This window comes from Drosophila rhopaloa, unplaced genomic scaffold (assembly GCF_018152115.1).
Source record: "Drosophila rhopaloa isolate 14029-0021.01 unplaced genomic scaffold, ASM1815211v1 contig_3, whole genome shotgun sequence".
Classification (NCBI taxonomy): domain Eukaryota; kingdom Metazoa; phylum Arthropoda; class Insecta; order Diptera; family Drosophilidae; genus Drosophila; species Drosophila rhopaloa.
The window spans coordinates 21,007,392-21,151,570 of record NW_025335123.1 but is presented as its reverse complement, the minus strand read 5'-3'; the positions used below and the strand labels follow the sequence as shown (position 1 = coordinate 21,151,570).

At 37.1% G+C, this 144,179-nt stretch overlaps 5 protein-coding genes and 1 long non-coding RNA gene across 8 annotated transcripts; 3 read left to right on the top strand and 3 right to left on the bottom strand.

Annotated features, from left to right (window-relative positions):
• Window positions 1-33,212: 33,212 nt before the first annotated feature.
• LOC108045451 (thioredoxin domain-containing protein 17) lies at window positions 33,213-34,684 on the bottom strand. Its single transcript, XM_017124780.2, has 2 exons — window positions 34,196-34,684; window positions 33,213-33,508 (listed from the first exon to the last, which is right to left on the bottom strand). The coding sequence occupies exons 1-2, from the start codon at window positions 34,335-34,337 to the stop codon at window positions 33,246-33,248; spliced, it is 405 nt and encodes a 134-aa protein (XP_016980269.1). The 5' UTR covers window positions 34,338-34,684; the 3' UTR covers window positions 33,213-33,245.
• A 3,483-nt stretch (window positions 34,685-38,167) lies between these two features.
• LOC108045461 (follicle cell protein 3C-1) lies at window positions 38,168-39,657 on the top strand. Its single transcript, XM_017124791.1, has 3 exons — window positions 38,168-38,178; window positions 38,453-39,033; window positions 39,433-39,657. Exons 1-3 carry the CDS (start codon window positions 38,175-38,177, stop codon window positions 39,616-39,618), a joined length of 771 nt encoding a protein of 256 aa, XP_016980280.1. The 5' UTR covers window positions 38,168-38,174; the 3' UTR covers window positions 39,619-39,657.
• A 207-nt stretch (window positions 39,658-39,864) lies between these two features.
• On the top strand, window positions 39,865-40,607 carry LOC108045454 (UPF0729 protein CG18508). Of its 2 annotated transcripts, none has more exons than XM_017124785.2 (2): window positions 39,865-39,970; window positions 40,061-40,607. In XM_017124785.2, the coding sequence occupies exon 2, from the start codon at window positions 40,065-40,067 to the stop codon at window positions 40,380-40,382; it is 318 nt and encodes a 105-aa protein (XP_016980274.1). In that variant the 5' UTR covers window positions 39,865-39,970; window positions 40,061-40,064; the 3' UTR covers window positions 40,383-40,607. The 2 variants fall into 2 exon arrangements, with proteins under 2 accessions (XP_016980274.1, XP_016980273.1); XM_017124784.2 differs by having other exon boundaries at window positions 40,027-40,607.
• A 258-nt stretch (window positions 40,608-40,865) lies between these two features.
• On the bottom strand, window positions 40,866-84,096 carry LOC108045463 (neurogenic locus Notch protein). The gene is given in 11 exon segments (XM_017124794.2): window positions 40,866-42,441; window positions 43,042-43,479; window positions 44,088-44,409; window positions 45,056-45,298; window positions 45,301-45,398; window positions 45,401-51,271; window positions 57,366-57,496; window positions 60,400-60,604; window positions 60,680-60,942; window positions 70,215-70,305; window positions 83,495-84,096. Coding segments are annotated over 11 exon segments (8,169 nt in total). The 5' UTR covers window positions 83,655-84,096; the 3' UTR covers window positions 40,866-42,094.
• A 1,447-nt stretch (window positions 84,097-85,543) lies between these two features.
• Window positions 85,544-90,646, top strand: LOC108045466. 2 transcript variants are annotated; one of them, XR_001769344.1, is made up of 3 exons: window positions 85,544-85,816; window positions 86,898-87,079; window positions 90,582-90,646. It is a non-coding gene; the product is annotated as an uncharacterized LOC108045466 (long non-coding RNA). The 2 variants fall into 2 exon arrangements; XR_001769343.1 differs by having other exon boundaries at window positions 85,544-86,503; window positions 86,749-87,079.
• Window positions 87,253-135,707, bottom strand: LOC108045465 (irregular chiasm C-roughest protein). The gene is made up of 6 exons (XM_017124796.2): window positions 135,009-135,707; window positions 92,674-93,727; window positions 92,513-92,609; window positions 92,314-92,441; window positions 90,578-91,685; window positions 87,253-89,848 (listed from the first exon to the last, which is right to left on the bottom strand). Exons 2-6 carry the CDS (start codon window positions 93,700-93,702, stop codon window positions 89,373-89,375), a joined length of 2,838 nt encoding a protein of 945 aa, XP_016980285.1. The 5' UTR covers window positions 93,703-93,727; window positions 135,009-135,707; the 3' UTR covers window positions 87,253-89,372.
• Between the last annotated feature and the right edge of the window lie 8,472 nt (window positions 135,708-144,179).

Genomic DNA, 144,179 nt, shown 5'->3' with positions numbered 1-144,179 from the left:
CAACCAATCAAGATCAACTCGTAGGTCAAAATAGATTACGAAATCTACATTTATCTCAATCAGTCAATTATAATAATTTACGAAAAAGTTTAATATTGTTTTAAAGTTAATTTTTCACCCAATCAGTATATTAAATTAACTATTCATTTAAAGCATGAAATCATTATTTTATTTTTAAAAGCCAATATTTCTAGGAAAAACAAGAATATTTAAATCTAGGCCCAGTGTCGATGGGGTTTATTCCTATCCAGTAAAAGTGTATATTTTCTTAGGTTTTCTAGATTGGAATGGGGCAGCTGGTCTATTGATATGTCTGATGGGAGATGTTGGCCAGCCGTTAGACACATGTAGCAATGTTCGTATTCATTTTCATTTTCGTTTTCCCTTTGCTTTTTGTTTTGCAAACTCTGGGGATTTTTGGTGAAAGTTCACCCCAATGAGGGCTTTTGGATTCGTTAGTCAAGTTTGCCGTGTAATGAGCTCCTCTTTCTATAAATCCTCTGCACCAGAAAGCTCAGTATATATATATCGGTACGCAATTGATTTAATTGAGATTAGAGCGCATCTGTGGCAGGGGAAAAACTATATATGGCTGGCCCCCAATTTTCCATTTGGCCCCGCACTTTTCCATCTATTGATACAGCTATGAAAATGCAAATTGAAGTGCACAGTCCACAGATGCGTTGAATGGGCGAAATGCTCTTGATGATGAAATCGGAGAAGCCAGGGGATTTGAAGCTATAGTCGGCTAAGGGGGCGGGGTTACACCCACTCGACAATGCAAATCTGGTTTTAAAGGAACTCCATTTAAGCAGGAATAATCGAGTTGAGCCGGTGCTTTTGTTATTCAAAAGATTGTAAAAATACTGCAATTGAAACCATAAGAAGGCCATTTAGACTTATCCATTTAAAGATTTATATTTTTAGCAGCTGAATTTTACTTTTAAAATCCAATTTTAAAAATTAAAACAGCCCAGTCATTGGAAATCAATCTATTGATGGGAATCGCTGTTTTTATCCACTTAATAACGAATGTTGCCCATACAAAGTTTTTGAAAATAAAAATAATACCCAGAAGTAAACCAGAGTGAATAAAAATTAGATACAAATGGGGAATACTTTAAAAACCCCACTAGAAAGCTATCATTTGCTGCTTTCGAGTTAAATATTTAAGGAGAAACTTTGAAACTCACGATTTGCCGTGTAGAATTCACCGGTGCCAACAAGTGTTTTCATTGCAATTAGCGATGTTTCACCATTTCGCAACTCGCAGCTTCATTCTCCATTATGCACAAGTTGGTTTTGGCCCACTTTTCTTGGGCTAACAGATAGACATGCCCATGACACGACCACGCCCACAACTAACGCTTGACATTCAACGCCCCCCCCTCCCAGTGGATCCTGTGAGTACTCTGGATTGTATGCATACACCGAGAGAAATTGGTTAATTAATAGTGAATAATGCTTTTTCAAATGTTCAATACATTTTACTTTAAAAATCGATTGTTTTAAGGTGCAGTATATATTAATCTAATATTAAAACCAGTCATAAAATCCAAAGATTCAGTTATATTTGTAATACTTATTCCCTTAATTTTTTATGTGAACCATTACTAAAATTATTTGAAATCTAAGTAGAACATTTGCGCTCGTAATTCAAGTACATTTTTTTCTACATTAAATAGGGCTCATAATTGAGGGGACTTATCAAGCTATTTTTCCTCGAGTGTAGATGATGGAAAATGAGCAGAAGGAGTCGGAAGTGCTGTCACTTTGTATGAAAAGTTTTGCTGGCGTGTTTTTGAAATTTTCCCCGACAGAGAAAAGGGCGGAAATTGTCAGTGCACAATATCCGTTGATTTGTGCAGCATGAAAATGGGGTAAAAAGAGGAAAATCCATTGACACAAAATGCAAGTCGCAAAACCCGAAGGCCCAAAGGCATTTCAGCAAATTATGCATATTCCAAGGAAATGGATGCCACGCCCCCGTTCACCGCCGCCCCCAAGGGACATATCGCATGACCAATTAGCAAAAGAAGTTATTTTTCTCAGAGGCCCAAAAAGTTTTGAGACGTGAAAAGGGTTTTTCGGCTCGTCATTCGTTATTTACTTTCAATTCCCCAAATAACAAAGCGGAATTTTCCTATTTTTCCGCACACAAACACCGGCAAAGAAGAAAAACCCTTTGCGGTTCGTCTTGCCATTAACATAAAACTGAAAAAGGAATCGAAGGACTCTGCACATGGTGGGCCAAAATAAATAAATAAAAAATAATAACGAAACGTGGAGGAGAAAATGTCCTGAAAAAAGCTTGTTGCTATTTTCCCTCGGCCTTTCCCCTCGATTTTCCTTTACTTTTCCCAGACTCAACGCAAATCTCTTGGGGGCAAAAAGTCTCAGAGCCCTCAGGTGAATCAAAAAAAAAGAAAGCATACGAAAAATGGTAAATAGAAGGGATGGTATAGAGGGCTTACGGGCAGATCCACATCCATGTGGACGGCTGTCAGTCAGAAAATCGAGTTTCGAAGTTGGAAAATGGTCATCTGGATGCCCTTCAGTGTGAAAGTTTAATCAGAAAATTACCTGAAAATATATTTAATGGAAAAAATGTATTAATACAATTATAAGTTTAGATTACAAATTGTAAAGAATATTTATAGACTTAAGTAGGGTGGGATTACTATAATTTATGAGACCAAAACCATTATGGATGTTTAAAATGCATTTGCTTTTAATTGTTACTTATTCTGTGAATTCATACAATTACTTTTACTTACTGAACTTCTTTGAAGGCCATACCTTAAAGAGCATTCAAAGCTTGTCATTAAGGATATAGAAAATTTAGATCCTCTATTCCTTATTTCCTTTTTTTCTTTTCTTTTTCTTTTCCAGCAACACGTCGTCGCCAGGACAAAAACTCATAAAGTATATTAACCAAATGTTCGATTGCACTTTACCTTTTAGCATTCTGCCTTTGCTACATTGCTTTCTTTTATTTTCCCAGCTTTTCTTTTCCCTTTTTCGTTCCCTTTAAGGGCTGTTGTCTGGGACCCGCCTCCTGACCCTGCCACGCCCATTCCGCCCACCGCCTTGCATGACTAACGGATATCAATATGCCAGTCCCTTACCGTTCGTCTGTCTGTCAGTCTGACTCCTTCCTTTTTTTTTCCTTGAGTAGAATATGAAAAACAAAATATATACTGTAATGCACAATATAAGCAAAAAGGTCCTGCCACATTTACTTGTTCAATTTTTAAAGAGCTTCTCGCCGGAAATGCGCCTTATTTTCATATTTCAGCCAGTGCAAACGTTATCTACAAAGAAAGTTGACCTTTTTGCCACCCAAGTCGAGGAAAATTGAGGCAGCCAGGGAAATTTGATATACCTTTAGCTAGCAAATTTTCTTCATCACAGATAATTGAATGAAATGCGAGTTTATTTGAACCCAAGTTAGCTGAGACTGATTTATATTTAAATTGTATCACATTCTAAGTTATTACTGGACTAAAAGTCTTAAAGTGTTTTTGAAAGCCGAGATGGGCATTTGTGTACTTTTTAAAGAATTCATTAAAACATAAGTGATTTTCATGCAATTTTTTGTTTAATTACTGAAGTTGAGTTGATTATATTTTTATTTGAATTTTCCTTGAATTTTAATTCTATTAATAATTTGTAAAACAAAATTCCAAGTAAGGTAGTTAATAAAAAATTAAACAAATAGTATTTTTGATGAATCCATTTAACGTTTTAGTTTTTTAACTGGTATTTGGGACATCAAAACAAAACATTTAAATTACATATTTGCTATTGTTAGACTTCTCACTTAAGTGATCGATTGAACCATCAAATAGCAGCACAATTGATTCAATCCTCCGCTGATTGATTGCACTTACCTTAAACATATTTTGTGGCTGAGCAATTTCAGCAATCTCACTTCAATCAGCCTTGTATATTAATTCGTTTCTCGAGTTATTGAATGGCAAAAATGAATTGATTTAATTTGTGGCCAAAGTGTCGCCCATTAAACTTCGATGCTAACGAACTAAAATATAGCTCCGAGCGAATGGAATGTGTGGCTGTGAGTATCTGTGAGGGCGGTTTTATCCGAGTGTGCGAGTGTATCTGTGTGAGTGATAGAATGCGAGTGTAGCAATCAAACTGTTGATTCCCGCCCAAGGGGCAAGCAAAAAAAAAAAAAAAAGAGAGAAATAATAAAAATGGCATTCGCTTTCGTCGTCCCCCTCGCTTTTCCTCCCACTTTCCCACATTTTCCTCCCATTTTCAAGCCACCTTCGTCACCTTCTCCAATGTCTTTGGCCCCAAAGGAACGCTGGCTGGTTGACATCAGCAGGAAAATAGCGAAATAGACGGGCAAATAGAGAAAATTTATGCCAAATTCCTTTCGCACTGACGCCAGACAACCCACATTTCGCATCCACTTCAAACGTTATGGATCCACCACAAGGTTACGCAATATTTCGCTCACTTTATATTTTTATTTCGAACGCATTTCGGTTTTCCAACGTCAGCAGGACTTATAGCTTGTGTCATCGTTCGTTAAATCCTTTCAGCTAGTTTTATTTATATTGAATCCCAATGCTACAAACCATATTTGAATAACGAGAGTGAATACTTATAAGAACAGAAAAATGAATTGGGTTTAACTGTGTACAACTTGGCTTCGCTCGTAACCAAGACAATTAATGGTATCTTTAACGTGTTCATTATTTGATTTTAAGTTCTTTTGTAACCCTTTTTCACTTTCCATTGGGTTAAGAACTTAATGAAAACTTTCTTCCTAAGTTTTAATTACAAATTTTAAGGCATTAATACTTGATTTCTCGGCTATCGAGTGTCGGAGCCAGCGGATTCCTGTCCGCTGTCCAAAATCCGGCTGTGATGACAGCAATTTTAAAGTTTCGAAAACAGAGCTCGAAAACTTTCGCCAGACAAGTGGCAGTCGAAGCGCAAAAGTTCTCCAAGGTATGGCCAAAATCGTGTGTGTGTCTGTGGGATGCAGGATATGGGCACCACGCCCCCTTAAGAGCTGACCAAAATAAAAAAAATAGAACATACAACAATAAAAAGAAGAAAAAAACACATGCAACAGCTGACGTTGGCGTTGAGTAATCTAATTAAAAGTTTGTTGCAACTTGTTTTTTAATGATGTCACGCCTAGCGAAATTTGGCGCCAACCCCTTTTTTTGTAAGCCCTTTCCGAGGATTCTATTTTGCTTTAATTACAATTTATGGATGCTTCAAGTTTGCCGGTGGAGCAAAACAAAAATACACGAATTATAAAAAGGTATGCGGAAGTCGAATGGGGTCAGAATGGCAAAAAGGTAAGAGGGAAAACGGCTCCCTTTTCTATGTAATTACACAAAAGCAACAGCAAAAGGACACTGGGAAAAATTTGCAGTAACAGATCATTCCTTGTGAAACACATGTTTTTTGCCCAATAACATGTTGGCCTTAGTAAATTAATGATGAGTGTATACCAATCTATTAAAATCTTCCATATTTTTGACCAGAAATATTCAAATCATATGTAATACATGTATAAGATGTTTCATCATTATAGAATATTATTTTACACTTAACATTATCCGAGTATTAACCTAAACGCTTACAACGAAAATACATCACATAAGCTTTTTAAAATATTTTCTCTCCGTGTATGAGCAGCTGGAGCTGAGGAAACAGCAGGGGGGAGCAGGAACTAGGACAGCAACAAAACGAGAGAGCGAGAGCGAGAGGGCTGCGAAAAGTTGAGTGAGTTCATTTGAGCGTAACTCAAATACAAACACAAACAAAGCTGAGCAGCGCCGCAATGGAACAGAAAGAGAGGGCGAAACGCCTGCGCAGTGGGAGGGAGAAAGAGAGAGGGCGAGGGCGAGGACGAGGACGGCACAATCCTTGCGGCAGGATTACAACAGAGGCACACTGATTTCAAGTTTGGGCCTTTCAAAGAATACATACTCCAAAAGTGCAAAACGTATTTAAAAAAAAAAATTTTAATTCAAAACTAATTTAGAGTACTAAGGACACGAATTCAAAACTTGTCTTTATTTGCAAGTCATAATCATACAATTAAATAAATAATATTTGTAAGGAACAATTTATTTTTAAGCCTTTAAAACAATTAAAGTTTCGCGGACACGAGTTCAAAACCGGTCCACCATAGAAATCTTATATTCAGTAAATTGCCAATTTTCACAAGAAATCTTAAACATTCTGATTAGAGGAGATTGAAAGCCATTTTATATTTTCTAAAAGTTTTTAATGGCATAGAATTTTGTTTTGTATAATTTGAGCAGCGTTTTGTCGACGCTTAAACCACTGTGCATAAACTCGAAGGCATTGACATTGGTCGACAATTGTGTCAATCCAGGACACAGTCACATATGCTGGGCTGCTCAGCTGCTCGAGTGCCCAAATGCTTTCCTCTTTTTTTGGCCAGATGCCCTGCTTTGGGTCCGAGTTCCGTCTTATGTAAGCCGGATCTGACAGCCGAAATTACAAAAAAAAAGAATGAATTAAGCCCATTCCCGCGAAATTGCCATGCTAAATTTGGATGTGGATTACATAAAACCCACTGACGTTGCTTTAATTGCTCTTGTTTCGGAAAACTAACCGACAAAAAAAGAAATAAAAAAAGGAAACATAAAATTGCATAAGTCCAAAGTAAAGAAGAATTTGAAGCACGCAGACACGGTCATAATTTTAATCACATAAACAATCTGAAAATTCCAGAGACGAGTTGGAAACTTGCTGGCAATTTATAAAGTTTCCCCCGGTGTTGGTTTTCTTTTCATTTTGGTAAATATTTAGAAACACCAACAAGCTGTTCCTTTGATTTACTATATCTATATGGTTGATGGATGTGCCAGCCAATAGAATTTTATTTAACTTAAATTTAGTCTTTAGTGTTTTAAAAACACACGTTTTTGTTTGGGCTTGTTGTAAAGTTGAAGAGTTTGTCTGCATTACACATGTACCATGAGCATTTTCCCCAGCATTTTCCACGACTTTTCCCATCCCTTTTGTGGGGCACAAACATTTGCCTCGGGCAGTTAACAACAGCAACAAATTGAAAGGCTTTTGGGCCGAAAAGGCAAACTATTTGATGGCTTAAATGAAATGAAAGCAGGTGGGTGGGTCAGAGGTCAGAGGGTCCTTCAGTGCCCGGGTAAATATCCGTAAGTGCTGCCTTTTCCTTTTCGTTTTCCTTTGCGTTTGCCGTCTGATCCGCCGACCAATGTAATCTGCTCAAATTTATCGCAAAGTTGCTTTCTAAAGTTCAGCTTTGAAGCATTTGCGGTTGTCCAACACGCCGACTTGTCAACTAAGAACTTTGGTTTGTTGTGGTTTATGCCGGGCTAAACACAAATCGGATAGTTTTTCAAGATTCAAATATATATTAAGAATTGATCCAGAGCCCATTACTTGGCCCATTGGATCCCTAATCCTGTGACAGTTTATGGTTTACTTCTTAAAAATGGCTTGCAAAAATATTATCAAAAAATATCATTTTTATGTTAGTTATTGAAGGCTGACCCACATAAAAACTAGGGCTTTTATACAGGAGTATTAAACATTAAACAAATGATTTTACTTATTGCATAACCGTAGTCATATATGCCAGTTTAATATCATATATATTATGGCTGCAAAACATATTTTTATTACGCTCGTCGTTATAAAAATTTTTGCCTCAATTTTTTCATAGTTTTGACGTCAAAGCCAATGTCTCAATTAAATGTTGTGGACTTGAAAAATAAAACTCTTGATGAATTTTAAAGAGCACATGGAAAAGGCTGACAATAAGCGCCTGTCCAAATATTAATAGAGCAATAATTTAAGATGATTTCTCTATTCGGTTTTTATTCTGGCACAAATTGCCGGCAATTATAGAGATGGGGTGCTCCTTTTAATGGTTTTTTCTGTTTGTTCATGTCCCTTGGCAGCAAAAGTAATATTCTTTTTTTTTTGAACATTTAATTAACAGTTCGCCGCGATGACTAATAAATATTTTTGTAAACAGAATTGGTTCACTTGACAAGAGTCAAGGCAAAACTGACGAAGAAATTATTAAAATTTTGCGAAATAATTTCACAATGTTTATTTTGTTGTTGGCGCAGTTTTCGGCTTGGCAAATTACGCATATTAATCTCGTTGATGTTTTGGTGTCTTTATTGTTATGGCTTAATTAATGCTTTTTGATTTGAATTATTCCTTTACTCGCTGTAATTTTTTTTTCTTTTTTTTTGGCTCGGTCAGCGCTTTTGATCTATGTTTTTCTTTGGCTTTTATACTCTTACAGGTGACGGAGGAAAAGTGTTTTTCTTGGCATTCCCTCATTCATTCTTTATTATTTGCCAGCATTTTTTATGGGGCCATATGCGAGTTATGTGGCCTTATTTTTAGCGCCGGCATAAAAACAAAATTGGGGCCTGATAATTCATTGATGGCCGAGCCAAAACTTTAATGTTGCCAATTCTTGATATATAAAAGAAAATAATAACTATCCAAAATAATACTATCATTGACAGCAACCAATATTAATACTTTCATTACTATTATATTACACGTTTATTAAATTTTAAATCTTGCTCTAGAGAAAAAAAAAACTTAAAAAACCATATAATCCAAAATATTATTGATGTTTTGTGTCGCATTTACTTTGACAATAAAATTTAATCACTCATTGCTGCTGTAATAAAAAGTAAATAAATTTGAATAGTTTAATTGAAGTTATTAGGAAAATTTAGTTAAATTAAATTTTCATTAAGAATCATACTTTTGACCAGTTTTCGCGCAGGCTAAAACTGTTAAACTCTGCATATTAAATCATATTTACAATTTATATTATTGCCGCTGTGCTTTTGACAGTTCAGCCGAAAAAAATGAAAACAAAACAAATGGAAAGTTTCGATGCTTTTGGCCAAATTGCAGTTGTGAATTTGCATTGGGTAAATTATGCATAGAGCCCGGTCTTCATGCATATTTAATTGCTTAATTTGCTCTCTAATACGCTTCATTAAGGCGGAGCTGGCAACAGAAACTAATAAAGCCAAATAAAACACAATTCACTCTGTATTTTTAAACCTTTTTTTTTTGTTTCGCGTTCCACAATACTATCCAATCATGCGGGCTCCTACGCCCTTGCAGAGTGCACTTTCTAATTGCAACAAAATCCTTTTCAGTAATAGGAAAATTGTGTTTCGCCAACCGCCACCAACATGCTCATGGCAATTTATGCGTGTCGCGCATCGCGTTTTCCCCCAGTTTCCTTGCGTTTTAGTTTTCATTTCCCTCTCATTTTTTTTTTTAGTTTAATTCAACGTATTCCCAGCACGATTTAAGGGGTTTAAGGGGACGGCAGGAAAATTCCAGTAAAACTTGAGGCGTGTCTGAGTAGAGCAAATACAATTAAGCGCCATTTATTGAGTAAAACCTCAAGAAGAATAAAATAGATTATAAAATATGAACAGTTTATAAATTTAGCGCAAATAAATTAAACCCATTTGATTTCATAAAATAACCAACCAATAAACTAGTTTGAATATATTTTCTAATGGATTATACAATTAAAATGTTATTATTCAATAGGCGAATAATTGTTAATTCAAATCACATTTACATAAAAGATTTCAATATAAATTATGAATAAAAAAATTTTTAAATGAATAAATTATAAAAACAACTGTAGTAATTCTACCTGATTCAATGCTTAATGTATAAAAAAAAATAATGTATGCTTTTCAATTAAAAATAACAAATGTAATTCCCACATGCCGTAAATGTTTGAATATTTGTTTGATTTAAAATGTTTATTTATGTGCCACCTTCGAGTTGATTTAATGTGGGTAAATATGGGCCAGAAGAGGAGAGTGGCCATAATTTCTAACCCGAAGCTCAGCCAGAAACTCCATTCCACACTCGAATCGTATGAAACTGCGATAGCAATTCGGTTATCAGCCGTAAAAGCTGGCCCAATTGCACATGCAGATGACAATAATTTACTCGCCAGCTGCTGTTGCTCGAATTTTGTTTGCATTTGGGCCAAATATTTGTTCAGCCAAGATGGATAAAGGGCGGGGTACTTTTGGGCCAATATCTGGTGCCCCACATGTGGATGAGATTCCTTTTTGTGGTTTCATCGTTAAATTCCTGGACCTCAAACTCAGCACACACATTTAAGGCCGAAAACAAATCGAGCACTTGAGCAAATAGCATTTACAGTGATTATTGTCTAAAGTGCACCAGTCGATGGGCAAAAACCATCAGGCATTCCCAAGCGTTCGGCAAACATTTGCCCACTTCAGAGATTAAAGCTGTAAAAAGAATAATGCAAACTCCAATTGTTCGCCATTCGATTTACTTTGTTAATCCACTTTATTTTTTTTTTTTGTTCCTGTTGGATGAAAATATTCACTGGTAGCCATATGGCATGAAAAAATGTCGGGCTGTGAAAGCTGTTTAAAGCAATTACTGCCATTTTGGGGAAAAAAGCGTGGGAAATTAATAAAAAGCTAACAAACATTTTCAATCTGTTGAATAAGTTTAATTGCAAAAGCAAACACGTTTCACATAAAACCACAGAGGATATTCAATGGTAACAATAATAATAACAAATATCATTAAGAAATTCTTACAAATAAATAAGTACTTGTGGTCTTAAAATAATATTTTTCATGTCGAAATAAACACAATTTAAAGGTGACTAACATAATTAAATTATGAGTCCATAGACTAAGAAACTTTCACTGTAGCTTAGTTAAGCATTTAGCTGAGGGAACAGTTTGATTTTTCCTTCTCGGATTAAGGGAAAAGTTCATTTCCAGGGGATTACTGGATATAGACGATGGCTATCGCTCGATGAACTAAGGTTATTCCACTGCCAAGCCAATTTAGCAAATTGCTTACGACTTTGCACTACACACAGCTGTGCTCAAAACATTGAAAGTTTCAAGTTAATCCCATATTTATTTTAATCAGGCATTTTCTGTCTACTAAAATATAAATAGTTAAACAATTCAGGTCAAAACAAAACCATAGTAACAATATTTAAGACATAATAAAACCACAATTAAACTAGAGTAGCATAGAACTAGTACTTTTAACTTTTATTTTTTAATCATACATGTATTTAATTGTTATGCAAATATAGAAATCTAGATTTTAGAATTAAGAAACTGCTTAACCATTTTCTATGTTAGACGTCACTATTGAACTGAACATAGCTGTTTGTAGAAAATGAAGGGACATAAGTAGGAACAACTTTCCGTAGTCATGATGTCACATTACAGGCTACTTAGTTATGGAAAGCATTTCAAGTGCTCGCGTGTTTCACATATATCCATATACATATATTTATATATATATATATGTTTATATAAAGTCCATGTTGTTGTTATTGTTTTTGTTATGCAATAGTTGTAGTTGTTAATCAAGCGGTTGTGGCTGCATTTGCAACTGGCTTTTGTCTAATTGCATTGGGGCCCCATCGCATGATACTTAAATGCATTAAAGCCGTCTCCCAGTGGAATTCCTCGATTCCGAGTCGCAAGGACGCAGGCAGGATGATGGAGTGGCAGGACTCAGCATATGGACAGGATATGTCATTATACAGTTGCATTGGTAATTTAAACAGCTGAAAGGATAATCTAGATTGGCAGTTTCAAAGCCGAAGACTTGCCCAACAGGGAATCGAAGTTGGAACAATCGATGCAAATCAAGAGATAAAACATTGAGGGGAGCATATCAGGGGAATATCGGACAAATTACTTTTGAGTTGTGGTCTTCAGAAATTAAATATTATATCATTAAGACACAAATTAAAAATTCATAGCTATTTTTATCTTCAAACCTGTTTAATACAATTCAGTTAACATAAAAATAACCTCATGATTAAAATAAACACACAATTATTCAATTTCAAATGATATTTTACATTTAAATAAACTATATTGCATTTTACATTTAAATAAACTATATTGCATTAAAAATATATTTTTAAAATATAAATCAATATATTTTTTTATCGTTTTTCAAGAACACAACTAAAGCAAACAAAGGACATTATTTTTCTATATATTTATTTTATACTACACGTTCACCATACACATTTCATGTTGGTTTATTATGCACACTTACGTCAAAGGGAATTTCAACTGAAATGCCGGCGCATCAATTCGCAATTAGACGACACTTGAAATTCTACAGGTATCTCAGGCAATGACCCATGATGAATCATACTAGATACAGAATCAATTAGCAGTAAGAGCATTGAGTTGATTAATCAGTTTGACTATGCAGTAAACCCGCTCGTAATAGTTGGAGTGGATCTAACGATATGTGTAAGTGCCAGTAAAACAGTTGCAGATCTGCTATAAAACCTTTAAATCGATTTTAACCCCGTCCTCCACTCCAGTCCGTCTGCCATTTTCTTGGCCTAATCCTAATAGCCTCTTTTTATCTGCCTTTTATGCTTCTCTGCATATGGCCAAGAAAGCATTTGGATATCTGCCCTTAAACTTCCCCAAAGGCACTCTTTTTCCCTTTCAGTGAGTTTCTTAAATGGCTTTTCAATTGCATTTTAACTTGGCTTCCACTCTGTCAGCCAGCCGCAGAAAAAAAAAATGTATGCGAAAACTATCTTGCGGGTGCATATATTGGCATTAGAGATGGCAAAACGAAAATAAATGTTAAGTTTCCAGCAAATATGATCGAACTTAAAGAATTGATAACCTCTCATAGATATTTTTTACGTTTGGAAAAACCTTATGTAACAATTCCAATTTTACTTGACCAGCGGCTATTCAGTCTTCAAGTTTGCCTACGAATTTTTCCATTTTGTTTTCCATAAATTTCCATTAATAATCAATGTCTACAGAGTTTGTCATCTCTAATATATAAATATATATATTTATGTATATAAATACATACGGTATCTCATCTATATAGCGAAAGGCTAAGCAGCACATGACCTCAAAGCTCTTAACGATGCAATTGAAAATGGTTTAAGAGTGAAAACCCCTCTGGAAAATCGGGCAAAGGAAAATACAGAGATGGCAAATGAAAAACTAAAGACAAACACACATGTCAACTGTCTTATATTTATGTTTCATTTACATTTTTCCAATAAATTCCGCCAGGCAGAAAACTTAAGAAAAAAAAAAGAGCATAAATAAAATTCATAATTTCTGAAAGTCGCTTTTTCGTTTTTGTGGCAATCATAAATTTCTGTTGTGCGTCACCGACAGCCGTCAACTTGTTGCACGAGTGTCCCCAAAAATTGTGAAAAAAAGAATATTCAAAAAAGAAATCTTTTTAATTAAGTTGCCAAATGCTAATTCGTGTTGAAATGAAATGATCAAAGAAGAAGAAATGGAAAATCGAAATTTATGCCCAAGGGAAATGCAAATCAGGCAAGGGCAGGCAAAAATCGGGGAAATGGCCAAGATTTACGATCAATTTGTATGTGTATATATAATGCTAAAACGCCCTCCAGGGACTAAAAATATTAGTAGTTTTCAGCGACCATAAATATTCGGGAATTCTCCAAAAACAGTTTTAAATTATACTGATTTATTTGCGGCACCTCTTCCTCTGCCTAATGGAAATTTACTTCACACATCATTGTATTTTATTCGATTGGCCAACAGTTTGAGTGGATGTTCAATTAACAAATTCACTGATTGACGAGTTAGGACTTTGATGAAAAACGGATCATAAATTGAACCGAATGGGTGAAATACGATGCTCTATTAATGAACAAAGTTATATTAAAAACAAAAACACATCTAATTTACGAGAGCGAAAAAACATATAACAAAATTACGAGTATTTTTTATACAAAACATTTTTACAATTATATTAAGAGATATGGTTAATGGTATTTTTCTCACAGAACGAAAACCAAATTAAAAAGTTTCAAGGCTCTTAATTACTTTAATTCACCCCAACTATCAGTTTATTATTTCAGCAGAATTTCAATTTGTGAGCGTTCCCATTTAAATGGTTTATATAAATAAATATATATGTGGGAAAAACACTTGAACAACAATCAGCACTCGTTGTCATCCATTTCTCTATGAATTTTCATTTTTCTACGAGTTTTCATTTTATTGCAAAATTGCATATAAATTTTATTACGTTCCCCTTTCCTCCCCCTCGGTTGCGTTTACCCCGCCATTCAACAACGTAAACATTTCAAATTGCAATTGCAAAATATTTTTTACCCTCCTATTAGGCCGTCTCCTTAACCCTCTTTGGCCCCCTTAACCCTCTTCGGCCCCCTAAACCCTCTTCGGCCCCTTGTTGACACTTGGCTGGATGAAGATGCACATTTTGTGGCTTAGTTGGGGCTTAGTGCAGAGTTATGTGTAAATTAAATTGTTATAAATTGCAGCTTACCATTAGAAACGAGCGGGTATGTAACTTTGGCCAAGCCAAACACACATCTCGTTTATACATAGAATGGAATATTTCAATCAGAAAAAGTTAAACGAAATATCCTTGGGCTACAAAATATAGACACATATTCGAAGCGTTCATATGGGGACAGCGGTATAAAAACACTTGGGGAAAATACACATTCTTTAACACATAGTAAAATGCAATGTTCGCAGTTCAAGGAAATCTTTAATTTAGATAATTGAAAATTATATATTTTAAATATGCTTTCCATAATAAAAATTCTTAGAATGTTGAGCCGAAATAATGCTAACAATTAAATTTTTTATTTAGCTTAGCATATATCCAGAATATTTATTTCAATAGTCAGGCAACGATTCATAATAACCTTAAAAAAATTCAATGTTATCATTAAACATAATATTTATCTGTAATATACTTATATAATTCTTTTTCGCCGTGCAGGTTTATTGCATAAAATTTGTTCAACTGTTGCGAAACAAATTGCCATGGCAAAGGCTTAAGGGTGGTCTATTTTCGCCGGTTTTTTAGGGGGTTTAGTGGGGCTGACTTCCCTTACATATTCCCCTCGAGCTATGCCATTATTCCTTCGCTTTTCAGACAACGTTATTTTCCCGAGCCCTGTGTTCAATCCCAAACTCAAGACTGGAGTGCGAACCGCGCATCATTAACAACACCCCCAATGCATGGCGAGAATCAGCTAAATATATGTGTAGTGGCTTTCCAAACACACAGAAAATAAATCTAAGCAAAATTATTTATTTAATATATGGTTTGATTTGTAAGCTATTTCTTGGCCCTTCTAATGTTATGTTGGTAACAACAGACTTTGCATTTAAGCTAGTTTTACTTTGTAGAACTATAATAATAATAATAATAATAATAATGTTTAAGCCAATAATTATAATTAATTATTATTAACAAAATAAATAATAAAAGGTAATAAAAAGGTGATAGTTAATGAACAACTATTTTATATTATGAAATCATTTCATTTTACTCATAAATTACTCTTCTACTTACTAATTTTGGCACAATATTGCTTTTGGAAAACTTAAGACCACTCACTGTGGAAACTTGCTAAATAGTGAGTGAGTTTTACCCTATTTGGGCTAAAATAAGTGTTTATATGGGTCCTGCCAAATTATGTAAATTCTCCCTAGTGTATTTACTGGCGTCTAAGGGCACTCCACTCGCCCAGATTTCCCGAACACAAGGAAAAGCAGCTCAGGATGCTCAGGAGATGTTAAGCGCATTAAAAGGACTACCACAAGGCTAATGTGAAGGGCTGAGAATAAGGATAATAGGGCTTGTAATGGAGCGGGGGGAGGGGAAATATTAAACGTCATAAAGTAGCAACCATCTTCCAAGGGGACTTTAAGTGTTTGCGCGAAAAGTGATAATACAATTTTGAGACATTTAAAATCTATTCTTGACTTTATAAACAGTTTTAGAAACTATTTATTTATCTGAGGTTATCTTTTTAATATGTATACTCTTCTCTACATAATAAATACGAATTAAGAGAGTAACAATTGGAAAGAAGTCAATTGAAATTTCTTAAAGGCGTAAATAAAATCGACTTAATGAGTTGGTTAATTAATTAATGTGCATTTGAGGCACTCTTGCCGCAACTATTGGTAAACATTCATTGACCGCAAGTGCGCCCGTAGAATGTAATCATCCTTAAGAGATGGGCACAAAGCTGCCCGTCAAGCCATTGATTATACTTGATTAACCCAAAGGGAAGGGGTCTTTTGGGTGTATCTCGAGTGTCCTGAGTGTCCTGTGTGTCCCGTAACCCCTTTCGGAAGCCGAGCCAAATGCAATTAGTTAATTAAATAGCTATAATTTGATTCGGAACTTTATAAGCCCTCATTTGCCACCGTTCGATTCGCTTTTCGATCAACCCTCTTGGCCACTTAAGTACATAGTTCCAATTAAACTAATGCCAATTTGTTTAACACGGGGGCTTGGATCAGACTTTGGGTATAAACGTGTGTATGCAGGATACATACACTTTTGTCACACCTAAATGGATAAGTGCAAAAATAAACATATCTCTCAATGAAACGCACATGGGAACACCAAATATGTGCACAGTTATATATAGTTCGGGTTTTTCTTCTCTCAATTATAATTAAAAGTGCAAAATTTATCCCCTCAACTTTGTAAGAGATCAAAGGCATATATAATAAATTTGGTTAATATTTGGAGAAAAGCCAGCACATCTCGCTAATAAAATCAGCAACTGAATAACTAAATCGTAAATGAATGTCAAGATATTCTTGGCAACTGTCTTACTGATGAAATTAGGGTGTCTTAAGAAAAGTATTTGAAAAATAACTTCCATTAATCTTCACCAAACACAGTTCAACTTTAAGTACGATTTTTAAAATGATAAAAATTGGTAAAATCACTAAATGTTCTTGTTTTTTGCATAGTATGCGTTTCTAGACGATTATGCACACAACTGTTGATCAAATAAAATGTATGTCTTATTATTGAAATGATTTCAGTAAATAAAAGTAATGATTAAGAAGAAAAATGTTTGGCCTTTTCTTCAAGGACTCCCTGTCTGCCTAATATTCCTGTTTTTCCCACTCCATTAGCAACACTTTACACTGCCATTTAGCGTTGTTGTTGTGGCTGTTATGCGATCCATCTTCATTTTTGCGTCTCATTTCATTTAAGCCAAAGAAGCTGCCAATACGCAATTTTGAAAGGCAAAAGGACCCTGGACGAAAAAAAAAACACACGACAAAGGTTCTTTTGGCATCACTTTCTCTGCGACTTTTTCCATCTCTCTAATGCTTTTCTCGAACACCTTGACGCATTTTTATTTTTTTATTTTTTTTTTTTTTGGGCTCGACACGCTTTTGCTCTTGTGAAAGGACCACCTACATTTTCCTCACCTTTCCCTGGGATTTCCCCGTTTTCCCGATTTTCCTCCGCACTTTGGTAACTTGAGCCTGGGTTTGTGTAAAATGAAAATGCCCTCAAGGCGTCTTCCAGCTGTCGCCCATTTTCACCGAATGCAATGGCAAACATTATTTTCTTTTTTTGGAAAATCATCTTCAACCTGGACGGGCCCCGCCCACGGCCACTCCTCCTTTTTAAGGCGCGCCTGCCAAGCGCCTAATGATGCTTATTTCGGGCGTGGCATACACACACGCTTACAGCTGGCCTCAAAATAAAAGTATATTTTATAATTTTAAAAACTTCGTATTCAAAATGTTTAGAAAACCAAAATAATTAAATAGTATTTGTTTAAAATAAGTTTAATTTCTTTTTTCTAAGCACAAGCTTAAGAATTTTAAGAAAATATATAAAATCAACTATCGTTTCTATTATCTTTTCCTGCGCTGTACAAATTCGCGGAAAGTGCGGGAGTGGTGTTGAATATTTTGTATACTTTATTAGTTTGGCAGGGCCAGAAACCAGAAAAGAAATTGTTTTAAATTAATTTGCATGCCGAGGCACAGAAGCCGAGCAACTGTTGAGGACAGGGAAAATGGAAAAGGCAAAGGCTCATTAAGGATTTCACCCCTGGGAAAAGGGAGTTTTTCCGCCCCCATTTTACACACTCTACATTTTGGGGTAATCCCCATACACGAGACAGTTTTAATTTAATAAGACTCGTTTTAACATACATTGCCTCTCAAAAACTAAGATTTCTTTTTGATCTTTTTAGTTTTTTATTCAAAAACTAACAAACTAAAACAATTTGTACATATTTGGACTATAGAACTTAGTTTTAAATATTATTTAGTCTTATCAAAATTAAAAGCTGCATAAAATATGTATTATTATAATCAAAGACTTTCCCAGAATTCCACAACTGGTAGAGTATCAAAGAATTCCTAAATTGGCCACATTTTCCCAGCTATTAATTTTCCACATCTTCTGTTCACCTTTCGAAGCCAAAATTATGCACAACAACAGCAGAGGCAACGCGAAGAAAAGCCAAGAAAGGAAAATGGAAGGGAAAACCATAACGAATACTTTAATCCCATTGACGTTTAATCAAGAAGGCAGTCTTATGTGCAATTACCCCAAAAGAAAATATAAAGAAATTAAAAATAGCCGGGGAAAACAACGCCAAGGCAATCGCTTATAAATTTTCCTTTCACCCATTAAATTTTCCAATGAATTTCCATTTCAATGCGACACACACAAGAAAAAAAATCAAAGCAAATTGTTTACCTGTTGATGGAGAGCCCCCTCAAATAAAATACAGGGGCAAACAAAAAAAAAATGAAAATGTTTAAAGCGCTTAATAAATAATCACATTTGCATTTTCACTTGTTGATTTTCGGTTGCCAAGTTGCCAAAAGGAAAATCTTTGAATGCCAAGCGGAAAAGTGCTGACTTCGGCAGTTGGCTAAGGGTGGAAAATGAAAGCCAAAGGACATCGAAATTAGCCAGACACTCCAAGGGTCCAAGGACTCGAGTGCAGCTTGTGCGTTGTCATTGGTGGGCTAAATAAATTGAAATTAGACGATGTCAGCACAAAAAAGGTGGGCAGGGGGAAAAGCGGTAAGTAAAATTCCTGGGGATAAAGTTCGGGCTCCCAAAACTCGAGGCTAAAATCTAGACAGGAAAAATCCTGGTGGATGGCGATACAATTGAAGGACGACAAGAGGCAGTCACAACATTGACTGGGCGTTCTCCCCCAAAAACACACAGATTCTATGGATCCTTTCAGGAAAATAGGGATATCCCCTCCGGTCACAGTGTTTAAGTGTGTTTTTCGAGGAAATTTCCGGCTGCGAAACTAAAAGTTTTCGGGCTATTTTCATCAATGCAAATGGAGCTAATGAAGCGTGGCTGCATTTTGATGAAGACTCTATCAACTCCATGGTCTTAAATCATTTGCCAAAGATGAAATGTATGTCTTTAAATGGGTGGAATTTAATAACACTGTTCTTAATTAAGTTTAAAGAACATTTCAGAAAACTCTTCAATTAATCAGAATAATTATAAAGCTAATTACTTTCAGGGTATCTCATTTAAATTTAAAAAATATATATTCTAATACTCACACCAACATTATTAATTAAATGTATTAATAGCAACAGGGTCAAGTAAACTTTATATATAAATATTATTTTGATACAACATTTGTAGCTTTGAACTTTTACAGTCAACCACATGGATACTTATCCACTCTATTCTTTTCTTTATTTTCCCTCCAACTTGTTTTTGTAAAAAGAAAACCCAAAATGAAGTTTGGCAGCGCACAGAATGCGATTAATTGTGGGTAAGAATTAAATGGCTAAGGTCAGCACCTGTGGCATCCATTTTTATACCCTTGCAGAGGGCATTATAACTTCAGTCAAAAGTTTGCAACTCAGTTAAGCAATATTCGACCTTATAAGGTATATTCTTGATATTCACGATAAAAATGCTAATAAAGGTCCGATAATGGAATGCCATACCTTGTTGGACTCGTAACAAACTTTCCAATCAAGTTGCATTCACAACTTATTTTGTAAAATTTTCGGGAAAAATCATGATGAAAATGAAATCCATATTTTGAAAAACTGGCTTTGCAGAAAAGACCATATCTTGTTTTACAGAATTCCGATTTCAAAGGTGCGCACCTCAAAATGATTATGGCTTTAAAAAAAAAGGAAAATCTGTGTTTTCATCTTGGTTTGTATTTTTGTAACAGCTGCAAAGGTATATAAACTTCGGTTTGCCAAGTTTTCTCTTTTATGGTTCTTATAATTCGCCCAACTCTACATTTTGCTGCCACTGAATTGCTCCGAATGTTAGGGATTTGCCAAAAATAATGTTTGTGTATGGACAGATTTATGCTGAGTATGCGTAACATTTGCTTGGAAATATTTCGGCAGCGACAGCATTTTTTACCGCCCTCTTTTCCCTAATTTCCCTTTGTGTTCTCCATAATTTCTCCCCGCCGTCTCCTACTTTCTGTGGGGTGGTAACTTTCCCCCTCTATATTACCTCAACTTCAACTGTTCCAAGCAAAAGCCAAACATTAAATCACTTAAAATGCCAGTCCAAGCCCTGGACAAACATACACGGAGAGAAATGAGGGGGAGAAAGCAGGGGGAACGCGGTGAAAAAGCAGGGAGAAAGCGGTGAGAAAACAGGGAGAAAGCCGGAGAAAGTGGGGAAGGAGAGCAAAGAGCCGCCAGAGGGCTTGCGGTTTTCCCTGGCGCTAAGAACTTCAGGAATTTTTCGCACCCCCCCCAAGGATTTTCTCTTCCTTTTCCGCCTACTATATCCCTCTCGTTCACCCCCTCATGTAGTACATCTCGCCCTCTCGCTCTATTGTACTATTTTGTATATATATAAATGAGTGTTTGTCCTGGCATTTTGACATTCGACGATGGCATTTTCATAATAATAATAAGCAGTTCTGTTCTTTGCTGGTCTTCCTACTTTATTGTGCAAAAATATACTTTATTATACATTTTAAATATTTTTTGAGGGTAGAAAAACTATATCTCATTTGTTATTTTTTTCTAATAAACAAATAACGAATTATATTAGTTAATGTCTGAAACAGTTTGAGTTATAAATAAACTAATTTTACAACTATTGGGTAATTTTTATAATTTTATAAATAACATTGTTTTATTCATTCTAGTTTTGTCCTTATTTTGGAATTGTAACAGCGTTTAAAGACCCAAATAAATCAGCATATTTGCGCATTCTTTAGTTTTTTACTTGGCCCTTAAAAGCATGCAAAAGTTCAGTTCAAATGTTTGTTGATTTATTTAGTATTTTTTCCCAACATTTTCACGCGCTTTTCACCACACACACAGTCGCACTTAGTGTTGTATGCAAATAATTGCTGAGTGTTCTCTGACCTCTCCACCGAGCCCCTGAAATGTCTGCACTGCGAGAAAAACGATAGTATCCATGGGTATTTAAATTTGTATAATTGCAAAAAAGTCAAATTCAATACTAAGGACATTCGTTCATGCTCCAAAAAGTGAGTTGGGAATTATTATGGAAAAAAGAAGATGAGCTCACAAAAATAAACTACTATGATGCACATAAAAGGAAACATATTGTCAAGTCTAGAATATATATATAACTTTGAGTAAATACATGTCGAATTTTATGACATTAATCTTAATAACGCTTTCTTGAAAACATATTTGTTGAATTTACAGTATATTTTTCCCCCAGTGCAGGTTTCCTTTTTTTAGGTTCGGCACTTTCCTTCACTAATAAGCCGGGGGCCAAAGGTTCTGGCGGAGGGGGTTTCGATGAGGAAGAATTTGGGGTCTGGGGCGGAAATTTAAACAATGAACTGCCATGCCCATGAATATTACTTTAGGCCACTCGCAACTTTGACTTGGCCGCCGGTGTTGCCTTTTTGTTTGTTTGCTTTGTCGCAGAGCCAACAAACCAAGAAATCAACAAACAAACAGAAGCAGCAGCGTGTTTTTATGTTATTTCATGTTCTTATGCTCGCGCAGTAAGGTTCAAAAGTCGAAAGTTTCGCTGACGGTAAAAAATACAGCTGTGTTTCAAATAATAGTGTTAATAATAATTACTAAAATAACAATAGTTTGTAGTTAAAGCCAAACACAAAAAAAGACATTGCTATTGATTAACTTTTTCAAATAAAAATGGTTTATAAATGCTTTAAATATATCTTTGGAAATTGTACTGATGAATTATAATAACAAAAACTCTTTAATGACTTTTAAGAAAACTTAATTTTCAAAGATTATTTGTATTGAGTGTTGCTTATAACCTTTTTCTAACCGAAATCAGATTTAACATTGTTAATTATATGTTAAAATTAAATGTAATATTTTTTCAACTAAAAAACTCATTACTCAAATTAATAAATTTTGCAACTAGCATTTTAGAAGTAAAACTTTGGCTAAAATTGCAACACTGTGTACAATGCTGTTATTCAACTAGAAAATTGTTGAAACTCTGCAATTCCTAGCATTTTCCAGTTTATTATGGAAAATGCATAATGCTGTCAAATTGAATTCCATAGCCGAAAAGTCATTTTCCTTTAACTTTCGCACACACGCACAGCCAGAGGACAAATGAAGAGGAGAAAAACAAAGCCAAGTGATGGGAAAACAAAAGTTTTTTTTTCGGCAGGGGCGGTGGTGGGACAAAGTTATTATTACTTTAATTTTGTGAGTCAGTTGAGTTGAGTTGAGCATGGAACTTTTCGGTTTTCTGGCGTTTTCATTTTGTTTTTTTTTCTAAGGGGGAAACGTCGAACCCGCCGCGATTTGTCTTTGCCCAAAGTCAGATGCGAAAAACCCCTCTACATTTACCATCCCCCCCTGCACAAAACCACTCCTCAATCTCAGCTATCCAGTATCCGTTTTTGTTTCATTTTTAAATTAAAAAGTTACCCAAGTTCCGAAGAAAATGCGATCGGTTTGGCAATATTGCGCCTCCCCTTTTTCCGAAAACCACCCAAAAAAAGTTAGCGCTACAAACAGAATACAGAGAAACAATTTTCTGTTTCATTTTAGTTTTAAAAATAAACTATAATTACAATAACTAAATAAAACAAAAATTTTAAATGTATTCATTTATAAAATATTATTATTATTAAAAGTAAGTAAAATCAAAAAAGGACAAGAGAATTAAAGCTTAACTTTAGGTCAAAGTTGAATCCAAAATGTACTATCGAATTAACATCTATTACTAATATGAACTTTAAAAATTGTTGGCAAATGTAAAATCGATTTTTTAATGCTTATCGTTATTTATTAATTACAAAATTTTGTGATATTTAAAATTATTTCTTAACATTAGCTTTCACTTTTGTTTCTGTGTATCAACCGCATTTTCATGTGTGAATGTTTGGATTTTTCTGGTTTTGTTACTGTCTGAAGTTTAATATGCTCCCCAAGGGCCTCATTAGTGGCGCCCCCTGTCGGTGGTTTTCCCCCTCCACCAATTTTCCTCTATTTTCCTTCTTTTCCCCTTTATTTTGCTCTCTGGTCACCATATATAAAAACATTTGCTTTACACTATTTGACAAGGTTTTTTGTTTGGCAATCTGTGATCCTTTTTTTTTGGGTTTGTTATCCACCGATTTGTGTTTATTGAAGAAATTTTGTGGGCATACAAGAGAATAATAGACGAATAAAAGAAGGAATCGTTGACCAAACTGCTGTCGATTCAACTTTAAAGTGAAGGTCCTCTAATGAGTGTTATTATGGGATTAGTTGGGAATAATCCAGTGATTGGGGGACGGGGGAAAAAAAAGGAAAAAATAATGGGAAAGTTTTCCCACCAAGAAAAGCACGTTCTAAGGTTTCGCTTTGTGTTTTCAGAACAGTGAATAACTTAGTATTCAAATCGGAAAGAAACTAGACCATAATTGAATTAAGGAAAGTAGTAGATTGAAAATAATTAGAGTGAAAACAGATATCATTCGAAATGGTTACTTAAAATTCAAATAAAATTGCAATGAGTTATAATAAGAAAATTTACCGCTAATAAATAATATTTAAAATTGGACATTAATTAAAGACTAGAGGTGAGATTAGGTATAAATTATAAATAAGCATGAAAAAGGTGATAAATAGTTTTACACCACCCAATAATTAAGTACACGAAGCTATAGAGGTTTTGTTCAATAATACTAAATAGTTAGTAAACTGATCGTAAGTTGGCAGTAAATTATAGTTATGCAACTGGTATTGAGTTAAAGAGGAATTGTTGGGAATGGTCACCATTAAATGAAATAAAATATTAAAAATAAATAAATAATTAATATATATTTTACATTTTATTACAAAAAAAATAATGTATTTATTGTTGTAAATATGCAGGGAAAAATGCTAAAGCTTTAATATTGCCTGTAAATAAATCCGAATATGTATATTAGGTGGCCCAATAAATTAGACTCTTTCTTTTCGAATTAAATATTCAGGCTTAACCTTTGATGACCAAATATTCCCACCATCCAGAGAACGACCTTGCAAACTAGAAAATGTGAGCATACGCCTGCATAATTTTTGGTGGCATCTTTGGGATGGCTACATCCGGCCGGTACTCGTACTCGTACTCGTACTATAGCTACATATGTATATCCAGAAAAAATATATATATGCTAATGCCTTGATTACGATTTCACTAATGGCGCCAATTTGTTGTTGCCGCCGAAGGAGCGGAAGTAGCGCCAAAGAACGGCCAGAACAAGAAAGACGTCACAAAAGGACGCAAAAAGGAAGTGAAAGGAAGTAACGCCGTCGAGAAGACAACGCAGTCGTAAAAAGGAGAAGGCAGGGCCCATAAAGTAGCAAAAACCGAAGACGGCAGGACCCAAAAAAAAAAAAAAAAAAAATAAACCGAGAAAAACTGGGGAAAATGCGACCGGGAAAAGGGGAAAACTGAAAGCGAAATGATGCCAGAGCCTCGGTTAAGTAACCAGGAGAGTCGACACGGATGGGAGGTCCTTTTCTGGCAATTTTTTTTTTTCGGATCCGGCAGATACAACACACACAAATGTGATACGGCAGGAATGCGGCTAAAAAGCGGCCAAAAGGACCCATGTGTCCTGTCCGTGTGTTTGTGTGGTAGGCCACGAACCAAAAGTCTGCACAAAAGCGGCTCAATCTTGGAAAATTCACTCGGAAAGCCTTCTCGGAAAATCTCCCCACAAAATTCACTCAAGTCGCGGTGAAGAATAAATCGAGCCCTGAAATGAACCAACTCAGTAGTGGCTAAAAACTGTGACTGATATATATATATTTTTATTTATCATATGAAATTATTTTAGTACTTCAATATTTTTGAAGTTATTTTATATTAATAAATATTAGCTTTCTCAAAAACTTAACTTAATTATTTCTAAAATTGTATTCTTAAAATTGAGTAAAAGAAATATTTAAAAAAAAATAATGAAATAATTTAAACCTTTAATAAATTTGAAAAACATTATTTTTGTTTAAAAATGTACCTAATTGTAAGTCACAACTTGTGGACAAATAACAGTGGTTTATGTATGTAAATTGCACCAAGTTGATTTCCACTTGTTCTCCTGGGTGAAAACTCAAAGAGAATTTCGCTCAATTCTCGCTTCTCTCTATTTCTCTGAGTTTCTCTCTCCCCGAATGTTTTCACCTGGTTTTAATGGGAACTACCTACCCGAAATTGTCTCCCAAAACCCTAAATCTACTCAATGTTGAGTAATGGCCGAGAGAAATCTCTCTTCAATTCGCATTTCTCTCGCGATTTTCCCAACGCAGGCGCTTTTCTCTTCAGCGGCAGAACAATAAAATTCAATAAAAATAAGGCAGGAAAATGTTTGCCGACAGCGGACAGCCTCTGGCCCTTATTTTGTTGTTGCTCGGCCCAGGAAAATGTACCGCCCGCTGGCCAAAAAAAAATTGTACCACCCACTTTTCCAGCCAAATAAAAAAACAAAAGCTCCTCAAAGAAGGCAATGAAAAAATTTGCGGACATTTCTTTTATTTTTTATTTTTTTTGACTCGCTCTCCAAACGGCAACGAGCTGAGAATTTTTAATTGCTTTGAATTCGGGAGTTTGTTGTTTTTCCAGCGGGTGGTGGGTGGTTTCGCTGGGATGGGGGAGGGGGGTGGGTGGTTTGTGGGTGGTGACTGAGAAGGTCACTTACCTTTTGTCTCCTCGGATTCTGCTCTGCTTCTTGCTCTCTGCAAAACGCCGCCTGTGTTATTTTGTTGTTTATTTTCGTTCGAATTATGTTTGTTAACCGTGAAAAATTCCGATTTTCCTTGTTTTATATTTAAATTTATTCACGACACTTTATTTATTTATTTGCCAAAAGCGTTTCATATTTTGGTTTTCAGACACTTTATTTATTTATTTGCCTAGCTTGTTTGGTTTTCTATACAACAATTTGGCACTTTATGTTTTAAATATTTACTTCACAGCTTTTTGGTTTTATTTATGCACAATCACTTAAGCACTCCAAAAAAAAAGATTTAACAACAATTTAGCTGTTTATTTATAAGGATTTTATAGATATTGCTCTAGGATATTGCTATTTGCGATAGTTATTTGCTAAATCATATTTATTTTGCGGCTTTGCGGATGAATTTCCCGCATGCTGCTGCTGCTGCGGCCAAAGAAAACTGCCTTTTCCGCGTTACATTTGTTGTTGTTTGGGCTGCTTTTTTGTTGTCGTTTCCTATTTCTTCTTCTTTTTTTTTTTAGCTTGTTCTACTGCATTTGTTGTTGTTTCGTCTCTTTTCCGCCTTTTTGCTCTTTTGACAGTTTTTGCACGAGAAAAACCCCCCTTTTTGCGAAAAGCCCGCGATAAAAAGTGCGCAGCCGCCGCTCTTTCACTCGATTTTTACACTCAAAAACTCACCTCAAACCTTCAAGTTTCTTTTTATTATTTTCCAGATGCCGCCGCTTCTTTGTTGTTTATCAGCTTCCGTTGGCTTATCGCCGAAAATTTCAGATTTCTGATTAGCACAGTAACCGAAAAAAAATGAACAAAAAATTCGAATTTTCTTTTCGACGAGTTCAAAGACTTCTCTTGTGTGTTATTAAATTGTAATTATTTTTTTAGCACACGCTTTAATTCTCAATCAAAGTCTTTATCAACCGCAGACTGTAAACAATTATAATAAATTGCATATACTCGTACATGAACACATATAAGGTATAGGCTATACTAATGATGAAACACACACGCCCGCACAGATAAGTGAGCTTATCGGTTGCTTAGACCCTAGTTTTACTATTCGTATTTTTTTGTACTTTTTTCTACTAATTTTTGTAATCTGTTTTGTATTTGTTTTGGTTTCTTTCAGACCAAAATCGGGTATCGCGTTTCGCGTCGGCTTCTATTTTACGCTCTCGAGATGATCGCTCAAGCACAACGCGCCAAAATCAACTGAAACCCAACTGAAATTGAATAAAGCGAACAGCCTCTGAATTGGAAATAGAAAAAATGGAAAAATAGAAAATAGAACGGCAAACTGAACGTCGGAGAGAGACGGCCGATTTTAATCGCGCACGCAAAAAAGTCATAATAAAATTGAAAATGGAAATGAAAATGAAAATGGAAAGCAAAAAGCGAAAACATCATCAAACGTGAGAAATGCAGAAGCCGAGGCGGAGAAAATGAAGCGGAGGAAATGGGAAATCACGGAGCGAGCAAATCTAAATTATAATTAAAATTCATCAAAAAGATCAGGAAAACAAATATAAATTTATGAATTTTTAAAAAATAAATAGCACTAATTTAATTGAATATTTTAAGACCTTGATATATGAATCATAATAAACGTTACAATCTTCTTAAAAAATAGGTTCAGTTGTAAAAAAATTAATTATATAATTACAAACTGTACGACTTATAGATCAACATAAAAAATGGTAACAAAAATGGTTTGCCGATAAAGGAACTTTTAAAATAATCCAACAAAATAATAAAGATACTGAAGACCAAAATAATTAAAAAACATTTCCATTGAATACAAAGTAACACCAATGATCAATAGAAATAGAGAATCATATAAAAGTCACATAAAATCAATGAGTTTGTAAAACAAAATGAATTTCAAAAACGAATTCATAAGATCAGAGAGATCTTTTCTTAAGTCAACAGATCAGAGGAAGTTAAAGATCACGAATCGAAAACATCATCATCAAAGGCTGTACGAGATCTTTCAACAAATTTCCCAATCAATTTGAAGAGTCAACAAATAAAACTTAAATATTGACACAATCCAAGTTTACTGATCAGCGATCAATCAAGAAGCTCTAACTATTTAAGCAAACACACTTCACAAGTGATTGATTTACTAAAGAGGGGAACTACGTAAGTGAAGTTGATTTCGCTAGGCTGTTATTAAGGTTTAATTTCAAAGATCAAAAGTGTGGAAAATTAAAGTCATATTCAGAGACACTCATGCCTGTCTAAAGTTTTCCCATGTAAATGATTAATTTTGCTAAATCATTTAAAGTATTTAAGTTCTCCAATGACTTTTTTAACATCCCAATAACTTTAACGTTCTTTAGAAAGAACCAATTAAATTGTTATCAGGTCCATTAGAAGATAAAATCAACGAGATAAGTGCTCATCTAATGATCATTATAGAACATTATGAAACTTGTTTAGATAACTGCAACAGAGCTGCCTGAATGATAAGATAACTCCCAGATCGAGAACGATCTTTAAGATTTTTATATGAAACCAAATGAATTGAAAATTATTTCGAATCACTTGATGGTTATTATAAGTAAATTAATACTCAAAATCCTACAATATCGACAAACACAGACTTTTAAATTCCCAGTTCCGAAATCAATTGATCAACTGATAGAAAAGAGTCACATGTAAGTCACACACAAATCTGAAAATAGGGCAACAATTTGTCCGATTGCGCTCAATCTTGATTGTCGTTGTAGTTGTGGATGTTCAATGATGTTCACAATCACGATCGCGATCACGAGTTTCTTTCTTATTTGATTTTATGGCCAGACCGCCGATCTTCGGAATGACAAAATAAATTTGTTTATTGCTGTCGCTGTTTTCGCTGTCGGTTATTGTTATTGTTATTGCTATTATTATTATTATTATTGTTATTGCCATCGCTATGTACTGGCATTACTTATTATAATTGCAATTGAAGCGAGTGAACAAACACGAATTCGAATTGTATGTGCGGTTCCAGTTGGAATTGCAATTGGAATCGACTTGGAATCGAGTTCGAATTCCGGGCTCCGAGCAGAACAGAACCGAACCGGCGACGTAGCCCGACTGAATCTGACTTTCGACCGTCGTCGCCATCGAACCGCATCGGAAAAAGTTCGGGAAGTCGGGAAATCGGAAAATGTCAAGCCAACGTCAACAAAACGATGGGGCGGCAAAGGGTTTTGAGGGGGCCAAAAGAAATTAGAATGGAGAACCGAAAACGGATGCTCGTCCAAAAAAAATAATACCCAAAATAACACTTAACAAGAAGTTACAAACAATATTCAAAGCTATAAAGGATTAAAAGAACTAGGATATATATAAGAAACTATAAGCGAAAGCTTGTAAAAAATTAATAAGATTCAAAAATGAGCTTTGTTCTACAGAGTTTTATTCTGCATTAATAATGCAGAATAACTATGATTAACTATGAAATTAAATTTTTTGAAATTTGTAGAACTCATTGCTACTATATGGCTTTTTTTATTGATGTGGAAGAAATAAATTACTTCTCATATCTTATCAATTTTCTAAACATATCATTTTAAGCACTTGCTATCGGACGACTGTTATTAAATGGTATTAACTGAAATGCTATAAAGTGATAAACAAATAAATTAAAGTTATTATTTTTAGTCTTTTTTGCTTTATTCTTCTATCAGTACATTTTGCAAAATAAACGAAAATTAAAAATATTTTATTAAGTAACCGACAAACTTATAAATAATTAGGAAAATAATTAAATTGAATAAAATGCAACAAAGAGGTGTAATTATTGTTTTTGCTGAGTGGAGCCGAGAAAATGTGCTGCACATTTGTTGCCATTGACGTTGTTAACGATTTTCAAATAGCACGCGGCAATTGACACCCCTTAACCCCCCAAGCCCCAAACTCACAACCCCTTTTTTCAGTGTCGTCATTAGCAACGTTGCCGGCAAAAAAAATTGTTATTTCTGTTGTTTGTTTGACTTTCGCCTCGTTCGGTTTTCGTTTTGGTTTTTTGTTGGCCCCAAACGCTCTATCAGTTGGAACTTCTGCACATTCTGATAAGAATTACACTCGGCCCCATACACCCCCCCCTGGCCATATTTTTTTTTTACTTCTTTTAGGTAGTACACGTTAATTTATCGCAATCGTTTCTGGAAATCGGTCAGTTAATGCCTAGGGGCTGACCACATGGCTCATTACCAAATGCCGAAATTGGGGGCACCAGTGGGTTAAAATGGGGAGGGGCCTTCGATAAGGTTTTTTTGGGGGACTATGATCAGAATTTACGTTTTCCGTTTGAAAGTTCGAATGGCAAGGTCAGTTTTCTCTTGAGTTTTAATTGCAATTTAATAGGATACAAATTTAAGAACTCTACAAGTTATTTATTTTATTTATGTCATTAAAAACGGTATATATTCTTTAACTACCAAAAAATCAAATATCCCATATGAAACGTAATAAATATATTAATAATGTGTATTCTGTACTCAATAATAATGTTCAAGATCAGAGTTTATTCTTGATTCCTTCAATACTTTAGGAGAGCATTGTCCAATCTTTCCAGATGATGAAACCTCTTCGACCTCTTTTTATTCGATATTCATTCGCAATCATTTGCCTATTTTTCCTCACCTTCACCAAAAAAAAAACCGCCATCCTTTTCAGATCCAACCGAGTGTGACATTTGATTGGATTTCTGCGTATACTTAATTTTTTTTTCGATTTTCCTATAAAAATTCAATATATATAGACAGATATATATATGAAAGCTCTGCGCAGCAGATATAAAATATGTGCACACAGCCACATGTATCTGCTATATCATCATTATAGATATAATTTCCACATATCGATGATATACGCGCTACACGTTTGTTTTTGCTGTTTCTATGAACTAAATGCGTCAATTAAATATAAAGAGCAATAATAAATAAAATATACAAAGCGGCGTGAGAGATACAGATCGCAAGATGCCAGTCTCTCTATAGGAATTATAAATAAATTATGATTTTCAATGACACTATAAATCGAAATACTTGCAGGTGCATACGGAAGGCGAATACAAAATAAATAAATGAAAATCGTTGCGTTAACAGATTTACAACGTAAGAAAAACCCAATACCCAGAAAATAGTTTTGATCCTCAATCCACCGATCTCTACCCACGGCATCTATATAATCCCTATATATGCATTTGAATTCCCATTTTGCGTATCTTTAATTTATTTGCAATTTGGTTTTCGGATTTTTACGAGCTTCTTTAATGACATTTTGCTGATTTTAGATGGTCAGGGGTGTCTCTTTATATAGAGGGTGCCGGGGGATCAGCTGTCTAGCTTGTTACGTGCCTCATTAAGAATTTTCGGTTTTTAATTGACAGAACAACAAAATCCGCACAGAAATAAGACATAAAAATCAGAATTTGATTTCGTTTATTATAAATTTCCAATGTTTTTTGACTGCTCATTAAATTAGACTTTTCGCCACAATAAATATGCCAGGGTCAAGCATTAGAAAATATATTTTTCTGAAGAAAATTTAATGGACGAATTCTTGCCAGAATTGTGATTTAGTTTGTAAAAGATTATAATATGTATTTTGGACAAATATTTCTTTAAATTTAAGAAATATTTTAAAAGCTTTCCCTACCAACTACACTTTTTAAAAGAGGGAAATTAGTTAGTTTCTAATTTCGTTCAAGTAGGAAAAATTAGGCGCATATTTTTAGGCTGAACTATTTAAAACCATCTTTCAATTTAAAAAAAAAATTCAACACGAAAAGAAAAGCCTTCAACTATGTATATTAAATATATATAAAATATATAATGTGCAATAAGCTCAAAAAAAAAATGAAGTATTAATAGTTAATTAAGGAGAACAAAATAAAAATAATGTTATAAAACCGAATCAAGTTCTAAGGTCCTAAAAATTACTTTATCGCCTTCAAATTTTCAAATAAAATATTATATTTGCTACCTTTTCTATATTTCTTTAATTTTATTTTCTGTTCGATCTCTGCCAATTTAATTTAATTTATTTGTTTTTTACTTTTTCATTAACCCATTCGTCGCGACTTGTTCAAATAATTTTGTTGTCATGTTCGCGTATTTATTAGCACCACTCCGTCAAGTGGATCGTGGGTATATATACCTCTCTTTCTTCCCACCTACTCCCTCTCGTTCTACCACTGGTTTTTTATTTTTTTCTTTAATTTATTAATGGTTAAACATAAAGTAACCAAATAAAGCACACCAAAACTGGGCTTAAAGGCATTGTCCGAACTCAGATTTAAAACACTTTTAACTCCTGGAGCTTTTTATTAAATGGGAATCATTACACCATAAATTAAAGAAATGAAAACAATAGGGCTTTGGTGAAGAATTTTAAAAAATTTTAATTGTTTTTTTTTAATGTTGTAATTTTTTAAAATAAACTGTATCATTGGGTACTCAAATTTTGTTTTACTGTTTTAAAATTTGTTTTCCTTACAATGCCATAAAAGTTAAAGAAGCAACAGGGCTTAAAAAATGCGGTTTATGTTCTGGTGAAAAAAACTTTTTTTTATTTTTGATTGATATATTTGGTACAACTAAAAAATGGTATTGCCTTCGTAATACAGATTTTTTTATTTGTTACTTTTAAACGTTAGGCTTTTACAATTGTACGGGCGTGTGTTTATGTATTTTATACATTTTGTACTTTATATATTTTTACCTATATTATAAGAACTGTTTCATGTTTTTTTTTAAATTTGTTTTTTTTTGTTAAGAACACTTGCAAAAAAAAGGTAAAATAGCGGCATTTGCGTGCGAGCGAGACGGCGCGTTGCCGCGCGTGTTTACCGTTAGACCGTGTGCCGCTTTTACCGTTATTGCCACGATTATTCAAATTCAGCCGCGTTTTGCCAAACGATTCGTCCTGGTCGACGACATGCGTGCAAATAAACGAGAAAATGTCGAGCAACGCGCTGCAAACCAGAATATTTCGACTCGTTTTTGGTCGCCCCCTCATTCCTCCATTTTCACTCATCCCCCCCCTCGCCAAAAACAAAATCCCCAATTCCACTCGAACTTTTCTCCGAGTGGAGAGCCATACATATAGAATTCTCTCTCTCTTTCGAGTTTAGACTCAAATCGCATATCGCATTTTATTGAGTGACAGCATTGCTCTTGCGCGAATCGGTCTCCTCGAAGAAAAGCTCCAGAAGACTCTTCTTCAGCAACTGATCCCCATCGAGTCTCTCCACGCCCTTCCAGTGGATCAGGGCTGGGATGCCGTCCACCGAGTAGGGGGGCTTGCGGAACGCATTGTCCTTGCCCATCCAGAACTCCCGGTTGCCCACGTCCACCACCAGGATCAGACAGTCCGCCGGTGCGTGCGAGCGAAAGGCACTCATTATCGTATCCTCGGCTGGAAAATAGTGGAGAAATTGGAATTACTAACGGGTCTTATCAGGAGTGGTTAGACATATTCAGGGGTATAAGCTTAAATTGGATAAAAAAATGTGTTGAAGTTTTTTTTTTGAGGGGTAACTCAGCTGGAACATAGAGGAGTACCGGGGATTACCCGTTAACCATATAGTGTAGATATATTTATTATATATCCTTATCATACCCTAGGAAACAGGATTTTTGTAAGGTTTTTAAGGGATTACATTTTCAATTTTATTTTATTTTTAAGAAACTATAAAGTATAATCGTTATTTAAAAAAAATTGGTTCGTAAGCAGATAAAACCCAGCAATTATTGAAAGACTTCAAACAAAAATTAGTACCATTAGTATCCTAGTGCCGAAATAATGCAAATGCAACGTCAGCTACGAATCACACAGGTCGTATACATAATATTGCTTTAATATAATACTTTGAACGGAATATCAAAATGTCATAAAAATTAAACATAAATTATTTCAAAAGAAGGGTCCAAAAGTGTAAGATATTTCGGCACAAGAAACTATAAAGTACAATCGTTATTAAAAAATAGGGTCCTAAGCAGATACAGTCCTGAAATTAACAAGGAAATTCATAAAAATGAGTACCACTTGTAAAACTAGTGCCGAAATACCGCAGATGACCACGGTGGGGCATTCGTCACCTACCCGCTACGCAGTCGGGGCACCAGCTGCGTCCCTGTTTGTCCTTCTCGCCGTAGAAATAGATGTAGATGTTGCGCTGGTTCTCGTAGAGCCTGAGGAGATTCTCCATCTCCTTGAAGCCGCGGGCCGGTACGTATTCGGGCATTATGATGGAATGTTTGGGGGTTTTCGACGTGCAAGTGACTTCCGGATGGTGCTTATGCGTGGCGGTTACAATTGATTCTGGGGCCCACTGCTTATCTGGATCTTATGGGTTCCTCAGTCGGTGCTTATCGGCCATCGGGGAGTTTATCAGGTAATTAAAGGCGTATAAAATCACCGGTCTTTTTGTTGTTTTCCTTTTCTCTTTGCGGCAATCTCCAGCAATGGCGGTATCCACCACACTCCCCGCAACAAACTCACCACTGCCGGCGGTGCGTGCTGTTAAGCGCACCGTGGTGAATACTGCGCTGTTAACCGTCTATCGAAATTCTAGTTTTTCGTCACCCAAACAAAACACATTGTGTAGTGTAAGCTGCAAATTTTGGTTTAAAACTCTTGGATTGTTGGGTTATTTCACAAAAAATTACTTATAATTTTATCCAGATTTTTATTTGAAATTATATGAATGAAGCTTTGGCTTATATCAAAGGTAAAATAAGTTTATAACCCTTATAATGGCTAAAAATGTTATTATTGTCAAAAAGAGAACAACTTTTTGTTGCTTATTTCGTACGACAATAAATAAGTTCTATTGGTCGTTAACTCGACTATCGTTTTGGTATTAAAAAAAAAAACAAAATACAGTATCGATATTCGCAGTTATTGGTGTTATGTTTAAGTTCTGCTAATTTCAGCGTATGTTATGGGAACACATTGTATACCCTTGTTTTAAATAAAATTAAATTAAGGCAGCTTACAACAAAGGGAAAGTGATTATGTAAACAAGATATTATGGATTTTCACTCTCTTTTATAAGCTACTCTAATATTAACCACCTGGAAAATACACCGATAAATAATAAAACAATAACCAAATTCCCTTTCACAGATAATAATTAAAACCTCTATACACCTTCATATTCATTCCAGTTACTTAATGACATGAAAGCTGTCCCCAAAAAATATGATCATTATTTCGGAATTCAGTGATTTATAATAACTGTGAGAATATTGCGATTTAATAAAAAATTAAACATTGTGGTTTGTGTTTTTAAAATATGTTCATATTTATTGAATTAAATTAATAGCTTGAATCTGTGATTATGGCCATTATTTAATGTTTCATTATATAATTGGCAAGTTAAATGGTATTTTTCGTTTGGTCCATTTAATTAAGGGGCATCCTTTATTTAAGATGTCTGGCTTTCCTGGGCCCTAAGCTCTCTCCATTCCTTCTGCCATGCCCTTATCTGCATCGTTTGATCATGCATTTTCCGCATATTATCCTCCAGTTGTTTCTCAACTATCTGACTCAAAACATTCATCTTGCTCTGGGTATCCGCGAATAAAGCACCCAAATCTCTCTGTACCTCCTGTAGATCTCCTCCCTTGGCTTGAATCTGCAGCGCTCTAGTTATGAATTCCCGTTGCAACTTAGCTCTTTCTTCTTCAACATTAACTTCTTCAGAATGCGCCAATGGTGCAAACATTGCCAGGACAATGGCAAAGTACAAAATGTAGGATGTTAACTTAAACATTGCGACGATAGACGACCACTCCAAGTTGGAATTTGAAAACGAACTGAATGTAATCCGACTGTTTAAGAACGAAGAGACCTAAAACATGGCTTGATAAGGGCACCTGATTGTCCAAAAACTATGTGGCCTTATATGTATTATAAGTTTGTATTTTGTATTTTGCTGATAAGGTAACCCGGATGTCCAAATGCGGACTTATATATTTAAAGCTATATGAATATTTTATATAAAACAAGAAAAGAAACAAACTTTGGCAAGCCGAAGTTTATATACCCTTGCAGTTATTACATATTGCCATATTGTAAGGTTTTTGTGGATTCATATAGAGATTTTCCCGGATGAGGTCGAGTCTGGAAAAAAACAATACAGTAGCAAATTCCCCATCACAGATAATAATTAAATCGTCTATACACCTGCATATTCATTCCAGTTACTCACTGAAATGATGGTATCTGTACCCAAAAAATATGAGAGTATTGCGATTTAATAAAAAATTAAACATTGTGGTTTGTGTTTTTAAGATATGTTCATATTTATTGAATGAAATTAATAGCTTGGCCATTATTTAATGTTTCATTATATAATTGGCAAGTTAAATGGTATTTTTCGTTTGGTCCATTTAATTAAGGGCCATCCTTTATGTAAGATGTCCTCGGTCCTATTCCATTTGAAATTCGCCAAAGTATATCCTCCTGTTCTTTCTTATATTTCAGCAACAAAGCATTCAACTTGTTTTTGTGCTCCGCCATTAAAGCATCCAAATCTCTCTGTACCTCCTGCAGATTTCCCCCCTTGGCTTGTATCAACCGGATATTTGTTATCAATTCCGCTTCCAACGCAGCTGCTTCACGATCTTGTTCGTCAGAATGTGCCAATGGTGCAAGAATTGCCAGGACAATGGCAAAGTACAAAATGTAGGATGCTAACTTAAACATTGCGACGATAGACGACCACTCCAAGTTAGAATTTGAAAACGAACTGAATGTAATCCGACCGTTTAAGAGCGAAGAGACCTAAAACAAGGCTTGATAGGGGCACCTGATTGTCCAAAAACTATGTGGCCTTATATATATATTATAAGTTTGTATTTTGTTGATAAGGGAACCCGGATGTCCAAATGCCGACTCATATATTTAAAGCTAGATGAGTATATTATGTAAAACAAGAAAGGAAGCCGAAGTTTATATACCCTTGCAGTTATTACAAATCGACTACATTCCGAGTTCTATGCCTATATTACTAAAAACAATGAAAAACAATGATATGGCTGACAAATCTAAAAGCGTAATTCTGATATAGTAAATAATTACTATAACTCAAATAAATATTTTGATAAATAGAAAGACAGCAAAATAACATTTTTTTTCACTTTTATTTTTTATTAATTAATTTTCCAATATGAGCTATTGACATAGATATCCGATTTAAATTATTACAAAATCCCAAAGAAGAAAAACACAAAATAAAAATCAAAAACCAATGGGGTAATGCCAATCGCGGTGGAAATCCCTACCGGTTTCCTTTATTGGTTTAATACTGTGGAAATTCAAGAAAATTATTGATACAAAAAGCTGTTCAATGATATTTTAAAAAAGGCATGACAAAATATGATCATTATTCCGGAATTCAAAAAATTATAATAACAGTGAGAGTATTTAATAAAAGATTTAATAAAAAAGTTTAAAATTTGAAAACGACTGAAAGTAGAAACCAAATACATGGCTTGACAAGGGCACCTGATTGTCCAAAAACTATGTGCCTTATATATTAGGAACTATATTTATTCATTGCCAAAATCCAAGTACACACATCGTTGTTTATATTTTGCTGATAAGGGAAATGCGAACTTATATATTTAAACCTCATATATTAAAACCTAGTTTTCCATATATAGAAACAGATATATGAGCAGTTAAATATTTATGTACAAAATACTTTCATAGAAATTACATGAAAAAAATATGTATATATATATGTATATATATATGTTTATATTAATTATTAATAATAAGGAAAATGCTTACACCGGTTTGGCAGATGTGGTTTTTAAAATCAGCCAATGATTAAATTTCGGAAGTAATCCCCTTTCTTTTTTGTAAATAAATGAATTGCAATTGCTGGGTTAAAATTCTGCTTTATCGGAATTACCTTGACACAGTTTGTCGGTTCTCACAACTTGAACTTTATTGGGGGTCGCTTTAAACAGAGAAAATAAGATCTTGAAAACTGCAAGCCAAGTGAAAATTGGCTTATAAAATGGATGGTGCATAATGCAGAAGTATTCAGTGAGTCGGAAATATCAAAATGGGTAAGATCTGGGTCTTTGAATTTGTATAACAAAAGCTTAACTGATAAGAGTCGGCCTTTTCTAACAAATACAGTATATAAACAATTGCTTTTATTTGTAACACAAATTGGAAAATTACATTTGGAAAAACTAATAATTATATTTTGGGTTAATTAATTTATCGCCTTCAAAGGATTCTTAACAATTTGGAAAGTATTTGCTTAGCAATTGAAAAGAATGTCGTTTTGTCATAGAACTTGTGGTGCATTTTTCAATAGCCTGAATTTGCTTGCAGCTGCCTTTAGGAAATCCCTGCTGCTCTTCACGCTTTTGCTGGCCATCCACTTGGAGGCCTCGAAGATAGTGTACAAGAAGCCGCTCTATGGGAGCAGTGGTGCCAGCGCCAAGGGGAAGCGTCCTCGGAGCAAGGACATCAAGGTGGAGGCCACCACCCTGAGCAGCACCACCGAAGTGGATTGGCCCGCCGCCGTGGAGTTTGTGATCGTGACCACGCAGAACAGCCAGTTGGAAACTGGAGTTGGTTCGGAGGGGCCCATCAATGTGGCCAGCACCACGGAATCGAGCCTCGGGAATGGCACCTCGCCGCGATCGGTGGAAAGTCCTGCCACTTTGGGCGAACCTGCCACCACCACATCGAGCACTTTGGCCAACACAATTCCATCGCCGCCGACGCCAGGATCAGCGGCATTATCCCAGCAGGACAATCTGCCGGTTCCCTGCACCTGTGGCGTCTTCCTCTCCTCCCAAATCCCCAATGGCCTGCCCACAAAGCCCCTGATCCATCAGGAGTTGGATCGAATGTTCCCCTGTGATGCCATCGGGCGCAAGCAGTGTCAGACCAAGTGTCTGGAGGCGGTGAGTACTGTACAGTGAACACAGTGAAAAAAGATTTGAAACATTATTTTTATGAAAAGTAATTGTTAAATTTCTAATCATTGAGTTTTAAAAAGACATATATTTTTAAGAAAATTACATTTAACATAATTAAATATTAAGGTACATTCTTTAATTTACAGCGTATATTTTTCATTGCACTTAATAGATATTTGGAAACTTTTAGTATTAAAAAATTTAAAATGTTAAAGCGATTTTAGGAACAAAAAGTTTGGATACCAATTTTTCCGATTGCAGTTAATAGGAGTTTAAAAAACTTTTTCTATTGAAAAATTAACCTTTTCTTTCATGGATACAACAGTTTCAATTTAATTTTACACGGTACAGTAAACACTACATAAACTTAACTTTTAATTCTAGATCGTTCAACATTTGCCGAATTCCGCAAATATTGTTTGCTCCGCTTTGGGTCACGATTGCCACAAGGAACGGGCCTATTTGTTCATCAAAAACTGCCACAACCAATGGGTTAATACCAATCTACAAGCGGGCAGGGAATACTGTTGTCGCGGTGGAAATCCCTACCGGTGTCCTTTAATTGGTTAATACTGTGGAAATTCAATAAAAGATTGATACAAAAAGCAATTCAATGATATTTTAAAAGGGGCAAGAGGAAACTAATTGGGTCACAAGTGTTTTAAAGGGTTAAGAACAAAATAACACTTAAATTATTAACTCAACATAACATTTATGTTAAATGGTTTGAGTCTGCGAAAGATACGGCTGTCAGGTTCCGGTCTTCGCTATCTGGTATCTTCTGTTGATAACAGTTTATTCGTGGTGTATTTACGGTATACACCTCAGCTATAACCTGGTCACACTGTGCCCCAGAAATTAATTAGGAATATAAAAATATAAGGAAAACAAAGCCCCCCTCGGACGATAATTCCCCCAGCAAGTAAGTCACATACAAAAACTGAGAGGGTTGTATATAATACCGTCACAAATTACCAGGGTTTTCCTCTCCCCCCCCATAAAAAACACGAAGAACGATGGTGTGCGTACCGTGCTTTATCATTCCACTGCTACTATATATTTGGCACAAATTCGTTCAACCGATTTTGCTGCGATACTGGAATCCCTGGGAAAAGAAGGATGCCGAGGGCAATGTGATCAAGAAGGGTCCCGAGTTCCCCTTCGAGTGCAAGGGCGGCGTGTGCCCCTTCGTTCCGGGGGCCAAGAAATCCCCCAACGACACTGATTCCAATTCCAAGGACTCCGAAAATCCACACACAAGCAATTCAACGTGTACAGCAACAACAACGGCCACACCGGAAGCGGAAATGGCGGAAACTAAAAAGGAAATCTAGTCGAAATTTTCCAAAAATTATATCCTAATCAGTAGATTTGTTTTTTTTTTTTTTGCTTGTCTATAAGAACGAAAAAACGCACACAACACAACAAAAATTCAACGTCATCAGCAGGCGATGTGCGGTGGGCGGCGGTCGGATAGGGGGCGTGGCCTCAAGGGAGCAAAAAGTTCCCTAAACGACAAATAAAAATTTTAATTAAATGTACACCTTGACCACACGAAATCGCTTGTTTTTATTTATGTGGGGGTTTAAGGTTAATTTGCATAGAAATTGTGAACTGTATTAGAAATGAACCTTATTATTTTTATTTTGAGAAGTCAAATCAATTGAAACCGAAGAAATCGCGTTTTGTTTTAATATTTAGAAACTAATTTTTAATTTTTTAGAACTGTTCCAAAGTTTACCACGTCTCATTGACTCACAATGGTTTTTTCCGCCCCCCGAAAATCTATAAAATAATCAAATCAAAACAAGTAGATATTTAAAATAATTATTTAATATTTATTATTTATGTCAAAATGGTTGCATTTATGTTTTGCTGTCTTGCTGTTTAAGTTAGGAAAACAAATAATTTTACAATTTACAAATTAAAAACTTACACAAAATATAGACGATAGAAAGCATTACAGTTCGAATTAAAAATAGTTGCAAATCGAACAAAAAAATCGTATTTGTGGTCTTCTAGTGTCTTTCTCTGTTGTATATTTTTTGAAAATATCTATTAATCAACTTAGATCATAATGGGGGCCTTATATATATAGAAAACTTGGCTGGTTACTGTCTTTTTTCTTGTTTTTTTGTTCGTTTTTTATTAGCATTATACGTTCTCGTTGGTGATTTTTGTATAACTTTTGCAATTCCTTTTGTTTTATGAACTTAAATCAAACAGTTATGAGAATCTTTTTACAGTTTAGCTTAGTCAATATGTAATAATACATAATAGTCATAATAATAATAATAAAAAAAAAACTTGGTGTAAAAAAAAAGGTTTGATGCGGCATACGTCTAACAATTTTGTTTATATAAGCACTTCAGTTTCGAAACCTACAAAACTACGAAATATATATATATATTTATATAGCTTGTGGGCCATAATTAAATGTAGAATTCGATAAAAACTTAGCCTAGACTTAGGGCCTAGTGATATAATGGTCGCTTAAAACTACAAATGTCCCACCAACGTTTAATCGATCATCAATCAGAATTTGCGCTAAGTTTAGTTTCTCCTCTCTCTCTGGTTATTATTTTATGTTTTCGTTTACTGGAAGCTACGATGACGTTACGACAATAAGATAAGATGCGCCACAAAACGAGCTCTTAACTGGTATATCTATGAGTAGATATCTTTATATATATATATATATATTGTTATATATATATGCGATTGGCGCACTGTACAACAAGCATTAAAATAATTTAAGTTACTACAATTTATGACGCTTCTTCCGCTAGAATTGCGTATTTCGATCTTAAATCTAACACTTATTGACACACACAAAAAAAAAAGAAGGGGGCGCGTGAGAAAATACATAATCATAGGGATTATAGAATTACATTATATATAGCATTTTAGATAGAACGTAGCCGCGGACTCTTTAAGAGTCCCTCTGCTGTTATCCCTGGCAATCGCTTTCGATTCCATTTTCGATCCAACTATCCATCCACACATCCCTATTCCCGTCCAGATAGATCATCGCATCGGCTTATGGTCAAATGTAGATGGCCTCGGATCCCTTGTTGGCCTGATGGCCGCCGGAAATGTAGAGATTGTTGGCCGCCGGCGACTGGACGCCCTCGCTCCAATCGGAGTTGGAGCGCGGCGAGGAGGAGGACCAGTGGCCAGGCGACTCCGGCGAGGGCGTCGGGTAGCTGTCCAGCGTCTGGACCAAGTGCTGCGGCGTGTGGCCGCCGGAATGCTGGCTCGGGGGCGTTAGGTACTGGTAGAAGGCCTGCTGGTTGTGCTGCGACGACGGCGACAGCATGTTGGTCGACGGCGACGAGCCGGACATCGAACTTTGTATCGAGGGCGGATTCATTTGACCCGAGTGAAATGAGTCTGAAAGTGGGGGACAGAAAACTATTAGTCATTTACATTGATCAGTGGGCAATACAGCCCCATAAACCTATGCTTTCAACCTCAAATCTAGTAATCAAATTGATTTCCCTTCCAGTTAGCCACAATTAAAAGCTTTCCCTGTTCAAATTAATAATCTAATAACTAACGAATACGTTTTCCTAGTCTAAATGTATAATATAAAAGGTCAATCATCTAAAATGAGTAAGCAAAATTGTTTAACCCATTTCGCTATGCTTTAAAGCCAATGTATTATGTAAAATCTAGAAAATCATTGCCTCAAAAGCTACTGAATGTATAGATCTAATAAGGATAATACATCTTCTGCTTTTTAAAACATTTTAAACTGCCCAAAATGAATAGTTTAATGATGTTATTGTTAGTTAATGTAAAGAGAAAAGATATATAATATATATATAATATATAATATATATAATCTAGCCATTATAGAATTAAACCTAGCAAATCAGTGGCCATTGAAACACTACTGACCCAGAATTAATAAGGATATATGGTTGTTTTTGGCATGGTCGTTAAAATCTGATATTTTGATCACTATTTCGTTATTTTTGAGTGACCTACCCGGAGATCCACAAAATCCATTCAGGTCCAAGCCCGCTGAACCGAACTCCAGTCCTCCGAGTTGCTGCTGCTGATGCTGTTGCTGTTGCTGCTGCTGCTGTTGCTGCTGCTGATGCTGCTGCTGTTGCTGCTGTTGCTGCTGCTGCTGCTGCTGGGGGGATAACGTCTGCATTATTGCACTGCTCTTCGAGGATTGCGGCGGGGCGAGCATAATGCCCATGTCGCTGCCCGTTGGCGAGATGATTCCCAAGCTCACTGGCGAGTTCTGTGGCCCCAGACCGCCGCCTCCTCCGACCACGCCCCCTCCGCTGGCACCGCCCAGCAGACTGTTGAGATTACTGCCACCGAACTGCTTCTGCTGTGTGGCATGCCTCATCGCCTGGATGTGGGTGGGCGAGGTGGGCAGACTGGGTCGCGACTTGGCCGGCGATGGAGAACCTGGAACGGGGAATTAGATCGATTATTATATGCATATTGCAACAGTTGATTAGGCAACTTCTAAGTTATAATATAATATAATTGCGTGGCCCTAAAAGAAAGTAATATCTACTATTTAAATCTCATTCTTCGAATAGCCATTAAATGCAATTAGCACATAGTATTATAAACAAATTTAAGCTTTTAAAAAGTATTCTTTCTCTAAAATCTAAAATCATTTATTAATTTACATTAATAAAATGAAATTGAAATGCAATTGAAATATCTTTAAGAAAGTAGTTCTAATAAAATTTGTAGTATTTAATTGTGCTAATGAAATGTAATTTAGTAAGCATGATAATCAAATAAATTAAGTGCTAATAAGAAACCTCAATAAGAATTAGATAACACTATAAATTATTTAAAAAAAAAAATGTATATCTAATTAAATTAAAAGGAAATCACATTTCATAAAATCACATTCTTGGTATTAAGTAATTAAATAAATAAATATTGAAAGGCAATACAAATGAACTAGTTTAAATGCACAATTTATAAATGTTCCCAATACCCATCCAATTATTTGCTATATATATTTTATATATATATTATTCTGATCTGGAACATACCCAAATAGGCGTGGGGCGAAAGCGCCAGGCTGCTTTGCACCGAGTGCGGCGGCGACTGATTCGAGTACGGCGGACTGAGTCCCTGCTCGTGGCTATTTCCGTTTCCGGTTCCGTTCCCGGTCCCGGTCAGACCGCCCATCCCGCAAAGTCCGGCGGGCAGAACGCCGGAGATGACTCCGTTCCGCTGGCCATTCCCGTTCATCCCGAGTCCTTGGCCATTGAGCAGCTCCTGCTGAAATGGCGAGCCCATCGAGTAGCCGTAGGTGTCCAGCTTGATCATGTCCAGACCGTTGGCCTGCAGCGATTGCAGTGATTGCGCATTCTGGAACGTCATTGGAGAAATTATTAGCATCGTTCAGGCAATTAACAATTATTGTACTAAGATTTAAATTAATGGTTAAACGAAAAACTCAATTATAGCAAAACTAATCAACAGGATTTAGTTATAATCGCATCAATATCCAAGGCACTAGTGTGAATATTAGGGCAGGAGTTGCTTAAGAATTCGCGGTTTGTATGAAAACATAAATGTTTCCACTATGAAAATAATGGCAGGATATTTTAGGAAAATATAGGTAAAAATAAAAATTCGCGGTTGGAATAAGAAACATTTTTTTCGATAAATATAATAGAGATTTAAAAAAAAACTATTTTTTCGGTCAAAATCCAGGCAGGATTATAATCAAATCAATCTCCAAAGAAGCTTTCTGAAACACAATATTTCCACTTAAACAAATTTAAAGGCTATACAACCTCTAAAGTAACCATATGGCATTTTAAATGCTCTGGGTAAAAGCTTAAGAATTCGCGGTGGGGATGAGAAAACCTAATATTTAAGCCCACTTTTCTCCGATAAATAAAATAGGAACTTAAAAAAAAAAGCAAACACTCTTTTGTCCTTCGATATTGCATTGCAAGCGATGCTCAAGAATTCGCGTTTGCCCTTCGACCCTCGACCTTCGACTCACCTTGATGCAATCCTCATAGCTCGGCGGCTGTTTGGCGCCCGTGTTCGGGTTGCCGTTCGCCAGCGGCGCGGCCATCGCGTTCGAGTACATGGAACTGGTGTCGTACGGACTGGGCAGGTTGCCGCCCATGCCCACGCCCACCGGGGATCCCTCCAGTTCGTGGGACATGGCCGCCACGGCTGCTGCAGCTGCTGCCGCCGCCGCCGCCGCCTGTGCCGCCGCCGAGTTCGGAGGCGGAACTCCCCCTGGACTCCCTGGACACCGCCCGGCACTCCCGCCAGCTGGCCGGGATTGAGGCCATTCAAGTGGGCGGCCTTTTTTGAGGCCGCACTTGTCTTTTTGAACTCGCCTTACGCCGCAGACTGCCCGTGGCGTCCAGTCCGTTGTCCGCACTGCTGCCCTCGATGAGCTTGGCCTTCTTGGCCGCCTTCTGCTTGGCCGACTGGCTGCTCTGCTTCCCGACGCCGTTTCCGCCGCCATTGCCCCCGTTCCCGGCGGATATCACCGTCGGCTGGGTGATCAGCTGCGGCTGCTGCTGCTGCTGCTGTCCCGGCGGCGGTGATCCGATCATCGCCTGCGGCGGCATGCTGAGCATCTGCGGGGAGCGCGGCACGTGCTCGTTCAGCAGACGGACGATGTCGTCGTGCAGTCGCTCGTTGGCCACGTCGAGTGGCAGGCGGTCCATGTGGTCGGTGATCTCGCGATTGGCGAAGTTGTCCAGCAGCGCCTTGCACGTCTCGTAGGCGCCCTCGCGAGCGGCGAGGAACAGCGGCGTTTCGTCCTTGTCGTCCTGGGCATCTCGGTTGGCATGGTGCATCAGCAGTATGTTCACCGCCTCCGTGTTATTGACGGCCGCCGCCCAATGGAGCGCCGTCTTGCCGGAGTTGTCCGCCGCATTGATGTCCGCATCGGCCGTGATCAGATCCTCCACCATGCCCTCGATGGCCAGACGGGCGGCCAGGATGAGGGGCGTGGTGCCGTCGTGCATGCGGGCATTCAGATTGGTGGCCCTATTCCGCAACAGTATCTGGAACACGCCCATGGCATCCGCTGCCACGGCCGCATGCAGTGGCGTCCTTCCGGTGTTGTCCTGGCAATTGGCATCCGCTCCGGCGTCCAGCAGCCGCTTGGCCGCATCCGCGCGGGCATGACGGGCGGCCAGATGCAGCGACGTCTCGCCCGACTTGTCCATGGTGGCATTAAGATCGGCGCCCTGGGCGATCAGGTCGGTTATCACCTGGCCGGTGCTGTCTTCGCTGCTCTCGATATCCTCGCCGGTGTCCAGTCCTCCGCCACGCTTGGCGGCTATCATCAGCGGTGTGAGGCCGCCGGGGCCGCGGGCGTCCACGTCGTGCTTGCCGCCATCCTGATGCGCCGGCGGCGTCATGATGGCCCGCACCTCGGCCACATCCATGTGCGCCTGCGACCAGACCCGCTGATCGGCCTCCTCGTACTCACTGACCATCGTGTGATCGCTGGCATAGCCACCATTGTTGCCCAGTCCCACCACGGAGCCCACGGGATCGGACATGTCCCTCTGCCGCTTGGGCATCGGCATGTCCGACTCGTCGTCCGACCAATGGACACCCGACTGGCCAACGCCCTGTGCCTGCAGCGAGATGCCGCCCTGCTTGTTCAGATTGCGCATCTCCTGGCCATGCGGATCGCGGCGACGACGCGACATCACCGCCGCCGGGGCACGGAATCCCTCCGGGAACCAGGTGACGCCATGTGCCCGCTTCCGCTGCGTGCTGAGCACCATGCCGAAGAAGGCCAGCACGATGATGACCAGGATGATGCCGGTGATCACGTACTTGACGTTCGCCGGCGGTTCGCCGTTGTCCTCGTCGCCGGGATTGGTGATCCCGCGCACACTGTGGATCTGGAAGTCATTGCGCAGCTGGTGTTTGGCCGCCGTGGCCGCAAGGAATTCGGCTGCCTCGGCGGCATGGGTGAAGCATTCGGTGCACTTGCGATTGTCGATCTCCAGGTAGATCTGTATGCCCGTCTGGAAGACCTGCTGTGTGTAGAGGATCTTGTTCTTGCGCGCAAAGTCCGTGTCCTCGATCTCCGGCACCCGCTGGCTGTCCTTCCAGTTGATGATGATGTCGTGGCCGAGGGCGTCCTTCTTCAGCCGCACCGTCGTCCGCAGCATGTGGCTCATGTTGCGCAGGAACGAGGCCTGCACCTCGCGGAACGCCTCCACGTTCATCAGCATCACCACGGACATGGCACCTTCGGCCAGCACCGGCGATTGGGTCTTGTTCTCGCAGTCGAGGCCGTCCCAGCTGCACTCCGCATTGTTGCACCCGTAGTCGCAGAAGCCGTCGCCATAGTGCTTCTGGCAGTAGGCGTCGTAGAGGCAGTTCTTCAGCTTCCGCTCGCAGTCGTGGCCATCGAAGTGGCAGGCCGCATTGTTGCACTCCTCGTTGCACTTGCCGTTCTTGAACTTGTTCCAGCACTCGTTCGCCGAGCAGTTGGCCCACGGATTGATGCCCAGCGAGCAGTCGTTGCCGTCGAAGTTGCAGGCATAGGTGTTGCACTCGGCATCGCAGTCGCCGTTGCCCTGCTTCTCGTTGCATCCCCGCTTCTCGCACATCGCCCGCTGCTGTTCCATATCGGCGGCATACCGCTCCTTGCCCGTCGACCCACCCGCCGCACTCGAACCACCGGATCCGCCATCGTTCCAGCCGGGATAGCCCGCGTCGTAGACGTCGCACCGCTTGCCGCCCCATTTGCTCGGGCAGAGGCACTCGAAGTCGCCCAGCAGATTGTCGCAGGCGGCGCCCTGGGCACACGGATTGGGGCTGCACTCGTCGAGGGTGTCGATCTCGCAGTGCTCGCCGATGGTGCCGCGTGGGCACTCGCACCGATAGCCGAAGCCCTCGTCGGCCACCACACAGTTGCCGACGCGGCAGGGATTGGAGTCGCAGTCCTGGCCGCTCAGCTCGCAGTTCTTGCCGTAGAAGCCGTTGTTGCAGATGCAGTGGTGGCCACTCTGCCGCACATTGCAGTTGCCGCCATTCTGGCAGGGACTCTGGGCGCAGAAGTCCACCTTGTGCTCGCAGTGGCGACCCATGTGGCCGGGTCGGCAGTTGCAGTGGTAGTTGTTCACCAGTTGGACGCAGTCCAGAGTTCCAGCATTGGAGCACGGATTGCTTAGGCACTCGTTGATGTCGCCCTCGCAGCGGGCGCCCACGAATCCCGGCTGGCAGACGCACTCGAAGCCGCCGACGCGATCGATGCAGCTCCCGTTGTTGTGGCATGCCCCCGGCTTGCAGTCGTCCTTGTTGATCTCACAGATGATGCCCACGGTGCCGGGCGGACAGCTGCAGCTGAAGTTCATCACGCGGTCGTGGCAGGTGCCGCCATTCTGACAGGGATTGGGGGCACAGTCGTCGATGTTCAGCTCGCAGTTCTGCCCCTGGAATCCCTGGCGGCAGCTGCACTCGTATGCCCCAACCAGGTCGCGGCAGGTGCCTCCATTCTGGCACGGCTGCGACTGGCACTCGTCGATCTCCTTCTGGCAGTAGCTGCCCGCATATCCCTGGGCGCAGTAGCACACATGGCTATTCCCGTAGTCCTTGCACGTGCCATTGTTGCACAGCTGCCGGAGACTGAGACCCTTCCGCTCCGCCGCATCCTGGCAGGATATCGTCTGGACGTCGCACAGCTTGCCCGTCCATCCCGCGGAGCACTTGCAGCTGAACTGGTGCTTCAGCTGGCTGCAGGTGGCCCCATTCTCGCAGGGCGACTGGCCGCACCAGTCCACGTACTCGGAGCACTGCTTCCCGGTGAATCCGCTGGGGCAGTGGCAGGTGTACTCGTCCCGCTGCTCGTGGCAGGTGGCCCCGTTCCGGCAGGGATTCGAGTCGCACTTGTTCAGCTTGTACTGGCAGTTGGCCCCCGAGAATCCCGCCAAGCAGCTGCAGTTGTACCCATTGATCCCGTCCACACAACTGCCGCCGTTCAGGCAGGAGCTCTCCGTGCAGTCCTCGTCGTTCGTCTGGCAATTGATACCGCTGAATCCGAGTGGACACGTGCAGGTGTAGCTGTTCACATACTGGCTGCAGGTGGCCCCATTCTGGCAGGGCTGACTCAGGCACTCGTTCACGTCCGTCTCGCAGTGCTTGCCATCGAATCCGTCCACGCACAGGCAGCTGTAGTCGCCGATCCCGTCCAGGCAGGTGCCCCCATTCTGGCACGGAAACACGGCGCAGTCGTCCGTGTTCACCGCACAGTCCCGTCCCTCGTAACCCTTGGTGCACAGGCATCGGTACGATCCCGGGACATTCAGGCAGCTGGCTCCGTTGCGGCAGGGCGAGCTGAGGGCACACTCGTCGATGTCCTCGTCGCAGTAGCGACCCGTGTAGCCCAGCTTGCAGGTGCAGGAGAAGTCCAGGAAGTTCGAGCTGGGCGTGCACTTGGCCTCGTTCCGGCAGCGATTGCTCGCACAGGGATCCATCTTGCTCTCGCAGTCGCGTCCGGTGAAGGGCACCTTGCAGACGCACTTGTACCCGTTGACCTTGTCGATGCAGGTGCCCCCATTGCCGCACGGACTGGCCACACAGTCGTCGATGTTCGTCTCACACTTCTGCCCCGTATAGCCCGGCATGCATTGGCAGCTGAAGGCGTTCAGTCGGTCGTAGCAGGTGCCGCCATGCTGGCAGGGATTGCTGCTGCACTCGTCCACGTCCAGTTCGCACCGCTTGCCAGTGTATCCCGGTGGGCAGTGGCAGATGAACTCGTTGATGCCGTCCTCGCAGCGACCACCATTCACGCACGGATTGGAGGCACACTCATCGACGTCGCTGAGGCAATGGGCATCGTAGAATCCACGCGGACACTCGCACTTGTAGCCATTCACCTGGTCGATGCACACACCATTGTTGGCACACGGACTGCTCACGCACTCGTCCACATTCTTCTCACAATGCTGACCCGTGAATCCGGGGACACACTGGCATTTGTAGGAATTGATGCCGTCCACGCAGGTGGCCCCATTATTGCACGGATTGCTGTGGCACTCGTTCACGTTCACCTCGCAGTTCTTGCCACTGGTGCCCGCCTGGCACTGGCAGTAGTAGCTGCCCACACGATCCTGGCAGTGGCCATCGAACTGGCACGGATTCGACTCGCACTCGTTGATCTGCTTCTGGCAGATGTAGCCCTCGTAGCCGGGATCACAAAGGCACTTGAAGCTGTTCACGTCGTCGATGCACTTGCCCCGATGGCAGGGATTCGAGTCGCAGTCATTGATGTTGATCTCACAGCTGGTGCCCGTGTAGCCCGGCGGACACTCGCAACTGTAGCCGGCGATGGAGTCGTGGCAGATGCCCCTGTTGCGGCACGGCTGCGACTGGCAGTCGTCGATGTTGATCTGGCATCGGGTGCCGGCGAATCCCAAGGCGCAGCTGCACTTGAACCCATTGATCTTGTCGTGGCAGGTGCCGTCGTTCAGGCACGGATTCGACTGGCACTCATCGATGTCGATCTCGCACTGGGTGCCCGTGAATCCTGGCATACAGACGCACCGGAAAGTGCCCGGATCATCCAAGCAACTGCCCTCGTTCTGGCAGGGATGCGATTCGCACTCGTTGATGTTCGTCTCGCAGCGCGGACCGGTGAATCCCTGCGAGCAATTGCAGCGGTAGCTGCCCGGCGTGTTCACACAGATGCCGTTGTGCTCGCATGGCGATCCCTGGTCACACTCGTCGATGTCCTCGGAGCAGTCGACGCCCTTGTAGCCGGCGGCACAGGAGCAGGCGTAGGAGCCGTTGATCGGACTGGTGTCGCAGATGGCGTCCGCGTGGCAGGGATTCGAGGTGCAGGCGTCGTCCAAATGGCACAGCAGCCCCGTCTTCCCCTTGGTGCACTGGCAGTAGAAGCTGCCGACGCCGTCGATGCAGGTGGCACCGTAGAAGCAGGCCGCCTGCTTGCAGTCATCCGTGTTGTTGCTGCAGTCCAATCCCGCCCAGCCGTTCACGCAGATGCAGCTGTAGGAGCCGTGGGTGTTCGTGCACGTGGCTCCGTTCTGGCACACCGGGTGCTCCCGCTGGGCGCACTCGTCCACGTCGTCCTGGCAATACGGCCCCGTGAAATTCGGCGGACACCGGCAGCTGAACTCCGAGATCCCGTCGATGCAGGTGCCCCCGTTCTGGCACAAGTGCCCCAGGCAGTCGTCGATGTTCTGGTCGCAGTTCTTGCCCTCGAAACCTGGAAGAAGATGGGTCACATATTAGGTCATAAGTTCACATTTGGGATACTTTGGCATCCTCAGAAGTAATCTCTATATTAGATCTAAGACGTAAATATTACATTAGACCTTAGATGTAAACACTACGTTAGATCTAAGAAGTAGTACTTCCTATTATAATTAGAAAAAATTTTAATTTTGTTCCTAAAAGCAGTATCTATATAATTAAAACCCTACGTTAGATCTAAGAAGTAGTACTTCCTATTATAATTAGAAAAAATTTTAATTTTGTTCCTAAAAGCAGTATCTATATAATTAAAACCCTATATCGGTTAAAACCCATCAAAGGTCAATAGAAAATATTCAATCCTCCATTTCTCCATGTACTTTATAGTTATGCTATAGAAATAAAAGATAGATCAGACATAAGTTCTGAGTATAAGGTAAAAACCAAGTATCCAAGAAGTTACCACTATATTAGAAAAAATTGATCGATAAAAACCCATAAAAAGTCAAGAAAATATAAAGCTTTAGCATTAGTTGTGAGTAATGATAGAGAATTTTTTTCCAAATAATGAAATATATTTTATGATGTGAACAAGAATTTATGGTAATGTATATAACATTAATAAATTAAAAAAAAATTAAAAAAAAATTTTTTTTAATATTTTTTTAGGATTTAATAATAAGTGATTTTGAAACTTTATTTTTATTGCATTCAAATTTTGTTTCGGAACATGGACCTCAATGTGCATCTGTCCTATTTTCTCCCCTCTCCCTCGCACCCACTGAATCCAATGAAGTGCATAAAAACAGATTTATGGCAACAAAACATCATAAAAAATGCTTCAATAATAAACGTTTACAACAACAAAAAAGTGGTTGAGAGACCAGCATTAATAGAAACAGCAATAACAACAAGGGGAATTTAGCGAAGGAGACAAGCAAAAAGAAAACGACGCTTAAGATTGTTGTTTTGCAGCTGGGCTGCACATGTTTTTAAGAGCGAGAAAGAGAGAGCAAAAGAGAGATACAAAGAAAGAGAACATTTCTCTTTTCTCTTTTTTTTATAATTTTTTTTTTCATTCTCCTTTTGCGCCTGCGCCTGGGCTTCGCAATTTATGCATCTGCGCATGCGTGTTGCTCCTCTGGCTACTTCCCCGCCGAATCTGGCTACTTTTCGGACTCAAACAAATTAAGTTTTGTTTGACTTAGCTTACATTTAGCTTTATTTAAACCATTTCTACATAGACAGCTGGCAGCACTGCTGCGCATGCGAAGCGAATGGGCAAACAAAGTGTAACGTGGAAACAGACAAGGCAAGGCAAAAAGCGCGCAGACGCAAACACACAGTCATTTACCAACAAACAAACACACGCGCACAGCAGAGGTCAAAATAAAAATAACTTGTGTTTTAAAGGGCTTTTTGTAAATGATTAATTTAAATTGAAAAAAAATGTGTATCACTTGTTAAACTGAATATTTCTACAGGTGCACAGGGAATAAAGCAGATATTGCGAAAAATATCTATTAAATATTTTAGTCTCATATTGAATTATTTGAAAATGCAACATTTTTTCATTTTTTCTTCTAGGGCTGTAATTATTATCAAACTTTACTTAGATAATTAAATTATCAAATACAATTTTCATCATTTTTCGAATTGGTCAATTTGTGCCCTATTTGTGTGGCCGCTATTGTGTCAGCATACATGTGCCACTCACACACACAGACAGCAACAACATGTCTTTCGTTGTTCTTTCCCACGGTCTCATATCTTTTGCCCCAAGCCTCTGCCGCGGTCGCTGTCGACGGCGACGTCGCAGCCGGCTTCGCTGTCGCGGTCAACTATTTCGAATGCGCGCCAAGCCATCTTTCCTCTCGCTCACACTGCCACGCCACTTATAGTGCCATCTCTATCGCACAACAATGGAAAAATGCCGTTTATGCTTAATTTTTTGTTTCGCTCTCTTCTCGCGCTCATTTTCTCTCTCGATCGCGTTTTTGGACCTCGTTCATTGCGCTTTTTTTTTTTAGTGTGTGTGTTGGAGGAATTAAATCGCATTTTATGTGCATTGGTATTTTTTTTTATATTTTTTCTCTCGCTCTCGCCCACGAGATTTTTTTTTAAATGGATTTTCTTGCTTGGTCGGTTTTTTCCCCATTTATTTCATGCCACAAAAGAAGGGCCACAAATACACAAACTCAAGAAATATGCATGCGTGTGCGGCATTTATTATTATTATTTTTATTATTTGCAACTGCAACTTGTTGCTGAAAAAGTACAAAACAAAAAAGGAAAGGAAAAGGGGAAGGAAAAAATAATAAGGAAAAAAAGATAAACCAAAAAAGGAAGAAAAAATTGTGACGAAAGTGACATTTTAAGTGTAACCCACACCATTCACCATTTTTTTTACATTTAAAAATAAACCAAGCGAAAGAGATGGAGCATAACATAACAACAACATCTGTTTTCACATTCGTAACGCTTTTTTTTTTAAAGTCACCCAGTCACTTAGTGACCGCACTTTGAACTCTAATCCTCAAACACTTTTCAAAAACCTATCCTATTGTTGAAAAAAGGACCCCTTACTTTCGCTCACCATAAATATAAATTTCGTTTAAATGGTAGCTTGGTAATTAATGTTATTTTTTAAAACCTTTCTTAAGGATACAAAATATTCTCTGTTTCATTATTATCTGTATTATGAGGTGGTTCCCTAAAAAAAAAAAATTCGAATTTTGGTTTTAACCTGAAGTAGTTAACGATATTTAGCAAATATTTCCTAAGACCCACTCGATAATTCATATTCATTTTATTTCTCCATTTCTACATCAGCTTTTTAACCTTCTGCCTTCAATTGTCGCCCATTCAGTGTTTTTCTTATTGTAATTTTTTATTCATCATGTAAATTGCTCGCATTGCATTTTAGCGCACATGTGTGTGTGTGTGTGTTTTGTGTGCAATTTTCAATTAATTCATTTCAATTGATGCGAATTGCACACGACAATTTACAAGCTGCACAAACTGCAGCGAGGGGAGCTAAAACAATTTGATAAGCTCTGTGTCTGGCCTTTTAATTGCGCCCAATCAAAAATTCTAATGAGGCAAACGCAAATGAGAAATTCGAAATAGATCAGATCAGCTAAAGATCGTGTGAAATAGGGAGCAGCAGGAATTGGACAATTATTATTATAGATTTGATGGGAAAAGCTTGTAATAATGTACAATTAACCAAGAAACGGAGATATAACTTGGTATCCAGGAACAAGATCTTCAATTCTATTGTATCTTGGATTGCAGAAAGGGTTCTGTTTTGATTTTTGGGATTTAGTATGTTTATGGCACCTAATTTGATGATTTGGCATTTAAGAACCCTTATAAAAAACCATTCTATGAAATAATACAAAGTGCAACAATATTAACTCGGATTGTATAGAAGTTTTAGTACAATCAAATGCTTGTAAAGATCGTGTGAAAGTGTGACCAAAGCAGGAATTTGCAATACTTATTGCACTGGGAAATGTTATAACGCCTTTTTCGCACTCCGTTGTTGTTGTTTGTTAAACTTAAGTTGTTGTCGGCTTATGTTGAGCAATTCCAACCGAATTACAAAAGCCAGCGAGCAACCAAACAACCAAACAACGAGCAACAACGAAACCGACACGACACGAATCGCCCTGTGGACATCACGTTGCAATAAGAGTGCAGAAAAAAAAACATAATGGGAGGGGTAAAAAGGGGGAGGGGCAGGTCGGAGTTGCACTCATTATGCAAAATAAAGAAAGAAGGAAAAAAAAAACTAAACTAAACAACGGGCGGCAACTCACTAAAGTTATTGGCTGGGAAAACAAGTTGAGGGCACCAAAAATAACAAGGGAAAAAAGCCTCCGTCAAAAATAATTATAAATAAGCAGAAGGAAAACAAGTAAGGCACCATCAATAAAAAGGTTTTATGACTAATTAATTAGAAAAAAAAATTATGAGTAAAATAAGCGACAAAAGGATTCTGATTAAACTCTTTTCTATAATCTATCTATCTATCTCCAAACTAGTCTTTCAAAAAAAAGGTTCTTACTTAAACATATAATGGAGTACTTTTTTTATTTATAAGATATATATATATAAAATAATAATAATGTTTAAAGGTAAAAATTTAAGTAAATGATTAAATTCTCAGGAAGCTTTAAATGGTAGTTAAGTTTTTGGCATAACTAGTAACATCAAAAAACAAGAAATTAAAGCTAACTTCGGGCGGATCCGAAGTTGAAATACCCTTGCAGAATATTCTGCAAATTATATTCTCCAAAATTATTCATATGATGCATTCTAAATACTCATAAAAAATCCCAACTTCCTAACTTTAAAAATACCAAAGTTATGGCACTTCCAATCGTTCAGTTATATGGCAGCTATAGAATATAGTCGGCCGATCCATATGAAATTTGATATGTGGTATTGATTGGGCAAAAATAAAACCCATAGAAAAGCCCAACTTCCTAACTTAACAAACAGCAGAGTTATGGCATTTCCGATCAATCAGTTATATGGCAGCTATAGGATATAGTCGGCCGATTCTTATGAAATTTGGTACGTCGGATTGATTGGCCAAATAGAAAACCCGTAGAAAGTCCCAACTTCCTAACTTAACAAACAGCAGAGTTATGGCATTTCCGATCAATCAGTTATATGGCAGCTATAGGATATAGTCGGCCGATCCCGGCCGTTCCGACTTATATACTGCGTGCAAAGGAAAGAAGGGTGTGTGCAAAGTTTCAATTCGATATCTTTAAAACTGAGAGACTAGTTCGCGTAGAAACAGACAGACGGACAGACAGACGGACAGACAGACGGACAGACGGACAGACGGACATGGCTATATCAACTCAGGAGGTGATCCTGATCAAGAATATATATACTTTATAGGGTCGGAGATGTCTCCTTCACTGCGTTGCACACTTTTGACCAAAATTATAATACCCTCTGCAAGGGTATAATCACAGCGAGATTGCGCCAATTCCGGGGGCTATCGTAATTCCTCCTAATTTATCTGATAACCGCCATCCATCCCCCCTCCTATCGTATCTCAATCCAAAACTTTTACCAATGATCTGCGAGGTGGAATGAATGCTTAAGCACAGTTACGCCCTAAGGAGGTCATGCAACACAATCGGAGGAAGAAACCAAGGAAGCCGAAGAAACCGCCAGAAGAAACAGAAGAAAGACGCGGTGATGGGGCCACGATCTTTAAATTTGTAATGCGCCCGGAATGGTGGAATGGAATGAACTGCACTTCCAATGGGAATGGGAATGGGCTGCAATGTAAAAGTTGCAGTCGAAAAACTGATGAATGATGCTGGGCTGGTCAAAAAAAAAAAAAAAAAAAAAAAAGGAGGCAAAGGGGTTTTTAGCTGACAAACGAGTTTGCCCCTTGTGGCAGCTACTTCAGATACTTCAGCGTGGGCGACTACTTTTTTTTTCCAACCATTTGGCTCGTGGCCAGTCATGAGTCATGACTAACCATCATCGATAACTGGTTATCGATAGGCGGTGAGAAGCGTTCTCATCGGAAAGCGGCGAAACATTTTCCCCTGATTGCTGAGAACTTGAAGCCTCGGGTCGGGTTTCTGCTTCCATAGGAAATCAACCTCTAATAACTGATCTCCAAGTGGGAGTAAGCAATTGAAATTTGTTACCCGGGGGTTTACACAGAAATTTGTGTCTTGAAAATACTTTCGAGAAGTGTAGTTACCTAAAAATGTAAACTAACCTATAGTAACTTGGGTGTGAGTTAAGATTAAGCCAACAAATTCAGTACTTGGGTAGCCAGCCTTAAAAATGTATTTTTTAATTGGATTTAGATGTAATGACTTTTTCATTTAACGTGTTAGATAAAAAAAATTTATATTGATGGTTCGTCTATTATTTTTGGTACTTAATGTACTTGCACCAAAAGCTTTCAGGAGCATTTATTTTGGTTGAGATGTCATTAAATAATATATAATATTCCTAAGTAACCTTGGGTAACTTGGCTTCTAACGAAGCCAAAGATATAAAACTTGGTATTAAGGTAGCCATTATTTGTACATTTATATTGTTTGTTAACAACTCACCTTTGGGGCACCTGCAGTCGTAGGACAGCCCCTTCGATTGGCAAACTCCACCATTCTGGCAGGGCGATGGTGAGCAGGGCTTGTACTTGGTGTCGCAATCCTTTCCCGTGTAGCCCGTGGGACACATGCATCTGGAACAGAAGCGAGAACAGCAATTAAACGCGGTTTCAAGTGCAATTAAATTCGGCCTGCCTGGCTACTACTATACTACTACTACCACCAGGGAAACCATAAAATCTGTCCCTGGCCCGAACTTCCGTTTTTGTTGCAGTTCGAATTCGGATTCGGAATCGGATTCGGATCTGGATTTGTATCTCAATCCAAAGGGGCTTAATTCGAGTGAGTGTGTGTGTGTGTGTGTTTGGTGGACTGGCTCTGCCACAATTGCTTAGAGGAGTTTCGACCGGTTTTTCGGTTACCACAAAATAAAAAGAAGGAAAACAAAGATATATAATAAAAAAAAACTCCAGTGGAGTATCTCTCTCTGGGACTCTCTTTTATGGCCCGGGTTTTTGTTCACTTTGATTTTGTACTGCCGCTTCTTCTTTCATTCTTATACATTTTTGTTGTATTTTTTGTGTTTTGTTTAATGTGATTTAAACTTAATTTGCTTGTGCCTTGTAAACCGAACTGAAACTCCAACTGCACTGGGATTCTTGAGAAATGTTTTTTTTTTTTTTTTCAGCCATTAAAACGGGTTTGGTTTTTGTGTTTTTGGCCGCGCCGGGAGCACCTTAAAAGGCCAATGGACAAGACCACGCCTCTTCCAGCGCTAATTAAGACCATTAAAGAGCATTTAATTAAATTAAACAATTAAAAGGCACCAGCCGAGAAGCAGCGGCAGCAGCTCTTTAAATAGTCAGCATGGCCAAAACACAGAACTCATTGGGGATCCCAATTCTTCGGAGAGCCCCCCTCCCCCTCCATACGCATTTCCCATCTCCCCAAAGGTTTTCGAGTAAATTACATCGAATTGAAAATTGCCGGTGCCTAACAAAGAAAACAAAGCAGAGAAACATTCCGAAAAAAATTGATTTTTGATTGACATGTGAAATCCAACAGGCCAATAGCCCAGGGGCCTCTCGTTTTTTATCTCTCAAAATAAAACGAAGATTGGATTTTGGGTTTTGGGTTCGTTGAGTTATGGGTTCTTTTTTTTTTTTTTTTTTTTTTGGTGTGGGGCTCTTAATGAGCAAGTGAAATCTGGGCAGATTTCAATTATTTATATTTCAAATGGTAAATTTCTTTTCTTCCATTAAAAAAATAGAGAAAAATATGTGCTATCTGATTGCCACTTTGGTATTTTAAATATAATTATTTATAATATATAAAGTTATAGAAATAAAATATTTTGAAAATTACTATTCCACTGCACTCGAAAAAAATGCAGTTAACCTTTGACCGACTCCCATGGAAAATTATTCATCCATTAAACCACTCAATATTCAATGGGCTCATTCCAATTGCCATGAATAACGAATAACGAATCACGAATACCTATTCAGTTAATTATTCGTTTGTGTTCGACAGTCTGTTTCCATTAATAAATTCCCAGCAACTGACAGTTGACAAATAAAATCGCTGTCTTTGCCAAAATAAAACGAAACACAAAACCTAAAACCTCATAAACTAAAGCATGACTAAGCTTTCGGCGGCAGGTTTTAGCATAGAAACATCATAAAATCCACAAATCGAATATGAAATTTATGCAAATTGCCCTGCCAGCAATTCAACGGTGGCAGAAGATCATTTAGGCCCCCCATTCACTTCCCGATCGTAACGATTTATCATTTGGCTTTTAATATTATATTTTTGAGCCACACACAAAGGACCAAAATTAATTGCAAACATATGTATAATATGTATATATTTAACTACATTTAAGTATTTCCAACTTTGAAGGGAAATTATTTCAAGTGTATGCTAATTGCTTTGAAAACATGGACAGTCAAACTAAACTAAAACAAACAGCAAACACATGTTCACATCGCACTTTTCGACTCAAATGGTTTTTAGTAAAGATATATATAAATGCCCACCAACCACACACCCTCTTCACCGCTCCCTTTGGATAATTTGTGTGTTTCAAATTAAAAATGCAAATGATTACGGAGTGACACAAAAAAACCAAACGTAAACGAAATAATTTAATTTACGTGGCCTGAACCAGTTCCCAAAAAAAGTATACAAAAAAAAAAGAGTAAAAACTTGTGTTTTCTAGACAAAAGATCGCCGGAAATTTGAGACCTTTTGTCCGACGACGACTCATTTTCTATAGGTCGATCGCGTTTTGTGTGTTTTAATTAGAGTGGAAATGTTGTTGGGCCAATTGGCAATTTGTTGTTGGCCTAAACGAAAATCAATAAGCTATGCAAATCGCTTCGAAATAAAATGCGATTTTATAAGTTATTACTCTTAAGTTGCCATTAATTAAAGGAAGCCACCACCAGCGAGCGGCCAAAAGCCTTAGATAAATATGCTAATCGTTTCGCAACGATGATTTGTTATCGATTTCGGGATTTGAGGTTTTTTGTTTTTTTTGTGGTCGCCCACAAGAAAAAACAAATGAAAACGGTGCAGAATCAGACGTGTTTGATCTTTTGTCGAACAGAGAAAACAATTTGCACTTGTCAGCTGGAAGTTGAGTTATCACATCCGTTGACAATTCGATTTATTGACAATCGGCGCTTCGATTGATATTCAAACGGGCTGGAATTTCGATGTCCAGCGATTTGTTTTGTCCGGGCTTTAAGTTATTGGCCGAAAAACGATGTTTTTAAGGTGTAATCGATGGGATTAACAAAAACATTAAAATGTTAATTGCCATTGCCATAAATTAATGTAGGTTTTGTAATGAGGCTTTTGTTTTGGACTTTTGATTTTAAGTAGTTCAACTGGAGTGGTTCGATTTATACTTTTTCTTCTAATTTATAATGATGTTTTATGTAATTAGTTTTAATTGTTTTATGTAATGTAATGTAATTGTTAATCGATTATTATTTGTTTTTTAATTTAAGTTATATAGACAACTTACTTGTAGGATCCGTGGGTGTTGACGCAGGTGCCGCCGTACTTGCAGGGATTCGACTGGCACTCCTCGATGTCCTCGGAGCAGGTGTGACCGGTGAATCCTGGTGGGCAGGAGCAGGTGAAGCTGCCACTTCCGGCCAGGGCGGTACAGGTGGCACCATTGCGGCAGGGCGAACTGGCGCACAGATTCTTCGTCTCGCAGTGTGAACCTGTGAAGGGATTGGGATAATAAGGATATAGTCCTGGATTGTCCTGGCACTGCCTCAAGCGATAGGAAAGCTCACCTGTATAGCCGTTGGCACACGCACACGTGTACTCCTGCAGGGTCTTCAGTTGGCAAGTGCCACCGTTGTGGCATGCCACATGATCGCAGGCATTCGGCACCGGTATTTCGCACAAGGACTCGTCAAAGCCCAAAGGACATTGGCACGAGAAGCCAAAGCGACCGTTGCGAAAGGTCACCTGGCAGGTGCCTCCATTCTGGCAGCGTCTTGTCATGCACGGATTGCGGTGTTCACAGTAGTCGCCAACATAGTCCGAGTCGCAACTGGAAAATGAGATGCAGATGGATACGGATTAGCGGGTTTGCCATTTAAATAGGTTGCAGGTGGCGGCGATTTGAATAGGAGCAGTGGTGGCACACACTTGGAGAAAAAGTATACGAAATGGGCCTCAAAATGCACCAGTTTAACCCGATTGGTTTCCCACTTTTTCCCCCAGTGCTTTCACACACATATTCGATCGGCTGGTAGTTTATCGACTTGTCGGCTTAGTGGACCAAAGTCAGGAGCCAGATCTGCGCCGCCTGATAAATCCAAAGCTCCAACTCCACTCCGAAGTGTTAAAGCTGACAAAGTAGCCCCATTTCCGCCCCAACTCTGCTCCTTGGACCACTTTCACATGGCTGAATTCGGATTGGACAAGTTGGGGATCCAGATGAACGACAGATAGCATATCTTTAACTTATTAAATGCCAGATGTCTTTAATTTGAATATGTCGATGTAGGTGTGAAAGCGACTAATTGTTCCTGTCAATTTCAATGTTCTAAATATATAGATTAACTCTATTTTGTATATGAATTTCGTTTCCCTTTCTAGCAAGATCCCACAGTTTTTCATTGACTTTTAATGAAATCGGGGCCAAAGGAAAATCGGTCCAATAAGTTTCCCATAAACCATATTTTGTGGTGCAAACAAAAGGCAAGAAAAAAATACTACAAATTGGTTGAGTAATGACAATGATGAACAATATCTGCTCTTCACATTGGCGACTCTCTTTTGTCGATACTCCACTCCCAACTTAGTGTTGCTGTTGTTGTTGTTGCTTTTCGACGACATATTATGCCTTGTTGTTGTTGTTACTTTTCCCTTGAGAAAACAATTTTTATGTACGGTAATTTGTGCGCGATCTTGATTGCATATTAAATTTTTTGCCGCTGCTTCTTCATCGGCTGCAATGAGAAAATTACACGCATTGCTGATGCAGTGGCAACAGCAGCAGCAACAGCAACAGCAGCAGCAGCAACAGCAGCAACAGCAGCAACATCAAGCAGCACGGCAGCAACATACCGAACAACCAGCAACAAGCAATGAATAATCATTAAGGCGGCTGCTGACCAACCTGAAAAGCGATGGAGATGGAGACGATGGGATGTTGCTGGTCCAGCAAGCAAAGCAAAAGCAGCATCAGCCGAGGAAAAACCGCTTTTCTTTCGTTTTTTCATTTTTTTTATATATTTTTTTTTTTATTGTCGATCCCTGCTAACTTCCCGTTACAAGTGTGTGAAAATGCTTTAGATTTAGCATTAATTTGTAGCAATCCCCTGCAGAGGCCCTGCCTAACCTCAAAGTCTGTCGATCGTAATCGAAGACAGCTTGCAAATTTTTAAAAGAGAATTTAGAGAGTTGGCAGCAAAAAAAAAGGTGAAGAGTATTAGTACACTTTAAACAATAGAGAAAAGGGTTTTCCATTTGGAAAATTAGCAATTTAAAAATCAGGAAATTTTAATTATTATTTGATTAGCAAATCGATATGATAAGAATGTGATAAGTATATCGATAACACAACAATATTGAATGATATCGATAATTTATATCTGAATTTAAAGTTTATTATATTAGCGTTCTGTGGTATATTAAAATTATAAAATGTTTTTGATAAGGAATCAATAGTCATTAGTATTATTTCGAATTTCGAATTAAAAAAAAAATTTATTTCTGAAAGAGGAGTTTCCCATTAGTAAATAAATTCAAATGATCTGAGTCTAAACGACTTTAAAGCATTTCTTGGCACTAATTTGGCAGAGAATTCCTATAGGTATTCAGCCGATATTAGCCCACTGATAAGACCTGGCCAAAAGGAGGAATAACACTAGAAAAAGCTAGGATACGATGGCAAAGAAGTAGCGAAGGGGAAGCCCCATTCAAATGAGGTGTCGGACTTTTTGCTGCTGCCCAAAGAGAGGGAAAAATGTTGGATGGAAAAATTAATGTAATATAAATTATACCCAGGCCAAGCCGAGTTTTCAGTTCGAGTTCGAAGTTGTTCGTAACTTGTTTCGAGGAGGAAAAGAGAGAGAGAAAGAGAGAGAGAGAGACCCGGTCAGAAAGAGAGAGGGCTAGAGCAGAAAACGTGACTCGCATTGACAAATAAACCAAGGCAGCCACTGGGTGTGTTAGTGTGTGTGGCTGGCTTTATCTCCTTCTCCCCATTATACCCCTTTCATATACAGACCCCCCTTCCCCCATCCTATGATCTGTTTCCAAGCCTCCTTTATAAAGTTGGCCAAAAAGAGAATGAGTCACCTTTTGTCACGTGAAGGAAACGGAGTGGTAAATGGGTAAGGAATACTTTTTATAAATGCTTGAAACCATTGATCTTTATTTAAATTGTATTTATATATATATATATTTTAACATCATTAAGTTCTTTATCGATCTATTTAAAATTACACTTTCCTTTAGTTCTTTCAAGTTTTTGAATACTCCGTTTTAATATCCAAATGAAGTAATTCCTTAACAACAAATATATTTCAAAACTATCCCATTTTAGCCATTATTCTATGTTCAAATCAATAAAACTTTGCTCGTGAGAAAAGCCAGCGCTAATCTATCTCAGATCGGATCAGATCATTGTATCTGTATCTGCATCTCTGCATTTGTATCTGCATCCGTATCTCCGCTTCCAACTCAATTTGCGGTCGGCGATCGGGACAGAAATTGTTCCCAATCATAACTGCATGAAGTGAATATGAAATATACATAGATAGATATATATACATATAAATATATATATATATATATATATATTCGCTTCTCACGATCGTTCGACTGAATGGGTAACCACAGCAGCTCGTATCGAATGGATTATGGATTTCTGGGCTAGATGAGGGGCATGGACTCATGGCTTATAAGCAAATGATTTAATGTCATCGCCCGATGATCATTCATCTTTTTTCGACCACTCCGCTCGACTATAGCTATATATGGCTTCCAGAGATCGAAAGACAACTCTACGTTTGTCTTTCCAGTGTCTAATTTCCCTAGTTGCAATTCACACGCCTCGTACACTGCTCAAAAATCATAATAGACCTATATTCAATCATTTCTAAGACATCTAAGACATTAAAAGTAAAAATTAGTTCATAAAATCTAAGAAAGTGCAAATAACAATTTCAACCAGTTAAAAATTGTTTTTTTTTAATTAGTTCAATTGTTTATTCTTTTAAACCATTACAAAACATTTTAGAATATATTTGGTATATGAATTTTGTATTGCAAAAATAAGTTTAGAACTAATTTATTCTTGTTAAAATAAGCAATTCTCAACTTCAAAGATTTCTGAGTGCATTGCAAAGATACAAACAACGCCACAGGTATAAATATTATTCAAGAATATGTGCAGCTTTCCGCTGATCTCAGCACATTATCACAGGATCGATCGAGGGGAAAGAGGGGGGATTTTGCCTGACAACAAATAAACTGCTTATCGCCGCACAAATTTTCCCCAGACACTCTTCAAAGATCGCCAAGTCATTTGTCGTGATCCCATTTGTTTAATCAGCAGATAAGACACCAATTAGTAGTACTTGATTAAATTGTCTGATTGGGTTTGCTCTGTTCATAAAAATTATGAAAGGCTTACTTTGTAGAGGCTCTAATCAAACCTAAGCTTTGATCCCAATAAATCTGTTTTGATAATCTGGCATTTAGGATTTTTTGTTGACGCTTTTTAATGTTTTCTGATCTTTGACATCAGCTTTATCAGCAATGTTGATAGGAAATGGATCAATGGGTCATACAAATAAACTTTAAACTCATTGATAATGGTATTTTGTATAATTTAATTTGGTTTTTTACATTTATTTACTATAGAACATATATATTTCTTTTGATTATTTTTAAATTCAATTATATTTATGCAAGTAAATTCTACAATGTAATCCCTATATTCTTCTGGGTTTTTCTAAATATGTATAAACTTCACCCAAAAACGAGAAACGATAAGAACAATGATGAGGATCGGTGGAGGGACGAGGAGTATGGCATATTCAGGGTACCGAGCACACTTCTCGCATTACATGCACTCAGTTTTACAGAGTTTCCCGTTTTTTGGCTTTTGCTGAGCCGTGTTTTTCACGTGAAAATGTGTGTTCTTTTTCCATCCGCAGGTGCAACACGCCCAAAGTACATACATAAATACACACACATATATATCTATATATGTATATTCCCTATCCCTGGGCCTTTATCTATCGCTTCCTTTCACCCAGGCATTTGCTGGTATTTGCTTAGCTGTTCGAGAACAATGGGAAAAGGGAGGACAGAGTGGAAAAACGAACCGAACTGAGCTGAACTGAACTGAAATGAAATGCGTGACCCCCGCTCACTAACAAATTTTACACCCAACAAATTTCCTTTCCGTTCTGTTTCCATCCATATGTACAACATATATCTATCCATCCATCCATCCATCCATCCATCCATTTCCAGCTGTTGTTTGTGGAGAGATTTAAGGTCTTCGGTTTGCTTTTTGTTTGATTTCCCATTGTCCGTTGAGCAGGTAACCAAAAAAAAAATAAAATGCATTTTCTGACACTGGTCCGTCAAATGATTTCCACAGGTTCCAGTTTCCAGGTAACGAAAAATACCTGACCATATCCCATTGCGCAACGTGGAGATATCTTTCCCCAAAAATTTGTCTTCTACAGAACTCACATTTTATGAGCTTTTATTGGTTTAATAAAGCGGAAAAACTTCATGTAGATATGAACCATAAAAAACGGTTTTATGATGGGTCGTTTCACTTTGTCAAACTTGTTTGTTTTATGCAAATGATGATCAATCTAAACTATCGCCAATAAAAACTATCTTTATGTTGTCAGTTTGAAAATTTTAAACTTAACTGTTTTATGATAACATAAAACCATAACATAAAAGCGACCATCCGAACTCATTGAAACTTGGTTTTAGTAATGAAATTTTTGGTATTGGTATACTTATGACCAAAGACCTCTTATCATAAACAAAATGCTTTGATATATTTTAGAGAGGTTTCCCAGAGAATAAACTTATTTCCAATAACTTTCTCACCGAAAATCGAATAAGAAGTAATGCCTAGTGAAACTTGGGTGTAAAGAATTTCTATACCTATTGAGATAACTATGTATTTCCATAAAATAAACTATGTGAACTCAAGGAAAATCACATATAACAAATATATTTTTGGGATGTGGCTTTCTTATATCAAAAGCTGCTACAATAAAATAAAATCACATGCAATATATACAAATTTTTAGAAAGAGTTCCCAAAAAGGTACTCCCACAAGGTAAACACCCAACGAAATTTCGATATGTGATTGCCTGACTGGTGGATTTGTGTTGAAATGATTTGTCGCCGGTAGTAGAAGAAAAACCAAAAGGTATTTCCATATATGCATAATTAAGAGATGTAAGCCTGGGAAAATCTTTCATTTGAGTTATGAGAAGACAAAGCTCAGATTTATGTAATGCATCATTCCACATTCGAATAATTAACATTTTGCCTTCTACGCTTCTTCTCCTCACCATCGAACCATCCATCCATCCATCCAACCATCATCATCATCAACATCAACATCAACAACATCGTCTTCGAGTTGGTCTACCATCTTCAGTGTTTCGTGAGAATGCGCAACTTAATTGAGTTTCAATAAAACGTTTTAATTTGACCAAAGAGAGAGGCGAAGAGACCTGGCCAAAGGAATTTTGTACGCCAACGCCTCGACTGCAAAAATAAAAAGGGCACAACAAACTAAAAAAATATATAAAAAATACAATAAAAACAGAGCGCACAAACATACAAACAAGAGGAAAAAAAAAACGGAGCAAAAGGGCCTCTTGAAGAATGTAAAATGCAAGCGGAATGCACAATAAATATTCGCTACGCTTTTCGGGTAGCCAAGATCTCATGGGATGGGCCCATCCACTCTCTTCATCTCGGGACCCTTGTTTCTTCGGAGCTTGTGTAACACAGAAAAGCAATCAGAGCAGGTTGCAAACAAGTTTTTTCCCGAACATCCGAAGGATGTACACATATATATATAAATATATATATATAATAAAAAATGGCGGCTGCAAGTTAAATGTGTCATCCCAGCACAGATGAAAAGTTGGCTTTTCCATTGTAATTCCAGACCATATAGACCATAGAGCATAGAGCATCGAGCCCCATGGCCAATGTGCTTAATGATCAGTTAATTAAAGTAATTGCAGCCTGGAAATGCTTTTCCCCCTTTTTTTCACTTTTTGTGAAGAAAAGAAAAGGCAAGACAAGAAAAGAAATGAAATGAAAAGAACAAGAACGAGAAAGAGGAGAAGGTGGAAGAAAGCAGAGAACATTTTCAAGTGCAAAGCGTGTGAGCCAAGAGTTCAAATAAAAACGTAAATTATTCCCCTGCTGTGAGTGTGTGTGTGTGTGAGCATTTAGAAACACGCACACACACACAGGTCATGCCTTGAAAACAAAAGACTTAGACAACGAACTTTTCTCACCCGACGGTTAATTCACTTTCTGAAGATCAATAATGCTTTATTTCGATTTAATTCAAGTTGTCAGATCCATTTTCAGATTACCAAGATTTGTTAATAATAAATTAAATTTTAATATAAATATATTAGATATAACAATTATATGGATTATCTGACTTAAACTATGCAGCTTTATTATACAGAAAACTGCCATAATAGATTCAGTTCTAGAAGACTTACAAATTATTTATTTTAATTCCTTATGTATTGAGAACCATTTCTGTATTGGTAAATCAAATTTATTTAAACTTGTTCTCTTTAATATTGATATATATTTAACATTTTGAATATTTATTTATAGCAATAAAGATGACATTCCCTCATTAAATCTTGTTCCACTATCAATTCAACCTGATCTCTTGTTTGTATTCTAAAATAGTACAACAGTTTCAATGGCCGATCAGTTTGCCTTTTTTGATCGGCCAGATCTTGGGGTTCGTTGTAAACAGAGTTTTCTAGTTTTCTAGTTTGTCCCCCGCAATCTCTCTGTAAGAGACTACACATGTCAACCGATCCTGGTTCGCTCTTTCTTTAACTATCTTTGGGCAATTACATAAAAGCGCTTGGCTCTTAGCCTAATACTGCGATGCCAGTTTGGTATTTTTTTTTTCCCCCCGTTGTTTGTTTCGTTTATATATTTTTGTGCAGACTCTTGGATCTCGGGATCCATGCTTTTTTGCTTTCAGCTTTTAGCTTTTTCCTCGGCTTTTGCCTTGCCTTGGTTTTGCGATGATCATCAAAGGCACGATCAAGCCAATGGCCATGTGTGTGTGTGTGCTGGCCTCTCTTTCTTTAAGCCATTTTTTTTGTTTTGATTTTTTCTTTTTTTTTGTTTTTTTTTTTTTGTCTTTTGAATTTGGCGATAAGATCGCTTTGAACTTTTGTCTTGAGCTTGAGCTATTAGAGCTGATTTTTTGTTTCGGTCTTGTGGCCAACTGATCCTCGGATCGTTTTCGGTTGATCCATGCTGATCCATTTACCATTTACCACATTGTCTTGATTTGGAATTGCTCTGGTTGTTCGCTTTCCTCTCCGCGGCCAAAATGCTTAGCTTTTATTTGGCTTTTACGATCGCTTTTCCGCCTGGCAGCTTGTTTGTTTAATTGACTTGATTGCCAACAGAGCAGTTTGGTTTTCATTTTGAGTGGACCACGACGACCATTTATACTCCTTTTGCTCATGTCAAATGTCATGTAGTCTGGCTCAATTTCGTCTCTGCCAACTCAGAACAATGAGTTTGATTTATATGGCGAAATGTGGGCAAACGGTTAACAGCCACAAAAGCGGAAAAAAATATATGTTTTTCACTTGCGGTTTACGACATGTTAATGAGCAGCATCTCTTAGCCAGGCCACGCCCCCTCAGCGCCCCCCTTTTGGCGGACATTTCGTTTGATGTATGAAACTGTTTTTTTTTTACCGCCTTTTTTTTCACTCGTTTTTTGATGAGTCAGTTAGCCGAACATCAACAAAAATAATGGTAAATAAAAATAAATATTTTGCGCGAATTATGATAGGAGGTTTTTACAAATGCGTTGGTACTACAAGTTTTATTGGCTAATCGTTGGTTTGAATTCCCGATTTGAAACTGGGCTATAACATTTTATAGGTAGAGAAAGCTTCCGCCTAATTGCTTTTAAATATATACATATATCATAAAATATAAACAAGAATTTTTATTGGATAGAAATGGGTTTAAATAAAGTACTTCCTTAACAATACGCTTATTATTGTGTGTTACTAGCAAACTACAATACTATTTGACAACTTTGTTTGTTTAGACTAAAACATAAAATAGATTTTTGTGTTGACAACAAGATATGATTTCCTTTTCCCACTGTTGACTCATGAGGTATTTGACAAAAGTAAAGCTAAACAAAACTGGATCGCTGGAAATAGTCGTGGCATGAGTGTGCGTCTCCACCTGGTTGGAATGCAATTCGATCTTAACTTTTTGTGTGCGTTCTTGCAATGAGTTTCTTTAATTATGCCATGTAGGTTTTTTGGTCGGGCCGGCCCCGCTTCACAGACTCGTAAAAATTGTTGACGACAGTCTGTCAAAATATATGGATATAGCCGATCGTTTCACCGACTCTCCAGACTCTCTACTATTTATAATAACTCAAACAGAGTTATGCGTTGCGTACGTGCCGTTTGTTTTGGGCCGCATTTGATTTATTGCAGAGACAACAAGAGGAATAGACACAACAACAGCAGCAACAAAATAAAGTAAGAAAGAAATAAATAAATTAAAGACAACAAACACACACACACACACACATATACGGAGGAGGAAACAAAATACGAAAATCGAAAAACGAAATACGAGGCGAGTGAAAATCATGCGAACCGGGCTAAAGGCACGAACCAGAGACTCCCAGACTCTCGTTTAGGTTCAAACCGATTTGCCAGGAATGTCGCTCGACAACGAGCCCGATTTGATTCGATCCGCAGTGGAGAGGACTGCCGAGGAGCGAGGATTGCAGGGGGGGAGCTGCAGAAGACTGTAGACTGTAGACTGAAGACTGGAGACCGCAGAATCGGGAGACCGAAGATTGTGCGGGCGCTTTTGTCTGGCCAAAACAACACACACAACCGCCCTCCTTTGTCTAGACGAATTTCGAGTTAAATTAAAAAGAGTACATAAGTATATCCCTTGTCCTTGAAGTAGAGCTCTTGATTGACATATGCAAATGCCCCTCCTTCGCCACAGTCTAATACTCCCTACACTCATGTCTCGAACTTTACTTACGCGCAGTAGGTTTTGCCATTGTTTTGTGTGACGCAGGTGCCGCCATTCTGGCAGCCCAAACTTGTGCAGGAACCGGACACCAACGCGGTATCTGCAAGGATAATTGAAAAAGGTTTATAATTAATATGGGTTTATAAAAGAAATGTCATGTTAAGAGGTGCGTGAATAGCATACAACCCATAAAACATATAGAAAACCGGTGAATTAAACTTATATATCTAATTGTATACTTAGGTTTTTATGTATTTTTCTAAAGTTTAACTTTATTTGAATTCCCGTTTTTAATTATTATCAATATCCTATTCTTGCTGATTTATTATATTGAACAGTTTTATAAATTTAAAGATTCTTAGTTCAAATAATTTAGAGAAGTATAACTTTGTTTTAACAGAAAGCTCTGTTTACTATATCAAATTGTATATGCCTTCCTGATGAGTTTTCATCATATGATCATTATTTAAAAATGTTCAGCTATTACAGACCAAGACATCTTGTATACATTCTTATAGACAACTTCTCAACTGACCCGCCCCCAAAGCTGTCCGCCATATCAGTATGATCATGCTAACTTGTCGCCCATTTATGTCTACTTAACATGCCACATCGTTGCAAAAAAGAGAAAGAGAGAAAGAAATACGGGCGGGGGGAAAGGGAATGGAGTGGAAAACATTCTTGTTCTGTTTGCAGAAGATCGGGAGATCGTATATGTATCTGCCTTTTAAGGGCAAACGGGCGGCATGTCAAAGTCACCGTCTTCATCATCATTATCATCATTGTTGCCAATCACAGACGAAAAGTTCACTGCACTTGAACTGTCCAGCGCTGCAGAAAAGTAGTTGTATAAGAAAACTGAAACTTGTGCAATCAAATCAAATTATTATTAAACATAAAAAAAAATACAGAACAACAAAAAAAAAAGGAGGCACACCAAAATTATGCTTATTCCATTGAAAAATATCTGGCACACGAAATTAAACAAACGAAGCCGCAAACAAGCAATCCCCCCAATTTCACTTCACCTCTCCAGATTTTGCCATCAAAAAAAAAATATGATTTAGTTATGTACAGATGGGTTCAAAATAATAGTAGTAAACTAGTACTAAACCAAATAGCCGATGCTCTAAAACATATTTATAGTATTCGAATACAAATTGTAATCATTTTAATAGAATTTTTTTAATTTTTAATGACAACAAAATAACCAAAATTATGAAATGGATTGAAACATTTAGCGAGAACCCTTTGAAAATTCCTTAGAAATATATTTTTACCTACAGAAAACGAGCTGCTTGCATTTATTTATTTAAAATGCATTCCTCAGCACTTTTCTCACCTTCTCTGCTAACATTTTGCGCCCAACTGTATATATGTTTGCTAATTGGGCGTGTGGCGATTTCCTGCGCTGAAAAAAACCAGAAAAAAAGACGGCAGAGGGGTTCCTAACTCAGCTGAACTCAGAATTCCGTGCGGCTCAGTTCATTTCGGTGCGAGGCGACGACAATAAGTTTTGATTGCCCCCGTCAGGCGGAGATAAATAAATCGCTTTGTCTGCCGAGGGGGGACGGTGGGCGGTAGGCGGAGGGTGGAGGGGCGTGGCAGGGTGCCCACAGACACTATGAGGCACAATGAGCGGCCACTGTACCGCCTTGCATACACAAGCACAAATAAAATGCAAAAAGGTTTAAGTTTAAGCGCCAATTGAATGCACAAATTGAAAATTTCAATTTCCAAGAAAAAGAAACGTAAGTTAAATTAATAATAATATTTGAGCTTGTTATTTGCTGATTTTCAATTACATTTTGATACCGAGTTTATTTTTAATTAATATATTTTTATTTATAAAAAAAACTGTTATTCATGTAACAATACAAAAATTCTCCTTTTTTTAACAAGCTCAAAAGTAATTGAATGTTTTTTATTATTTAAAAATATATTTACTAATTTTCGCTCACTGTCTGTCGACTCCTTTAAACATTGATGATCGATGGCTTGTGGACAAGACGTGGCATAAATCCCAAAGATACACCAGATATATATATTTGTATATATATGTACATATGCCTGATTAACTGGCTAATGACAATACATAAATAAAGCGGTGAAGGAAGCAAAAAATAAAAAGAGATAACTTCAAATTGAGTCACATCCAATGTGTGTACAATATTGCAGAAATTTATGCAAAAGGAAAATATTATTGCAGCATGCTTTCAGATGTTGCTCTGCATTCGATTGTCTTCGTTTGTCCGCGAGTGTGTGCGTTTGTTTGTAAACTAATTGACCTCAATTAGTGTAAAAAAAAGATGCAAAAAAAAAACCACAAATCCAAAAGAGAAACATATATAAATAAAACGCAGTGTCAGTCAGTTGTGGGTGCAGCCTCTTAAATCTGCTGATTTTAAAGCTATGGTTTTATAATTATGTATATAATCGTATAAATATTTTTTAAAAGTTACTCAAAGTATTTAATAGTTCTCTAGGAATTTTTTATTGTCTAGAATTTAATAGTTTATTTGGGTTTTTAAATTTTTTAATAAGAAAACTAAATTATTTCATATGCTGTTAAATGTGTTTACTTTGTTTAAAGACAGAATGAAGAATAAGTGACCGGAGTTCCTACATAAAATGGGCAAATGTCTGAAATTGAATTATACAATTTCCAGGTAAAGATCGCACAAATGGGGACAGGGCTTAAATGGGTTTTTCGAGAGGTGTGGCCGGGCTTATAACTCTGTTTAATTAATTTGCCGGCAAGAGGCGAGAAAGACAGGGATGGCATGAGCACTCAACGCTTCATCGACAGAGCGTGAAAAGATTTTCAGTTTTTCAAGCAGTTTTTTTTTTTTTTTTTTGGTTTTTTATATACCTAAATGGGCATTTTTTTATTGCGTGTGATTTACCGCACATGTAAAATCAACGTGGAGCAAAACTGTGTGGAATTGTTTTGGCCGGCATTTATGCGCCGTTTAAGCAGATGCCTGCACATGCTTTTCAGCTTTTCCGTTTTTCCGCTTTTCCACCACTGCCGACAAATGAGCTGTTAATTGCTTGACTGGGCCCAAACCGAGTTAAGACCTAATTAAACTTGCTCAACGATATGTGTAATAGAGATTGGCAGGGGCAGCGAATCCGGGGGATCTCTCAAAGTCACGACATTTCACAATCAACGATGAAAGCAGGCGTGACTGTGACTTGCAAATATCCGTGATATTGATCGATGAAAATGGCATGGAAACGACAGCAAATGTTGCATGTAATAAAATCGACTTACTTCATTTTTTTTCTTTTTTTTGGTTTAAATCCTATTCAGCTGTAATGTTTGGCTTTTACATTTTTGGATTATCATTAGATCTATGAAATACATTTATAAACTTATTTTAGAAACATGAAACTAAAAAGGTAGGTATAAAAAGCAATTTCCTTATGACACATTTTGTTAAGCAGCCAAAATCCAAATCTCTCCCATAAAGCGATCAATGAACCACTTGTAATTACCCCAAAAAAAGCCATTTACATACATCAAACCAATAAATACCACAAAAAAGGGAAGCCAAGACAATAATGAAATATCTCCGCTGTTTTTTTTTTTGTTTTTATAAATGGCGCTTATCGAATTTAAATTTTCGCATTACCACATACGAAAAAAAAAATACAAAAAGCAAAAACAATGAAAAAGTAGCAAACGCTATCAGCATAATAAGCAACAACACAACAGCTGCGACAACTAAAACAAAAAGCAACCACACCAAACTAAAACAAGAAAAACACCAACAACAACAAAAAAACCAAACCACGGCCAAAAATTTCTCACGCTTTTCTCTAGGAAAAAAAAATATAAAAAAAAAAAAAACATATCAACAAGAATGTCAGCAAGTAGAGATATAAAATAAAATGGTAAAAAATATTAAGGCTTACATGAATTCTAATTATGAAAATAGGGAAAATTGTAGAGTGAAAAGTTGGGCACACGTGCATTAAGAAAAATAAATAATGTATTGATTTGCGAGTGAAATCGAAACTGTGCTGAAAGACCAGAAGCTTTTCGCCCTTATCGCATATCCATGAACAATTCTGCTGGGGCGACTTCCTTATCTAAAACTCGGTTTGTTCTCAGGCTTCTATCATGTTTATTCATGATTTTTATTGGGCGACTATTTCGCCACGATTTTTAAATGGATCACAAGAAATCCGGAAGCTTCAAACAATCAATTAAAAAAATACAAATTCATATCACAGCTATCAGTTTGAAAAATATATAATATTAAAAAGAAAAGATTAAATCAATTAATTGAATTTCAGGAATACAAATTGCACACTTAAAATTACAATTACATTGATTGTAAATAACTTTGCATAAAATGATGAATTTTTCGAAAGTCAAACACTAGTTTTCAGGGGTTCTTTTCTTTATGTAAATCAATTAAATTTAAATGATCGCTCAACAGTATTTCATAAACAATAGATACAATACATTTTATAAGGTAATATTTAATTATATTTTTGGCTCAGCACATAACCGTTTCTTGGAATGAATCTTTTGTTATTTGCCGAAATAAATTCGTTTCAATTGCTTATTGATCGTTTACGAACGCTTAACCCCCGCAATATATCTTTTGTTTCCAATTTGGCATTCTTCTCAAGTATTTCCATTTGTCATTGATCTCTTCTGGCTCATATCTCTGTGCACATTTTATATGCCCGAAGTGTATGGCGAAGATGATAAAAGACATTTTCATAAACAATTTGCGTCGCAAAAAAACTGCAACAACTGATAAGCTGCCAAGCGATCATCGAACGATCATTATTTCCATGGGAATTGTTCATCGAATGATCACAAATTGCTGCGGGGGCCAGCAATAAATAAATACTTTTGCCTATATAAATGTAATGGCAAATAGAAAATTGTTTGGAAAGAAGTACAGCGGCGGAGAAAATAATAATAGTAAAAGAACGTTTGGAAAAGTTTTTGGTATACATATAAAATGATCGATTCTATTGATTTGATTATCGAAATTGCTATTGATTTAGAAATTACTTAAAGAACCATTTAAACGGGTTCGAAATCACTATTACTATTCCTTTAAAAGTATATATATATTTGAAACATAAAAAATTTCGTTAAAATGTCGTATCGATATAATCGATAGTAAATCGATAAAGGAATTTGTAGTGTCCATTGGTTTTACACTGGAAATCACATTATTAGGCACCCCTTTTTGTTCTTGCCAATACAAATAAGACATATTATTTTGGCCATGGCTGTAAATATATTGAAGATGGCGAGGGCATTGGAAAATGAGCAGCATGCAGAGGCGTTGTAACAACAGCAGCAGGCAACAAAATGCGGAAAGATTGTAAAGTGTTAATGAAAAAGTAGTCGAGATCGCTGGAGAAGCGAGTAGCAAAAGGCGGCTTGATGGAAGAGGGGGAGTGGCACAACAGGGGCGGTGGGGCGTTTGGGGGCGTGGAGCGGGGGCAAGTCGTAAAACGAATAAACGAGTGTGGGAACCGCCGACGTCAAAGAAACTCGGTCTCGCTCTTTCTTTTGGTCTTTTTGGGTTATGTGCCATGGAATTTTGCCTTTTCGCTCTCTCTTTCTAACCAACCCATCAACCCCCTTCTACCCATCTCTTTCACTCCATCTCTCGCCATCTCTTTCCTCCTCCTATCTCTATCTCAGCTAACCCCTTTTGTTAGGCCGAATCGTCTGAAGCTTTTGATAGATTAATAGGCCACACTCAACTGTCGTCGGCGATAGCAAAAAAAAAAAAAATACAAAAAAAAGGAAGCAAAAAAAAAAGTATAGAAAAATAAAAAAACACAACTCTAATGCTCCTCCCAATGATAAACCCTATACACCCGCCACTGATTTCCCCATTCATACGTATAATTTTGGAGCAATGGGAGAGGAAGTTTGTGGTTTTTGCGGTCTACAAATTTGTTAATGCAACATATGTTGAAATAGATTTTGGATTAGTTGATTTTGTGAAGGGAAAAAACCCAAGAGGAAGTGCCTTAGAATCTAGTTTACGAATTTCCTGATTGAGTTCTAAATAAGTGGGTTAGACCACGCTGGTATATCAATTTGCAAAGGAAATTTATTAAGCCAAGTTTGATCAATAGTCCTTGTCAGCAATAATTCTCTTTAAATCTATTTTTATTAAATATGCTAAAATAAATTATCATCAATGTTTATTCAAGACATGTTTATCAAGACATTAATTAATAAACTTAACATGAATAATTTGTTATTTTTTAATAGTTTATTTAAAGTAAAAACTAAGTAAACACCCCTTGTTCAAGTGGCAAGCAAAACTTTTCACAGTTGAGCGCTGTTTCCACTTGATGATCATCACTCGTTTTTCCCTCGTTTTCCACCGACTCGCATTTTATTTTCCCACATGAGAAGCTCGGATGATTAGCATAATGCTTAGCCAAATGAAAGATAATATTATGAGAATAATTGACCTACCCGACGATGTAATTGAGTGCATGATAAGAGGGGGTGGAAAACGTTTGGGCGGGAGGATGAGTGATAAACAGCCCTCAGGAAAGGACACGCAGCTGCAGTTGTAAGTAATCTATACATATATATATATTCTTATTTTTTTTTGGTAATTGAAGTGCACTTGAAAACACATGCGACACTTTGACAAAATCCGCCCTCACTGGGGAAAATAATGTACATATATAGAGCGAGAGAGAAATATAGAGAAAGAGACAGATAGAGAGAGAGTTCAAAAGGTCGAGGCTGAAGGAAATGCGCGCCAAACTGAAAAAAGGCCACGCAGGCGCACACACAAAAGGGTTGTTGCTCGAAAATCCATAAAAATAATGGCATATGAGTGATATTGTATGGAGCAGTCTCGTCTCGTCTCTCTCCTTTACTCCTCTTGTGTACTTTAAATAAACTGAAGCATTTAACACTTCCGGCAGACAACAAACCAGCGTGTGAATGTTTAGTTTAAGTTTGGAGAAAAATAAAAAAAAAGGAAGACAGAAAAAAAAAGGGAGAGAAGAGTTGGATTCATATTTACTTTTCGCGTCTGCTAATTTGTCACCAGAGAAATGCTAGTTCTTCTGGCGCCGCAGGGAATGGCCTTATGCAAATGTCGCACAGGTTGCAAGTGCTAAGGGAAAAGTCAAAGAGAAAGAGGCTGAAAATTCAGTGGATGCATCCAAGAGATATGCCTAATCAATGCTAAGTGATCGCCCGAATGAAGTGGAACCGAGACGCTAATGATCGTTGCATAAAAGATACAGCTAAAAAAGCCCCAAATAACTTGCTTGGAATTTCAGATATACTTATAGACTTTCCCCTTAAAACTATCTTGTAAATATTGTAAACAACATTTTTATATATTTCTTGAACTAAGAATTTATCTTTAGCCTTCAAAACATGACTGTAAGTTTTAAATCATATTTCTTATACTCTAGTTGTTCTGTACTTAAATCTCTATATTATCTGGACTTTCTAATCATTTCCTGTATTAAAAAATGAATCCTTGTCTATTTCAAGTTTCTCAATTGTTTTTGGTACTGCCCGCCATAACAGAGCACATCCTTTTTTTGTATTTCCTTGAGACTCAAAAAGTATCTTAAGTACTTTAGAGCCAACAACTGTCAGATGCTTGAAATTTGAGATGCATTTTCAAGTGGCAGCTTGAAGCATGTGTTTATCCCAGTGTTTGTGTATCCTGCAGTTTTAGAGGTACCTTTTTATTTTTTTTAAGTATCTTTTATGGTATTTAGTTACTTTACATTGTATGTACTACTTTTTGGAATTATTCACAACCATATTTAAATGGTTTTTTAGTATTACCGAAATATCTAAATCATTTTTATGGCCCTATAACCTTAGTATCCCTAGATAGCAGTCAAAACTAGTCTTTGGTACTTGCATTGCTTGTATCTTTATTGCTGTGATAGAATCGTATCTTTACGATACGTAATTCCTTGCTAATGCTACGTGAGTGTATCTTTGAAGGTTCTTAGGCTCTTAAGACCACCATGAAAATGTATCTTTCGGTCATATCATCCCGTATCATTTGGCAGTGCGTTTTCCATCGACCACCGATCATGATCATCATTATTATTATGCAAGCCAAAGTATCTATGCATCTCTTAAAGTCAACCACTCACTTCAGCTTGCACCGATCTCTATTTCTCCCTCTACAGATGATTCTCAAACACGCATATGAAGACGAGGATGGAGAAGGAGGCGGATAAAGAGAGGGAAAAGGCAAAAGGAGAAGAAGGAGAAGGAGAAGAAAAAGAAGACAAAGTCGGAGCAATTTCAGTTTCAACTTGAGAAGACGACGAGCACACGATCGGCGACTGTCGTCGATCCGCTCAAGTGTATATAATGATGATTGTCATTTTTCATTGCCTCCTCCAAAACAGGATAGAAGACGGGAAAGAGACGGCTATAGGTTGAGCGAGTGAGACGGGGCTAGAGAGCCAGCTTGGCCAAGAAGTTTCTATGCCAACTGATTGCGTTTGCCCAGGAAATCGTAAATTTCTTTAATGCCCAGACCAGGGCAAAGAAAAAGAAATTTTATTCAACGCAGCATGTAACACCAATTTTCTAATTATTTTCTATTTTATTCGGTTTCTTTTTGACTGCCAGAAAACAAGTTTACAATTATTTTTCTATTTTTACATTAAAATCTTGAGTTGTGTTATTGAACCCAATATTTTAGATTTATTTCTTTTGAAACCATAAAATATTAAATCTTAAAGTTTTAACCTAAATATATAAAGCATTTATCTAAAAGATTATAGCCAAAAATGTTCTTATTAATTATAAACTTTGCAAAAGATATTTAAAAGAAATATAATTTTTACCTCAATATTATTTGAAATAATATTTGTAAGACAAATACAATAACAATTTCGCGCGAATTCTTCAGAATCTTTTTGCGAGTTATAGTTTTATATATTAAATGCCTATTTTTGTACAACATTGTTTATAAGAGTAGTAGCTTAATTAAATCAAATTATAACCGCGAATTCTTCAGCATCTTAATTGTCCAGAGAGAGTAATATTAACCAGAGTTAAATAATTATTGAAGAAGGCAAAGCTATTTCCATTAATATCGACATTTTCCTACCAATTTTCCACTTTTCGAAGACAAAGTGAGAGAGCTGGGTTTTACAAGAGATTCGGAACAGATCCCATGGCAACATAGCGTGCATTGCGAGGGGGATTTGCAGGGGCGGGGGCACCCCAGGAGAGGGGGGGCGTGGCAGGGGCCCAGCCTAAAAGCCCAAAAGCCTGGAAGACAAAAAGAGACCGGGTCGAAAAGCGAAGGAGAGAAACCAAACCAAGCCAAACCAAACCAAACAAGACACTTTGGGTAATATCTATAAAAATTGCTGTTGTTGTTGGTGGGGGGAGCAAAGGGGCGGGGCTGGGTCGAAAGGAGGGGTTCTTCTGAGGTTGTCAGCCTTTTTTTTTTTTGTCTTCTTTTTTCTGTTGTATCTCTCAGATACTTCTACTTGGCGATCGCATTCGCGTTCAAGAACAAGCCGCACAAAGGAGAGAAGACCAAAGAGACCAGCCAAGAAAACCCAAGAAAAAAAGAAGAAAAAGAAAAAGGGAAAAAAAACTAAAAACTTGTTCGGTCAGTGCGTCCGTCTGTTTGTGTGTATCTTGTATCTCGTCGTCTTGGCTCAAAGTGTATCTGTGTGTGTGGTACCTGTATCTGCTGGTCTTAAATGCACATATGTGTGTGTGTGTGTGTTGGACTGGCCATAAAGAAAACTCATTAAACTGGCCATGGCAGAAAGAGTAAGTCAGGGCGCACTAATTCGCCCGGCCATCATTAAAAGTCAATAAAGGCCGCGAAGAGCGGAGTTGAGATTTAGAATCCCATATATACACAATCCATGGATTTTTCTAAGCGGATTTAATTGCAGACACCGACACATGTGAGGACTGTTTTCATAATTAGTTTGACCAGCAAAACTAACGCACACGTATGCGAGATGAAAACCTCAATTCATCGCTCGCCGGCCATTTGAGGCATTTTCCCAAGACAAAACTTGGAAAGTAGTTGTCAACAGGAGAGATGGGCTGGGAAAATGAATTTCATGTTTATGCAATGACTATGGGAACAAATAACAAATATCAGCGAAACGAAAGAAAATCAGAAAAGACAGCCGCGCGCAAAAAAAAAGCATTGTGGATTTCCGGAGAGCACAAACAAAATTCTACCTGAAAACCTTGCCAATTCTGGTTTCGAGGTGTGTCCCGAAAAACAGGATCGGCATCGGGATCGGGATCGGGATCGTCTGGAACGGAACTGCTCTGCCTTATATCCAATGCCATATCAAGTGACCAGGCAACAAGATTCCTTCTCTCTTCTCCTCTTTTTTTTTTTGTTGTATTTTACTTTATCATTTACAGGTTTTTTGTTTTTGGACAGGCGAAAGGCAAGGAGTAACAGCAGATTTAACACTTGAGAAATTAGCCGATTTCATATACCGTTTTTTAATTAAGTCTTCTTAAGTTACTGATGGGAAAGTTATATTTTTAAGTGATACTTTTTTTTTGTATTCGGGGCCATCGTCGTCGGTGTCGATTAATTAATAAATGCGACAGTAAATGGTCGATAAGTGGTTGTCTCAAATTAATTGAGACGCCGAAATAAAAGAGAGACTTTCACAATAATCTGGCGGTTTTAAGTGCCGCGTCCTTGGAAAAGGGTTTTGAAGTCGTGAGAATTGGCCTGGTTTTTGCATTTTGCGTGTTACACATAACTGATTTATTGATTCGCCCTAATTAATACGTATTTTGGTGCATTGCTTTGACGTTTTTTGAGTTTTTTGTTTTTAGGATATATTTATTTTCTTTCATTTTCATTAAAACATTTATCATACAAAACAAGTTGGTAACGATCGGTAGGTAATGTTATTAGAATGTTTGAATTGTTTACTTGTATTTTTCATTGCTTTAAGAATGTTGCCAAAGCTTTTCTTAATGATCACTTTATGCATAATTTATTCTAATTTACAGCAGAGTAAGTGCTTGATTATGATTGCAATTCGGAATTAAATACATTAATTTGCATATATCTTCAACAATTTATTAACGATCGCTATTCATACTTTAAATTATTCTACAATACTAAGAAGATGATCGTTAATTGATATTTATTTTATATATTTTTTGTGCATATAATGATGCATTTCCAAGGACATAATAGGCTATTTCATGCATTTTTCTTAGAGTTTCCTAATCTTTTTATTGCTGTATGCTTTCGAATGCATGTTACAACTTTAAAGGTTACATTTGAATTCATTTATTTTCCGGCTATAAATCTAGGTAGTCCTACCCTCATCGGCTGGTTGAAACGCCATTTAAGGCGATATATTCCTTCAAATTAAGTGGTCTCTTCCCCTTTAATTTTATTTTCATTAAATTTAGTTGCAACTTTATGTGGATGATCCATTCCGATCATAAAATGCACATTTTACGACCCATAACCATGGGCATGTTGGTTATGCATCGCCATATACCGACTTTATGCGCATGGGTTATATAGTACTTATATAGTATTTACTGAAGTCTAGGCGAGGGCTAATTAAGGAACCGCCGTGTGCGTGACTTACGAAAGTCAAGAAATGTGTTTTTGGTTTTTATATTTATTTTTATTTTTTTGTTGTTTTCGGGGTGCACACACACAGGATATGCAGGAAATAGCTGAGAGAGAGGAAGCGAGAAGCAAATACGAGGGGGCCGAGCAGGCAGAAAAGATACAAAAGTATCTGAAGCGATACTCGACTATATTCCATCTCGTTCCCCCATCCGATTCGCCCTCTCCCTCGCTCGCTCACACTGTATATCGTAATTTGATCTTTGAGCAAACACAGCAAACAGCAAAAAGGACGCGCATGTGCAATATGCCAGGATTCAGGGGTTGCTCCTGTTCCTGCTGTTTCACTTTTGGCTCCAGGAGCCCAGCTGTCGTTTATTCTATATGCTATGCTATATAGTCCCTTCTGCCCCGATATGATGAAATCGAATGCGGTGGTGGTTATTGGTCTTGTTCTTGTTGTTGCTGTTGTTGGTCCCCGAAACCGTTACGTGCCACATTAAACCTGCAAAATAAAACCCTAAACTGTTGGCTTAATGGAGGCGTTGGATCGCCGAAAGTTGAATAAACTTGGATTGGATCAAATGGGGCGTAAACTCTTATAAACAAAATTAATAACCTTTTCGCACCGTCATATTTGGAAATGGCGTTTTTTTTTATGTTGCTAGGACTTGTATATAACATGTTTGTGTCTTTTTCCCATTCAAACTTAAGAATGTTATGGATTTTTTACTTCATTTTGAATACTTTTATGAGAATAAACTACGTTAAAATAATTTTTTTATGGAAAAAAACTGGGGAGAAAACTAACAAGATCGTCCCAACATACAGATTTATCTTCCCTAGTTATAAAAGTTCAGATGCAATAAAGCTTCTTCACTGTTGAATTTTCAAGAAGCGACTTTTTGGATTGAACATTTTTTTGAAAACATTTATTTTAGCGATGTTTTTTTTAGGTTTTTCTGTACTATTTTAAAATAGGGAACATATGCTAAAAAGAGGCGGTAAATAACTTGGAGAGTGAATATTCCGACTTGGAAGATCAACTATATGGTCCTGGAATTTCAGATCAAAAGTGGGAATTTTGTATTTTATAAAACATGGTTTAGCATTTTGGACCACATCTTTAGCCTACCATGATCTAGTGCTTATGGTACTGATGCTCTAATATGTTATTAATAAAAGTATAATGGGTCCAAATGTTCCTTACTCATGTAGATTAAGTGGTCTTAATTTTGTTTTCCTTATAAAAAAAAGTAGTATTAAACTGAGAATTTCCTACAGTTTGTTTTTTAATGTAATACAAACTTATGTTTGAAGTTTCGGGATATATCTAGGGCCCCAATGGATTGTTTACTAGAATTAAAGACCTATAAGATCGGCAAATAGGTATTAATCGGTGTTACCAACAAGGAATGAGTTATAGTTCTTTAGGTGCATTAAGAATCGCAAGTGGAATTTACTACCTATAGACCTGTAAATAGTTATAAAACCTCTAGATCACATATTCTTTTCCATCTGCATGATATTTTTTTAGTTTTTATTGGCTTTAGAAGTTTTGGTTGCATTTAAGCCGCAATTTAGGGTTCTTGAGCCCTGGAATTCCTGTTTTAGCGCCCACCCTTTTCTTTCGCGACTTGTGCTTTGTCCCCTCGTTCTTATCGGCGTCTCCTCTTTACTCACCAGTTCCGCGAACGGTGTGTGGCAAATTCGCAAACGCCAGCGTCAGCAGCAGCAGTGGCAGCGACGCCGGCAGCGACGCGACTGCGTGCATTTTGTTAATCCAAAAACAAATCCAAGTGTTTTGTGCGCGACTGCGACGTCGGCTGCGCTGCCATTCCATTGTAATCCAGTTTTCCAGTTAACCACTTTTCCAGTTTTTCACTTCTTCTGGTTTCTTTTTCTCTCCTTTTTCGGTCTCTCTTTGAGGATATTTTTTTGTATTATAGGAGGATTTAATTTGTTTTGTATATATTTGCAGTGTTTAATACGTTGAACGGTGTTTTATTGTTTTACACTTTGAATGTTAAAGCTTTTTTTGATAAACTAAGAGGAGACGCTGTCCCGACGACGGCGACATTTTCCGATTTGAAACATTAAAAAAAATGCCAAAAAAAATAATAACAATATTCCGTTGTTGTATTTCCTTGAGGATCGAGCAAAAATTCAACTTTTCGGACCGACGCCGCACGCTTGCTCTTTCGCTCTTCCTTTTTCACTCTCTCACTCACTTTTTCCGCTCGTCCGCGTTCAACCGTTTCTTTCAACCGTTTCTTTCAAACCGATCTGCCAAACGAATGGTGGTGGACAAGCGCCGATGGCAACATCGATGACATCGCGTGTTTCAAAACATCGGCGATATCGATGGTTGGCAGGGCGTCATCGATGCTCTGCCATCTCTAACAAAGGGCGCGCAGGAACAATATACTTAAAATATACCATTAAATACCATTCAGGGCTGCAATTTAGGTCTATCGATCGCGGTTGAAGTAACGAATAAAATATTCCGGGTTTCCAACCGTCGGAGTTTGAAAAGTTAAGAAATATTGTAAATAACAATAAATAATATTATTAAGAGAAGCACATGTTTATTAATAAATTAATACAATTGATTTAATATAAATTGTGGGATAAATAAAGTTTGTTTTTATTTTGTGTATTTGAAATTGTATTAAAATTGAAGAAAGGAAGGAAAATGTAACGAAAATGTAATTATTAATATTAGATACAAACTAACATTAAAATTGAATAGCTGTAACTGAAATAAAAAATGTTTTAAAAAATAATGCATTCTGTTTAATAAGTTTTCCCTTTTTATTTTCGTTAGTTATGGCAATTTGACTTAAGCTTAAAAATTTGACTAATAATTTGAAAAAACAAGATCACAGTTAAAAATTCAAATCAGCTTTCTTTTCTTTTTGATCTTTCTTCTGAAATCAGCTGTTTTTGTATCGAACCTTAAAAGACTTAAAGTCAATATATTTGTTTATACAAGCTTTAATTTTTTTGGGTTTCAAAAAAAGTAATACAAGTTTTTCAAACTTGGGATCAGCAGATATTCTTAAAAAAATAAAATTGGGTGTGACCTCGAGTTTAATCAATAACTTCAATAAAATCAACAATATAATATAATGTCTGAAAATTACGTCCAACTTTTTGAAACATATTTTCTATATTTAAAAAATGTTTTTGGAATATAATACATACAATATAGTTCCTATGAGTTATTTGTGCAATAACACATGTTAGAACTTGTATCATTTTGTTTTAGCACCATTACATAATTTCCGCTTGGCAATATTCGAGTTCCCTGGAAAGTTGACATTTTTCTTTTTACTGAGATAATCGACCCTAAGTACACCTACATATGTTCAACCGATCCGATCCGGTGTTTACTCAATGATTAGACAACGGCCGTTCCACATGCAAATTCCAGATATTCCCCCGCTTCGCCAGTTGTCAAATAAACCCCATAAAAGTACTGGATAGGAAGTTGTCCACTCGAAAAAACAAATAGCGCTGCGAAAAACACAAAGGAAAAGTGCTGGCGAAGAAATTTTTGCCTTTTGCCGACGGTAAAACCAAATTTGAAAAGGTAAAGGTGGGTTTTTAAATCTGAATGAGCATGCGCAGTCAGCAAAGAGCGAGGTAAAGAGAAAATGGGGAGCAAACTAAGAGCGAAAAACGTGAAACGAAGGAAAAAAAAAAACGACCACCTGTCCGAAAAATAACAACAATACAAAGCGAAGCGAAGGAAGCGGCGAAAAGGAAGCGCGGAGAACACAAGTCACAAAAGGAAAACGGAGAAAAGGGAGACAAAGGCGAAGAGGGAGCGAAAAGGTAGGGGTCGAAATAGAGGGCACATTTTTAAGAGGTTTCAAAGAGCTGCATTTATTTGAGATTAAAACTCACTTGAAGGGAGATGATCTTCAAAGTTAAGATCATAAACAATAAATTTTGTAATTGTGGTTTCATCATATCACCATCCAATTTATGGTTTTAACGGTGGATTATACATTTTTATGATCTGATTTTAAGTATTCACGTTGACAAGATCTCTACAAACTGGAATTATATTTTTTTTAAGTTTCTGTGTGTCCACATATTTTATAGATTTTTTGTTGTGGCTGTGAATTTTTTATTAAAAACTTTTTATAAGAAAATGTGAAATTATCAAAAGTCGAATAACTCTTTTTACTAGATTTACACAAGTTTCCTAATATCAACGTAATGTTTTATACAATAAAGTTTTTCCTACAACTATCATTCAAATTGTGAGGATATAGGATATAGTTTCATTAAATACATTTTTCAAAGTTTCAAATTTGAGTTTATATTATTCAGACTTCTTTTTTCTTTTGGAGCTTAAGGATTTTGATCCACAATGTACATATCTGTTACGAAAGCATTCAATTTTATGGCACAACATTTTTAGCATGTGCAACATTTTATTTTGTAATTAGTAATGCGGTACAATATTTCAACTCCAGTTAATACCCATAAGTCTAACTGGTTTGAGGTTAACTAGCTAGTATAAATACTTGTGTGTGTATTTCCTTGTGTACCCGCAATTTTTGTTTAACCCGAAATTAGATTGTGTTATTTTACTCCAAAAGTCAAACCTAAAAGTTTATTATTAATAAATACACTTACGATAAGTTCTGTAAATCATCAATTTGGCATAATCATTTGGTGAGTTAATAGTAATATAATTTGTGATGTGATATTGAAGTTTGAATTTATTTAAATACCTACTTTTTGGTAGCCACAATTTCTACAATCATTTTAATATTTATCTTAAATAGTTATATGTTTTAAATAAAGTGAACTAGTCTTTTTTCTCCGTGCACAACTCTCTGTATGATAATTAATTGTAAAGTTTTTTATTCGCATTTATTTACGTTTCACTACAACTTCCTTTGGCTAATTTCTTGCAGCTGAAAAATGCAAATGCTTTGTCGCTCGCCAAGATCACACGATCGCCCATGGCTAATAAACCCAGAAAAAAAGAGTTTAGGAGGCGACAACCCGAGCTCAGGAAATGCCCAGGTAAAAGTTATAAAAATAATAGTTCAATGATCTCCAGTTGCAGCTGTAAGAAACCAGTGAGTGTACACAGCGGGTGCAAGAATGAAGTTCCCTGATGTTCAGAAATCAGAGTTCTGGTAACGATTATTTAATGGCTGAGGAATGGCGATCTTGCATTGATTGATGGACTGAAAGACCTAACCAATACAAACCCCCAACGAACCGGAGAAAGGAATTTAGGTAAAAGCGTAATAATTAACTTAATCAACTTAATTTCAAGGGTTCCTTCGTAATTGTAAAACGGCGACCCATACTTGGACTTCCACAGTCCATAACTTTACCAAGAATTGTCCGATTTCAAAGTGGCATACATCTAAAGACTTGTGGAAAAAAAGTAAAAAACTGTTTCTTTAGCATCTTGAAATATTTTTTTATTTCATTTTTTCTTGTATTTTTATTTCAACTAATTTGAGTTGTTCTCGACTTAAAGATACATTTTCGTTTTTCCACGCAATACGTTCTTAGTTTTCGCCGCCGCTCTCATTTTCAGAATCATTTTTTCTGCACTCTGCACTTCACATATTCGTTTCTTGTAATTATCATTATTTACTTGGCTTAATAGGATTTGCATTTGAATTTACTTTTGTTTTGCTTTGTATCGTTTCGTTTTTGTAACGTCTATGTAATTGAACTCTTAATTGAATCGTTTGACAATTATCCAAAAAATGTAACACCTTCTTTAAGTCCGATATTCGGAACGTTATCCCATTTAAAAAGCTATGCGCAAGTAGCCCAAGGAAAGAATAGAAATAGACTCGAGTAAGTAAATCAGGGTAAATGAAGAACATTTAAAGCATTTCTGTATTACTCTAGATAAATATTTATATTTCGTGTATATGTTTGAAAAAAAAAATTAATTACAGTATTGGCTTAATGATTTAAGAACCCATAAAGGAATCATAAGGCAGCATTTCGTGTTAAAAATTTTACGCTTTACACTTATTTTGGTTTTTTTGGTAGATCGCTCAAATGTTTTACAAATTGTTACTAAGCTTTTTTAATTATTTTTTTTTTACCTTTAAAATTGTTTACATGCACATTTTTTACGTTTATAAATAGGCTTACATCTCTAGGCAGACAAAAAAAAAAAAACAATCATTCTTTCTAATCTTAGCTAGTCATTTATTTTAAGCGTTGACATACACATTTATGCTCTATATTTATTGATATACAATATTTGTTTCTTTACATAATTGATTTAAAGTTAAATTTCATTTACTCGCTTAAAGGCTAGACAAAAAATTGTTTAAGTTTTCACATGGATGCTGGATGCTGAGGCCTTGAAACCCGATCAAGTTTGGATTTGGGAACTATAATGGCGGCTTTTCTTTTTTTTTTAACACCAATATTTCGATATATTATCTATTATTTTCTAAGTGCTTGTGGTTTTTGGGGATCTAAAAATTGTTTTAATACTGCAACATCCCGTCTAAAAAAAAATATTTAAATTAAGTGATGTTTTTTGATGAGTTGTAAAAAAATTATATATACTTTACGCAAGAAAATTATACATTTCGCAAAATTATGTCTGGTTAACTTTATTTACTATGTTTTCTTTTACTTTTGGCTTTTCTTGACCGGGTTAGAAATTAAATACAGCACTTACTCTAAAAGTTTCGCTCACTGCATTCATCTCGTATTTTTCCATAAATATATTTTTATATATTTATTTAAGTCTAAAAATTTGATAAATTTTGGCTTAGAAAATTGTTTTTACTTGCTGCTTCTGCATTTTACTTTTCTTTTTTTCGTTTTTTGTTTTTTATTTACTTGGAACTAACTACAGGCATTTTATAATTATGTTTTTACATAGATAATTGAATTGATTTTCGGTTTTCGTTTAAAAATGTATGCAACTCGCTGTTTAAAATAAACTTTTGAAGTTTTGTAGTTTGTTTATTTTTGCATTTCTTTTCGATACGTTTCGTGTTTAATTGATATATGATTTTTTTACTCGATAAGTAGCTTAAGATTTGCACTAGTTGATATAATTTGCCGTTCCAAAACTCATCGAGCTTTGCCATAAAATAATTAACGCTATAAATCACAATACGGTTTTTTGTTTTCTTTTTTTGTGTATGCTTTTGTTTTTCTTGTTTTACATATATTTTCATGGTTAATTTTTACTCAAGGATGTTCAGCTATTTTCTTTTTTATATAACGAGCCATTTTAGTGAAGATATGGAAAAAATGTACAAACAAAAAATCAATTTTTGGTGCATAAATTTCAGCAATGATATTTATAGAAGATAGTGACTGCCTGATATATTTTTTCCAGGCCTTTTCGAAAATAGTTGACACCACTTGAGTGAGAATTACGCTATTATTTCTTGACAAAAAAAATATTACCACTAGAAGTTCTGCGTTTTTTAAATACATTTACGGGTTATGCTAATGGCTCTTCCAATGTGTATATATATGTATTATATGTATAGGGTGTATATAATGTCGATTCGTCGGACATTTTTCGCATTTAAACGTGTGTGGCCAGAGGTCCTTTTTGCGTGTGTCCTTTGCCATTATTGGACAGTATAAATTGCCCGGACGGACTCTGGGCACACTGGCCGCTGTTTCCGCCACCGCCCGCTAGGGGCGTGGCCGCCAGGGTATTACTACTGGCGGTTAAATTCGAACTGCTGCCGCTCACGCTCCCCCCCGCTGCCACGCCCCCTCCCACGCCACTGGGCGTCGAGCCGCCGCCCCCCGTTCCATTTAAATTTCCAACGGGACTCGTCGTAATCACCGCCCCGCCCACGAAATGCTTTAGGCCCCCATTGTGGGCGTGGCCGTGGCGGGCGGCATGATAGGGGGGCGGGGCGGGTGTGGCCGCCGGATTGGCGGTACTGGGCGGCGGGAGCGGGGGCAGCAGCGAGGAGTTCGTCCTTAGGTAGGGATTACCGTAGATGGCGCTAAATCGGCTATCGATGCCGTTTTGGAGCAGCGGTTGTCCTGAAAAAATAACGAAATTCAATTAGTTTTATTGGGAATCGTTTTTTTATATTAAATGTATATTAAAAACATTTTCAGTTAACCCATAAACACAACATAGTGTACAAAATACATTATTCTCATCTGGTTTTAGTCTCGAATAATTTTACATTGATACGCCACCTGCTGGCGTGTATATAGACTATAATTTTACATGTAGATTTGGGCTAAGAGGTTTCAAAACTCCTGAAATTTCTACACTATATATAAACATATATATATATATATATATATATATATATATACCAAAATAAGTTTAAAAGTATATTAAAAAATATATATATTTAAAAACTAAAGGAATTCTCAAGAGGTTTAAAACCACTTAAACAGGTGTCTAAGGCTTTTATAAAAAATATATATTTTAACATGCTTTTCGATCAGGGACTGCAAATAACGATATATGTATGTGGTCAAACAATCTATTTCATATATGATTTTAAAGTTTGTAACTTCGATAATATTCTATAAAAATAATGATTATTTTTGAAGCATACAAAATTGAAATCGAAAATTAATGATTACTTTTTATCATTATTATAAAACTCAAATATATTTTTTATTATTATTATTATAAAACTCAAATATAATGATTATTTTGATATATATATTAAAATAAAAATTATAAATACTATGAAAACCCTTAGTTATATATGTTTATTGTATTTTACTCAAACTATGCAATTTACTCACCTAGAAATCCGTTGGCCTGCTGTTGTGACTGTTGCAGTTCGTGTCTCTGGTTGCGTGGCAAGCTGGCCCCGCCCCCGTTGCCAGAGCCGCCCCCGTTTACAGAGGCGGCGGAATGGGGTAGTGTGGCGGAGTTCATGCCACCGTTCTTGACCTTGCCACCGCCGCCGGCACCACCCACCACCACCGCCGCCCCTTCGCCGGGCGGACTGTAGTCCAGGGCGTACTCGAAGTAATGGGCATACCCGTTGGCCTGGGGACTCCCCTTGTAGGCAGTCTCCTGCTGGTTCTTCAGATTCTTGATGTGACACTGCCGATTGTATCGATCGGCGCCTCCGAAATCGCCCGAGAATCGCTCATCGAACTTGACGGGACCGGCGAGGGGAACACCGAGGGTGGCGCCCTTCATCTGGACATCGGGCATGGGCGATTGGGTGAGATTGATGGCCAGGCCGTCGCCGCCCGCCTCCGAGTACTCCACATCGTAGGCCTTCGAGCGGAGTTCGCTCTTCAGTTCGTTCAGCTTGTCACCGCCGCGGGATGCCTCCGGGATCACATCCGCCGGCATGGGCTTCTTGCGACTGCGACGCTTGCGATAGACGATTATGATCATCACGATCATCAGCATGATGGCCACACAGAACATGGAGCCCATGACGACCAGGAGCACGGGTATGTTGCCCGGTTCGCGGAGCAGTGTTATCACCAGGGAATCACCGCCATACGAATTCATCACCGTGCAATTGTATTTGCCAAAGTGCGTGGCCTTGCTATCACGGATTATGAGGGCTGCCCTCACGCCCTCCGGCAAATGGTGCTCCTCGAAGATGTAGATATCCGGATCGGCACTGCTCATATTGATGATCTTGCCCTCGAACGACCAGAGGATGTGCTCCGCCTTGGGTATACTGAATGCCAGGCAATCGATCTTCACACGGCCACCCACTCCGCCGAACTGCACCTTGTGCGAGGTGATGATCGGGGCCCTCTTCACATAGACCGTCGCCTCGGCCCCGATCTCGGGGAATCCATTGACCACCGCTTTGCAGAAGTACCGCCCCGACTTCTCGCTGCTCACCTTCAACTTCAGTTCGGGCGATCGGCCAACGACCTGGGGAATAAGGGGTAATATGTTGATAAACACATCGCATACCATAAACTAAGCAATAATGGGTACTAGAGATTTAAGTCATATATCTTTTTTAAATTAACTAGCAGTATATATTACGAGAGCGCACATCTTAACAACCAGATTTCATGTTATAAAACAAAACAAATCAAATCGTATAAAAGCCACGACTTCTTTTGCTTTGAAGTCAGCGCGAATTCTTCAGCCTCTTGTGATTTTTTCTCAATTTGAACTTATAATTAAAAGCTATCCTGATTCTACATTGAAATTTCCGCGAATTCCTTTGCCTTATTTTAAAAAAATTTTGTTGAATTACTATTAAAAGATTCAATCATTTAAAAGAATCTATAACACTTTTTAACTAAAATGAAGGAAAATCTATATTGGTTCGGTATGTGCATTAAAACAACTAACTCTTTAGCCTAATGTTTGTAATGTAATGTAAACAAACATTTTTAAAGAAATATTTAATCAGTAAAACAAAGACACAACATTTTTGCTAATGAACTTTGACATTGTGCGAGTCCTTCAGTAAAGTAGAGCTTTTAAAATGATCTCTTTCTTAGGGTGAGCCCCAATTATTGAGCTCTATATGAACATATCAAGTTACCTTATCGGAGTTTTCGCTGATCCATTCGATTTCGGGCGGGGGATTGCCATCCACCTCGCATCGCATGGTCACAGTGGCTCCCAAATCGGTTTCCACACTGACGGGACGCTGCCGGAAAACTGGACCGACTAGGTGGGTGAGAAGAATACGATTTTTAAATATCAAAAATAACAATCTTTCCCAAATAGGTAATACTTACAACTGATGTCCAGTTTCTGGCTCTCCTCGCTTTTGCCCACAGCATTGACCACCTCGCACTTGACATCGTGATATTGCCGGGTGACATTGTGAATGATCTGGAAAAGGTGTATATGGCATAATTACGAGGACATTATCGAAAGTACGCCACTGAGAACTCACCATTTTGGTGGTAAAATCACCGGTCATTAGCTCATCGTTGATGAACCAGCGATAGCTGAGCTCATGTGGATTGGCGTCGGCCTGGCAACTTAGGATGACTTCGGCGCCCTCGGGGATTTTCCCACCCGCCAAGGCACCACTCACCACCGAAACGGTGACCTTGGGCGCATACTTAACCTCCAGGAGGAGTTTGGCCGACCTCTCCGTTCGATCGGCGGTATTCTGCGCCTGGCACGTGAACGTCGTGTTGTGATGCTCCTTTTTGGGCGCCAGTTTCAGTATCGATCTGGCTGTAATCCTACGTGAATCGGCCAGAGGTTCCTTGACATATTCAATGCCCTTGGTGAGGACATTGCCCAGGCCATCGATCCAATGGATCTCAGCGGCGGGTTTGCCACCCGTCGAAACGCATTCGAGTTCGATTTCACGATCCTCGGTGGTCACCAGGTAGTCGCCTTGCGTGATCTTGGGTGCTTCGGGTGGAACGAGAACGGTGAGCTTGGCGAATCGCGACCGGATGCCCTGTTCACCCTGGGGACCGGGTCCCACTTGGCACTGGTACTTGGCATCGTCGTCCAGCATCAGGGGATAGATGTCCAGGGAGAAGTCGCCCTCCTCGTCGCTGCCCACCATTGAGTAACGTTCGAATCCGCTGAGATTCCTGTGCTGGCCGAGGCCGAAGTCATCCTTGGTCCACTGGAGGGCACCCACTTTTTCCATTACCCTGCAGGGCAGTGTAACCCGCGATCCGACGACGGCCGTCTGATCCTGTGGCTCCATGGCGAAGTGCTGGCCACCATTGTCGCTGCCGCTCTTCGGTTTGTTCTCGTCATTCGACGAGGAGGAGGATCCCGACGAGGAGGAGGACCCCGTCGACGAGGAGGAGGAGGAGTCTCCGTGGTGCGAATTCGCGTTGGACTTGTTCTTCTTCGACTTGGCTTGGACGGCAATCGGTTGGAGGAGCAGCGACAGGATCAACAGGAGGATCAGTGGCAGCACCAAAGGGCCACTGCTGCGCATTCTCTTCATTTTCACCGCGAAATTGTTAACTCGACTGGAAGAAAATAAGGGTAAAAACAGATTTGAGATTATTATCAAGGAATATAAAACAAAAGTCTAGTTTTAAATTCTAATAATATAAATACATATTTAATATACATAAAACGCAAGTAAGACTTTAATATATGTGACATAACAATCTGTCAATTTTAAATATTTGAATGTTGTGTTGAATAAAAAGGTTTCTTTAAGAGCTTTGAAGGTAAAGAAATTGGAATTTAATATATTGTGAATAGCTACAGAAATATTATTTTATAAAGTTATAGAATAAATGAAAAGTAAATATCCATTGCACTTTAGATGTCGCCAAACAATTGATGTTTAAATATATAGATCAGGTTTTAGTTGTTTAAGAAATACTTCTTTTAATGAAAGTTCCTCCATAAACTTTAAGATACGATTTTGGTACAGTTGCTTGGTACCACTTTAATATTATATTTATAATATTTCAATAAACATTTGTATAACTTATCCGACTCTTGAGTTCCTTTCCTCCTTTTTTTAATAATCCCCTCTTGTTTATTCAAGTTTTTTCGCTATTTATGTTTTTCCCTTAATTGAATTACAGCTTTCAGTTTCGCAATGAATGAAATCGGGATGAAAACAGATGCCATAAAAAATAATTACAAGCCAGGCGCGACCAAAGGAGATTCGACTTTTTAAAATCCCCCTTTCCTTTCCGCTTTTCCGCCTTTCCGCCTTTCACCTTTTCCTTCTCGCATCTCAAACGAATGCAATAAAACTCGTTTTTGTGGGTCAAGTTTAAACCAAATGAAAGGGCAGAATGTATGTGCATGGAAAAAATAAGAAAAAATCTGTGGCATTATGAGGCGGAATGTGTGGGGTTGTCAGTTGTCTGGATTTGTGCCATCAACTGCAACAACTGCCACTGCAACTGCAACTGCCACTGCTGCTAAGCTGCAAATGTAACTGCATCTCTGCACCGAAACAAAAAATAATACAGATACTTGAATATTGCCCACAAATGAAACATAAGTTGTATACCAAACTATACTTATTATATTTCCATTTCTGGTATCCAACTTTTAGAACTCACAAACATTTATTAAAAACATAGCAAAACTATTAATAATTATTTTTCGATTGCTAAGTAACCCAAATTTATAGTGGTGATATTATTTTTCTAGAGATGCAATCCTCAAAGTGGATTTATAATATTTATTGTTTACAAATATTCAGATATTTTAAATTACAATTTTTTTGAAAGACTTTTCGTTTGTAGTAAAATGGTATTTAGCATTCCAATTTTTCTACATGTTGCCAAAATGGAAATATACTCGATGCGGACTTTGCACGCATTTCTGTCTTCTGCAGTTTTCTTTTTTCCAGCGATTTTTAACGCGTTTTTTTTCACACTTTTTGTCGCTTACTTTTTTGTATTTTCCGTTTGGCTTATGTACATTTCCTCACTTCCACTTTTCCTCGACTGAATGCGGCCCCCATAAACAAACAGGCCGCCAAACACATGTATGACATATGGGATAGGACCCCCCTCTATTTTCCATTTCATCCCCTTGTCAGTCGGTGTTTGGCCTTGGCATTTGCGGCTTTTGTTTGTTTTTCGCATTTCTCTTTTTTTTTTTAAGGAGGGAAAATCGGTGCTGACCCAAGAACATTTAAAGCAGAAGAAAAAATCAATTGTTTATGAAGTTGATACACATAAGTTTATGCAATTTTTAAAGTATCAATTATTTACATTTAACCTTTTTTAATATTTAATGAATTATTTCTTAGCTCACTATATTATTAATATAATATTTTATAATGGTATAGTTTTATAATGAACAGTTTAAGTTATTATGGGTTTAAATGATATTCACTAAGAAATCAAACAAATTTGAAATTGTTTTCAACGAGGTGTTACCATTGCTTTTTGGTTGTTGTGTTTCTGCACTTGAAAGTGCCACAAACATTGCGAAACTTGACCATTTGAATGCCTGGCGAAACTCCTTTTAATTCCTTATCGGGTGTACACGTGAGAAATTTCCGTGCTTACTTCACTTGTTTTGGTTCCGCCTTATCCTTGACACTCGCACACACTCGAAACAATGGAAAATCTCCTCGTTTTTCCAGCAGTTTTTCCTTTTTCCCCATTTCAACATCCAGCCAAAAGGTAATGCTAACGATTTCATCAAATTGGCGCCACCTTCAAAGGGCGAAAAGCAAAAAGGAAAGCAAACGTCTGAACGGAAAACAAAAAATGCGCGGAAAACATGGAAAAACGGAGCTCAAAAACGCGCTTAAAACGCTAACGAAACGCGCCGAAAGACAGCGTATATATCCCCACAATCCGTATCGCTATCGCTTTAGCTCCGGCTATAGCTATACGACTATACCACTCGCTATTTTCAGCGCTTTTTTCCGACTCTTTTGATACCTCTTATGGGCCGAGTATTTTGGTTTGAAGTTGTAGTTCTTGGGAATTTTATTTGCCCTAATCTAAAAGTACTCTTCTGCTTTTAAAATTGAAATCACTTTTAAATATAAAAAAATTACAACAAAAAATGTAGATTTAATTCAAGCATTGAATCACAGCAATTTAAACATAAATTCTGGAATGGAAACTACATTTTAAAGGAGTCAAAATTACTATTAAAAATAATACTAACTTTGTTAAATCTTAAAATTTTTGTATGTATAATTAGGAAATATTCGATTATTGTTCTTGTAGACTCATAAATTATACTCTAAGAGTAATGCCTAACAAAGTAGAATGCATATGTAAATTTTTAAGAAATAGATCACATTTTTAGTGGTTTGTTTTTAGAACTCAATCATTATTTTCCAGGGTATTTACAGGTGCTTTTCCGCATTCCTCCATTATTTTCGTCCTGTTTTCTGTGTGGTTCTCTCTGTTGCTTGTTTACCAGCGCCATGATTTACGGCATTTGCACTTTGACTGCGACTACTGTGCTCCACTGTCCGTATCCGTGTCCGTCCGTATTTGGTCCGTCCCCAGAAAAGTCCGGGCATATATAGAGCCGGAAATGCCCGGCGTGCGTATATGCCAGGTGATAAAGAGAGTGGTGGGGGAGGAGGAGGGGAGGAGGTTAGGAAAAAGGCAAAAGGCAAAGGAAAACTGTGGAAAAACTTCGGATAGCTCCGGGTTCGCTTCGCTGGCAGCAATATGCTTGCCTAAATTATTAAAAATTATAATAAAATTTTTATGACCATAAAAGGCCACCGAACGAAAGCCGCTTGGCTGGAGGGGAGGGGAGGGGGCTTGGTTGGTAGGTAGTAGACCCCCGAAACCCCCCCCCCCCTTTTGTGGCAGGTCCCCATGGGTCCTTCGACCGAAAGTTGTACAGGAAATGACTGGACATGATTTTTCGTGCACACATAACTTTTGTTTTTAGTTGCGGTAGATTCTCGTTGGATAGTAAAAACCACTTCCCCGATAATACCCATCTCTACCACCCCTCCCCTCCCCACCCACCAACACCACTCACACCATTTTCCACATTTTCTTTTGCGTGCTTGGGACCTGGAGGATTTGAGTTTCCTTCTTCATTTTTCCCCACGACTACAGCTTTTATGTACTTCCAGGCGAGACATTAAAATTACTTTTGGTCTGCCCTCGCTATGTCACTTGGTTTTTATTGTCCCTTAGATCATGAATTACTATAATCACTGCGATTGTCCAGAATTATGTGAAGTGGAACAGGAATAATATAAAGGTTTATTAACCTTTAGTGGTATAACAAAATATTTGAGTTAAATGCAAATTATTGCTGGAGAATTTATAAAAAATCATTATTAAAATCATAATGAAAATTAAAAATAAATATTAAGGAAATTTTAAGCCAACTTTTTATTTGTTGCGATTATTTTTGAATCAGTAAAGCTATGGGTAAATATTACTTTATTTTGATTGGACTCCAATAATCATAGCAAAGGATTAACCAACACTTAATGTATCGAATTCGAATAGAGGGATTCGATATAAAAAGTGTTGGTTAATCGTTTATTATGCATTTACCATGTGTTAATCGGCTGTAGACTGTACTTTTTCAAAATAAAACCATAATTAGGGCATTGTATATTTTTCGAGACTCCACCTTTTCGTTTCCTTTTTACGAGTAACCCATTTCCTTTCTGTTGTGTTGTGTCTTTTTCTCACACCCTTTTTTCTCAATTTTCCCCATTTGCCAGAATTTGCTGCGTTTTGTTTTGTTTATTGTAATTGCGAACTGTCAGCATTGTTGTTGCCTTTGTAGTTACTTTAGTTGGGTTTAGTTTAGCTACCATTGTTGTTGTTGCTATTGTTGGTAACGCACGTGCTGAAAATGCCACCGCAAAAGGAAAAGCGAAAGAGACGGGTAGTGTGCGGAGCAAAAGAGACAGATAAAATGATACGCCGAGAAAAAACAACACATTCCTTAGAACCCATTAGGTGTTTCAAAAAAGATTATAAATTTATATTTTTACATAGGGACAACAATGAAACCAATTTGTTTATTTATTTATTATATAAATTTAAAAATTTTGAAGAAGTATTGTCATTTGGATAATATTTTTTCTAGATTTTAAGAAAAATTTAGTGTTGTTTTTCGTTTTTCTTATCTATATATCATATAATATTCCAGATTTTTTTAAAGATTTTTCTTTGTGTACAGAAGCAACTTAAACCGGAGTCGGGAAAAGTGGAAAAACACATGCCACGAAAACGCTAATGACACACACAAACAAGCACACACACATACACACACACACCTACACCCACACAAATGCAGTGTCATAGAGATGGTGGAAAAGAGGAGGAGACGGGAGGGGGTGCTACCAACATTATGTTAATTAGATCCCTCACGAAGGAATTTTCGCTGGAAATATCTTTCATTCCCAGCATTGGGTAAACAAAAGTTTTTCCTTCTCTTTGGAAAACTACGCCACACACACACTTAAGCAAATTAACACACACACACACGCGCACTTACTGGATTGTCATGTGTTTATTATCCTTTTTTTTTTTGTTTTTCGTTGGCGGAAGTTTACTTTTCACAAAGCGAAAAACTCCAGGACAAAGTGTAAAAAAGGAGGATAAAATGTTCAAGTAACCAATGACAACTTAGGAAATTAATGAAATAAACAAAGTTAAATAAGGAAAAATATATAACAAACAAATGGAAAAAAGAACTTTAAATTTTTGTATATAAATTTATAATTCTAACATTAAGTGATTAAATAACATAAAGACATTAAATACAATATAGTATGACCATAAATATGGGGAGAAATCATATCCAGAGTAAAACAGTTCTAAATTAATAATTTCGCACCATTTTGAAACCCTTAAAACAATAACTGAGAACAGTTGAGGGTATACAACTGTTCCCACTGCCAGAAAAAAATGTAAAAACAAGAAAGGAAAGCTAACTTCGGGCGGAGCCGAAGTTGAAATACCCTTGCAGAATATTCTGCAAATTATATTCTCCAAAATTATTCATATGATGCATTTTTAATACTCATAAAAAATCCCACCTTCCTAACTTTAAAAACACCAAAGTTATTTCATTTCCGATCAATCAGTTATATGGCAGCTATAGGATATAGTCGGCCGATCCTTATGAAATTTAATATGTCGAATTGATTGGGCAAAAATAAAACCCATAGAAAATCCCAACTTCCTAACTTTACAAACACCAAAGTTATGGCATTTCCGATCAATCAGTTATATGGCAGCTATAAGATATAGTCGGCCGATCCTTATGAAATTTGGTAGGTCGGATTGATTGGCCAAATATAAAACCCATAGAAAATCCAAACTTCCTAACTTTACAAACACCAAAGTTATTGCATTTCCGATCAATCAGTTATATGGCAGCTATAGGATATAGTCGGCCGATCCTTATGAAATTTGGTAGGTCGGATTGATTAGCCAAATATAAAACACATAGAAAATCCCAGCTTCCTAACTTTACAAACAGCAGAGTTATGGCATTTCCGATCGTTCAGTTATATGGCAGCTATAGGATATAGTCGGCCGATCCCGGCCGTTCCGACTTATATACTGCGTGCAAAGGAAAGAAGGGTGTGTGCAAAGTTTCAACTCGATAGCCTTAAAACTGAGAGACTAGTTTGCGTAGAAACAGACAGACGGACAGACGGACAGACGGACAGACGGACAGACGGACAGAAGGACATGGCTATATCAACTCAGGAGGTGATCCTGATCAAGAATATATATACTTTATAGGGTCGGAGATGCCTCCTTCACTGCGTTGCACACTTTTGACCAAAATTATAATACCCTCTGCAAGGGTATAAAAAGGGAAAATCGTAATCAAATTTATGTTGCTCAGCTGCTGCTACTTGTTTCTCTTCTTTCCGCTCATCAGTGGCAGCCATAAATTAGTCAGGGGCGTTGAGGAGGGGGGCGTGGCCAGGCCAATAAATTCATCAATTTTTTTTTTTTGGGCCCCAAAGAAACATAAAACAAAGGAGGAGCTAAGCAAAACTTTTCGCGCCGCCTTCGCACTTGCCAAAGGCCACGCCCCCATGGCATCCTTCGAAACCCGCCCACACGCCACCGCCCCATTTTAGACCACTCCAGCTGAAGCCTTTTAATTGAATATTAATAACAAAATCCTGCATATTAAACGGAGGCCGGCAACAAAGCAACTTTACCATCAGGAACACAGGCAGCCGCAGAAAGGACGAAAACCTTTGTTAATATATGCACACATCTGTGTAGGTTCACTGAGAGAAACAATTGATGTTTCCGGTTTTACTTTAATCAGAGTAAACTATTTAGAATTAAATGAAATACTTAAATACGATCTAATTGCATAAGACAAGGTCTTGAGCTATTTTTGAATAGATCTTAGACAGCCCAAAATAATATTTAAAGTCTAAAGGTACATTCAAATTCTGCAAATTATTAAATCTTATCTTGAATAACGTTTTTTAAAAAAGTGTTTTTTTAATGACTAAACTTCTCAAAAATACAAATTGAATATGCTTTCTATATATTCCCTTTAACCATTTGCGAAAATAATAATATAAATATAAATATTATTTGCCAAACATTTGAGCTGAAAATCTTGTAAATACCGATTCAGCTAACCAAGTGCCACTTATTTCTCCCCGTGTAAGCGTGTGTGCCGTACCCTTTGTATGCTGGCACGTCCCTCCATCCTGACCAAAAGTCCTGCGCTCCTGACGATGTCAAATGTTAATGCAATCAAATTGGAACCTCATTCAGTTCGACGTGGAGTGGGAATGGGAATGAGCGCTACACTAAATTCAATTATGCATGTAGTGCGGGGAATTCGAGGATTCGAGGATCTAGAGCAGATTAAGACCAAGCCGAAAACGTGTCCTTCTTTTTTGCGCCTTTGCAACTTAATTTCGAGGATATTAGGGTCGGTGAATCCCTTAAAGTGGCTGTGAGTCCAAATTAAAGTCACTCAAACACGAACTAATATTAAACTTACCCAACTGAACTAAGTAAATTAAGTTTAATTAGTATTTTAAGTTTCCTTTCTTCCGGCAGGTAAGCCAGCAAATATAAGAAATAAAAAATATTGTTAAATTCACTCGAACATAAATATCAAAACCACAAAATAAATATTGCATACTTTTATAAATTCTCTTGAAAATACAGTGTTTTAATGATGTCAGTTAGTTGCTTTTTCTTTTCCATTACGAAATGTAGCATTTACAATTAAATAGATTAAAATTTCTTGACAGTTTTTTGTAAATCCTTTGTAATGTATTAAAAGGCAACCAGAAATTTTTTGTAATAAAACCATAATTATTTTTCTCTCACTTATTAATTGAATGACTGGTATTCAAATTAGGCGAATCATTCATTTACGTCTTTTGAATCTTTGCGTGTCGCATTCGCTTTTCTTTCAATTCACCGTGGCTACTTTGTCCAGTTTTTTGTTGTTTTTCTGTTTTTGTTGTTGTTGTTGTCGAGTTGGATACCTCATGCATATATGCTGGGTGCCATCAGGCCCCCTTTAACCCCCGCGTGACCCATCCTGGCCCCCAATTTCCCCCTTTTGGCGAGCGGTGCGCAATTAAATCGATATTACGCGAGCCTGAGCCTGAAGCCTGCCTAATTGCGGATGACACGAAATTGTTTGCGCTATAACAATAAAGCAAAGCGCCCCGCCCCCGCCGCCCCTCACCACCAACCTCCCCTCTCCACGCCCGTTTGGCACCTCTAAAATACAATAGATCAGGGGCGTAACCAGGATTTTATCACGGGGTATTACGATTTTTAGTAATTTTTTTTATAAGCTGATTGATTTTAAAATATGAATAATAATAACATCCAAAAACAAAAATTCAATTTTGGATCTTTTATTATGTAAGCAATGTGAATTTATACTATTGTATAAATCTCTTAAAACCTTTGATAAAAGTGAAAGTGGATCTCAGTGCAACAAACCCCCCTCGTCTACGCCTCTGTCTGTCTCTTTCTCCCACGCTGGTAAAGGGCAAATGTTGGACTTTCTTGACCCGCGAACCAAGTGCTGCTCAATATTTACACTAGATGGCGCTGCGAAGTGATTGAGCGTTGTGAAATTCTAATTGGAAATTGATTCAATTGGAATCCAGCGAATTCCTGCGAATGAAGGAGTTAACTGTGTAATTAACTCCAGGGGAAATATTTCATTACTGCTTGTTGACTTAAATAGTTACGTGAATTGGGTTAATTTATTGAGGAATTTTTAATAACGTTTTCAACTGATTATGCGTATTTTATTACTGATTTAATGATTGAACAATTCATTTTAGTTACGCTTTTACCACATTATTTTCATATTATTTTATCAGTTATACAGCTATAGAACAAAGTATTTTATAATTATGTGTATTATAGGATGGAATTTGTATATTTGATTAAAGTTATTTTGTTTAATTAAATATTTTTCTTGATCAAGAATATAAAATATTTAATTAAAGATATTGTTTTCCTTTAGGTAAACATAACTTCGACCAACTCTACACTCAGTGTATTCCCTTCATGGGAATTTCGGAAAGAGGGACGAGGTCCTGAGCGATTTACCAAAAGGCTCACAAAATGAGTTTAAATTCCCCAAATGCGCTTAGGTACAAATTTTCTTCACCCAAAGCAACAAAGAAACAAGAAAGATAGCTAACTTTGGCAAGCCGAAGTTAAAATGCCCTTCCAAGACAAATTTATAAGGCATAATGTATTCCACTAGTTTCTATTTATTTTAAAATATTATAATAAATGTATTCATGCTTTTAATAAGCCAAACCTGATACCATGAAAAAATAATCTTTAAGCAATTAAATGAAACCAAATGGCAGATACGCAAATGTTATTGATGAAGAACAATAATAACATTTTTATTACAATTACTCACAGTTAGACTTAACGATGCAATCTTATTTTAAGGGAAACTCTATTAAATTTCTTTATGCTTCTAATTTTCATATACATTTAATGATTTTTTCTATATTTATATAACTAAAGAAATAGTCTGAAAATTGAATATATCCTAATCAAAAATCGAAATACCTTTGAAACTTGTATTAACCTCAGCAAGGGTATACAGAATGGAAAATGGAAAACAATTTAAAGCGTTTAAGCAAAGTACTGGAAAATAAAAAAAAAATAAAAAAATGATATACATGGGGAAAAGGGGATGGGGAGCAATTGCATGTGTGTGAGTGTTTATTCATGTGCAACAAGGCGCCTGCTGTCGTGGGAATTTAGCGGAGTGCAGAGGGGGGTTGAGGGGGCGGTAAGACAAGGCGCCCAAGCGGACATGTGTTTCTCATTTTTCTAGTATTCTCCTTTTTTTTGTTGTTGAATTTTTTTGTGTTATTGTTGCAAGGAGGCGAATGCAGTGCAGCCTTCCGCCTGCTGCTGTATAATAAACAATTTCTTTTTTAAACACATACGGCACACAGATACACACGCACACACATTAGGACAAGGCACACACACACATGTGCACAAGTAGCGCAACTTTTACATGTGGATGGCTGTGCTGAGTTGGAGAATTTTGACATTCAAGTAAGTAAAATCATTTAAAATTTTTATAATTAATACAAGTTTTTAAAATATAGAAATAGGCCAGTTTAAATGTATTGTAAAACATATAACAGCTTTTTTTTAAAGACTTCTGTGTGTTTAATGGCTATTCCAACTCCTTCAATTTGTTTTGATATCAATTTCTTATTTTTAGCCATTTTATTAGGTATTTTTTGAATCAATAATATACTTTTCCATTTTTACAGCGGCAAATTAAGCTGAAAAGGCAACATTTCGCTTTCCCTTCATGGCATTTGATGTTTTTCCTATCTCTCCTTCAGTCTATTTGCTCGTATTATTATTATGAATATTAAGTTGTTCTTTGCTCCTGCGGTTGTTGTTCCTTCGGCTTCATCCCTTTTCTGTGTGGTGGCAGCACAAAATGGCATTAAATTAAATAAAGACCCGTATTAGGCATGCCCATGAGGGGGCGAGGGAAGGGAGAGGGGCAGAGGGGGAAGGGGCTATTAGGGCGGGGGGGTCGAAAGTTGAGCGAGGTTACGCCCCTCGGTTAAGGTGGAATAGTCTCTCCTATATGCCATGGATCAATAATGGGCACAAAGCTCCCCAACCAGTGGCAACAAATAAAAAAAGGGTTAGACCAAGGAGGGATTTTCTAATGCTTTTATGCACTGAGCGAAATTAAAATGTATTCTAAGCTATCTAATTGATTAATTCCGATTAGTAATATACTTTTGTACTTTAATTAACTGAGGGCTCTTGAGACTGTTACTTATTTTGCTTTTAAAGCTGGCAGTGTGACCTTTAACTTTGCAGACAACTTGGAGTGTGACCATGCAGTGGGCAAAAAGATGATCAATCTTGAAATATTGCATTAATAAACTAATTATATATTATTTAAACTAACTTTTGTGACTATAAATTATATGATTATATTAAGGATCCCAGAATGTGGTTCTTGTTTTTTCCCGTGTAGACTGGGGTGACTTAGGGGTCGGGGGCTGCTATTATTGCTGTTGCAGTACAGTTAAGTCAATTTTACAGCAGCAATAACAACAATAAATGGCAACAATGTGCACTAAATTGTGCAAAACTTCGTTTTCGTTGCGTTTTCTGTTTCTGTTTCGGTTTTAGCTTTTGTTTTGCTTAGTTTCGATTTTTCCCCCCGTTGTTCTTGTTATTGGCTCCACTTCTGCTTCTTCTTCGCTTTTTCCCATGTTTGCCCTGTCATCAATTAGGACATGCATTTGGTTTTTCTATTTTTCCCCCTTTTATTTTTTTTGTGTACCATTTGTTTATTCTTGTTACTTTTCGATATGATTTTGTGCCATTTGAACAGAAAAAGAGTTAGATAAAATTTGATAAAAAAGGAAAGAAACCAAAAATCCTTTAAAAATATTATATGATAATTTTAAATACTTCTGCTCAATTGTGAATAATATTATTTAAAATACTTTTACTTTTTATTTAATTTCCTTTTTCTTATCAGATAACTAATACAATCTTTTCCGATATAAAAAAAAATCAAATTTCAAGAGCTTTTTACTGCAGTTTTATTTTTATTTATACTTGTAGATGACTTGACATGTCTGCATTTTTTAACGAATACATTTGCTATAAATTCAGTTTGGCATAATATTTCAATAATTTATTGATTAGTTATCTAGCTGAAGCGCGCCTTCAATCAATTTGGAAATGCATTTTGTCCTTGCGCATGAGTGGACGACGGCTGCGGGGCAAGGACGTTTCGGGGGGGTGGCAGTGGGTTGTTCAGGAGGTGGTGCAGCTGCACGATAGCGATATTGGAAATGCAGTAAATAATCAAGTGCAATGGCTGCTGGGCGGGTTATATAAACCATATAGCACATATATATGCACTGTCAAGAAATGCATGCAAATCAAGCCAAATCCATCTCATTGCGACATCTTACACATTTTATTTAATGAACTTAAGTTCGCTTTCAAACTCATGAAACAAAGTATTGTTATACGTTATTTGTAATACATTTTTAACAATTTAAAATTGTAATACAAAAAAGACGGTATTAATTATACAATGTTATTTCCAATGAGCCCTTATTATTATTTTTTTTTGGTAAATTTTCAGTCTTCATTGCCAGCACTTTATCAAAAATTTAAACATGAAGAAATTTTGATCTTTTGTTTTGAGTTGACTTCAGTGTGACCAGTTGTGCATACAACATTCAAGTGTTATAATTCCCAACTTCTCCATTTCACGATGGATATAAATGTATTTTGTGCGGATTTTTGTCATGAATGAAGATCTTGCTTAATTTTTCAGTGCACACTGAACATGGATGAGATGGGAGAGGGGCGTGGCTCTATGCGGGCTTATGCAAATGTCGCACAACGATATCCACCAACAAAAAATCGCGAAGAAAACAAAAGGAACCGAGAACAGAGAGGAGACGTGTGGAAAAAGAAATGAAAGAGAATTGTGCACTTGAAAAGCGGCCAAATCGATGTCAGCAGCAGAAATTCAAATCAGAAAAAAAAAGTTTACGGAAAATCTGCGGGATAAAGGCGAAAATAAAAAAAGGGAAAATCTCGCTGCTTGGCAGTTCTTGAATGGCTCGTAGAAACTTAAATGGGAACAGCTCAGAAATGGAAATGGCAAGCGGCGGGGATTGATGAAGTGCCGGACGCACAAGGATCTTTGTCCTTTGAAGGAAGCGGGCGGGAAATCCAGCAGGAAAATCCGCCAAACGAAAGTTATACGAGGTCAGCAAAAGGGGAATTGTGGGCGACTTTCCCATGATCTCTGCTAAGCTCCGGAGAAAGTGGAAATTCAAAGGGAAGGTAGAAAATCAGCAGTACTAGCTATCATATTTTCATTTTTCTAAGGGAAGCTTATGTCCAAGTTCAAGCTTCAAATTCTGTGAAAATAATTTTTATTTTCTTAAAAGCGTAAACATATTTTTATTTGTAACATATGTTATTAAATTATTTATATTCTTAATGTAAATAAAAACATGAAGAAAATGTAAATATATATTAATCTTCATAATTTAATTAAAAAAGGCTAAGTATTCAACATTAGTACATCGATATTTTGCAATAATTAAAGTGTCAACTTGGTTTTTTTTTGTCCATGTATAACTTGTTATTATTCATAATTATTTTTTAAGGTAGTACACATACAATATTGTTTCCCATTAACTTAAATACACATATATATGTATATGGGTTTTTGCAAATAGTGTGATTCTTGGAATGCAAAATACAAAAAACAAATTTGTATTTTTTTATTTGTCAATCACGACAAAATACGAATTTTTAAAATAAAAGTGTTAAGGTCTGCTAATAGTAGAGAACTACGTCCCCTTATCAGTACTATTTTCGGTTTCATCTTTTAAACAAAAACAAAGACAGATTATGTTGTTGCTAGCTGCGAGGCATACATTTATGTATATAATTTACTGTGGGGTATTCGACTTAATCTTGGGTTAGTCAAAGCAATATGCAAACGTACTTGTATTTGTCAGTAAATAAATATATAATGTCCACGTAGTTTTTGGACAGTCAGGTCCCCTTATCAGCCATGTTTTAGGTTTCTTCGTTCTTAAACAGTAGGATTATATTCAGTTCGTTTTCAAACTTTAACTTAGAGTGGTCGTCTATCGTCGCAATGCTTAAGTTAGCATCCTACGTTTTGTACTTTTCCATTGTCCTGGAAATATTTGCACCATTGGCGCTTTCCCAAGGAAGTAATTCCTCAGTGTGTGTGTTGCACGATGCGCCGACCCAATGTTCCGCCTTCTGTCTGGCCGCACTAAACCCATTCATCGATCATTTGGACAGCATCGATTCTAGGATAGAAGCCCTGCAGAGTACCACTGCAAAAGAAGAGTTCGAGGCGGGACTAGAGGCGATAAAGAAGTTGCTAAGCACCAAGCTGGAGGATCAACTTCGGGAGATGCAGACACAACTATCAGCCTTTCAGGCAACCCTTCTCCAAACCCTTTCTAAAACAGAAGTAAATTCAGGTCCTCCGCTTTTCGAGAAAATTGGCACTAGGCACTTCTATATAGAACACGATATTAAGCTAAATTGGTTTGATGCTAAAGAAAGATGTCGTCAAAACGGAGGCTATTTAGCGGCAATCAAAAACCAAGACGAACTTATACAGATCGTTAAGAAAGGGGGGGACCTATCTTACTGGGTTGAGTTTCCCTTTCGGCAATTACAGAACCTGAAACCTCCTTATAGTCCGATTCCTGAAACTAAATTATGTTATCTGATGCAACAGTATCATTTAGCTGAAACTGATTGTGACAAACATTTTAATTTTATTTGCCAATTAGAAATAAATGAATAATAATGTAATGGGTATAATCTAAGAATGATTGAATTTATTTCTGTTAAAATGTGTAAAAAAAAATATTTAAGAAAAATCAGTATGGTGTAGAAGAAGCACATTGTTTTCTTAAGACCTTTTTCATTAAATCGCAAAACTCTCACAGTTATTGTAAATCTATCGATGCCAAATAATGATCATATTTTTTGGGCACACATATCATAATTTTTTCATTAAGCAACTGGAACATATAGATGAATAAAAGTTTTTTATTATAGAGTGAGGTCTGTAGGGATGTAATAGTATTTTTGCAAAAGTTCTTAATACAAAGTAAAAAGAAGTGCAACTATATGATTTACTTTTATAAAATCACACTATTTAACACTATAAGTTTCAATTTATATTAATGTTGAGTCTGCTCCCATTAAAGTACAGACAAATCTTAGTAGTTTTCTTCAATGTTCTGGGCAGAAAAAAGGAATTCAGTGGGTGGGTGGTATTTTGTGGGTGGGTGGTATTTTGTGGGTGGGTGCGTTGTTGCCAACGTTAATTGCGGCAATTAAGGACTCGTTCCCCTTGGATGTCCTTGCCCAAGTATTGTACTCCTTCAAGCCCCCGCCGTTCCATTCCATTCCGTTTGTTCTATAAATGTTTTAAACATTTTAATTAGTTTTAATAAACGGCCCCGGGAGGTCGTTGAAGGGGGTTGGGGGGGGAAACTGTTTGAAGTGGCCCGACTTCGTCAACAGTTTCGTGTCAGGTGCAGGTCCACCCTTTCTCCCCTCTCATTCGCTCCCAGGTTTTCCCCCCTATTTTCCTCTCTTTCGTCGGCACACACGGCTTGACAATGAATTTTCGTGAAAAGGTCGTCGCCCACTTTTTTCTTTATTTCCTTCCGCTTTGTTTGCTTCTTTTGTGGGAGCTTTTCCAGCTGCCGCTGGTCCGCCAAATGGTCAGACTTCCATACACTCGCGGTTAAAACGATCTAAGAAAATGTATTTTGATGAATTATGGCCAATTTAAATGGTCACTTTTGATATGTAACCCGAGAAGATACTTTTTACTTGAACCTATTTTAAAATTATATATTTATTGGGTAGAGACAACCGGTAATTTACTTATTTAAATAACTTACACCCCAAAGTTATAAACGAAATTAAAGAGCGGCATTGACAAATTAAAAATACAAAGGGATTGAAGAAAATATTTGTTATAATTATTAAAAGCAACTATAATTGAATTATTTTTCAATCAAAATTAATTCATTAAGCTACAGATCATTTAAAAATAATATTAAAATTATTAAAAATCAGGTATGTACTTCGGCTTCACAAATTTATTTAAAGTGTTTTAAGTTAATTAATTACAGAAGACAATTTCTGACAAAACATTTCATTGTTTGCTATTTATTAAAAATTGTATACTATTTTCCGGTTCTCTGCATTTTTTTCTGTATTTAAAAGACAACATTTTAAGAGATTCTGTTGGTATATTAGTGCTATTAACCCAGCCACATTTGTGGGTCAAGTGGGATGAATAGATGGCACAGTGTGTGTGTGTTTGCGCGCGGACAACTAGGTGTATGCGTAATGTTTAGTTGGCGGTCGCTCTTAACCCCCCAACGCCCCCGTTAACCCCACAACGCCTTCTCGGTTTTGGTTTTGGTTTTCGGTTCTGTTTTCTGGTCGCTGCGGCCGCTGCGAAATTTCCGCCTCTGAACTTTAGTTCACTTTTGGGTTGCGTGTTGGCAGTGCATTGTTTGCCTGTACTATATATTCCCCGTCCCTTTTCAACTCTTATACCCCGTTTCTTTCCCGCTAATGCTCCCCGTCTCTGTCGTGTGTTTGTGATTGGGTCTTGCGGCCGAGCACTAAATAAGTTGACAAGACTGCGGTTCCCGGACATTTCGGGAACTGCGACGCGTCGGCGGGTTAACGTTAACCCTTGTGGCGGCGAGGGTTGAAGGGGTTTGCGGGGGGTCAAAAGGTCGCAAAACCTCAAAACGCTTGAATTTCGCAAATTTACCAATTTGCAAAAGGTCGGCCCGGGTTAATATTGGGTTCAATCGAGGGAAGCCAGTGGGCGGTGCGGTTTAAATCAAAGTCGAGTGTTTTGGGCGACATTTCGAGGAACCCACATATTTCGCATTACTCTCAAGGTAAATAGCTTTATTTAAGTCAGCCCTATCTTAACATAATCTTTAGCTGTATCACAGTACTTAAGCCAATCGAATAACAAATAATATATGAAGTGGAATAATATAAAATGTGCCTAGAATATATTATAAACTAATTACTGCATTTCATTATATTTTACTTAACTCATCTTATTATTTGAAGACTCTCAGTTTTCATAAAAGCCAAAAAATTGAGAGTATTTTACAAAATGAATTCGTATTTAAGAGGCTTATAATTCATATAAAATATTATATTCGAACCTCTTTTCACTCCCTTTAGTTTTCCAGAAACTTAAACTTAGACCCAGCTTTATGGGTTGCCTTTAATGCCGTGCTATTTTTTTTTTATTATTGTGCCCCTATTTTTATGTCAGTTAGGTTGCCAGTTACCCACAAACAAGAGGAAAATTTCCGCGCTGGAGACCCGGAAAACTTGCAGATAAGAATGGTTCGTGTTGCCTATAAGTCAGGGAAAATAAGTACAGGAAAAGTCTCGCCTTGCCAGCGGAACAAATACAGCGAAAATATACAAGAAATGCTAAATAAATAAATAAATAATGAAACATAACGATAAAAAATATACCAAGCTTCATGCTATATTTTTCCAGGCCCAAAAGAAAAAAAAAATGAAATGAAAAAAAAACAGAAAAAAGAAAAAGAAAAACCATTTGCTGTCAACGCGGCGGTCGCGACAGGAAGACGATTTGCAGCCATTTGTCATGTTGAGGGCCATCGAGAGGGGGCGGGGTGGGTGGATGCAGGACTCGCGATGCAGGGGCGTGGAGGAGGAGGGGGGGGGGAGTGGCTGACTGGCACGGAAGTGCTGCCGAAAAATAAAATATATTGGAAGGGGACGCTGGCAAGGCCGAGGGAAATCGTTTGTTGTTGTTTGGTTTCATTTCTCGCTGTTGTCGAATTGCTAGGGGGAGTGGTGGGGGGGGAGGGAGGGGTTGGGTCTTCCGAGGGGTTAGGGGTATCGTGAGGGATATCCAAGAGAGGCTGTGTCAGGTTTTTAGGGGGGTGCTAAAATATATAAGCAGTAAATAAGCTTAAAAGCCGCGTGGGCGGCTACAGCCTCTGCTCTTTTCGAGTACAGTGACTACTCGCTAGTACAAACATTTTCCATTCTCCACTTCTTTTCAAAACAATTTAATTTTTGGGTGCTTTCAAAAAATTTCCATTTAATTTTTGTTTTAAAAAAATATGATTTTCTATACGTACTTATTATTTATATAATTCTTTTTGTTGTAACTTAAATTTATGATTTCTTTAAATATTATAAATAATGTATGGTCTCTTTTCATGTTACCTATTGTATTAAATTTCGTAAGTATACTATTTCCGATTCGGACTGTACTTGTTGTTTGGCATTTTGGAAATTTATGCGCCTTGATTCTTCACACATGCAAAAAACACTCACATGGCCACCAGTACACTTTACATTTCAAACTGTTGGCAATTGCAGTACAAAAAAATCAGGCAACAAAAATGAAGGAAATGTGTGGAAAGAGGAAAAAGTACTTTTTTCCATGTTGTAAATTTCATTTTAAAGTCGCAGCGCGAAAAGTTTGGCAGCTCGATGGACTCGGAAAAAAAGAAAATCACTGCCCCTATTTCCCTCCCCCCCACCTTGTTTTTTCCAGGACTTTTCCTTCATCTTACCCTTGATTTTTATGGCTTTGTTCTTTCTGTTTGAGTTTGGTTTGAGTGTAGGTTTTTATTTATTTTTGGTATGAGTGTGTGTGTGTGTATGTGTGGACGTTTCGCCTCCCCTTTTTTTTGAGTGCATATATGTTTGAGTTTTGTTTCAACAATTTATTCAAATTGAGTTTCGCCGACTGCCGGCCATAACTCAAAGCCAAGTTTCTCTGGCTGCGAAATAAATATTTCTCGCTTTGCTCCTTTCACTTTCATTTCCCCCGAATTTTCTCTGATTTTTTTCCTGCATTTTCCCCCGCATTTCCCTCGCTTTTCTCTCGTCCTAAGCAGGTGTTGATGGCTCCATTTTGATGGAGCAGCAGCTAAGCGGAAGCCGCAAAAGTGCGTGAGTCATAAAAATAAATTCTAGGCCCAAGTCCACAAAAGCCGAAAAAAAAAACGGAAAAAAAAGTAAAGCCAAAACCGAAAAAATAAACAAAAGAGCATAAAAGAAAAGAAATGGCAGGAACAAAAGGGAAAGTTTGTCAGGAACTTTGAATTATTCGCTTTTGGCAGTCAATCAGTGATGTTGGGAAACTTGAGGAGGTAAGGAGAAGTTTGGCTCAAAGTAAAGTTGTTTTTGGCCGGGCTTAAAGCCAATTTATTTGGGATAGATCAGGGACGAATAAGCGGCACTTATCCTAGGAAAGTTATGGTAATGTAATATTACTCTAAGGCAACTCGATTAGTTAATAAGCAGTTAAAGATATTTAAGGATAAATAAACAGAAAGTTCTTATTAAGTTATACATAAATTAAAAAAATTACAAATTAAAAATATGCAATAAATCTCTATAGCTATAAATGTAGTTTAGGTGTTTTTGAAAACAATTTACAACTTAATTTAAAGCGAAACATGAAAACCAAAAATGTAAGGCCATGCTTGCTTTCTGATCAAATATTGATACCACAAGTATGAATTTTATAATGCAATTCTTTACCATTCCTCTTATCGTTTTTTTCCATTTCTCTTCCATTTTCAACTGCTTTTTATCTACGAATTTCCTTCTTTCCGCACTCTTGAATCCTGCCTGCTGGCTCATTTGTCACATGAACTCACATGGAGCCGGAGTCCTGGAAATAACCATAACCCTTGGCCAACTTCCCCGCTTTCGGCTCCCCTCATATACATCAGACTTATCATTAGGACTTGACTGAGAAAATAACGTTGTGAGTTGAAAAGAATTCGAGAAAACTTGGATACAAAATATTGCTGGTAAAATGAAATATAAATATATATAATATATATTATATATTATCACAAAAATTATAACCAATTCAAAATCATGATTTTATTTAAAGAAAAACATAAATTAAACGATTCTGTAAATAAGTTATTTAAACAATCTTTTTTATAACCTTTTTAAATGTGGAGGTACTTGAGTATTCTTTAGACCACTTTTGAATAAAGACTTTCGAATTTCGGCTTAAAATGTAGGGTTTTTGTTTATACAGCTTATACACTTTTCCAGCTCTTTTCGCCCAGCTTTTCTCTTAGTGTCCTTGAGCAGACGTAGACTCCAGCTGAGATCTGAATTGGAGCTGCAGTTCGGAGTTAAGAGTTAAGAATCGCTGGCTGAGCAGGAAGGACACGTCCTGGGCTCAGCTGGGATAGCGATTCTTTCACATCACGTGCAGGCTAAGCAGACTGGGGCGGGGCTGTCGTGGGTTAAGAGGGGGCGAGGCCATAAAACGTGGCCAAGACTGCCGCCGAACAAAAGGAAAAATTCCTCACCGTTTTTAGACATTTTTTACTTATTTTTTTTTTTTTGCTGTTGGTGCCTGTAAACGTATCAATGCGATTTATGCAGGAATTCTAAAACCTTCAGCATTTCCCCCTCTGGAACTCGCGTACATGCATAAGTCGCTGCAGCAAAATGTCGCGATAAAAACGAGAAAAAATCGGGCCAAAAAAAAAATATATATGTATAAAAAAATAACACAAAGAATATTGAAAAAAAAAGAATTTTAAGTAGAAATACCATGGTCTGACTTTTTAATCCGTGACAGAAGTCAATTTGTGGAATCGGTAAGAATTTGTTAAGCTTGGTTAAATGTTTCTTTACTGTATTGTTCTTGAGTCAACAGATTAGAATATTAATTTGTTGTAATTGAAAAAGAAAACATAAACATAAAACACTATTTAAATTGGTAATATCAATATATAAATTCAGTATATTTATGTTTAGAGTATGGCATAGTTATTTTTTGAAACTCTTTGAAAGGGTATAAAATAAGCCAGAAGAAATGAGATGGACAAAATCACCCAAGAAAATGCAAAATAAATTGGCAGCTACCTTTGGCATGCCCAGGCTTTTCCCCAGCCCATTTCCCCCATTTTTCCTGCCTTTCCGCCGCTTTGCTGTTGCATATTTCAATGCCGCAGGGCAGAAAAAGGAAAAATCCAGTAGAAAGAGAAAAATCTGCGACAATTTCGTCTCGTTGTCGCTTGTCTCTGGCTGAGCCACAAAAATTCTTGGCAACATTTTGGGCTCTGTTTCTATTTTCTTGGCCCGTTTCTTGGCTCTTCTTTCTTATTTTTTTTTTTTTGTTTCTACAAACAAAAATTCCTGTCAATTGCCGGCGAGCCATTAATCAAAGAGGCGTGATTAAAGGCAGGAAAATTTCTGGAATTGGCTCTCGGAAAAGCCATGAAAAAAAATTCGGCTAGCTGTATTCAAATTGGGCAGAAAACCATTTTGAATAATTATGACAATTTGAAAAGTTTTCGATTCCTGTTGACTTGGCGGAGAGAAAAGTTGTCGGCTGTCTGGCTTCACAATTAATCACTTAATTAATTGAATAAAACCAAACAGAAGTGTTGAAGTAAATAATTCAACCCCAGGCAATGAACAAATTTTGTGGGGAAAGGTCAGAGAAAACAAGAAAATGCTTGATACCAAATCTTTAAAATAAACAATCAAAAATGGAAATTAAAAATAAGGACCAGTTCTGTTTTAATAATAGATAATCGGTGTACTTAATTAGAAGTATTATTTTAAAAATATTATAAACAATGGAAACACAAGGAATGTGGTGTAAAAACTTGGAAAATTATGGAAAATGTTAATTTGTGATTTAAGCTTATTAAGCTTTAATCATCTTAAGTTTAAGCCTCCGGCTGATTGACTTGATAATTTACTGGCATTCCGTTTTATTTGCGTAATTCGAATTTATATTTGCCAGCTAATGAAATCACTGGGAGCCTTAGGCTCTCTGATTATTTGCCACTGACTATTGGCAAATTAATAAGGGGAAAATTTGCTATAAATTATTTATCGCCAGAGGAAAAGCTGCTTTACAAAATGGCCTCAAGGTCACGCGTGTTTTCGCCTATACCCTTTATTTTTCTTTTTTGGCCCTCGATTTGGCAATCAATTTGGATTTGGATTTCGATTTCGATTTTCGTTTTGTTTGTTGTTCGCTTTCGGGCCGCCGATTATAATCAATTGCCACGCCCACTTAATTAAATGGGCCCCCGACTAATAGGCGCTTAGCAGTGGAATGGGTTAAGTGTCGCCCAGGGGCCGGTTGTGGGTTAAGGTGGGCGACAGTCGGCGGTGACCCGATTGAGAACTCGATTCCAATGCATTTGCCGGCAGATAAGCAGCTTAGACTACCTCAACATTCGGCGGGCACAGTCAAGGCCAGTGCATTAGTGCCACCCGAGTGGATCGGAAATTAATTTGTGATAAAATCTCGGTCAAATTGTGATCTCTGTGATGCACAATTTTTCAACTTTTCCTTTTATTAAAGAAAAGATTTTTTGTTGTGTTTTTTTTTGTTATTTCAAAGTGGTAAGCATATTTTCATCTTCAATAAATAATTTATTAAATACTTTAACTAAAATCCGAAACAAAAAATAATAATACTACAGAGACATTCTACATTTTTTTCTTTATTTTCTTTTTTATAATTCCTATCTTTTTTTTTTTGGCTGGATTTTTCTTTCTTCCTTCTTCAGCTTTTTCCGCTTTAGGATTTTTCTAGTCAAAACCTCGACCGAATCGCTGTCTCTCTCTTTTTTTCCCGCCTCAGTTTTCCCATTTTCCACTTCTGTTTTACCGAGCTTTGTTCTCCGCAGCCGCTTTTCCTACTTCTTCTTGTTATTATTTGCGGTTTGCTGGGCAAAAACTTTTTGCCGTCTCTTTCCCACGGCTTATACCTGTCTCTTTCCGTTTCACCTGTAATTTTTGCAACTTTCAATTAGGAAGGCATTAAGCCAGAAAGTGCTTCATTGGGATGCTGGGAAATGGAAATGGAAAGGGGTTTTCCATGGCCAAAATGAAAAGCTGTCGCAGGAAAAAATATAAAAATATAGAAGAAAGCAGGGAAAAAATTCAGACAGCTAAAATTGTTCTACTCGAAATGAATTTGACTGAAGATGGCAAAGAAAATAAAAAAAAACGAGGGGGTTGAGGTTTTCGGTTTATATATATAACTATACATATATATATATATATGTATTCTATCCCTAGTTGTTGAATTTCGCAAGTTTTTTTGCGTGCTTTATTTTTTTGCGGTGGGCGTGGCTTGTTTTTAATTAAAAATGAATTCACCTCTTGCCGCATCTGTCTTCGAAACAGACTAAAAAATTATTTAGAGGGGGAATATAAATTGGAAAATAGATGGAAACTTGTGGAAAAAGTGAATAAATTTAATGGAGGAGAATGAACATTTTATACCGAGACTTTTGCATCGTTTCAGAGGCTTTTTCTTATTTTTGTTTTAATTAGAATACATTCAGTCTAACTTTGTTCAATTATCTTTGTTTCTGTTGCCATACTTTATAAATTTCACAAAATTAAATGCAAAATTGGACTGGCATTTCATAAAATGACTTAAACTTAAATTTACTTTAAATAATTTGTTTAACCAAAAAATGGCGAAAATAACTTAATTACCAAAGTACCGAAATACACTCACTTATCCAGTTTACACAACCCATTGAAAGTACTCGAAATCCCTGTTTGTCAACTCACCTGAAAATAGAGAAAAAAAGGTAAACAGGTTGAAAATCAATGTTTATAACGATTTTGTCAGCAATATTTTGTCTTTAGTTTATTATACCCTTGCAGAGGGTATTATAATTTTGGTCAGAAGTTTGTAACGCAGTGAAGGAGACGTTTCCGACCCCATAAAGTATATATATTCTTGATCAGGATCAATAGGGGAGTCGATATAGCCATGTCCGTCTGTCCGTCTGTCCGTCTGTCCGTCTGTCCGTCTGTCCGTCTGTTTCAATACCGTTTGCGAGCTCAGTTTAAAAGCTAGCGATCTGAAACTTTCACAATCGTCCTAAAACATGTGTACGCAGATCAAGTTTGAAAATCGCCCCGATCGGACGTCTATATCCTATAGCTCCCATAGGAACAATTGGATATATCTTGCAAGAATTTATGATATTTCGCGCAGTGTAAAAGCTATTGACATTAATCTTTACAAATCGTATTTTGTTATGCATACCTTGATCAGGGTAAAAGCGCGTGGCGATCGGACGTCTATATCCTATAGCTCCCATAGGAACAATAGGGTAAAATCGGTTAAAATTTAATGATTTTTAGGATATTTCGCGCAGTGTAAAAGCTATTGACATAAATCTTTCCAAATCTTATTTTTTTATGCGTACCTTGATCAGGGTAAAAGCGCGTGACGATCGGACGTCTATATCCTATAGCTCCCATAGGAACAATAGGGTAAAATCGGTCCAAATTTGATGTTTTTCAGAATATTTCGCGATGTGTAAAAGCTATTGCTGTACATTTTTTCAAATCGTATTTTTTTATGCATTCATTCATCAAGGTAAAAGCGCGTGCTGATCGGACGTCTATATCCTATAGCTCCCATAGGAACAATACGGTGAAATCGGTCAAAATTTCATGTTTTTTAGAATATTTCGCGCAGTGTATAAGCTATTGACACACATTTTTCCAAGTCTTATTTATTTACGCATACCTTGATCAGGGTAAAAGCGCTTGCCGATTGGACGTCTATATCGTATAGCTTCCGTAGGAAAAATTGTTAAAGGCTGCGAAAATATCCCTTTTTTCCCTATTTGTATATGACAATTTTGCAGTATAAAAGCTATTGGCAAGAAACTATGCAATTTATCTAATTTATTTATGTACACCTTGCTCAGGGTAAAAGTTGCTGCCAATCAGACAAGTACATACTACATCCGCTATTTAAAAATTAAATTAATTACGTATAGCTAATCTTTTTTTTATGTATAATTATAGAAAACTTAATTTTTTATACCCTTGCAGAGGGTATTATAATTTTGGTCAGAAGTTTGTAACGCAGTGAAGGAGACGTTTCCGACCCTATAAAGTATATATATTCTTGATCAGGATCAATAGGGGAGTCGATATAGCCATGTCCGTCTGTCCGTCTGTCCGTCTGTCCGTCCGTCCGTCTGTCCGTCTGTCCGTCTGTTTCAATACCGTTTGCGAGCTCAGTTTAAAAGCTAGCGATCTGAAACTTTCACAATCGTCCTAAAACATGTGTACGCAGATCAAGTTTGAAAATCGCCCAGATCGGACGTCTATATCCTATAGCTCCCATAGGAACAATCGGATATATCTAGCAAGAATTGATGATATTTCGCGCAGTGTAAAAGCTATTGACATGAATCTTTCCAAATCGTATTTTTTTATGCATACCTTGATCAGGGTAAAAGCGCGTGGCGATCGGACGTCTATATCCTATAGCTCCCATAGGAACAATAGGGTAAAATCGGTCCAAATTTTATGTTTTTCAGAATATTTCGCGCTGTGTAAAAGCTATTGCTATAAATTTTTTCAAATCGTATTTTTTTATGCATTCCTTCATCAAGGTAAAAGCGCGTGCTGATCGGACGTCTATATCCTATAGCTCCCATAGGAACAATCGGATATAACTTTCAAGAATGGAAGATATTTCGCGCAGTGTAAAAGCTATTAACATAAATCTTTCCAAATCTTATTTTTTTATGCATACCTTGATCAGGGTAAAAGCGCTTGGCGATCGGACGTCTATATCCTATAGCTCCCATTGGAACAATAGGGTGAAATCGGTTAAAATTTAATGTTTTTTAGGATATTTCGCACAGTATATAAGCAATTGACATGAATCTTTCCAAATCGTATTTTTTTATGCATACCTTGATTAGGGTAAAAGCACGTGACGATCGGACGTCTATATCCTACAGCTTCCATAGGAACAACAGGGTGAAATCGGTCCAAATTTGATGATTTACACACTACGCGAAAAATTCAGGCGTAGTGTGTAAGCTACTGACATAAATTTTTCCAAATCTTATTTATTTACGCATATCTTGATTAGGGTAAAAGCGCTTGCCGATCGGACGTCTATTTCTTACAGCTTCCGTAGAAAAAATAGTTAAAGGCTGCGAAAGTATCCCTTTTTTTCTATTTTTATATGACATTTTTGCAGTATAAAAGCAATTGACATTAAACGATGCAAATCTAGTTTATTTATGTATACCTTATTCCTTTCGCTACTTTTTCAGTTTTAGCAATTTCGGCAAAGTCTGCAAGGGTATTAAAACTTCGGCTTGCCGAAGTTAGCTTCCGTCCTCGTTTTTATTTGTTTTGTTTTATTTCTGTTCTTGTATGCCATCCATTTATTTGCTTAACAGAAAACAGCCGAAAAAGGAAAATATAAAATGGTAAAAGCAACAACATCAAAGCAATTGACAAGCTCCAATTACAACAACAAAATTGATTTAATTTGCATTTCTCGCCAATTGCAGATACACAAAATGAACAAAAGAACGCTTTTCGGCAAAACAAAACTATAAAAACATAAAAAAAAACAAGAATGTATACCATAAATAAACACAAGAGGAAATTTCGAAAATATAGTGGAAAGATAAGGGGTTAAAAATTGAGTAAATAAAATTGACAATAAAGAATACAGAAATTGAGTGGCCAAAAATGGAGGGCTTAAAAAAGGATAAAGCTCAACAAGAACTGCAAATGTTATTGGCTGATTTTTCGCATAGCCCAATTATCCAATATTCTCCGTTTTCCAGGGCTGCCGAAAAGGGGGCGGCGGTGGGCGTGTCGTGTCTGATTTGACCTCGTTGTGTGCGGGCAAAGTTAGCGGCAATAAGCGAAAAACTGATTACACTGCCAGCGGCAGTAAACGCAATTGAAATTGATAGAGGCCGCCGGCCATGGGTGTAGTTTGAAGGGGGGGGCAGATGTATATGTATATCTATATGTATATATCCCTGCCTCTTTGCAGGAGGAACGGCAGACGAGGCCGCAAAACCGTGGAGAACTGTTCAATTTTTGCGGCAAACTAATGCTGGCCATACATTTTTGCCTGTCTGGTGGGTATTTAAATCTGAATTCCTCGCTGTGGAGATTTTCGAGTCTTAGCTGGTTAATATTTCACATAAAGAAGTTCCCCATTCACTTTAAAACCTTTTCGTTTACTTAAAACTAAGTTAAATCACTTAAACACTTACTTTACTTAGGTTATTATTATAATTTGGTATATATAATATAATTTATTAATTACTATAAAAATTGAAGTATTTTTAGTAAGTTTTAGATCCTTCAGAATATTATTTTTTAAATATTATTTATTTAAAGTAAATAACCATTAATAAATAGTATATGCTAATATAAATAATGGTACTGGTTAGTTTTGACTTTCTTCCCCTTTTCGTATATAATTTAAAAATGCTAATTAACTTCTCATTCAATACGTTATCGACTGCTTAGATGTAATCGCTAATCGATTGTTGTGCTTATCGAAATACAACTTCTCTTTAATTACTGCGAATTTAATAATCGCATTTGTAAAGCGATTTTGGCTTTGTGCTTTAATTGCCCGATGATTCATACGCAAGCACGCACACTTTCACTAATGCCCAACACATTAACAACTCACCAACACACACGCGTGGGCAACGTGTGTGTATATATATGTGTGTGTAAATGTGTGTATAGATGAGCTGTGAATTATTACACGACACCGGGCGCATCTAATTAATAACAAAATTTTAATCGCCCAACGATAGCCGTGCATTAGCTGCCACTCCCCCCCTCGTTTGCCACCGCCCCTTTTTCATAAACCCCCCACTCCCCCTCCCCCTCGTAATGTCGCTGATTATTATTGTTATTGTTATTAGGGCTTGGAAATTTATGTGCAAAAATTTATTTGCTGCGTCGGCACTCAAATTGAGCATAATTTTTCATTTAAGTGGAAATTAATATTTTTACGCCCTAATGCCAGGGACACGCCCCCTATATATTTTCATCTTGTATTTTCCCTTCTCTTGCTAATTATGTCACGTCGTTTCGAAGGGACGAACGAAAAAGAAAATATTTGTCGAAGGCGAAGCCGATGGAAAAAACGCAAAAACGAAAGGAAACGATTTTGATAAATATATTAATGTGCCAAGCAAATGGCTCCTTCTTTCCCTCTTCTTCTCCTCTTCCGGTATGAAATATTAATTTTGATAGATAGATATATATATGTACACTTAGGTATTTTGAGGGGGGGTATTAAAGGAAATGGCGGAATTTGTAGCACACTTTTCGGCCTGATTAGAGGATATTGAACAGGAAATTGAATGGGAATTCGACGGCAGAGATTGTTGCTGTTGGTCAGGTAAATGAATTTAAATTCCCTTTAAATTTCGGGCGGGGAATGTTCACAGATTTAAGAGGAGTGAAAGTGAAAATGGTAGATTTGTGAATTTATTAATGACACATGTTCTAAGGAATGTGTTTGTAAAATTCAATGCATTAACTTTCCTTAATTTTGCAGGTAATTCCTTTCATACCAATGCAAGTGTCTTGAAGTAATTAACTTAATTATGGCCAACTTAATTATTTAAATCAAAGAAAATACAAATATTTGTGAGATGGCTTTTCTCATTTTATTATCATATTTTTGCTAACTTTTTTTAACGTTTTATCTTTTATATGTAAATTAAACTTATCGAATCCTGTGTAAAGGATACGTTTGACCGAACAAAATATTTTCTGGCCTCAAGAATCCGAGTGTTTGGCAGCATATGGTTATTCCTGCCACGCCTTCTTATATCTCTCGATTTTCCCCCCAATTTCCATGACGATTTTCCCCAAAACACATTGCTCATTGCCAGGGAGAGGCATACATTTTCCTAAAAGAGAGAGACTGTATAGCCCACCCCCGGCCATGTTGCTCTATTTGTCAGCTCGTGAAACAATCATAACACCCCCTCTGGAAGTCCCCAGGAACCTAGGACCCCCTTTGCCCCGCCCCTGTCCTTGGGTTGCAATGTTTTTTGGCTTTGCATGTAACAAGCCGTCTCCCCATTTCGTCCTTTGGAGCCTTGCTCCTGCCCAGTTGCATACATTTGTCATGCTATTTGGCCAGGACACCGCCACACAGAGAGAAAATGTTATATATCCAGTAGTTGTCCACATCAACTAAATTCTTTCAAGAATATCACATTTATTGCTTTGAATTATTATTTTTTTTAAATTTATAAAACACTTGATAATATATATTTTTTACACTGGTAACACTTTTCTCTATTAAAAAACACAAACATAATCACAAATAATAAATATATTAAAAAATTCCTTAATTTTTTTATTTTGATTTTATGATTTTCGAAATGATATAATTTTGTAAAATTAGTTTTTTTCCCAGTGTAAGTCCATAGTGCCCCCCTTTTAGCTACACCCCTGTCGTGCTGTGTGGCTGTGTGAAAAATTCATTGAATCATATGACAAGACAGAAAACGCATTGCCTTTCTTGTGGGCAAAATAAGTGGGTAAGGGGATTGTCGGGAGGGGGGGTGGGGGGTTGGGTAATGATAACCAGGCCTAGAACAGATAGCAGCGCAAACATTTCAGCTTACCAGACCGGCCACGTCCCCTTTGCTCTCCGCCCCGGCGTGTTTTGTGCATTACTTTCGGTGAGAAGGGGGCTCCACTGAAATATTGCGTATACGCAGTGGGGCACGGGCGGCGATGGGGGGGGTGGGAAAAATGTTTGGAAAATGGGTGAAAATCACGGGGGGCAAGAGCTATGGGCATGGTAAACAAACGATGCCCCAGCCACGACTTTAAACATCCTTATCAGCTGCAGCTGGGAAAGCGACCAGAGAAAAGCAGTCACACAAAAATGCACCCAGTGAGGGGGTGGTGAAATGGGAGGGGGGTGGGGGGGTTGGGTGAATATAGAAAGGGGCCGGAGATAGTTTTGAATTTCATGAGTCCTCCGGGAGGCGAAGGCAGAGGGAGGGGGAGGGGCGGTGCACTAATGGCTTCAGTCTGTTCTATTTTCGCAAAACTCTAATTATTAATGAGCTTTCAGATATGTGGGGGCATAGGAATATGCTCCGCTTCCCACAAGGAAAATCAATGGAAAATTTGGCAAGCAATTGTGCAATTTCAAAAATTTTACAATCGAACGTTATGCCTGGAAAATATTAACGAGGTTCAGAAATCCACTTACTTCTTATATTACTGCTTTTCTAAATACTTTAAAATAACATATAAATTCGATTTATAAATATTTATTTAGATTGAAATGACAAATAAATTAAATTTATTGAATTAAAATTGAAATGCTTAAATATATAAATTAAAATATTATTTAAAATAAAGAATAAATCAGAAACTCTTAAATTAAATGAAAAGAAAAACCTGAAGAAACTGTCGTGGAGACATATAAATGCTTTTACACCAGAGACATTTTAAAAATGTGAAGAATTTCCCAACATAATTTTGATTTGTCTAACTTGGTGACGACCTTCCAAGCGACTTAAATTTGAATAAACTACAAAATGCCACAATAGCAGCTCCCACACATGTCAAAATCAAAAGTATCGGCTCGGCGTATTTAACTTTTCCAGCTTGGCAGCTTTTGAAGTGGAATCAACCGCAGACAAAGACGCCCACTGACAAACACACAAGTAATCTTTTGATTAGCCAAGTTAAGACGAGGGCCACAGTATCAAAAACCAGGGCGACGGAAACTACGGAAACTGCAGTGGGGAGATTTGAATGCCGAAAAACATCAAACAAAGTGCCAGTAACACCTGCAGAAACTTTCCACAAATGTACCACTTTAAAGGCTTTGAAAAAGCTGCAAAGTATGTACAGATATGTTCGGAAAAATATAAATACATGTACTTAAAATGCCAAAAAACACTTCCTGTGTTTTCTAAACTTATATACCAATAAACACAATAACAATTCTAATGTTTTATCAAACTTGCTAATACATTTCTAAATAACTGACAAAATCGATGTGAGTTTAAATCCACCTTTTATATTTTCTGGCCAAAATTTCTACTAGTGCCTTGAACGCAGCTGTATTTTTGGTTAGTTTCTTTTGTCTTTAAGCTAGTTTCTGGTATTTCCTCTTCAGCAATTGTTGCGCGGCAGCAACACAGAAATTGTAACATTTTTTAAAGCCAGCAGCAACATCTACGGTGGCAACAGCAACATGTACAGCGGCAACAAAGAAGGCGAGCCCGGGCGTCAATAATACGCACTTTGTTTCCACCTCGCGACTTCCGACCATTTTTTGTAGCCTACTTTTAGGAGGACAAGCCAAATAAAAAAAGTCCAGTAAAAAGACACTGGGGAAAAATAGAGTAATTAAATCGGAAAAATTTAAGACTTTCAAAATGTCTGAGTTACAAATTTAAAACCTTTTAATACCAAAATATAAATTGTGTAGCAATGTTATAAAAAGATATTTGCTATAGAAAAATATAATACAAAAATAAAATACAATAAATAAACAAAAAATAAATTCAAGCTCTAAGATGAATCGTTAACATTATTTATAAGTTAATTCGTGATGCCAATATACAATTTCCTTTCAGTGGAGAATAAAAAAATCAACATTTCGCGACATGGTACGCTGATAAAAATGACAATTGATGGGCGTACGTGGGCTTATTGGGGCATGGGCAATTGCTGAGTTATGTTTTATGACAAATGGGATGCTGGGGCGTAGTCCGCAGGGGGTGGTTTCCTAACACGCCCACCAATTGCCACAGATTCAGAGATTTTGTACCAGGAACGAGAAGATAGCCGAGGCAGAAGTACAAATAAATGGAAAATAAACTAAAAGTAAAGGGCGACACAAGGCTAAAAAGTAGTTGCCTTAAAATTCAATTCAACTTGCTAACACAATTCATAAAATATATATTTAATAAGCTTTTCGGGTGACGTTGACTTTAAATATTTTGTTAACATCATCAGAATATTCTCCCTTTCACATTTTTATATTTTGCTAATAGCTTGTATACTTTGTGAAATGTTTTGTTCGCCCAATCCTGATACATTTGGGTTTGGGTCAAGGGGAAATTCGCCCAATCAGCATTTTCCGCCTTGTGAAAAGATGTGAAAACACTTCTTCTCCCGCTCCATTTTCTTTACATCAATTTTTGTTTTTTTTTTTTTGTTTTTTGCATTCCCGATTGCCTCAAATTTTTGATTTGCTTACGTTTTTATTTGCCAATTTTTGTGCTGTCTTTTTATCGTGTATTTTGTATTCCGCTTGTCATTCATATTCGAGTGTTTCTTTTTCGCCGCTTGTTGTTGTCACTTTTGCTGTGGCAAGCGTTACGTGTCCTGTTTAACTAATCAGATATACCCACTCGCACATTCGCACGCCCAGGAGACAAAGCCGAAAAAACAGGAAGGGCCTTGTGAAATGGAATAAAATGAATTTCAGTTACTGTGCACCGAGAAAAAAGGCAATAGCTTCGTTGTTTGGTATCTCAAAAGTTCGAAAAACTCAAACGTTTTGAAAATACTCCAAAAAGTTATTTTAAGTATGCTTTAAAAATATATGTTTTGAGTTTTAATATAAAAATATGTTCAGTGTCTTCTTTTTTGTGACCTTTTCTCTTGGATTAATAGGAAATTTAAATATGTTGAAATATTTAACAAAACAAAACAATCAAAAAAATATTTGAAATTAACTGACAAAGGTGATTTTTGTGGCATTATTTTTGAAATAAATTGACAAAGAATTTAATACATTTTAAAAGCATACAAATAAATGTTTTGACAGGTTAGAAATGATATTTATCACTTAAATACTTAAACTTGATATGAGTGTAGTTCTTTTCCAAAAGTACAAACTTTTCCCTTTTTTTTTTTGTTTTTTTTTCTGTGTGCGGTTTTTGGTGGCGGTGCATTTGTGCTCAATTGTGCGGATTGTCAATCGCTTGCAATTTAAATAAATTGAGTGTTTTATTGGGTTTTCAATTTGATGCCCACCGCACAGAGTTTCTCCGCTTTTCACCCATTGTTCGTATTAATCATCGTCGATTGTACGGCAGCGGTTTTTCGACAATTGGCAATCGCAATAAACCGAAGTTAGAATATTTTTCGGTGCGCAAAAATAATCAGCATGCGATGTACACGTTTATGGCATGCTTGCAATTAATATCCGCCCATTAAAATCAATTTTTTTTGGTCGCCACTTGGAAAATTTGGCAAAATATTGCAGGGAATGCAATTAGGGAAAAGGTGTTGAGGGATTGCTAATCGATTCAATTGTGGTCAAATCAAATCGGAATGCGAATCAATTAATTTCGAAAGTTGAGGACTTGTTTTCATGTTTTTTGGATGTTTCCTTGTTTTGGTAACTATATTTCCAGTATTATTACGCTGTGTGGCATTCTTTTCCTGTAGTTTTAGTTCATACCTTCAAATACAGTTTAATTTTTGCATTTGTTAAGCAACTTCGTAATACAACTAATTTCAATTTAAGTACTCTTATTTTTGAAACTTAAAGCAAGTCGCTTTTTTCGCCCGAAATAATGTTAACTTTCGCAAAATGCAACCTGTTTGTGCAGCTAAACTCGTTTTTCTGCCACTCCCTCTCATTATCGTTTACCGTTTTTGTGTTGCCTTTATTTGTAACCATTTTTTTTTTGTCATCATTTTGTGGCAGTGAAATGTGTTCAACATATATAAATATACAAATTCATTAAAACAAAACAGCAGAGCGAATTAAAAGAAAGAGATAGCAATTTGGACAGCGAGTGCTGACACAGTGCGACTGTAAAAATTGCATTTGTATTTAATTTTGCTAGCAACAACGAAAAAAAAAAAAGGTCTCGCTTTTTTGTTGCATATAATTCGGAGTAAATAAATGTTTCCACAAATTTGTTAGTGCGGGCTGCCTTAATATTTTACACGAGTACCCAGACGGCCATAAAAAGTTCATAGTATCATTATAAATTTTTAACAATTGTGACAATTGTTGTTGCCAGGACAACGCACAGACCATTGTGTCCTGCATCCTGTTTCACGTCCCTACACAGCTGCAATTTTCACACGCTTGTTTGGGTTTAACAAAAGCAGCGGTGCCAGAAAAAAAAATATATAAATAAAAATAATCATCATCATTGCCACAGTCGAGCAGAACAAAAAAAAAAAAGTCATATTAAATCTGTTTATCTGCAGTTAAATCAAGAATTCAAGTTGACATTTGTTAAGCATATAGTGAAATTAGTAAAGCTCATTATGAAAAGTGAAGTCATTTTTAAATGGAGATAACACAAAGTGTTGCCAGACTGAAAGTTATCGAGATAGTTCCTAAATTAACGTATACATTGTATACAGAAGTGACAAAAATATATATATATATTTGAAATATAAGCCGAGTTAAAGGAAAGTGCTGCATAATTTTGGTGCGCCAAGTGTTTGCCATCTTCGATTTTCCTTCCCACATTCGATGACCCAATGAACTTTTATATATCCTTTCAAGAGAAACCCTGGAAAATGTATACACATCTTTTTACATATTTTCCTGCGAGTTGAGCAAAAATAAATAAAATTCGAGTTATAAACAAAGGCAAAAATAAGGGGATGGGAACGAAGGCATACGAATGCAAAGAATTGATGCAGAATTCGAATAATTTTATGGCATATTTAAGTGTCTGCATAATTTGCTCTCAAAATGCCTCAGTCCGTCTCTTTCTTCGCCAGCATAGCTATCTCTTTCTAGAGATGAGCACGTGATGGGATTACGAAATGCCAATCGCATGCGAATCGACCGAATTTCCATGAATATCCGAGACATTTCGAGTTCCCGGGTTCTATCTACTGCATAACAATCAGATTGTTTTAATCGGGAGTAGCGTTCCTCAGAGTTTTGTAAACTCAAAAGATTTGCAAAAACCGGAGCACCACGAAGTTTTGCCTAAAACGCAAATATTTCATTTATTTACTTTGAAATTGTGTTACATGTTTATATAGTTTTTTGGCTTAATTTTCCTTATAAATGGCCAAGAATTTCCGTGTTTTTGGCCCCATCTCTATTTTTGCGGTTGGCTTTGCTGTGCAGTTTTGGTAGACCCCGTTCGCAGTTTCACCTCCCATTTCCCATTTCCCATTTTATTTTCCATTTCTATGCCTGTGGGTTTTCCACAGTGTGTGTGTGTGTGTGTGTCGGTGTGCACATGACATGAAGCACAAAAGGTTCAACTGACTGTAAAACGCTTAAATTGATTTAAATGCAAAGTCGACCCGAGAGTCCGAGTTCGAGTCCGAAAATGAATGAATGAGCGAATGAATGAATGAGTGGAGTAAGTGATTGGATAGTCAACGGGCTGCCCCCGCAGCATTTCCCCTTTTTCTGACTATTTTCCAGCTTTTGACTGGCCCTTGAGGCCATTTTCTTTTTCGCCCCTCAACTTACTTTAATCAAAAGTGCCAAAGAAGCGCCAAAGGTTGCCCACCGTAATTTTTGCCAAGTGTATGCACAGTTTTGACAAAATATTAATTTCACATTCTACAAAATCGACATATATATGGCATATTAGTTGTTTAAAATGCCTTAGCAATTTCATTATCACTTTTTTATAGTACAATTTCTGGTATACTCATTATATTCTTAACTATCTTTTCTTTCCAACTGATTTTGTCAAGTCTCAAACATGTTAAACTCAAAACTGTCAAACAATTAGATGCTTTATGATGATTTATTACTTTCAATAAATACCATCGAAATGATAGACATTTTTTATCATTTGCAAATAGTAGATACCATATTTTTGTACACAGCTGTATGTGTGCAAAACTTTGGCCGCAAAACATGGCGAGGAAAATAAAAATAAGCAAAATAAAGAGGGAGGAAAGTTTGTTGGCTCTGCGTGAAGCTCAATGAGCTCAAAAATCTCTTTTTAATACTTGGGCATAACTAAATTAACAAAGCATAAGTACAAACTAAGCTGGCTTGTGTGCGTGTGTGTGTGTGTTTGTGTTTTGTCTGCTCCTGAAGTTTGGCTTCATTTAACAATTTTAGGCAAATTAAATTTCGGCCTGCCTGCAAGCCAAAGCAATTTTCCAGCTACAAATGAGCAAGAATTTTCCAAAGTGGGCGGCATTTCCCAGCCTCTATTTGTCTGGCATACAAACATGTACATAAGTGAGCCTTAAAAATATGAGTTATGAGATAAGAGAGATTTACCAGAAATACATAAGAAACAATTAATTTTTGGATACATTTGAAAAATGTCAATACCGAGTTTTAGAATGTTTTTCACCTTTTTTCCCAACTTCTTTATACTACATTTTGCACCGGCAGAGTAAAACAAAATGCGTTGCGAAATAAGATGGACAGAGGACATGGCCAGGATGTCGGCAAATAAACGCTTGCAGGTTGTATAAAAATTGTATATGCAAATGAAGGTAAACAACAGAAACAGACAGCGGCAGGGAAAATAAGGAAGGTATAATTTTTTCTTGTGCTGCCCATTTTGTTTGCCTCTAATGTGAAGGGCAGGACTCGCTTCCTGGACGGTGTGTCACTCTGTTTTAAGGATGCCAGGACCCTTCAGGGATAACGAAGGATGAGTGGCAAACTTCTTTTTGTGCCGGCCTTTTATTTGTCCATTTCCCCTGCATATACATTTCTTTTTTTTTTGTTTTTACCATTTCCATTCTGCCCCTTGTTTTGTATTCCGTGACTCCTTCTCGTGACTGGGCCTATGAATTGAATTATTAAGCATGCTCTCTCGCTGCCAGGTCATTCAAATGCAGAAAGCGCCGGCAGCGAGCTGCTCGCGATTTTCTGCTCAAATGGAGGCACAAACTTCGGCCAAAAAACAAAAAACAAAAAAAAAAACACAACAAAATCGGCAAAGAAAACCCTGCCGGAAAAAACCGGGAAACATTTTCACGGCGGTAAAGTGAAATGAAAATGCTCCCCGGCAAATAAATGAAAATTAACCAAAGTGAGACGGACTCAACTCAATCGCAGCTCAATTGGAGCACCTTTTTTTTTTGCCCAGAACCAGCTTAAATAATAATTAAGTAAAGTATGTAAGTATATTTTTTCGGGCTTTTCGAAGAACTCAGCGGTGTGAAAAAGTGTTAATGCAATGCAGAAAAGCTTTGACTATTTTTTTTCCAGAGTGCCATTAAGTATTTCAAGGAATTTTAAAATTGTTTTAAATGCTTGCAGAAGGTTTTGTAGTTTTTTAAAAAGAGTTTTAAAGAGACACGGCTTCAAAAATTACACTAAGAGTTACAAAAATCAATGAAATCTATTATCATAATAAAAAAAAACATGAATTTAGCACTCAAAAATTTAACAAGAATTTTAGAGTTCTTAAAAAAGGGTTCTTAAATAAAATGAACATACAAAAATGGCTGCTTTATTCAATTAAAATCGATCGATTGCAAAAGTGTACCAAAGGCGAGAAGACTGCGAAAAAAAGAAGCGGCTAGAAAAAAAAGGAAAACTGCAGTTTTGTCCACTTTAAAAACTTTCGAGTTGACCGAAAACTTTGCCCTTTTCTCGGCGAGGCTGCATAGGCGTAGAAAAACAAGAGAAAGCCCAACCTAAATGTATACATAAAATAAAAATAAAAATTACAAACAAGGACAAAACTTTTCTAATCTAAAAAAGCACAAAGGCAAACACCAGGCGTCGGTGGGCGGTGGGCAGTGGGCGTGGTGTGTAGGCCAAGTGCAAAATAAAATTATGGTATTAAATTTTCATGTCAATTACAAACGGCGTCAGCCAACAACAGCAAAAACATCGCAAAAAAAGCAAGAGCAGAAGGAAAAATGGGTGTTGGAGTGGGCGAAAAAGCCAAGAAGCTGGCCATAATAAATGGTTCCCCCCCCCGGCGAATTTCCACACCCTCCCCTCTTGCCACCCAATGAAAAGCAGGTGTCAAAAGCAAGTGGCGCACTTGCAATTACAACAAAAAGCAGCAGGAGCCGCAAAAAGGCACGCTAAAATTTAAATGAAAACCCAAGGAAATGCAGAAATTATGGCACACTTTTTGGAGCGGGGAAAAAAGACCAGAAATTAAACGCATATTTTCCTAGTTTTCCTTTGTTGGTATTTTTAATTTTGACATTAGTATGTATTTAATCAGTTTAATTAAAATAGAGGGATATGTTAATCTGATATTTAAATTTAATTGTTTGTGTGGTGTATTTTCAAACATTAAATTTATTGTAATCATATGTTATTTTTTGGGTAAAGTCCAGAAAATTTTCAAAGATATGTATTTATATTTCAGGTAAATTATTTTGACTTCAAGCTAGATTTCGCGAAAATGTTTGCATTGCATTTATCAACTATTAAAGTTGATTTTAAGTAAATAAAAGTAAAAAAAATAGTTGCGCTTTTTGCGTAAGCTTTTTTGCATTAATACCCATCGATATTTGTTTGTTAACTTTATAAATATAAATTTTAAAGGGTGATCCTGTTGTTTTTCCAATTGCTCCTCGCTTTGAGCAAAGTTTTTGCGCTAGTTTCTTGTTTATATATAAGCACCTATATTCGTGTGTATTTTTCACTTTTTGCCAAGCTTCTTCCCGCTTTCCAAAGTAGGTAAAAAACTTTTCCGTTTCCTCTTCTCCATTTTGGCCACCTACTTTCGGCCAAAACCAAGAGCTTCCAGCATTTTTTCGCATTGCCGTTTATTTCCCTTTTATTTTGTTGGCCAATTTCCGGTAATTCAGTTTTATGCAGCAAACTTTTCTATTTTTTTCGCTCCGCTCTTCGCATCGCATTTATAAATAAATATGTTTTTTTTTTTTTTGGCGGTGGGGGCGGTGGGTGGTGGGTATTTCTGGTACCCAAGGTCATTGAGATGTGTAAACTTTTGCCCATTTGCAGTTGGGCGAAGCAACAAATGATGATGAACATTTTTATGGGGCAGCACAGTGCGTTTCACGTCGTTAAATCACTGGCAAGGGATCAGAGTTGAGAAGTCTGTGAAGTTGTGTGCACTTTTACGAATTCCATTTGGTATGGCGAATATTCGCTGGATTTATTGTTCTACTTTTGAGTTTTTGCTCATGTGTTCTTATTTTCGATTATTGGCTTGCTACAGATGATACGTTTTTTTGCCATTAAATTAAATTTTAAACGCGATTCGTACTCGTATTTGGTTAATATTTTATATACATTTTAAGTATGTTTTAATGTTGCTAAATTACAACATTCCAACGTTCCTACTTTTTTAATTTAACTTTTTCCAATTCGCCTAAAAATATGAACAAATTTATGTGCATTCTATTTTGTTTAAAACAAGATATTTTTTCTGCTAAGTAAAAATTCTATTAATAATTATGTTTGAAAATTCTCGGAAATTCTATGTACTGTACTTTAGACTTTATTTCTCCACCGACTTTAGAATGTCTTAGATAATTTTCACTTTCACAGCATCTCAATGCCACGCCCCCACATCCCCCTATTTTGCCCCACTCTTAATTTGATTAGAAAAGTTTCGACTTGAAAAAATCAGAAATTTTATGACTTCACGAACGCAAGGAAAAAATTTGAAACACCAGGAGGAAAAAAAAAGAGAAGGAGAGAAATATTTTTGGTCTGGTTTGTTGAGGTTTTCCACCCACATTTTCCCGAATTTTCCGCTATTACCCGTTCTCCCTCTTCAGTTGCTTTGTTGTGGTCTCCACTTGAAAAATTTGATTGGCAAACAAGATTTTTTGTTGCTGTTGGTTTTTGTCATTTTGGCAATTGGCTAAAAGTTAATAGAGTGGGAACTAAGAGGTGGGTTTTTCACAGACTTTCAAGTAAATCGCTCGGAAACTACAATTAAATTGTGAGAGAATCTGAACCAAATCAAATCCCAATCTGTCAGAGGTGAACCCACAAAGTTGGTTGGTTTGTTTTTTCTCCGCAAAAGCGAGGAACTCGGTACTTTTCTTATATATTTTGTTATATTAAAGCTTGGCCTTGGGCCATTTGAAAAGCTAACTAGCTCCATAAAAATATCTACCAAAAGTTTGGTAATAGTTGTAAGCTGTATGTGTATATATATATGTGTATATCTACATATATATACACATATATTCCTAGATAATATTAAATGTGCTTTTGATGTCCAGATTATTATTTACATAATAAAAACTAATAACATTGGTTAATCGCATATTTTAAAGAAACCTAATTTTTCTATTTATGAACATCTTTATTAAAATGAATGAACATAAAGTAAATATTTATTTTATTAATTTTTTGTAGAAATCTGTCCAATTAAATCTAATTGAATCCTATTGGAATTCTTCTAATAAGGTTCTTACTTGTAGGTTTTCTTATATTTCTTTCCAATAGGTGTTAATACTTATTATTTTTGAGTAACATTTTCTTGTTAGACTCCGCTTGTTTGTTTAATTTTAAAGTAATATAATTTAAGAACTAAACCCATGTTTGATTAAATGGAATCCACAATGCCAAAAATCCAATTCGATTAAGTATATTTAGAATACTCTTATTAGATTATATTATGCTTTATTAATATTTCCCATAGATAGTTTCATAAAAATGCATTCCCAATTGGATATATCCATTGTATCCAATAACAACTTTTTTTCAAATCAAACCAAACACAGTATACATCGACTAAAATTGGTTAAATAGTACCTTTTTGAACGAAAATAAATCGTTGAATAAACCCTGTACTATTAATTTTAATTGACAAAAATGTATTTCATGGAAAATTCGAGCCTCTGAGCACACGGAATCGGAATATATATTAAAGTTTAGCCAACAAAGCGAAAACATCAAAGTGAATTTGCTCAGTTGTGGAGGTCTGGCATTTTTGGTCATTCCATTAGCGAAGTCCGGAAGCGGAATACGACCTCTGATCCCCGGGCGAAAGCCGCCCACCCACCTTATTTTTTTTTTTTGCCAACATTTATGACGTGGGCGTCTCTCCTAATTGACTTGAAACATTTTCACCATGTACTACCGCCACATGTACAACAAAAAAAGTTCCAAGTCATTTTGCATTGATTGATTGATTGATGGATTGGCTGATTGGCCGGGCTTGGATTTCACTTGCACTCAAGCAACAGCCCCTTAAATGCAAGACAAACAAGGAAAAGCTCGGGGGGAAAATGGGGAAAATAAAGCATAGCATACTTAGCTGCATCAAATATGAAGGAGAAACATTTTTCGGTCTTGAGTCCTCAAACGAAGCTCAGACCTCTTAACTCTAGCAAAAACCTTTGGGCTTATTTAAGTTGACTTTTTGAAAATAAAACAAACTTTTCGAGTTATTATATTACAAGTTAAAGTTGAGTGGTGTTTTATATAATGATATACAAAATATATTCAGGAATTTATAAACACACTTACAGTCTATATTTATAGTAAAGAAATTAATATTATTTTATTTCAATTTTACAAAAATTAGCATTGAAAGTTAGTTCTCCAACTGCACTCACTTGTTAAACTTAAAATAGTGTTTTTTTTAAATGTTATTTTACGATTACATAACTCAATGATTTAATCAAATAAAATAGGTTACTGACCCTTCTAAAATGTCATTAATTCTATAAGTCACAAAGTAAATCATGATATTTTAAAAACTACTTGTGCTTGTTATTTTTAACTTTTAACACTCTGAAAACTTGGAGTTTTGTAATGCGTGACTCTTTTAATTAAACTTTTTATAGATATTAAACAGAAGAAGCAAAGTAATAACTGAACATCTATTTGTGTTCCAACAGCAAGTTACCTGTATCATTTAATAGGCCAAGAGCCATATAAGTTTAAGTGTAAGCATATCACTTAAGTGAGCCAACGGCTTTAAACGCAACTTACCATAAAGGAAAATGTCCAGGAAAATGTGGAAAGTTGTTCACAGCTGTATTTTCTTTTTTTTGCTAAATCTTTTTTTGCGGTCCTGCGAGGTGTTTTGTTGTGGCCAAGTGGATATCGTGTTTGGCCTTGGAGGCGCTGTATTTTCCCCTCCCCACAAAAAAACGGGTTTATGTCGCCAACTTCTACTTCTATAAATTGCCTTCTTTTTTAGTTGTATTTTTTAGTTGCAGGTGCAACTCGCCTCGGATGCTGAATGAATGGGTTTGATTTTTTTGCAGACCGGTTGCACAGGAAGTTGGCCAACACACACAGAAACACAGGCACACACAATAACAAAAAAAATGTAATTTATTTTTTCGTTTTTATGGAATATCTTTTAGATATTTTTGAGATTTATTTGGAATTTTTTATAATTATTTTAGATTTTCTTATCATTTTCCTCATGGTTTTTATATATATTTATATATTTCATCAATTCTAGGAACAAACACAGATTGCACTTTCAAAAAATTATGTTTCTGATATATTTTGGGGGTTATACTTCAGTTGTTTGTTTGATGTTATGATGCAGTGTGGAGTTGTAGTTTTTTTTTTATTTTTGTTTTATTTTTATGTTTTTATTGTTGTATTTGTTGTTGTTTTTTGTGATTTTTTGTTGTTGCGAGCGACACGCAACCGAATTACACGACTGTCTGCAGACACGGCGGAACACGTACTAAAAACTTGTTATAGGAAAATCGCTCTTTGGCCATCGCAGTGCCGCCTCTGTCGCCGTCGACGTCGGCCGCGCTGCCGTCGTTAACAGAGGCACGCGCATGCAAAAACAATGTGGGGAAAACTGTTCCCCTTTTCCGCCGCCCCCCCTCGCTTCCCATTCGATCAGTGAAAAGTGTTCCCAAATAGTGGAGTTCGCGTGCCGTCCTGCTGCTAAAAATAAAATACCCGAGCGTTGCTCCCTCTCTGTCGCACTGGCTATGCCCCTCTCTCTCTATTGCATGGTTAGCATGTTGTACTAAATTTAAGCGAACTGAAACGAAGGCAACTTCGTGCCTGAAAACCAGGTCGTTGGCAGTCGGTTCGGATTGAATGTTAACAGGATATAACAGTTCTGTTTTTCGGTAACATAACAGCAATGTTTTTTTTGGTGGGGGAGGGTTGGGGGGCTATGCTATCCGAAGATATCGGGGGGCTTAAGTGATATTATAGCCCGGCATAAATTAGCCATCGGGTCCGACGCATTAAAATCTTGATTGGTGGCCGGCAGATGCAGTTCCAAAAAGAAGAAAAAATAAGCGGAAGTGCCACACAAAAGTGACAGCAGCAACAGCATGTCCCACATCGAAAAAATATATATATATATATGAATAAATCTACAGCAGGTTTCAAAATAGTGGTAATATTTTCCAGGCCTTACAAAATTTGTTTCAAAATTATGGCAAGCAAATTATTGACATTTATTAGTCAATATGTTTGGAACACAATTTATTTTTTGATTTGTAAATTGGTATAAAACAATGTGGGTTTTGTTTTATTTTATATATTATCAATAAAATGTAAACAAACTACTGAACAGAAAATTATTTACTTTATTAAATTGTTAAAAAAACAAATAAGACATATTTGATCAAAGAACTTTAATATTTTAACGCACAAATAAATTTAGTTTACATTTAAATTGTCATTTTACACAGGTGCACCACTATTATTTTGAACTTGGCTGTAAATGGATAGGTATAGCGATATATTGGAGAAGGCATCCCCCGCGGGGGAAAAGTGTTATATGGGAAAGCGAACTCTTGACATTGATAAGACAAACTGGCATAAAGAGTCCCGCTGCCACTTCCATTTCCACCGGAGAATGGGTCACCCAAATGCTGGGAAAGCACAGTGGGAGTTGGAAAATTGTTCTTGCCTATCGAGTAATTTATACACTTCATATAGGCTTTATACTCAATAAAAATAGTTGTTAAGTAAAGTGCTTTGGACTTTAAAGTTTAATTTATTTTTTGTTATTTTCACTTTATATTAAGACATATATTAAGATTATTAATTTTATAAATATATATTAATATATATATTGTGATTGGGATGGATTCTAAGAAATGATTCGATTTATAGGCAGAATTAAATTTGGTGTCACTGTTTTCCCTGCGATCTCATGACAAAGCACTTGAAAAGCCTTTTCCCCGTTTTCCCCAGATTTTCCAGTTCGAAGAAGTATTGACAATTCACGCTGCCGGCATCTCGCTCTCTTATTGTTCCCCGCGATTGGGAATGGGGTTAAAAATTTAAATAAAATGCGCATGCAAAAAAAAGGGCAAGAGAGGTAATGTGAAGAAGACACAACAGATGTTTACAACAAAGGCCAGGCCCATAATTAAAAGCTGGCCCAGAATGCAACTGAGAACTTTCCATACTCCCACCCACGAACCGCCCACTTCTTCAACGGGCCACAGCAATATTTTAATTTTAACTCACTTTAAAGGTTTTTTTCTTAACATGCTAAATACATTAAGATATATTATCAAGCTATCTTTAAACAATAATAAGAATATAAATTTAACATAATTGAAATATTTTGTTAATTGAATTACTAATGAATAATGACAGCTCTTTTTATTGAAATTGTCATGCAATCTTCTTATGTTATTTTAAAGACAACTTTGTCCCGATAATTTAGGATTAATACTTCATATGTTTTGGCCTTTATTTAAATCATAATTTTACCTACTCAAAATCAGGAACACGTGAAGCTTATGTTGAATCCTAAAAAATACCCCGATTTTGTTCAGTGCCCCATGGCTTTTCCTCCTTGATAGTGTGAAATGTTTTTAAGCCGAAATTTACGAGTAACGCCTCCTAAAAAAAAATAGAAAAAAAATACCTAGTCCAGAAGCTAAAAACAACAAAAGGGGGGGCGTCTTTTGGAGATTTTTTTGGCTTGGGATCTCGTTTCGCTTTTCATTTTTTCGATTTTGATTTCTGGGTTGTGACAGACGAATGTCAATAGAGCGAGACGGCCGATCCCCATCTCACTCGCACAGCTCAGCAGCCGTCGCATGCCCATCAACAACAAATCAATGACGACGACACATGTTGGACATCCCAACTTGAAACCGAAAACTGGAAGTCGGAAGAGATAGTACAGAGTGGGGATGACACCAAGAAATCAGGGTGCACTGACGAAAAAAACCATGAAATTTATGCCCCAAACATATCATGGCATTTAGGAAAAACAAATTAGCTATAACTATTCCAATTTTTTTACAAGGACTTTACAAGTCATGCTTTGTACTTCTATGAAGGCTAATAAAAAATGACGAACAGATATAAAAATTTACAAATAAATAAATTTACTTTTATTCTTAAAAATTTGGAGTTTACGAACACATCAACCATTTGGAATTTCTTATGGAATTCATAAAGGACTCAATTTTCAATTGACACTTAAATTTGAGTTTTTAAAGGCTCTAATAATGTATAATTATAATTTAGCCAATTAATAACATATTTTTCTACAACATTTTTCTCAACCATTGATTGTAACAATACAAAAATTGCATAATCAGAAATAATTGGAATTGGTACCCCTGCTACCCAACCTTTTCTTCCAGTGTTTCGTAGGACAGCAACAATGCAAGCGTTTAAGCATTTGGAAGCAATTACCGCAGCAATGAAGCGTTGAATGAATGGGAATGAATGGCCAAGAACGGCAGATGAGGTAGTTGAGCGGTATGCCGAGGTGCGGACAGAGTGAGAGGGGCATATGGAGTCTTAAGTGGTGCGACAGGGAGGGCCATATAGAGCGGGACACACGTGTCCATGTGGATCAGTTTGCTCCACCCCCCATCCCTTACAAACGAATTTATGTACATTTTTGTGCATATTTCCTGGGATTTTGGATGCTCGTTTGGCGCTCGGTCGCCTCTTCCTCTTATTTATCGGGATTACTTACTTAGTGGAAACGACAAACGACTTTAGACAGAGAGGGGGCTAAAAGGAGAGAAAGAGACGGAGGTAGACGGAAACACGAAACGTTTCAAATGCCAATGAGCCGCAGATAAACGAGATGCGGACCACAGTGAATTCGGGATGTATTACATATTATTTTAAAAGTATCTATTATTATACTAATGAATAAGAACAACTGGATACTAATACAAAAAATCCCATCGCAAAAGTAAACTAAAAAATTAAATATGATTGGAAATGTTGTAGCTAATTAATTACTAAATCACCCAAATTAAAATTTGGTGAAGGCGTTATAATTTTTGTGGTTTTCAGTTAAAATTCTTTTGAAAAAGGTGTAGTTAGTTTTAAAACTTGGTATTGAATAAAATGTAAAGGCCAAATATTAAATAAAATAATATTTGTTGAACAAATAAGCCTTCAAATATTTAAAATTGGTATTTGGGTTGATTGGATAATAACATTTTTTTTTAAATCTCCTATTTAGTGTAATCACTGTAGTTGAGCCTCCGACTTTCGGTGCTGAAGTTGTTTCCGCATAATTGGGAGCGGAACAACGGAAGCTGCGTGTAGAAAGAGAGGGGCATATGTGAACTGAAAGAGACAGTACTATATGATCACCCAAAAGGAAAGGCTTTTTTATGGGTAAAAGGGAGAGGGAAGTCTACTCTAATTGCTGCACTCCAGAAAATCCAAACGAACATTTTTGACTTTGCATTTTTATCTTTGTTCTCTGAGTTTACCCCTGCCTTCATTTTTTTTGTTGCTTTCTTGTCTTAGTATCTTATTTTCATTTTGGTTGCCCTTTTACGACGTTGTTGCTGCTTTTGTTTGTGTTCTGCCTCTTTAGTGTTGTTATGATTGCAGTTGTTCGAGTCGCTCTTGTTGTTGTTATTTTGTGGTCGATGACAGCTGAAAATTGGAAGGAAGCGCCGCCTCAAACACAGTGGAATAAATGACTAAAAAATGAATTACAAAGAATTAAAAAAAAAAAAACATATATTAAAACAAATAAATTATACTACTTTTATTTTTTGGAAAGTCTTATTGGTACAAAATGGACATTTATGGCTTGCTCTATTTCGTAAAAAAAAATGCTGCCTACTTTTGGGGTCAGGTTCACGGTATTGAGTAATTCTCAATAATATTTTTAATTTTTGGGTTTATTTATTTGCATATATTTATTTAGCTTTCATACGATTTTTTTAAACAATAAAAAGTTTCACATACATTTATTAAAGCATCAATAAGCTTTAAATGTGAATCAATGTGTTTCTGTGACTTTTAACCAAATAAATTAAATTATGGATTTAATTTAAGATCATATATGATATGTTTTATTAATTTTCCCTCACTTATTTCGAACCACTGTGCCCCAGCCTCCAATCATGGCCTTTAAAATCTGTGACGCTTGGCACTTCCGTCCCTTTATGTATTTTTTACATTTTTTTTTGTGATTTGTTTTTTTGTTACCTCCTGCTCCTGTTTTTTTGTTCAACTGTTTGCTCGGGCATTTCAATAGAAAATTTTAAATATTAAAGTTTTGTGTGCTTAGCGCCTGATGCCCGTGTTATTGTATTTGCGTTTGATATATTTGTATATACATAGCTCCGCCGCTTGTTGTTGTTTGGAAATTGAGTTTCGGCGTTGATACTTCTATTTAGTCAGGCCGAAAATTTTGTTTTTATGTTCGATTTCAAGTGGGTGCGAGCGAGAGGGCCGTCGTGGGAGGGGGATGCGTGATGAGCGCTTCCGTTTCCGCCGCTAGTAGGGCAATTATTATGCTACTCAAACCGTTCGAGCGCAAATAATTCCAACTGAAAAAAATGAGGAAAAAATACAGAAAATCGTAGCCGACCCTTTGCTATCCATGGGATTTTTAGTCGACAGTAAATTACTTCATCTGCTGTTGAATTTTCTGCATTAACTTGCTGCAAATTAAGAGTGTCTATATATTTTACGCATTATTAAATATATATGTATGCTTACTTTCAGCATCGGCCTAAAAATGTAGTAATGTAAATGCTTAGAAAGTTAATTCATCTATTAACGTATTATTCTTGATAAGTCTTTGGATATTGATTACATGTTTCTTAGTTTGGGGCTAATACAATATGGCATATATGTTATTCAATGATATATTTTCTAGAGTTTCTAAACGACTTTTAAGTTGTTATAAAATTAAGCAATTTTGGTTTCCCATTTATTTTTATTTTATATCAGTAAACTAGCAATAAGATAGGATATTGTCAGGAATGGCCAATATTTTTTAAATAAAAGGGTACGCGAACTGTTTAAATATCAATAGCGTAAGAATGAAAAAGAAGCACCGTGACTGTTGTAAGTCGCTCATTGTTGCCTTTTTTCAAGGGGCACACGTCAATAATTGCGCTCGAAAAGAAGTTAAGGAAAACACAATCAAGCGAGGGGTCCTGCCAAGATCTTAACCCCTGGCTGCCCCGCCGTCCCCCTTTCCGCCCCATCGTGCAGCTCTTAATGTGAAAATCATGCAATGAACCAAATTCGAACGGAAATGATTCACACTCCAGCTGAAATGCGATTCGAGTGGCTGAGGGACCAGAACAAAAATACGAAAAATACAAAAATAAGGGGAAAGCCCCCGAGAAGGGCGTCTCGAATCGAAATTGCGTTTTCAACAATTGCTGCAACAACAGTGACGCCATTTGAAACAACAATAGCAAATGTTTTCCTTACCCCTACATGTTTTCGAGATGAGCGACTGCCACCGATGAAAGCCAGAAAAAGGGGATGCCTACACTGGCAGAAAAAAATGAGAAATAAAATAAATGATGGCAGGATAAATATTGCAAAATATTAAATAATCCCCAATATTTCTACTTACAATCTAAATGCACCCGACTAGATTTATTATGTCATTATTAATTTTATTTACCTATTTTGCCAATATAAAATATTCTAGTTTGGGTATGCTTTCTACTGTTGCTTTAGAAATGGTACTATAACAAATTCAATTTTCTCTATTTATGCGCACATTTTTTGCTCAGTGCACAGTGAACAGACAAACACTGTCAACGCAAATATTTCACTTCCTGTTCTTTCGATTTTCCCCGGCTAGCTGGAGTTTTCCTGAGCCAAGCTCCGACAAAAGGTTCAAAGGTCAAGGATTTTCACGTTTAATTAGACATGAGACGTTGCCACAGCAGCGGTACGTGGGCGGTATGGGCGGTGCGGGGGCGTGGCAGCATCAGTGGGCGCAGGAGCGGCATTTAAATTTCCAATTAGCCACCCACTGGCGGCAAAAGCTTCAGGTTAAATACCTGAGTGACACAAAGAAGTGTTTTTGAAGCTTAAGTCGCTCGGACTGTGGAAAATTTCGGGGTGGTGAGATGGAAAGCTGGGTGGAAAAAGTGGGCGGAATTGGGGGTGCCGTCGAGACATTGTCTTGGCATTTGTTGCTCTTTAATTATGCGCCAATTTATAATTAAATGATCTTGGCAATATTTCAATACTTCAGCTGTAATTTGCCGTCTAGTGAAATAATTTTCATTTTGCTCGTTTGATTGATGCCTTTTGTACGATAATAATAAGCTCTCAAGGAATAATAGATTGAGTGGAAAATACTAGAATTGAATTTCAGGACGCTTAGCTGCTAATAAATAAAAAGGAATTAATGCACATTTAAGAAAGTCAATGAATTGAAACGTTTTCAATTGATAAAAGGCTTGAGTACAGGTCTGAAATTGATTTTGAAGACTATAGTTGTTTCTGTGAAGAATAATATTATTGTTGCGAACAATTGGAAAAACATACAGTTGCTTTAACAATATTTTAAATTCGAATAGAGATATTGAGAGAATCAAGCCATAAGTCTCAAGAGCTATGTTCCTTTAAATTCAGATTTAATTTGGTAAAGTTATGTATTCCAGAAGTTTAACTTTGGGTCACCTTTTTAAAGCTCATCGAAAACTTAAAAATAACTAACATCAAAATGGGTCAAAAAATGAATAAAATGACAAATTTTCGGTTTCGGTGCTTAAAAACAATAAAGCTAACACAGTGAAATGTTAAATTTGTATTGACTAATCAAGTTTGTTCATGTTCTCCAAGATAATTTAATAATAAAAATATCTCTTAATGGAGAAGTGCATTTGGGCAATATTCGCTTATATTTCTTATGTGTTTTCGGGTTATTTGCGACATCTTTGAATTGCAATGAGACGTTTGTCGCAATTTCCCCCACATTTTCCACCCACCAGCCTTTTAAGATGTTTTCTCGGGACTCGACGCATGCCATTTGCCATATTTCAATTGCATTTTAATTCATTTGAGTGTGTGCATTTCCAGTTTCTTTGCCATTTAACCCCTTCGAGCCAGACACTTTTCCCGCTTTTCCAGCTTTTTCTGGGAAAAACCAGCCCCTTGTGTCAGCGATGAAGCCTCGAGGAGACTGGCACTACTTTAGCATTTAATTATTCTGAAAGAGATATGTATGTGATGGCACATATTTACGTTCACACTCCATGGGGTTAATGTAAATTTTTGGTGGCAATTTCATGGGAAAGTTCGGGCTTTGGCTCAAGGGATTTGCCAACTGGATTTGTATGTAAGAGTCTACTAATATGTTAGTCAAATGTTTGTCTCTATTTAATCGGGATTATGCAATTAAAATGCACATTCACTCGGACAGAATGGGCTTAAATAAAGTAACAATGTACCCACTGAATTGATTTATTTTGATAAGCGCTCATTTGACGTAATATTTTTTTGGAATCGTTTATAAATATTTTTCATATCTATTATGTTTTAATATTTTACGTAATATTGGTATTTCCTTCTTTTTTTGTGGTTATTTCTTTTATTTCGGATTTTTACAATTAAAAGTTCGGTTTTCCATTGCCTCATTGTTTTTACTTTGCCTTTGGCCATTTGATATTGTCACTTGCCCGTTTCTGTGTTGTATTTCTGGCTTAAAGGACGCTTTTTATGGGTTTTTAATTTTCTTTGATTTGATTTCCATTTCCGTCCTCCGCTTTTCGTCTCGTCTCCTTGTCCATGCATAAATATGTTTTTCCTCGGCTTTTCCTTCTTGACGTCCTTGCAGTTTCTTATTTATTTATTCGGTTCCGTTTCTGTTGTTGTTCGCTTTAATAGCTTCATAAAAATTTCTTCATTTGATTTCATGTCAATTTTCCTCCCTCACCCACCAACGAAATGATCACA

Bases quoted from the DNA above. Each gene is read 5' to 3' on its own strand.
- LOC108045454 (XM_017124785.2), top strand. From the start codon at position 40,065: ATGGTGTGCGTACCGTGCTTTATCATTCCACTGCTACTATATATTTGG.
- LOC108045465 (XM_017124796.2), bottom strand. From the start codon at position 93,702: ATGAAGAGAATGCGCAGCAGTGGCCCTTTGGTGCTGCCACTGATCCTC. The intron at 92,442-92,512 runs GTAAGTATTACC...TCACCCACCTAG, and splicing joins CCAGAAACTGGACATCAGTT to TCGGTCCAGTTTTCCGGCAG. The intron at 89,849-90,577 runs GTGAGTAAATTG...TTATTTTTTCAG, and splicing joins GCAGGCCAACGGATTTCTAG to GACAACCGCTGCTCCAAAAC.
- LOC108045461 (XM_017124791.1), top strand. The intron at 39,034-39,432 runs GTGAGTACTGTA...TTTTAATTCTAG, and splicing joins AGACCAAGTGTCTGGAGGCG to ATCGTTCAACATTTGCCGAA.
- LOC108045451 (XM_017124780.2), bottom strand. From the start codon at position 34,337: ATGCCCGAATACGTACCGGCCCGCGGCTTCAAGGAGATGGAGAATCTC. The intron at 33,509-34,195 runs GTAGGTGACGAA...ACTATTTTCCAG, and splicing joins GTGCCCCGACTGCGTAGCGG to CCGAGGATACGATAATGAGT.